At 39.7% G+C, this 129,753-nt stretch overlaps 3 protein-coding genes and 1 long non-coding RNA gene across 4 annotated transcripts; 3 read left to right on the forward strand and 1 right to left on the reverse strand.

The window, feature by feature from the left end:
* Nucleotides 1-49,456: 49,456 nt before the first annotated feature.
* Nucleotides 49,457-89,561, reverse strand: LOC137484615 (uncharacterized). The gene is made up of 3 exons (XR_011004940.1): nucleotides 89,270-89,561; nucleotides 54,393-54,507; nucleotides 49,457-49,681 (listed from the first exon to the last, which is right to left on the reverse strand). It is a non-coding gene; the product is annotated as an uncharacterized lncRNA (long non-coding RNA).
* On the forward strand, nucleotides 73,692-77,458 carry NPVF (neuropeptide VF precursor). The gene is made up of 3 exons (XM_068208584.1): nucleotides 73,692-73,930; nucleotides 75,731-76,103; nucleotides 76,979-77,458. The coding sequence occupies exons 1-3, from the start codon at nucleotides 73,730-73,732 to the stop codon at nucleotides 76,984-76,986; spliced, it is 582 nt and encodes a 193-aa protein (XP_068064685.1). The 5' UTR covers nucleotides 73,692-73,729; the 3' UTR covers nucleotides 76,987-77,458.
* Nucleotides 89,562-95,500: 5,939 nt separating the features above from the next.
* On the forward strand, nucleotides 95,501-107,752 carry SPMIP4 (sperm microtubule inner protein 4). Its single transcript, XM_068187587.1, is given in 8 exon segments — nucleotides 95,501-95,505; nucleotides 95,667-95,744; nucleotides 101,837-101,961; nucleotides 101,964-102,020; nucleotides 104,540-104,713; nucleotides 105,819-105,846; nucleotides 106,997-107,119; nucleotides 107,305-107,752. Coding segments are annotated over 8 exon segments (1,038 nt in total).
* Nucleotides 107,753-117,812: 10,060 nt separating this feature from the next.
* Nucleotides 117,813-119,459, forward strand: CYCS (cytochrome c, somatic). The gene is made up of 3 exons (XM_068208605.1): nucleotides 117,813-117,963; nucleotides 118,728-118,904; nucleotides 119,063-119,459. The coding sequence occupies exons 2-3, from the start codon at nucleotides 118,736-118,738 to the stop codon at nucleotides 119,209-119,211; spliced, it is 318 nt and encodes a 105-aa protein (XP_068064706.1). The 5' UTR covers nucleotides 117,813-117,963; nucleotides 118,728-118,735; the 3' UTR covers nucleotides 119,212-119,459.
* The last annotated feature ends 10,294 nt before the right edge of the window (nucleotides 119,460-129,753 follow it).

Genomic DNA, 129,753 nt, shown 5'->3' on the forward strand with positions numbered 1-129,753 from the left:
AATAGCCTTTTCTTCATCTCAGAAACAAGGACATGCAGGCAGATGAGCCTGGACCCTGATTTCAAAAAGCATCTACCAACCTTTTTTAATCAGTGGGAGCATTCTTGAAAAAACAAAGGTGGAACATAAAGCTAGCTTTATTTTTCACAATCTCCTATACACTACTGTGCTAAATCAGAGCTGGCAAATGACAGCTGCATAAGGACTATCCTCACAAGGATGAAGGAATGGGAAGGTATCCAGCACAACATTAATGCGACCCTGAGTCTCACAGCAATGCTCTGCTCTGCGGCAGAGCCTTGAAGTCGTCCGAGGAGAAGAGGAAGGGGGAGTGCAGTCCGAAGGGGGAAAGATGGATGATCTTGTAGCTGACCCATTCTTTGTTCATCTCTCTGGCACCACATCCTTTGCCACACAAGTCATAAAATTTCTTACCGGTAGCTGTTTTGACAGTGGCATAATAAAGCTCAGAAGGGAATGAAGAAACACATCCAGAAGTGTCAAAATAACGTAGCATACTGTGTTTGCACTAACGTTATTATATAGTGGATTATCAGTAGTTATGCCAACACAAAAGAAAAGTAAAACTGAAGGGTTGGGTTTTTTTCAGAGGATCAGACATATTTTGCTTTGGCAAAGTACCTCTACATACCTTGAGAAAGAGTCTTTATTGTTAAGCTAAGAAAGAATGATTTCCTTGGAAATTAACATGATTGCCATGAAAATCTCTGGCAGGATACAGGCAAAAAAAAATACAGTCTAGTATCAAAGTGGTCTGGAAAGACATGATTGAAATCATGGGTTTAATTTATTTTGAACAATTTCTCATCTGGTAACATTTTTCCATTCTATTTTAATGGCTCTGATACTCTTACTCCATTCTAAAATTAACCTTCACCTTACATGAACTAAAGAAATTTCCTAACTGCATCCGTATGCAACATTGTATAGGATTGTTAGCTGCTGGTACTAATGGTATTAATTTCAAATAGATTTCAATTTTCTTTGAAAAGCAACATAATGGAAACTGAAATTATATCAAATGCAATAATAATAAAGATGAAAAAGTATGTATATGTAAATGTAGTAGTCAGAAAGTTCCCTGATATTGGTAGCAGTTGTGTCAGACACTTTAAGATCACCCTACACCCAGCAAAAGGCTATGTGCTGCTACATGATGTTGGTAGGAAACAAGAGAGGGATTAATGGTGACATGGAATGAAGTGACCTGACAAAGGCATGCTGTTAGGCGGCAAAGAGAAGAGCAGCAGATAAAACCCAGGACTTGGGAGTCCCCAGTGGGTAATTTAACCACGAATGATGCTGCTTCAGCCTGCGTTCCATGCAGTCCTTCTTGTCCAGGGACACAGTACACCCACACAGAGCTGGGAGAGTTTGAGCCCCAGCACCAGTACAGCCACGCCACTGCAGCTGCATGTGTGAGATCCATTTTGCTCTCTCCAAGGGAATTCAGGGTCAAACCTCGCTGAAGCGAGGGGGAGTCATGGGAACAGCACTGGGTATTTGCTCCAGCTCCAGGTGAGCACCAGGTACATTTGGTCAACAAACACCCAAGAAATTGCGCTTGCTGCAATGTAGAGAGAGCAGGGCAGACACAGTGCTTTTTGTGTCAAGCAGGAGATTGCAAGACTTTGATTCCTGGCCATCAGTGATGGCAAAATATTTTTAAATTGGCCATGGTGCCTTTGAAATGAAGGGTGCCTTTCTGGACTGAAGGGACCAGGGAAGCCATGGGAACTTGAGCAGAGAGGAGTTATGGAACTCAGACACAATGGGGTTTGTGATGGAAAGAAAACAACCTGGTGGCTTTGACTGTTTCATCATGCTGCGGAAAAATAAACTCTAGAAATAATCATAGAGCAGCCACTTTAAGAGATGGCATTTTTAAAGTTAATGTACAGTTCATCCTCTGTGTCCCCAGACATCTGCCACAAGACAATGATAACTTCCTTGGATTTTTTTTTCCTAGTTTCTTTAAGGTTTTGGAGATTTTTGGGAGAGGAGGAGGTTGGGTTATTTTAGTTGGCACTAATATCTCTGTTCATTTTTATACACATGGCAGAAAGCCTGAGGGGCAGGCAGACATCTTTCAGATCATCTGTCCTATAAACTCACTGGAAATTACCCAGTCCTCCTTTGCCCAATTATTTAATTCTCCAAATGTTGATACTAAAGGAAGACATGAAATTAGCTCCAGGGCAGGCTTAACCTTTTCAGTCCAAGAGATCCAAAATGGATTTTTCAAGCCAAATACCCAAGTTTTATTATGAGAGATGTACACCAGTTTGGGTTTGCCTGTGTGGCTGCTCAGTCCCCGGCTGCTTGGCCGGTGGCATGGTGGTTTCCCAGAGGAGAGCCAAATCTTGCTAATTGCACAGCATTTATGGGTATGTGTGCATGTAATGCAGACCCCTGTGTCCTCCCCAGACCATCACTCATGTCACACGCACTACAGGCACACCCAACAGCTGTGAGGTGACCTGGAGATGGAAAGCTCACATGCCATATCCAATCCCCAGAGCCAGATGGGCCTGTTCCCCAAATGACTATATAAATTCTAATAACAGCTATGGACAATGTTGGCCGGTCCCACAGGCTTTCCTGCTGATCCCAGGGAGCAGCCACAGTAATGCAATGCCTCAGCTGGTCCTCTGGAAAATCCCATGATACAATGTTTGCCTCCAATCAATCCAGCTGCAGAGAACATGCCAATAGCAGCATGGCAGAAGAACGGTGGCTGGATGGATGACTCCCCATGGTCTGCTCCTAATGACCAGGGGAGGACCTTTCTGACAAATCACTGAGGGAAGGAAAATGGCCCCATTTTCCCAGGCATCCCAGGAAAGTGGCTGCCAGCCCCAGTAAGTGGCTGGTATGGCCCTTGATGGCAGGACATCAGTGTTTCAGGTCTCCTGATGCCCCAGGAGAGCTGTATGCTTCCAGGTGTTTGCTCACTCACACCCAGTTCCTCACTGCTCAGCTCTAATAAAAGTCGCTCTTGCTCCTCTCTTTGTTTCATAAGTGTTTAAAACGCAGCGCCTAGTAAAAACCTGCACCCAGCTAAGCAGGACATTGGAACCTTGACCCATGTTTCTTAAAGATTTAATCTCTTTTTGGTTCACTAGCAATGTCTGCATTAACTCAACATGATGGTGTATCTGCTGCATGGTTCCAAGCACAAACCAGTAGCTGAGCTTTTTAAGACTAAAACTGAGGGAATTCACAGTGAGAGTAGCCAGCTTGCCATTTTCTTACTGTTGTTTCCTATAATTAGTCAGAAATAAAATTATTTTGAGGAAATATTTATCTTAAAAATCTTCCTGATCTGCTGCATTTTAAAGCATAATACATTATACATTTCCAGGGGACTTAACACTTTTGTATAAAAAAAAAGAAAACCAAATTATACCATCCTTCTTGCACGAAAATTTTAAAAGTGCTGCTGGGGAAAGTTCTGGTTCAGTATAAATGTTGTCATTACAAAAGGTTTAAGAAATTGCTTACCACTGTGTCCTGCATGTAATTCATTAAAGAGCTGCTGGCCAAAGAAGAGACAAATAGTATTTTTTTTTCTGGAAGGAAGAGAGGACACACATTGAAGAGTCGAGACTTTTGCCTGGGAAAGGTTTGCAGAAAGTTGTGCACACTGACTTATACTTTGCAGTCAGGAAACACAAGATCTAGGATGTGATGGCAGAGGCATTCGGGGACTTTTTCTGTGCTGTGGCTGATTCTTTTCTGCAGAGCTTGTGAAGCAAAACCTGCGCAGTACTATACTGTCACTGGCAATGAAGTAGCTCCACCATCTGGGTTTTTTTAGCATTGCCTTTCTTCCTCTATTTCACTGGATTGTACACGTGGTTTTTTTGTTTTGTTTCACTATTTTTGTCTGTCTCTTTTTAACAGGCGCGGCCACATATTGGAAATAAAAATAATTATAAGATAAAAGTGTAAATGTGGGTAAGTGACAACATCCAGCTGGTCCTTGTGGCCCATCCAGCATAAACTTCTGTCTCTGAACTGATATCAAAAAAGGCTTTAAAAATCTTTGTGTAAAAAGTGTCCCACCATGTTTTTACAGCTACTAAAATCTTTAGAAGTCAGTGTCTCAAGGGATAACAGTGAAGTGGAAGAAAGGATTTATTCTAAAAATATATTTCTGAGACATATATTATTGTTTACTTCCCTTAAAACTAAGTGGATTTATTCCTGAAATACAAGGCAGATCCAAGAAGAAAATTCAAAGACTTTGGTGATAGAATTAATAAAATCACTGCCTTTGTAGCTAACAGTTGTTTTTACTAAGAACTTCAGCCTGAGCTCCTAACATTCTGGTTTCAGGTAAAAATCCAGTAAGTATGCATGCATAAATTTCAAGCAGAAGGAAATTCATCCCAGCTGAAATCAGCCTGGCAGCAGAAGAGTATAATCAAGCCCATACCTTGCCCACTGTGTGACTTTTTCTTGTCTCTCCGACATTAGCGTAGTTTGTGCTCATATTTTGCCCCCAAAATCTTAATTTTTTTCACATTTTCCAATCAGAGAAAACTGAGTGAAGACATGAACTTTTCAGAACTGTTTGAGAGTTCCAAAGGCTCCTGCTGGAACTGTTTTCCCTGGCCTCTTTGCCGGTGCTGCACTGCCTAAGGCTATGGCAGAGAACTGAGCAAGGCAGGTCCAAGGGGCAGTGACATCCCCCCTGACATCTGCCCACAGTCCTGCTATCAGCCCTTGCACAGTTTAGGGTTAAGCAGCCTTTCTCAGTCCATCCTGCCCTTCAGTCAACATGGACACTTCTTTACAGGGCCTGAAGTACAAAAGGTCACAAGCAGCAACTGATAGAAGGATGAAATGTGTATAAGCAGCCTCAGACCTCTGGGGACCTATACAGGGAGAGAGGGAGAGAGATGGTGGTGCTCTGAATGGACTGTTTAATTTTTTTTTTCCACAGCAGTTCCAGTTTTAAGTCCCATTAGACATAGAAAATATTTATACCTCTATCACATGTGGCTTTAAAAGAGCTTAGCTAGTACTACAGTGAGCTGGTGTTTGCTTTTCTTTTTTATAAACCTACCAGCAGTAGCTAAAATCCTATGTAGTGCCCAAATCTGTTTTATAAGTGATTTGCTGGGCTTAGCAGGAGATCTAGCATCAGAGCAGTGATGAAAGAAGGCAATAGTCCTTGCTGATATCATGTCACAAACAAACTCTTTCAATCCTTTCTTATATAGGAGATGTTGTAGAGGCATAGAGGCCCTGACAGCTCTGTTATTTTGTTGTGTCTGTTTCTCCCCCAGCTCTTCTCACATGGCTGCTTTCTTCTTTTGTTGTTGTGGTTTTGGCGCTCTTCAAGATGAGAAGAAAGCAATCCCGATAAGAAATAAAATAAAACCAATATCTTCATTCATAGAACTTGTACAAAAAGCAAGAATATTCTCAATAAGACCACTTTGGCATTTTGAGGACTTGTAGACCTTTGTTTGCTGGTGAGGAAATGGATTTTTCACTGCAGACTGTAAGCAACTGTCTCATTGCTTGCAGTCATAGGAATAAACTGTCGCAGAGTCCGTGACCTCAGCATTGCCGCAGTAATCATCTCAGTGCTTTGATTAACTGAAGGACCAGTAAGTTGATGTCCTGAAATCAATGAAACTCAAGTCAATGAGAGAAAAAAGCAGTACAATAGCAGACACACCATTCATTCTTCTTGGAGAACAATGCCCCCTGTACTGCACCTGGTTTGGATGGAGGAGAGCAGATCCCTGCCTTCATTCAACAGCCACACTTGCTCCAAATGAGCAGCTCTTTTTTTTTGGCAGAACAGAAGCATGGAGTCTAGGAAGCACCTACTTTATCAACCACTGTATTCTTCCCTAAGCATTTTTCTAGCCATAAGTGTTCTCAGACTCTTCCTTATCCCTGGTTTATATTGAGTCAGCATCCTCAAGGATCCTAGGTTTCACTCAGCCAGCATGCAGCCCCGGACCCTGTCCCAGAGCATAGGCTGCGGAAGCTCACAGAACCCAATTCCCAAAGCCAACAATCCCAGCCCATCCTTCCCTGACCCCTGGTTATCTGCTACCAGGGCACTGTGAACTTACCCCATCAGAGGCTGCATCTACATCCCCTGAAAAAAAGCCACCATCAGATCTATTCTTCAGACACCCATTTAGCTCTGTTTCGAACCTGTCTGTAGTCCTAGCCTCCACTACAGGCCAGAGTTGTTTCATGGTTTAACTATTTGTTGTGTGAAAAAGTAGTTATTACATTTTGTTTTAATCTTTCAACCTATTGGTGCTTTTCAAACAGGACAGGAAAAAAACCCCAACCAACCAGTTCTTACTGCTCCTATGAAATCAAGTTGAAGGAAAGCAAGCGGCTTGATTTGAGATGAGATCAGGCTTCCAGAAGGACTCTTTAAACCTTCCCAATTTAATTTATTTAAGCCCAGTGAAATGAGCTATGTAAAAATAAATTATAAAGTCTCAGCTTTTAAAGAACCAAAATTACCAGAAGCTTCTGCTACTAGAAAATTCCTCTATTACATATTTGGCAGCAAAGTGCCTGCATAGACAGATGACATGCCATTAGAGTCCACATAAGTAACCACTAGGGAAAGCACCTGCTGCAATACAGAAGATGTTGTTAGAAATGCAAAGATCTGATTGAAAAGCAATTTATATTCCAAGCAAATGCATAATAAGAGAAGACACACTACCCAGTGCAGAGCTTCCTGCAGAGGAAAGTGACACACAATAGAAAGTAGTTAATCCTGCGGAAATAATTAAACAAGATCAAGGGGAAGATACATTTCAGAATATGCAGTGCTTAGCCAAAACATGGCCGATTCAGCTTAATGAAAAGGGAGTTTTTCCTCTTGGTCACAGAATCCTGCAAGCTAGAAAAAGTCTTTAAATTAGGAAAGAGAGAGAGGGATGCTGAGTCTAAATAAGCAATGAGATCATGCTATTCCACTGGCCACTGACTATAGTTAAGGGACCACGGGCAAGGAAATTCTGATTTTGTTTCAGAATAAATACTACTGCCTTCCTGTCCTAGACATCCCTGTTTCTGGGAGAAATGAAAACAGAGAGAGGAAAAGCTCTTGTATTCACTTTTTTTATACTAGTAAAAAACCTATAAAGTTGAAGTTAGCTTGTTTCTGCCCTATTTCTTTGCTCCAGCAGAAACAGTACTATTAAAATTGGCAGGAGACTGTGTTCCAGGGTGTGCCCTGGAGTTGTATACAGAAAAGTGGAACAGTGATGAAGAAAAGAAGTTAAGATTGCCTTATTTGTGCTTCTCTCTATTGTCAACAGAGAGCAAAACCTAAGCTGGAAAGGAACAGAGCAGAAATCTTACGAACTTTCACAAGTTGAGCATTTTCTTTCTTCTGGTAGGAAAGAAATAATTGATGACTGTGTTTGGTGATAGATCCTATGGAAAATGAACAATTTAACTGATTCTGGGAAGATTGTGGGGCTTCCTTGCAAGAAGTATTGGTTGCCAATGGCTCATCCCTTTTTCTGCTCTGGAAGAGTTATACATCTGTGTCATATGTCCAGGGCATGATGAAACTATGTTTAATCTAAGAGGCAACTCTTGGTAGTGGTGGAGGCAGGAACAAACACAAAGATGCAAATATTGAAAGAGAGACAGTTTCTTGGTGAAGAAGAAATATTGAGGTAAAGCATGGAAACTGAGAAGTTTAATATACAAATATTTTTACAGACTTTTTATTTCCATAGATCTGCCTTTCACTTCTTGCATGCATGTTTATGTCATTTAGCAGTGTAATCTCATGGCCAGTGTTTTACTTATCCTCCCCTGTCATGGAGTCCCTGAAGGGTGAAACCACACAGCCTTGTGAGGGTGAAGCTCTGGGCCAGACTGCAGGATCTGGCAAGGGAATATGTGATGTCCCCAATATGTGATGTCCCCTATGGTCCTGGGACCTAGAGCTGCACTGTGCCCTGTGAAAGCACGCTGGCACTGGTGTGTCTCCCTTGGGAGCTGAAAAGTTCCCGAGCCTGGGTGCTGGCTGAGCGCAGCAGAGCAGAAGGGTTTGTCCCGTGCTCAGCCCCCAGCACTGCTCTGCTCTTGTCTGCAGGGGATTCACCCGGGGTTGTGGCTGTTTCCAAGGGCTCATGCACAGCTCATTACCACAATTCTGGTGGTTGCTGGTGAGATCCTGAATAGTAGCTCAGAACTGAGTTTCCAATAAGTGACTGCAGTTTCTTTACCTCTGAGCGCTTTTGCAAACAGAAGTAAGAAATATGTTTCCAAAATTGTAACATCCAGGATCTGACTGCAATCTGCAAGTCAGATAGGAACACAAAGTGCATTTCATCTCCTTTGTGATTAAGAGTGAGCCTGACACATGGAAAACAACCAGACCACACAGACAAAGGAACACTGGAAATAATAACCTTTAAAGAAGCACATCTGAAAAAAATAACTCTTCCAGTGTTTAAATTGGACTAGTGAGTACAGATGCCAAATGCATTTCAGGAATAGCTTGGCAATGACTGAGTACAACATTTAATTAAGTGATTATATAATCAACCCTCTGTTTTATGAAGCAATAATTCAATTCCCAAGTGAATAAGCCATGAGGCAGAAGGTCGGGCACTTTATCACAATGAAGGAATCTAATTATTGCTGAGGAAAACATAAGGACAAAGATGTTATTGTTAAAATACTGGTTTAATTAATATAAAATTAATAACTCTTTTTAATAAGTCTTCATAGCAATGCATAGCCTGCCAGAAAGATAGCTTTCTCCATTTTCCATGTGGAAGTGGTAGTTATTTATGGCCACACAGAATGTGCTGGAAGTTAATGATGTCACACAGTCAATTTATTGGGAATAAAATTACAAGAGTCATTTTATCACGGAATTATATAGTTCTCCTCCTGGACTATAAGTAGACAAGAGACCACACTTATGCTGTAAAAGAGAGATCAGACAAGGTAACTACATTGCTGGAAATCTTTACACTGGATTATTAACAATAATTCCACTAAACCAGACATTCTAGCCCCATTGAGCTGTGGCTTCACATATACACAATATATGATTAGGGAGATCTGATCAACAGTTGGTGAAAATACATATCTTTACACTATATATGAAGTTGCAGCAGATATGTGGTACAGAAAGTAAGAAATAGCTTGTACCAACAGGATACCAGGAGAAGGCAGGGTATGAATTAAATTCATTTTTTCATGTTTGGGCTAGTTTACAGTTCTCTTTAGATTATTTTAGTAAAAATTTCAGCAAATCAGAATAGGAATTAAGCATAAAGGGCATTTTTGAAAGACGTTCACAGTAATGTGGATGGAAAAATGGTTACTGCAAATAAAGCATTAGAACCACAGGAAAAGCAAAAGGAGAGAAGAGTAAAAGGAGACTGAATTTGGGAAATCAGCTGGGCATAGGGACAGGACAAGTTTAAAAGGAAAAGAGATGCAGTGACCAGGGTGATTAACATGTGCAATTGCAGTCTTCAGAGCTGAGTGAATAATGACTTTAGGAGGGTGTGTAACTGCATTAGCAATAACAATGGGTCAGGAAACCCACGTGCAGACTCAGCATTTCTGAGAAGCACCAGAGAAGATGTCTCACCTGCTATAAGATCTCTGGATACAAAGGAAGAAAACTAAAAATCAAAAGAGTCTGAGCATTGAATTTAGCCTATTGCAGTAAATTCTACTTTCATTGTGGCACTAGGATATGAGGGGCTGTATTACATGCTGGGCTCCCAGGATGGCCAGTTCAATGGAGTGCATACCATGTAATCATTGATTCGGTGCCTTGAAATAGAGATTAAAGGGAAAGCTGCTGTGGAAAATAGCACAAAAATAGACTGAGACTGGTTAGTAAAATAGGAGGAAAACTATTAGGCTGCAATAATTTCATAGGAAAGTGATCTTAACTGAGGGAAAAGGAGTTTATGTTCCATGTAGAAGAATCCCTGCAGAACAGTTTCAGCTTATTAATACTAAATTAACCACAGCAAATGAGTACCACTATTGTCAATGACCTGGCATTTTATAAGCACATTGGGGCTCAGTTTTAAACTATTTCACACACATAAAGAAAGCAAGATGGAAGATGAAAGCAAGAAAATCCACCCACCAGTCACAGCTTCAGGAACTGCTGCAGAAGGGTCTTCTTAAGGCTGGGCACAGAAGCACAATGAGGTGTGTTTTGCTTCTGGAGTTTGACCACTGGCACTGAAATATGAGGCTTAAGACGAGACAGCCCTTAATAGGGAAATCATTAGGGCTATGTACAAATTGCTAAACAAGGAGGAATTTAATGCTTCTGGAAGAAAGGGTCATGGAAACCATGCAGAAGCGGGAAAGTAAGAATAGGAACTGATGTGGGGGAATAACCTGGTGAATGGGACAGGACCTTTAGAGTCATACAGAAAGAATCATTAAGTTTGGGCCAGCAAGATCCAACTGTGTACCTAGCACCACTACCATGTTCACCACTAAACCATGTCCTCAAGAGCTATAGCTTAACATTTTTTTAACTTTTGGGGATGTTGATTCAAATGCTTCACTGGACAGCCTGTTTCAATGCTTCTTTCTGTGAAGAAATTATCCTAATATCTAATCTAAATCTCCTCTGAGGCAACTTGAGGCCATGTCCTCTCATCCTGTCACTTTATGCCACAGCAGAATTTAGGATTTCTCTGTGTTGTGTCCCAGAGAGGCCCTGCGCAGAGCTGGTCTCTGCTGTGCAAGCTGGGGCTACAGGACAAGTCCATGGGCTGGTTAGCTGGACCTTACTGGAAGTCAGGGGCATCCCAAGTCCCATCACTCCAGATTTTGAAGCCATGCTGCGACAGAATTACTGTCCTGCAAGTCACAGCCTGTGGTGGGTGCTCTACCAACTTCTTCCACGCAAGTGGAGCAAACCTGTTGGGTTACCTGGCAGGGTGATCCTACAGCCTTTGTTCAAAACAGCCTATATGGTCTTGTCCCTCCATGTCTATCTGTAATGCCATACATATGTGCCCTTCCTCAACCAGAGAGGTGGCTGGACAACACGCTTCTTTTTCAACAGAAGAACAGCTGTCACAAAAACAGCCTAGAAAAAAGTGGCAATTTATTTTCTACATTATGTGTTGTTGTAGCATTCTCTGGTGAGGCTTTTGGGGTTGTGCCAGTAATCACAGCACAATCTCCTTCATCTGAGGTCTGTTGCCAATGTTGATTAAACTCTGAGTTCAGTGAATCTAGGTCTGAAATTCTGACGTTCATAGGATTTCAGATATCAAACTGGCAATAAAATAGCCAAAACAGAAATGGTAAGAGGCCACAGGCAGCACAGTTGATGCTACAACTGATGCCAGTTTCCAAGATATATTAACAAGACAAATATTAACTTACCAAGACAAATATTAACCTACCATCCAAAGTATCAATCAACAAGCAAAGCTGCTGGTACACCAACATCAGATACCAATGAGCATCAGATACGTTTATGTACTTCTTTGAATTTATTGCACTGCAGCACTTTCCTTCTCAGAAGTTTTGCAAAAGCTTTGAATTTTAACTTTGATTTTAAAATGCACTGAGCTTCCCAGATACAATGTCTAACAATGTTAACGATGCCTGGTTTCAGAAATCCCAGTAGAATTTGCATGCAATTAATGTTCTCCTACTCTGAACAAAAACCTAGAGGTTTGCAAAACACACCATATGTTTGTCAGTTTGCCAATGAATCAAGATGTTTTTGCAGCCTTCTGAGTTTCAATAATTAATGGTAATGTCTAAAATCTAAATCACAGTCCAGGGGCACAGAACAGAACTATTGCAATGTCCAGTGTTGTTCAGCATCATGAGAGTGAGGCATTTCAGGTGAGAAACTAAACATTTGTACTAACTCCCATTTTTTCCTCCCTCCCTGATCTCCCACTCTATCACCATTACTCCTTTGAAGATATCTGACTGGATTTGTTCAAAAGGCTTACTTACTATGAAAAATAATGCTATTACTGCAGCCCAGGCTTTGGTCTCAAACACCTCAGTGTTCAGTGCTCCAGCATGATCTGCCTAGATTGACTTGATCTTGGTGACTACATGCTGTCTAATGATTTCCAGGTCTAAAAATATATTTTATTCCCATCCAGTAGCTTCTTATTTTCCTTAGCAGATTATTAGCAACTATTTAATAACAATAAATTCTGGCAAACAAAGCAAATCAATCGCACTTTACACTGTGTTCACAAGCAGGAAGGCTAATTTTTATGAGCCATGTGTTTTCAGCTATTATTTTAAAATGTAACTGCTTGAAAGAGAGATACAGAAGAGAATGCTCAATGTAAATTCCTCATATGTTTCTTTCTTTCACCCTTAGGTAAGTCTTCTTTGATATCCTCTGCTTCCACACTATTCCATGAGTGCTCCTGCTTTGGCTGTGACTTCCCAAGTTTCTTTTCTTTGAGGTGATGATTTGAAAAAGTCTTTTCCTTTATTGATTCCCAGCTGATCAGACCTATTCCAGTCTTTTTCCCCAGCAGACCTAAATTTGCTGTTCAAAATGGCTAATAAAGAATCAGAAAATTCCTTAGCTATCTTTAAAATGCTGGACTGCTTCCCCTCCTTTTTCTCCTCCGGAACAGAAGTAATGCAGGAAGTATTCTAATAATAATTATGTCGCCAGCTCTTCAAAATGATAAACATCACTTGTATTGGGCTATTCTTAATCTTGGGTAGTATCATGCTCATTTTAATATTATGCATAAAATGGCTAATTTGTACGATTAATGATTTTAATTTATATCTAGTGTGCCACATACATTAGCAGTTCCCAGGATCAGCATATTTTTAATTTGTTGATTTTTCTCAAGTGCACCACAATAATATTGGTGTTGTGTTGATAGGAGAGAACATGTGCTTTAGGACTTATTAGTTTTCCAACTCTGTTCCTGCACAGAGCATGGAGTACATTAAAAATATTCAGAGTAATTCCTTCAAGAATCAACAAATTGCTCCTGCACGGCAGAGGCATGGGATTTACCAGCACCATTTGGAACACCTTAGTCCTGTTAATTTCTGGAGTAAAACCCCAGAAGAGCATGACATACATAATGACATACAGAACAACATGGACTGGAACTACCAGATTTTCTGGAAAGCAGAAACCCTTCCATGAGAATTGTGGCACAACATTAAGAGATCACAGGCATTTAATTATGTGATCTCTCTTCCCCTTTAAAGATGACACTGTCAGCAGCAGCAATAAACATATCTGTCTTAAGCTATCTCTGCATATTTCTGGGTTTCCTATTAAATCAATGATGGCTTGCTTGCAGTATGCCTTTTAATAAATTGATGCAGCAGCAATAACTGGAGTGCCCAATACAAAAAAAAAAAAAAAAAAAAAAAAAGAGAGTGTTAATGCTAGGTATGGCTTGCACCAACACAGTTCATTTCAGTTTGAAGCTGACAGCAGAAATCCTCGTACAGATAACACATAAATCCTATTAAGCCTCAATGTGAGACAATATTATTGACATACAACCTTGGCTGTGGCAAACACGGGGGTTTCCTTTAAGGATTCACTCTCTGTTTTGTAAAAACATCACATGATCCTTTAAGCCAATTTTAGTACAAAAAGTTTCGGTTTTCTTTTTGACAGTTCACTTCCCAGCTTCATGAAAATAGTAATGAAAAATATCACCCTTGCCTTAAGAAAATGATGAATTTTGAAAAAAAAAAAAAAAAGCCCACCCAACAATTACTACTGGAATGACAAGTTTTTGTATTTTGCAAAAATGGAATCCATGAGCAACACCTCTGTCCAGTTAAATTATTTTATCTGGAAATGCTGGTGCAGTGCATCCTGAGTGCTGCAGGATAAGTATCCTGCAACCCCAGGCTTTCGTTTCCCATTAGAAAGCTCTCAGTTGGTTGCCCCATTTCAACCTGAAAGATCAACTTCCTGCTTTTCTCCAATGCAGTGGGTCCACCAGACAGGAGACCTTGCAGTCCATGGGACTGGCTGGGTAGATTGGCAGGCCTGCAGAGAAGGGTAAGGGCATGGAGAACTGGCATTAAAAGCAACAGGGAAGAGCTGGGTGGAAAAATTCTGACAAAACCCATTCTCCATTGAAAATTGCTTGGTCAGGAAAAGGAATGGTGATTTTCACTCACTCTGCAGGGGCTCCAGTGGAGCACCGTCTGCTTTCCTGTCAGCTCACCCCCTCCCCTCCTCTCTCTGCTAAACTTAGCAGTCATCAAAATCCTGCAAGCTGAAAAAATTTCAGTTTCCCAGACGGGAACATGAGCTCAAAAACACTTCTGGCTGCAGGTCATCAACCAGGATTCATGGAGCGCAGATCTGGGTCCCACAGTAGGAAGCAGGGGAAGAGGTACCTTGTGGATATCAGAGCTTGAACTCCCCCAGTGATGCTGCCTTCTGAAAGCCTTGAAGTGAGATGTTTTTGATAGCTTTATAATTGCTTCCTTTAAGAAAATCCCTGCTGAGGGAATTTAATATGTTGTTTGAGGGTTTTTTTCAGTCTGAATTTCCCTGAGAATGGACAGTCTAGCTTTAGTCTGGATTCAAACAGGAAAATATTTTTCAAAGGATTTTTATTTTAAACTTAGTTAAAGTTTATAATGTCAACCCTGTAATAATTCTCTTTCAAACACAGCTTAAATTTTCCATGGGGCCAGGCAGAGAACAAATAAAATTGAATATGAAGACAAGAACTATGATGGTTTCTCCTGTATGGAGAAATCTTTGCTTGCTGCCATGTGGACTTTAGGTCATCCTTTTCTTTATCCTCTATGCGTGAGAACTACCCTTAGGATAAGCAAGACAAAATCAGAATGTCTGCCTGCCCCATCAACCCCTTGAAGTCCTGGGTATCTGCAACTGTAACCCTGCTTTAAATTTATACTTAGATCTGACCCAGACCTTCAACTAGTTAGAAAAGAAATGAAAATAAGTGAGAAAATTTGGAATTGCAGAAATAACCTGAACATACTTTGTTGGGTGGTTCACAAGATCCATCTATCCAGGTACTTCAAATTCTGCAAACAACACCTCTCAAAACGTTTCCTTTACATGCCTATTGGTGTTTGAGAGTTATCAGGTACAGCTTAGCAATTTAAATAGGAAACAAGGCAGTCTTAAGGGAGAGCTGGCAGAATTAAGTGTACAACCCTTACTGACTCCCACTGCTTGGTGAAGGCACAAAAATGGGCAACGGCAGGTGGATTTTCACATTGTCACTCTGAGAGGAATAGAAAACTTGCTCTCTGCATCTTAAAGGCTCAAAGAAATGTCATGACCCTGACATATGCTCTTAAACATGCTAAGAACAAGAACGTGTTTGACAATGACACACACAGGAGTGGACCAAGAGGCTGGGAAGTACCTCTGCACCTGGTGCAGTAAGAGCAGGTAATTGTGTCACTGTTGTGTGATGCTGCCAATGATCAAAATGGCCATGCTGCTGCAGACACTCTCAGGAGAGGGGAGGACAAGCACTCTACAGGGGAGGCAGTGAAGGAATCTGTCACTGATTCATCCATGGGAGCAGCCTGATGCTCCTAGGGCAGTGAGAACAGCAGGTGAGGAGGAGGAGGCCCCCCAGAGCATCCTCCAACGGCAATGACTGCTGCCATGGCAACAGCAGCTATGTGGCAGAGGAGGAGACAGGCACCAGCTGTGGCTGGGTGATTGTTTTTTCCCTTATTTTCAGCAGAACTGCTCAGTACTGTGTGGCTAGGTTTGAAGGACAAAAGGGCAGATGCCCCTCTGCCAGCGGTGCCACCCCAGTAGCTCTTCCCACAGACTGCAGGTACCTGTACACCACTCTGAGCACAGGGGACTCCCAGTCCCTATTAGACCCTGAGCTTCCCTGCACTATTTTCACTCATTTAACAAAATTCCTCCTCGCTTTCTGTAGATGTGAGATAAAAAGAATCACTCAAGTGCCCCCACAGATGTAATCTGCAGACTACAGGCACAGTATGCTCTCAGCTGCACCAGCACAGAACCCTGTAGCTTCATCCCTACTCCAGATTTAGTTCCTTATAACCAAACCATTCTGCCCTGGAGATTCCTAGATCAAACTCTGCCCCTGGCATGACACCTCTGATCCTAGCTGTGATCACCTAAGGAGTTCAGTGTGCAAGTCTAAACCAGGCTCCATCCATTCTCAAAGACACCTGCAGAAGGTGAATCATCCACAGATAAGGAGATTACTCATATTCTGGAAATGCAAGCCCTTAGCATCAGATAGGATAAATTGCCCTCTGAGGGCAACAGAGAGACACTACTCAACCAAATTAAAGTGCAATATTCACAGCCTAATGTCTGATGAAGTGACTCTCATCTGCAAAGTAATGTTGCCTACAGACCTACTGAGTCTCATTCATCTCACACAATTTACTCCCATTTCTTGCTCCCTGCAGTTGAGTCAATGGCTCACATATTCCGGGCTGTGCTACAGCCTCTCGTCTGCTTGGGGACCCCATACCAGACACAGCTAAATATGGCCCTGCTTCCTTGTTGCAAGATGCCAGTTTCAAAATATGTGTTTCTCCCAGACAGAAATTATCTGAGCAATGCCATTAGCAATTGTACCTATAGGGCACATTCTGAACTCCAGTTATGGTGTGATTGCCCAGAGAGTCCATTGAAACTCAAATAACCCATTTCAGTACATTTACCAATTATCATGCAAGGATGAGTAAAAAACAACTCGCTGTTTAAAATCAGCACATGAAATCAAGACAATTTTCATCTTTATGAGTTTCATTTGATTTTCCTGTACTCCAGATGAACTCCCACCCCCAAACCAGAAGTCATAAGTGATTAATATATATATATTTTACTGAAAGCCACCAAGGGCACTAAATTAAATCTGCAGTGCACTCCCTCTCTCTACCACACACATAAATGGTCTGGAAGCCTGTGCAAGACTTCCTATTGGAGTGAGATTGCCAGTCAGCCTAAGAGCTATTAGTGCTGGTTAGAGAGTCGCAGAATGATTTAGCAGAATTTTAAATGATTTTTGCAGCAGCATGCTCCACACTGGAGACTGGACATTGTTCTTGGAAATGCATTTGGAAAAAGCTTATGATTTTAGAGTCATCTGGCACATCTCTTGGTGTTTCACATTCTTTTAAGGATCCTACTCAGGCACACACATATTATCTTTTCATGATTTACCATCAACTTTCTCTTTTAAATGCCAAAATCATGTGCAACTCAAATGCTGTTAATTTCAACCCTTCCTGTTGTCTATCTATGCCAGTAGCTCCTGTGAATGGTTTCAGAAGGGTCACAGGACTACCAACATATCAAGACCCTTTCCAATAATGAGTGATAGCTGTGCATCATGCAAATCACATTGACTTGAAGCCTACGTCTACCAAAAGTGCACACTTACTAAAAATCTATTAGAAAAGCAAACCATGAAAAGCTGCAGGTCTCTCGGCACTAGCCTTTCTGATAAAAGGAAAGCACATAAAATCACATAGATTTTTTCTGTTCACATAGACAGTTTTTAAAGGATTATTCTCATCACCCCAGTGGAAATTATAAATACTGTCAGCGTAGAAACTGCAGCTGCATTTGGGTCTTGAACCTTGAAATTCCTATTTTTTCCCACTGAAAAACAAGCGGTATAAGAATTTGAGGGTCAGGGAGTGAAGACGTGAGAAAAGGGACAGATGGTCATCTTTTAGATGTCTGCACAGAATAAAAACCATCTTTAAATGGAATCAGACATTTGTAGTTTCCTGTCCAAAATGGCAGATTGAACTAAAGGCTATGAGAGATTAGGATTTTGCCCCATCCTACCAACTTCAATCATCATCTTGACAAGAACTTTACCTCATCTAGTAACTTAGGTTAAGAAAAAAACTTTCTTTCTTTTGAATGATGACAGAACCACCTGTTTTGGGAAAGCCTTCTTATTTTCCAAAATGAATGGTAACCTCCACTTGGATAGTCTTGCATCTTGTGCTAGACAAAGCACTGCTAAAGGTTTCCTCTCCCTAAACTTCAGTTTGGACAAATGTGAATCTGGGAATAAACAACAAAAGGGAAATATCAGAGTCACATGGAAGACTCATGATTTGCCTGCAGGAACCCAGGCAGAGGTGAAAGAGAGCCTGTATACTAAAGAAATATATTTTTGTTCTCACTTGCCCTTGTGAGAAAATTTATATAGAACACTCACATATCTATCTTGGGGCTCCCTTGCCTGTTTTTAGGACTAAATAAATGTCCAGGACTTGAAAACATAAACTCTATTGAGCAAGAACTAAAATGTCTCAAACATATAGAAAGGCTGATGTTGATTCCCCAGACTCCATAAGCCTTAGACACTTAGTAAGGGCAAGTGGCTTTACTTGGAGTTCCTCCATGTAAATTCTGCCAGACAGTAAGATCTTATGCCACAAAACTTATGATTACTGAGGTTGTCACTCTGATGGAAATGGGTATGTTTTCAGATGTCTGGTGGGGTTATTCTGTCCAACATTTGCTTTTGTACCATTCCAACTCCTATCCTATCCTATCCTATCCTATCCAGCTCCTAGAATATGTCACTGTCAAATGGTGTGGTCCATTTCATGGTCCTCTGCTGGTCCATCTGGTGCTAGCCCATCCTCAAAATACCTTCCACTCTTTCCTTCTGTTGTCACACACCTCTGTCTCATTTCTCTACTTTGTCTTTCAGTGTTGAGGTTGTCCTTACCTGCATGTAATCGATCAGGGATGATCAAACACTGGCAGAAGAATGATATTGGTAGATTTGTTATGGGAAGAATAAGACCAGTTTTTCAAATCTGTTTTTTCCCCTACCTTTATACAAAGCCCACAGGACTTGGACTTGCAGATGGTTTCCTCCTTTTCAGCATGAAAAACCATTCACCATTCACCAAAAGCTAGTCACCAAAAGAAATAAGCTGAGGGAGCATGCTCCTTGTGATGTCCAGCCTCAGAGGGATGCTATGAGGTGTCACAACATCATTATGAAGTTCTTGATAAAAGCCATATAAAAGACATTGTAAGCTAGAGCCACTGACCATTACAGTCAACTGAAAGACTTCCAAGGGCTTTGGACCTTAGAAAACACTAAGCATGGGAATACAAAATTTCTCAACAAATCCCCAGTCTCCGAAAGGCATGGGGTTTTTTGTGAGAGGGAAAATTTGGAGATTGTTATGATGAGTAGTGAGCAGTGATGTTATCTATAGCTTCCCTGTGTGGAATCTTTAGATATCATCTGAATCATCTTTCACAGACAGCAGGGTTGCACAAGAGCTTCCCCTTACCAGGTCATGCACCAAGAACAGACAGTCTCCTCAGAGACTTTTTCAAGAGCAGAGAAGTTCCCCGCATCCCAAAATCAAATTCCTACCTTTACTTCAAATGCACCAAGGCCCTGGCACTTGTCAGAATCATTCAAGTTCAATCCAAAAACTCCATAAATTCTGCATGTTTTTCTTTTCCCATTTTAGTTTCTAGTCTGGTTTGGGACTGATGTCTGGCACCCTGCCCTGATCCAGAGGAGGGTGCAAGCTTCCCTGGTCCAGCACTGCTGCACATCTGCTGACCCACAACAAAAAACAGGCAAGGTGCCCCAGGGTTTTTCACAGTTCATACTGTGTCTCAAGGCTGGCCTTGGCTTAGCTCCAACTTCACATTTTCTGGCTTGGCCAAGTAATTTCCTTGTTCTCCTTGTTATTCTCTCCTCCTTTCCTTGATACCATGCCACAAAGTTCTTTGTCTCAAGGCCAAAGGCAACTACACAGACTCTTCTGATCCCTGACAGAAGGAATGTAATAGCCATCCCAGGGATCTGTCTGACATTAGTCAGAAGACTTTCTTGCTAAAGCACACAAACATGTTTTGGAGGAGCTGATGTAAATAAAAAGAACCTCACATATTTTAATCTCATGCATTAGTGAGAGTTTTGTTTTATATTCTTGGGACTGTAGAGGTGTGCCAACTTTAGGTGGGCCTGACCTAACAGCCAAAAAGAGGAAACAAAGTGCAACTAATTTATTTTCAAGAGGTAAGGATCAAATCTCCATAATTAAATTAACTGATGGTTGGGAACAGGGCATAAACAGCACTGCTGTGTCTGAAAGGAGAGAATGTATTCTCTTGTGTGCCTGCTATGGCCTATGAAAAAACTTTGTTTATATTTAACATTTTCGGAGTTAGGTTGCCTCAAATTTGAGAGGAAACAGCATGTCCTGGTCCAGGGCTCAGCAGGAAGATGGATGGATGGATGGATGGATGGATGGATGGATGGATGGATGGATGGATGGATGGATGGAGAAATGTGAAGAGGTCCATAATGCAAAATACTGGGGGAGGGGGGGGGCGGGCAGGCAAGGAAATAAGAAAAAAGTCACAAGAACAAACCACCTCCAAGTTCAGAAGAACTGATTTTGTAATCAGCTATACAGAGACAAATTTCTGCCTCTCTATGCAATTGTGTTTATATATGTATATATACACACATATATAGATGCCAGACCATAAAAAGCTGTAGAAAAAGTACTGATTCTGTTTCAAGTAGTGCAGGCTATGTATCTTTCAACTAGAGACTGGATTCCACTTCTGTGAAACACATAGGTACCATTTTAGCCTGTCTTTCTTTGCTCCCTTTCTCTCTGCTTTTATTGCCAAGCACAACATCATATGGTATGGAATATCCCTTTGGCCAGTTGGGGTCTGTTGTCCCAGCTGTGTCCCCGCCCAGCTCCTTGTGCCCCCCAGCCCACTCTCTGGTGGAGTGCTGTGAGAAGCAGCAAGGGCCTTCATGCTGTGCAGGCACTGCTCAGCAGCAGCTAAATGACTTGGACACAGGACCGAAAGGGATACTCAGCAAGTTCACAGAGGATACAAAACATCGAGGAGCTGTTCACTCCCTCCAAGGCAGAGCCACCTCGACAAATGAGAGGCCTGGGCAATCACCAACAGCATGAAGTGCAACAAGGGAAAATGCCGGATTCTGCACCTGGGATGGGCAACCCTGGATGCTGGAAAGGGGAATATGGAGAGCAGTGCTGTGGAAAGGGATCTGAGGGTCCTGGTCGATGGCAAGCTGAAAATGAGTTAGCAGTGCCCTGGCAGCCAGGAGGGCCAAGAGTGTCCTGGGGAGCATCAGGCACAGCATCACCAGCCAGGCAAGGGAGGGGATTGTCCCATTCTGCTCTGCACTGGGTTGGTCTTCCCTTGAATACTGTGTCCAGGTTTTGGCACCACAATATAAGAAAACTATTAGAGTGTCCAAAGGACAGCTCTGAAGATGGTGAAGGGCCTCCATGGGAAGTCATAGGAGGAGGAGCTGAAGTCACTCTGTCTGTTCAGCCTGGAGGAGACTGACGGGAGACCTCACTACAGTTACAACTTCTTCATGAGGGGAAGAGGAGGTGCAGCACTGATCTCTTCTCTGTGGTGACTTCTTCACCCAAATATGGTGACTGGGTGGTTGGGTACTGGAACGGGCTCCCACACAGAAGTGGTCACAGCACTAAACCTGTCAGAGTTCAAGAAATGTTTGAACAATACTCTCAGGCGCATGGTGTGACTCTTGGGGATGGTGCTGTGTGGGGCCATGAGTTGGACTTGATGATCCTTGTGGGTCCCTTCCAACTCACCTTATTCTGTGATTGTGTGATTCTGTAAAACATCCCTGTGTTGTTAACACTTTTTTAAAAAATAGAAATACAAATCATAGTGCCATACAAGCTACTGTGAATAAAATTAACTGTATCCCATCCAAAATGAGTACACCATGGCTCCTGAGCTAATAGAGTTTGTTTGTTTGTTTGGGTTGGGTTTTTTCTTTCGGAGGGGTAAGTATAACTGTTTTTTACTGAGTTTTTTTCCTCCAGCCATACTTTCATTTAGCTTTTATGAAACTCTTCTTGATCCTCATGTTTCTGTAGTTATCCAGTAATAGAAAACTGAGGAAATGTTATGTGTGAGAAAAACAAAACAGTGGGAGTTTACCTAATCACTGCTCTTGAAAGTTTAAGTCAACTGTTGAAACTTTTCTCCAGTCTGGCACTATTATCATCAGCTTCTACCTCCAACTTGTTAATATTGCATGGAACTGCCTGTCTTGCTGTTTGAGAGATACCAGCCAGCTCTGGTTCAAGCACATAAGGGAGGAGGGAGGAAAGGACCAAACACAAAAGCCTTACATTCCTAGCTGTAATTTTACACCCCTCCTGAATCCCAGTGGGAAGCAGAGTCTGTGCTTCACTGCCCACCAAAGGAAGAGGGTTGTCAAGGTGAAGCCAGGTACCATCACTGTCTCTTTCCAGGGCTAGGAGAGGAAAGAGGCACACTACTGTATTTTTCTAGAGACAGATACAAGAAGATAAAATTAATGGACTTACCATCTTCCACTTTCTCACTGAGCTACACATCCCCCAGCAGAGCTGATGGGAAATCCTGAGGAGATACAGAGGATTTCAGGTTGAAAAATATTTGAACAGGTATAAAATCTCTGAACTAATCAGCTTGCAAAAACTGTTTGTTTTTCAGACCCTGGTCTCATCTCAGAAGAGTCCTTCTGAAAATCTCTTTCCTACTTTACACAGCCTACTGCAAATATAAAATTTATTTATTTATTTATTTATTCATTATGTTTACCAGAGCACTATCAACTACAAGGCTGAGGTTTAGTTATTAGATTATTTTTTTATGGACAATGTAGTAGAGCTGTCAACAAGAACAGGTGTATGTGTGGGAGGCATCTTATGGCACCTAATGCAAGAAATATTTAGTTTCTTTCTCCTGAGTAAAGCCTAAAATCTCCTTGATACTTCTCAGGCAGTGCTGTTCAGAAGAAACTATGTGCATACCAAACAGAGCAGAAGGCTTCAAAGGGTTGATCAGAGAGTGACGCAGCCACAGTAACTGCTGCCTACTTTTGTCTCGCGCACACACGCACAAATTCACAATGGGGCTGGGAAGGGGATCTGAAAAACTGTTGCTGCTGCTGCTGCTAGTTTCATTAGCTAAAATGCATCTCCCTTGGAAAAAAAAAAGGAATAGAAATGTCTTTTGCTGACATTGTCATTCCCTGCTGCCCAGTAAATAAACATAACATCTATTTGTCACCATGGAAACATCTTCCATGGTCCAAACTATGCAAAGGAGAGGTATTTGAGAAACTCAGAAGTCTGAGGAAACAAGCAAGTGACTAACCTAAAACTTCCTGTAGTTTCTCTTTTCACTTTGCTAATTTTTTGTTTTTCTCTCTACGGTACAAGCATATGTATTTTAGAAGAAAGCAGTATGTGTCTTGGATATGAAGCTTAAAAATTTACTTAACATGCTGTCCCTACTGTGCCATGTTTCTCCCTCTTCCCTGCCAGAGAAGGATGTGTAGATAACTCCTTATTTGTAAATCTAAAAAGCACTTGTTTCTCCAGGGACACTTCATTTTTTCTTCTCATATTATGCATTAAAGTTAGAAAGACACTGCTACGAGCATCATAAATGGTGTATTTACATCAACAAAGCTTGTCTCCTGCCCAGTGTGTAGGCAGCCAGCTGGAGATGGGACAAACACGCCTCCTCCTTCCTGGAGGGCTCCTTCCTGGGGGACTCTGGCGCCACTGACAAGAGTCTGACCACCCTGCCTGCTCGGGGACAGATGCCCACTGAGGTGGCACCATGCTGGCCCCTTAAGTCCCATAGAGACATGCTTTTCATTTGCACAATATATGACTTACGTAGGACTGGATACTTCCTTTCAAAATTCTATAGCAACTGCTGCAAAATTAAGGTGAAAGTAATCTATCCTCCTGGGGTCTTTTGTCATAAGGGTTATGGCAACCTGCAGACATTGGAAGAACATCAAGGTGCATGTGAAAAGACATTCTTGTTTCTAGGACTGCAAACAGCTACAAACTTGGGAAGATGTATCCTCCTTATAATCCATACTACCTCCTGAGACAAAGGAAATGAGGATAGAAAACATTTGCATTTATGAGTATATCTAGACAAAGCAACTTGTTATTTGCCAGTTATCCTATGTGCCATGTACAGGAGCTCAACATCAAACCCAAGGATCATGACCTTCACAAAACATGCATGTAAGAGACATCCTGAACATTTAATTTGGAAAAATTTTTATTCCCTGGTAAAGGAGGCAGTGAAGCTCAGGACACTGACAGTCAACCAGCAGGCTGACTGCAAACAGCATTTGCATTTCTACCTACAGTCCAGCTACAGAAAGCAGTGGAGGTGTGAGGTCTGAGCTGCCAAGGGAGCACGGGTATGAACAGAAAGCAAGAAAACAGCTTTAAAATGAAAATGAAAAGGTTGATTTGAGACCTAGAGGGGTCCTCAGCTCAAATGCCTTTGCCTATTCTTCCCTATGGAAACAATAGAGGTGTGTGTATATGCTGTGCATGGAAAATATCATCTTACCTGGATGACCTCAGAACCAAACTTGAGATTTTCTGTTCTGATTGGTTTATTTTGGTGAGAGTCACTTTCCTTCAGTGGAGCAGCTCTTGGTATTCACCAGTGTCATAGAGAGGAAGACTGATTTCTGTAGAAAGTCCCCTTTTTAGTTTTGATTTCTCTTCAGCCAAAGAACTGTCTTTAACACTAAAAGTGAATATGAATCTATTTCACTACTGCACTCTTCTTCTGATCAGCACCGCGACAATATGTGATTTCTTTAATTTTTTAGCAGTTTATTATTTCTCCTTGGGACTGCAAGAACTCTTAAACCTCACACATGGACACACAGACACCTCTCTCCCCTAGCAAAACTGTTTTTCCACTAATTTCCAGTGTTTGTCGCTTACAGATGAGGGCCCCTTGCCTGCCTGAGATACAGCCCAACCCATGTTTTTGCAAATAAGCCAAAGCAAAGCAGGCACAGGCTTTGGGGGAGTTGGTATGTGGAGTTTGGGTTCATGCTGAGCTTTAGCATTTCCGAGTTTCTGTCTTCCTGAATTCCTTTGGGCTTTTTAAAAGATTTTTTTTTCTTTCTCTGTCATCTCTCTGACGTCATACACTCCATTAATTCCTCTCTTTGTCTTCTTTCCACAGACACATATCTCTAACCAGCTTTCATATCTATTGTGCTGCTCTTCCTCTCTTGCTTTAGCAGTTTTCTCCTCATGTCAACTGACTTGCATTTTCATCCACCTTATTTTTCCTAGACTTGAGACTCTGCTCATACCAATGTATAACTGTGTAACTATCCATCATCTTTAGTTGAGTACTCTTGATTTATTCACTGTGAGAAAATCATTTGTCTACACTGGTCCCTCCAGTACTAAGCTTCAGCTATCACTTTTCTTCTCATGCCCATTGACACAACTATAGTACATGTCCTAATGATACTTTTCCAACTGTTAATCACTTTTTTCCCCAGATTCCAAGAGTAGATGAAAGTTCCCCTTCAGAAACTTTTTTCAAAAAATATTTCCCAATATGCTTCCTTTATTTAGGGTGCATAAATCCAAATAAGTAATGAGATCCCAGGGCACTGACAATGGAAAAACATAGAAAAGACACAAAGTTTATGCAGGGTGGTGTATTTTTGCACTGCCTTTCACTTTGGGGAAAAAAAAAAGTCTGACTTGTAAAAACATCCCATTACCTCCTACACATTGCAAATATAAAAATGGAATTTTTTTTCCATATGATTTCTTGCTGATTTGACCTGGAAAGTCAAAGGTAGTACTGGTCAAATGCAGCTATGCTGGCTGAACTTTAGCAAAAAGTTGGTGCAGCTTTTAATTTTGCAGTATTCAGTTTTTTAAAAAAATCTTGGTCCCTCACTTCCAGGAGCATAAAAATTCATTGAGTTTAATTATTTTTTATTAAAAATGGAAAAATTACACAAGTTTATCTTGTGATTAGGAAGCACTTGTTTATTTATAGACCCATTTGTTGCCTAAAAGCATTTCTTTTACATAATTGCTTCTTCAGACTGTTTGCTTATGTCGATCAGAAAACATATTTTGGAAGATTAGGTCATTTGTACTTGTGCAAATCTGAGCAATAATTCAAATAAAGCAAGGTCAGTTTAAATGAAAACCATATCTAGCACAGGGATAAACCCATTAAATTAAAATCACTGAACATAAGACTGTTGATCATGTACTTACAGTGGAAAATATCAAATGAAGACACTTTCTATTTACTAATTTATGTCAATGCCACAAAGATGGGATGAAATTCTGTTTAAAGTGTAAAGGTGGTTAATACATATCAGAAGGTCAAATAGGAATTTATTTCCAGTTGGCAGTAAGTTAATTCTATTTCTATCAGTCATTGCAAATAGCTAATACTTGATTTTTAAATTAAGAAAACCAAAGCTCCAAGAGGGGGAAAACAACTGTGAAAGCCAACCAAAGATGCTAGGTTGATCTCGCTGTTATATTTTAAGAATCTGAAGTAGAACAATTTCATTAGTAGCATCTATTACTGGGTTTTTGAAACAAGGTGATAATTCTGTCCATGATATTAGAGTTTCCATTGTTCATGGACAAAAGCATAATTCCAGGTGTATTTGTCAGGCCTAAAAACTTTACGTGGGTGCTTAACCTCACACTTGAGAGTAGTTCTACTGAATGCAAACCTGTAGTTCTCTTGTGCCCACAAAGTGAAACTGTTTTTTTATTTCTAATAGTCAGAATTTCTTAATAATCATTACACTCAATGAGTGATTTTCAGGTTATTTGCTGTAGGGACATCACAGTTAGTGGGCTTGTCATAAATCCTGGGGCAATTCCATGAGATATGAGTTCCTCAGTCTCTTGGGTAATGGAAAGGAACAAAGAGAAATGAGGCCACAGATCACATTTCTGCTTCTAAGCTGCTTGTAAGCATATTTTTTTTTTGCGTGCATTTACATGTACATAGAAATGTACATGCATATAGAAAAAAAATGTAGCCTGTGCCCAGATGGAGGATGCCTGTTGGTACCACAGCCACAGGACATAAAATTCCTGTCCTAATAGGAGCCATGTTGTCAAAATTGAGTTGACCCATTTTTGATCCTCTTTTCCACACTCTCAATGCTTGGAAAACTCTTCCTGATGTTTTGCACTGCAGGCTGGTGAGCTCCGTCCCAATTCACCACGCATGTAATTTTCTTGGTGATGTGCTGATTGTCTTTTCACACAAACAGTCCTTCTACCTCTCCTGAGGCCCAGTAAAACCTCACATTACTTAGGAGATGGTAGGACTTCCATTGCCGAGAGATATTTTGTCCACATAGAGGCTGGGGGTTTTCTACTCTTGGTTTATCAAGAAGGGTAAAGTCATAATTTGTAAACAAAACAGAGTCTAAATAAATTTCTGTGATGCATTCTAATTCAAGTATTCCCTAAAATGTATCACTTAAAGTTAGCATTAGAAGAAAATTCTATTAAGAGGGCATGAGGTAAACTCATTTAGTTGCTCAAATTGTATAATGCAATGAATTAATATGGTAATGCATCTTCAGAGACCAGAAGTAGATAATAGAGGTGAGCAGAGGTTTTCTAGCTTGGCTTCAGAAAGGCAAAAGTAATTTATCATTCTGTTTCAGTTTTGGAGGCTAGCATTTCTCATTTCTTCTGACTCTCTCTCTGAAATTCTCTTAGTTTCATTTTTTAAACATCCAGTTTCTGAGATTTTGTGGTTTTTTTTTTTTTATTTCAGACAGAGCTCTGGTTGAATTTAGCCATACATAGTTTCCCTGGGAGATGCAGCAAGCACCAGACACTTTTAGTTTCTACCTTCTGCTTACAGGCTTTAAGGGGCTGCAGCAACCTAGGACTTGCCTCTCAGACATTCAGTTCACTTCTCTAGCTCATATAAGCAAGGTATGGAAAGGATAAAATTATACATTTTCCTTTTTTTGGTCAGTTGTCAGGGTCAGGGAGAGACTGCAGCTATGATTGGTGGTCATGAGTAACCTACTCCTTTATGGCCACACAAATAAGCATTATGTCTTTATTACTTACATGCACTGTCTTATATGAGCCTATTTTTAATTAATAGAAAACAAAGCCCTTTTGACCTTACCCACAGGAAATATTGCTTCTTTTATGCTAGCCATAAATTAAGCTAATACAGCCTGAGTGTCCAACATATTTCTCTCAGATAACATTCACTCAAATATTAAACAGGGAGAGAAAAGAAAAGAAAATGTAAACCATTGGCATCAAGATGGACTCTGCAATTGTTCAAAGTTGTATCAGCATGACAGACTTTATTTTGCTGTAACAGTTGTTGTAAGTAGAGAAAAGTATCTGATACAATTGAAACAAAAGGAAAATTTAGCAATGCAAAATCTAGTTGCCCAGACAGGAATGTTATCTGATGCTCTACTGAGACAAATATCTTCAAAGGAATACAACAGAGAACAAAAACCTTTACAGTGAAGAATAAAAGATGCTGTATTAATATAAATTAATTAACTATACTAATTTGGCTGTATAATTATAGTCTCTTTGTTTTTCTTTTGCTTTTTTAACTTCAAGTGGTGCACAGCAGTAGCAATACAAAATATTTTGCTTTGCCTTGTGTGTATGCTCAGTGCTGGCAAACAGTAGATATCTCCTCATAAATGAGCTGTCACAAATTACTCCTCATTTGGTGGCAACATCCTAGGTCTACATCACAGCAACAGGAAGCCTAATCAATTATGCTCCTAAAATGAAATAAGAGCTCTATGGTGCCAGGGGCATAGCTCATAAAATTAATTACAAGGCAAGTTTACATATTGAAGTACCAGTTTATGGAGGGACTAATAACTTTTGATGAAGACTTTGACAGGATATTACTCACAAGGATTATGAAAACACAAAAATCTTTTGCAACTGGCTACTCAGACACTGGCTTGTGGCTCACAGCTGCACTTCCCAGCTGTCACCCAGGGTCTGCCCCTTTCCTTTGTCAAGTGCAGACAAAGATACCCAACAATATCCAACGATATCATTACCCATGTTGAGAGCAGAGAGCAGTCCTCATCATCTGCCCACATCCACCCAGATAATGTCTCATCTCTCTGCCTCTCCCTCCCACAATTCTATGTTACATCTGCCAGATTATGGCAGTATGGGGCAGACAGGACTAATTTCTTTTTTTTTTTTTTTTTAAAGACTGGGAAACCCCTGTGAAGAAAAAGACCCAGGATATTTTTAGTGGCTGCAGAGAGGGCAAGGCTACAGGGTGAGCCCTGTAGGGAATCCTGGAGGTCTTAGGGAATCCAGCCAGGGGCAAGACGTCACAACTGCCTTGACCTCAGGGCACTTCCAAGGACTGATAATGGGAAATAGAGTTATTCAGGCGTTGGTGTTTGCTCAACTGTGGAGCATAAAAATGTAAAAGGTGAATAGTGACAGATGGCAGATCTTTGGGGGAAACAAGTAATTTTAGTGGTGAAAGCAAACAAAGCAAATTGTGGCATGGATTAATGTGGAGCCTTTCATGCAAAAATTGAAAACATGTTGCTAGTCAGCCCAGCAAATGGGTGAGAAGGCAGGTAAATTCTGGTATGGCCATTACACACTGGCTGAGCTGCAGCACCAAAAGGACAAGCACCCTGCCAATATACTGCAGCCCTAAACAATAATGCAGGAACGCCATGGCCAGCAGTGGGGTGTCAGCCACTGTTTTTCACCAGCCCGCTGAGTCACCTCTTGGTCTGGCGAAAGCTGTTTAATGAATTGCCTTTATGAAGCTTCAAGACATTGAGACCCACATAGGACATGGAATGATGAATAGCCTGCCTCAAAGATGTCATTCATAATCAAATTTTAAATGTAATTCAGCTGAATGGAATCATTGCTCTTCTGTGCATCATTTACAAGCTCGGATGCTGGTCTCTGAACTGGCACGGTACCTTCCCCTGAAAGATAAGCTGTGAGCTATCCTGCACAGGAGCTCAGAAGGGAGCTGCACAAAGCCACACAGACTAACTCTTCACAGAGTGAAATGAGATGTGTGAAACAAGAGTATGAGTAGGTGTGAGCATGTCTGTGTTTGAGCACCTTGACTTTTCTATGCATTTACCAGTTTCACGCAGGCATGATGCAGAGGTAGCAATCTGAGAGATGCTGCCCTTTTCCAAGTACTGAGTATAGGGAAAATAGGTTGTTGAGCAAGCAAGAAGGGAACCCTTTCCGTGACCTATTTGAGAAAATAAAATAAACAAAGACCCAAGGACATTGGTCGGAAAAGTTGAAAAGAAAGTTTTACAGCACCTTAAAGCAAATCTTTCAGTTCCCAAGCATAAAGTACAAGCGTGTTCTTTAAATTATCATTACAGAGTTCCTTCTTAGACTGGGCAAGAGATTTTTATTTAAATGGAGATCTCCTCAGAAGTGCAAAGAGGCCTTTGGGGAGGTGCAGGGGAGGAAAAATGTAATTTTTCAGGCTCCAAGTGTTCTTTTGTGTTTTATAAACAGCTGAGTGACAGCCCAATGATTAATAAGTTACATAAATAATTATAAGCGACATGTAGCTGAATCTAGTCCACATTCCAGACATGGTACATTAAATAAAGAGAATTCTGCTCTTCCCTCAGAAGAAAATTTATCTGGCAACAGCAGATAAATCAGAAATGATACTGTTAAAGTATTTCCAGTTCTTTGGAGAGACAGCTCATCAAAACCAGAAGTCTTTACTGCACTCACTTTCTCAAGCAAATTGTTTCATTTACTTCAGTCCTACCTTGTACTCATTCAGTATGAAAAATTACTTTCTTCCTTTATTCATCCTCTCTGGTTGAGCTTATTATTTACCCAGAAATGCCCATGTGAAATGGAGTTTTGTGCCAGTACAACCCCATGCATAGGAAGGTAAATGCTAGTTTGCAGTACAAACACTCGAGCTCATAGGGAGGCTCACTTGGTGTGTTTAATTGGTCATGTTTTACAGCACCATCGAGAAATTCAAGTTAAATTGGTCCCTCTCCCTTGGATTGGTACTGAACGAGACAAACCTGAAGACAGTGCCTGCCTATGTTTTCTGTTGCAAAGACACATTTATAGCACATAGGGATTGAGCAGTAACTTTGTAAGATGTTACTGAGGGTTTTAGAGCATCTTTCTGTCTCCCCCAGCAAACCATAAAAGGATGCAATAGAAAAGAGCAGTCTGACCCAGCAGAGTGCCTTAAGGTTAGGAAACAACCTTGTATGAAATCCAGCTGTGCCCCAAGGTCTCCTCATTGGGTGGACGGTAAGGATGTGAACTCCAATTAGAAAGTTGTATGATGGGAATGATTCCAGTACTGAAAAACCAATTGAGAAGTATTTTGAAATGTGTCTAAGATTATTTAAAAGTACTAGTTAATGCTTAACACCTCTCTTGCCCCTCTCCCAACCCCCAACATTCTTTGTGCATGAGTTATTCTGATATTCTTACGAGTTATCTCTCCCTGTTTGTGAATGTCATACATTCCTTGTTCTTATGGGGAAGGGGAGTCACACAAAGACCTACTTTGCTAAGTTTGTCATTTAATAATATATAACACTGAGTAGTTTTCTATATTTTAGATTTCCAGTGAGCTTGTGGAAATAATAAAAAAGAAGACTTCCAGTAAAGAACACTGTTCTTTTCACAAATTTCAGTAAAACACTGATCATCTGGTATATCATCTTAGCAGGTAGTAGCCACAATGCCAAGAAATGTGATAACTTCAATAATTAAAGTGTGTTTTTAATGACTTAGAGTGTGAAATGAGGCATCATTTCCTAGATTCACAGATTTAAGGCCAGAAGGGACTTGAAAGATCATCTGTTCCCAGTTCTCTTGTAAAAACACCACTATTTTTTTCATTCCTGTTACTGAAGCAAATGCATTCCTTCCTGTGAAGCTAAGCACAGCTTTTTCCAAAATGGATTTAGTTGTAGTTTAGTGACAGAACTTAAACTTTCTATATTTACATTAAATTGCATCTTCATTCCTTTCTCATACTTAGGATAATTTACCATTTTAAAGGCAGCTGGCTGACAGCAAGCAGAACACTAAGATTTGACTCTTAAACCCATAAATAGGCACTTATTTACATTAAATTTCAGTAAAGCAACCCCAGAACAGGAGTACTGAACTGTTACTTTCCTGCTACCACTCCTGCCAGAACAGCAGTGATGCTGGCAGCATCATTAGCAGAGGCAGCCATGAGCTCTTTCCATGCTGGGATTAGCTCATCAGCTTTTCTGAGGATCAGCCAACACGTTCAGGGTCTCTCTCTCTCTTTTTTTTTTTTTTTTTTTTTTTTTTTTTTTTCCTAGGTTTTCTCATACAGGAAAGTTTCAGCCTAAGAACTCCTGCATGGAATCTGAAGAAGCAGAGAACTTGCCAGCACATCTTATCCTTGTGCTGCCTACCCCTATTCCAGGGTACAAAAATAGGCACTTATTCAGTCCTCGCTTTCCAAGCTGTGGCCATGGACATAAAAATCCTGCTTACACCCATGAGATCTTCTATATGAATTTTGTCTTTCTGACTTTCTTTTCTAACTAACCTTGATCTCTTTTTTGCCCAGTGTAGCTAAAGTCTTCTGGCAGAAATGCCAATTTTAATCTGCTGTTTATACTTCTATAGCAGACACTAAGGACCCCTATTTTATCTTGCAAACTTTGCCCTGATACAGCATCAGCTTAATTCCCTCATTGAGGTCCTAGCCAAACAAAACTCACCTTGTTTTAATCTCTTGTTGTAATTCATTCAAAACTCTTCTCAAATTACATCCAAGATTTATTCTGTCATTTTAATCTGTTCTGGAGCAATAGATTATCCAAACAGATGCACACTTTATTTTTAGTTTCTGATTTGTAAGCTGCAGTAAAAGTCGAAAAAATGCAATCTTCAGTAATAACCAAAATTTTCAGGGAAATTCTGATCCATCTCAGTGGCTGTATGAGAAATGCAATCAAACAAGGTAAGAGCTCAAAATATACTGGGAAGAGATGGTTGAGAGGGGAACACTTGCTTGTTTATTATAGCACAGAACTGCTGTGCAGAACAACTGCCAATCTTCTAAGGCTTCGAGTTCACTGCAAAAATAAAATCCTCCAGGAGCCAATATAGGTGCTTTATAACCACATCAAATGTCTTCTGACTCCCTATGTGCTGTTTTTGTGGCTAGCTTAAAAATGAACCCAAGGATCCATTTCAAATGTTTCTTTTTTGTCTTATCATTCTCCATATCATACTATTTTTCTATTAGAAATAACTTGCAGGAGAAAACCTCAAAAGATAACATGTCAAAGATCACGTGGAAATTATTATAACCAATTTAGTTGCGTATTGCAATTTTCAAAGGTTTTAACTGTAGAGACAATGAATGGATCTCATCAAAATGAAAACCATAGAAATAAATCAACTATCAGTAATGAAAAAAAGAGAATAATATAATTTCTATTTGTCAAGGTATAATGATGTCACCACCCATTTATCCTCTGCACTTAAAAGTTGAAGCAGTTCAGCAAATCTCTCCTGAGCCACATACATCTGTTGCTTTAATGGTGCCTATAGAAAAGCTTTCTGATTAGTTAACACATCATTCATCAATTAGAACAGAAGGTAAAAGTTATTTTTGCCTACCCACAGTGCTTCATTAAAAAAATAACCTTTAATGTAATGAACGACAGCTGAATCAAGAAATAAATAAGAGGAGAGATGGTGCTTGAGGAGGTCACTTTTTTGAAAAATTCCAACTTCTCCTGGAGCAAAGGAAAATGAGGAAATATGGGAAGAGGCTTCTTAACAGCTGCCCAAATACAGACTTTTCTGTGGCTCAACACAGTGGCCACTAATACAAAAAGACACATGCTGTGTTACAAGCCACTTTACAAAAGAACTCACTAAATAATAAAAATGCACTGGTACTTACTCCAAAGTTTGCATTGAGTATTTATCCTCAAAACTCTTGCAAAGACAAATGAAGTATTTTAAACAATTCCAACAAGGAAGACAAGCAATTTGTCCATAATGAATCTTTATATTAATCTTTAGCTGAGAATTTTTTTTCTTATACAGTGCATATATTGAAAATGCCCCTCCAAATATATAAGCAAACAACTCCCTGGGTTTACAGGTAACACAGTCATCTAAAGGATGACTGTCATCTAAAGGATCCTGTTTTCAACAATTTATTCAGAGAGCAGCATCAACTAAAGACACACATCACAAACCCCTGTACCCTCAACTGCAGACAGACTTTTATCTCCATGCCTTAGCACTGCAGGTGGTGAAGCTTTCTTTGAGCACAGGGCTGTGAATGCCTTCAGGGAGAGAAGCAGATCTGAATCCAAATTCCCCATTTTAGATGTGTCGAACCACTAGGCAACCAGGTAGTCAGCATGAATAGAGCCCAAGTCTTCCTCTTACAACGGCCACAAAACAAACTACTTCAATTTTGTTAAGTTGTTCATTTTACATTTAAGGTTGGCCATTTTGTATTGAATTAATCTATTATACTAGGGCAGAGGTTGAAGTAGGATATTTATTTTGCCATTTAAAGTAATAACAGTAACTGCTGATTCAACCCAAATTCTTCATTTGGTTTGTCCAGCAAACCAAAACATTAGGCTCAAGTCAGGTATTTGTTAGAAGCAGCTGCTGCAATTACAAAGTTAGCTGCCCTGCCTATTGCATCAAACAGGGTAGATAGCTTCAGGCACACTCAGATGACAGGGGTCCTTGGAGTGATCAAAATGAACATGTTTCACTTCCCTGGAGATGGACCCAGAGTGGTTCAGGGCCAGTGACAGCAGCCCACTTCAAAGGCAGTAATTTACTGCGGAAGGATGGGAACATGGACAACCTTGGCTGCTTCTCAGGTGGAACCTCCACAGCACCCTGAGCTGCTTGCATTCTCCAGCTGCAGTTCCTCATTAGCTGCAATGAGCACTGCTGGGAGCCATGTCCACTGAGGACGCACAATGCATTTTCATTTATGTCCCAACTTCTGGTCTCAGCTAGACCAGCTTTGCAGAGCATTGATTTCATCACCTTAGTGACTCCTCATGGCTGTCCAGTCTGCAAGTCAGTTTTCCTCACTGCCAGTGCCACAGTAACATTAGCATAAACCCTGAACTCATTTTGTTTCCCACTATAACTTCATCAGGGCAGCTAACTATTTCAGATGAGAGGAGAGAAATCAAATGGACGACTGACCCCACCACCTATTTAGTGGAAAAGATCCAGGAGTGGGGTCTTAGCTGATGACTGCCAGGGCACATTCAGCCCAGAGGCAATCTGCTTTTCAGTAAGAGCAGTCGTCATCTTTGCAGCATGGCACTCATCAGCAGCTAGGAAACACTTTCAGGCTTTTGCTAGCATCCTGTGACTGTCAGCCCTGGCACAGCCGCTGCATTGGCTTTGCAGCGCTACAGCAGCCTGTGTAAAGTACACAAAATCTGTGCACACTGGTGGTGGATTTTCCACCATACCATTGGGCTTACCTTGGTGTAAACTGATGGGAAATTAGAGGCAGGGCATCTATTTCTATTGCAATGCAGGAGGCAGCAGGCTTGATTTTCAGTTATTTTGAGAAACAATCAGTAGAGTCAAACCAAGAGAGATTTTGACCATATCTTTTGTTTATAGTCTCTTTCAGATAGGAACCACAGTTTATGATCCAAGTACCAGTCATTCTGACTGTACAGGTGTCAGCAACCAAAACACTGTAATTGATTCAGTCCAGCTTCAGTTTTGCCACCCTTAAGAGAGGCTTCCAGGGAAACACTTGGTACTTGTTGCCATGTTTTCTGCTGTGCAACCACGTTGGTCTGGTAGGGATGGGCTGGAGATGAGATGACCCCATTCACTCTCCATCTCAGACTGTCACGCAGGAAAGGTATTTCTTCAAAAGAAGGAACACAACTGGATATCCACCTTCCTGCTCTGATGGGCTGCAAGAGGAGTGTGACCAATAGAGAGGATGTTTCTGGCACCATTTCCTGCATGGAGTGAGTAAGAGTCAGATCTATGCCCCCACAGACAGTATCAGCAGAGATGAACAAAGCCATCAACCAGTCACCTCCCTGACATCTGTGGTTGCAAGTGGTTGACCATGTCAGCCAGTAACTGAAGAAGTTTGAAGAATCAAACAAGATGCTGTAAATCTTCACCTCTGTTCCTCTGAGTGAAAAAAGTTCTCAGGAACATTCACGGTCACAGGAGATGGCCACAACTGCCTCTCTCTCCTGAAAAATGCAATGAAGTAAATCTTGCTCAGAATCATCTCATAGTCTCTGGGTTTATGGAATGCATTAATTAATTTCACATTAGCAAGGGGATGGATTTCCTTCCATTGTGATCATATTCTTCCATCCATAATTTCTATTATTTTGAAAGCTGCTTTAAAAAAAAACATTGTTTCCTATTGATCAGCTAGAATCCTCGTTATGCCTGTGGGTTATGCATGCAGAGTGGACACAAATGTGATATTTTAATACTGATTGCTCTTGCTTTGCTCCCATTTCTACCTACTGATTTTCAGGGCTTTGGTACAACCATGTGTGCAGTTAGTGAACCCCCACACACTCCAGTGAAATGACACAGGTCAAACTGTACAGTTTATTTGTGCCTGGATGAGCATTTGTGCAATCTGTGAATTTCAAGAGACATGAGCACAAGCTCGCCTGTACAAAATATGCTTTAAGAGCTGACATAAAAGTTAATATGAAAGTTCAGAGGTGCAAAATAATTGAAATGCACAGAAGAGGCAGCAATAACTTTTCTAAACTGAGGCAGTGAATTATGTATATAAGAAATATTAAAAATGCAAAGCTGACTCTATTTGCATTTGGAATGCCCCCTAGCTGTTACCAAAGAGGAGGAAATTGCTTTATGCAGAATTCAAGGGCATACTACTTAGTGCTGTATTTAAGTCAAGAAGGAATATCAGTCATTTTTATTCTACCACTTAACTTGGGCTTATGTAATCTGCCTGAAAGCCAAGTCAGTTGTCTTATTTTCTATCATGGAGAGAGACTATATAATCCAATCATTAAACCTTTATATTCAGATGGTTCTGAGACCCCTCAGAACCACATTGCTGCATGTAAATCATGGACTGTCATCAGTCCAAGACGATGGAAATATCAGTGCTTTTGGGCAGATTACTTTTGGGCGATCAGAGGGTAAAATTAAACTTATTCACCAGCTGGGGAATACATAGTTGATGTGGAACAATTAAATGATGCCTGATTTTCTTGCAGTGGGTGTGGGTTAGGTATCACTTCAGAGCATCAGGGTCTAAAATGAGAGGCCTGGTTCATCTAACTGGATTTAAACTTTGGGTGGAAATGTGTGAGTGAATCTTGCATTTCTTGGCATCCAGGCTCGACAGCAATGACTGCAGACTGGACATGAGCAAGTGACATGAACAAGTGCATGAGTAAATGCCACCAAAAGTGGAGGAGGCAAAGGTCCTAAGCCACAGGCAGCAAACATACTGACTTCTAGGGTTGAAACTCCTGTACTACAATCACCAAAGAACTTTTCTGTAGTCTTTACAGCAGCAGAATTAATGTAGAAATAATTTTACAAATTAGTACTTCCTGTCTGTCTCTGATCATATTGTGTCTTTTCCACTTCCATAATTTCCTCCATGAGTGGTAAAAATCAATCAAATTTTCACAAATTTTATTTAACCTCAGCTTCACTTCTAAGATCTGTTATATAAGTGGCATTCCACCTATGACTTCATAAGGAGAATAAGCAGAGGACCAAAATGGAGATTACACATCTATCATCCATAAGCTTCTGCGTGCTGATACAGAGAAAACTACTTTTTGTGTTCAGAAAGCCAGCATTACTGACCAAGCCCCAGTTTAAAATGTCAGATCAAATTAATCCCAGTTCACTGTGGTAAACAAAAGGAAATGGTAGCAAGGACAGACATATGCAAGGGCAAGATATGTTTAAGCAACAAAGCAGGTTGCTAAGGCATCTGTTTACTTCCATTTATATTATATATCTACCATAATATTATCTTGTATTTTCAGCAGCCCTGATATTCAATGAAAAATTAAAATAAAAAATATTCAAAGTGTATCACATATCCCATGAGTCTTCCCATCCCAACAGCTGCACAGTACAGTATGAATACAAATTTTCCCAACTGCCACGTCCTTACAGTTAAAAGAAATGACACTTTCCTCCTCAGCTCCCCTAAAACGGTCACTCAGAGAACAGTACAGGAAGGGGCTATTCAAGCTCTGTGTCAGATCACTGTTGCCTCTATTGCTAAGTAAGGATTTCGGCTTGGAGGCAGCGTCGAAAGAAAAAGTTATATACTGCTATCAGGATATTTTAGCTTACAATGGCAGTATGTTGTCAAAACTGACGTCACTTGATGTCAGGACAGCTCTCTAAAGTGTAATTCTGGAGTTCTCATGGGATTGACTGCTTTTCCAAATAGACCAGGTTCCTCCTCATATCTCAGAACTCAAAAATTACTGCATTATTTTGGTTACTTTTTTAAACAAAGGGACAAAAGATGGTAGAAGAATTACATCTAAAGCCAAGAAGGAATATACTGGAGATTAAATTCAGATATGGCAATAAGAAAATTCAATTTAAAAAGACATTGATGTGCGTCCCTCAGTGCACCTCACTAAGGGGCAGAGCAGAGCTGGAAAAGTGAATATCGCCTTAATGAATATCAGAAACATGGGGGCAGGAGACAGACAAATCAGGACACATGACAGAGGTCACATATTGTATCACTCATGTCAAAAAGAAGCAAGAAAATAAATGAGACTTGCAAGAATAGACTGAAGCCATTAGAACAGGGATGGCTGGGAAAGAAGGGTTGAGCACAGAGCTGCAGAGTGTCTGCAGAAAGAAATGAAGACTGGATTTGCCAGTCTTTGGCAATTGCAGAAGGTTTGTAGCAAAAATGGCCTCAGCCTGTGTTAGGGAGAAAAAGAGTGGTGAAGGAATGACACTGTATAGGGACAGTACAGGATAGAAGAACCACTGCTCCAGAAAAGTGGTGTTACAGGACAGAGGTCTGAAGCTTGCTCTCTGCCAGACATCTCTGCTTGGAAGAATTGGAGGTAATATCCATGGAGAAACCCTGAGAAAGAATACTGTTAATACTTTGATCTGACATATTTTGTTTAATATTAAAGGGCAAACTTATGCTGACTGTTAAATCGATATCAAATCAAGACTGGAATCTGCTTTATGATCATGGACAGTGAACTCCTTACTGCTGGAGTCATAAATGATGTCACATTTCAGCAGTCCTGTGGCTGCCAATATTCAGTCCAGAAATTCCCATTTTAATTAAAAGCTTCAATCTGAAAGGCAAAGTGTCACTTGCTGACCGGGAGAAGTATTACTTTGTGTTTCTAACGTGCTCTTGAAGCTCTGTGTGGAGCAGAAGACAGCTCACATCCTTCTCAGCACCATCCTGTCCCTCTGGCAAAGCCCTGTCTGAAGGCAAACCTACAATTTGCACAGTGAAAGAAAGTTTGATGTGGGAACTGAGGAGAGCACAGGTCTTGAACTGGCCTTTGGGGATGCAGGAATGTCACTGCTTGTGAACAGCACAGACCCAAAGTATCCTGTGCCTTCAAACACAACATCCATGGGACTAGGAAGTTCCCTCTCTTATGTCCCTCCCCCAAACCACCGAGCAACACAGCATGTGCTTTAAATCAGCAGTGCTTAGTCTGGCTTTCCAATTAATTTTGTTTGGCATGGGCTGGACGCAAAATTCTCAAAAGACAGGTGCATTTCACATCTGAGTATTTGAATTGGATCCCAGAGGATTCATTTTATCAAGAATTTCATAACCTAGAATGACTGAAATCAACAGTGACCTTTGCCACTTTCTTATTTATGTTGCCCCACTTGGTGAATACATGCCAGTGACTGGGAAGGCTGCATTGGAAGGTCATTTTTTATACATTTCAAAGTGAAGCATTATTTAGGCACGTGTCAAAACTTTCACAGGTCTTAAGGATTAAACATAAACTCACAGGTGTTTTCTCAGGGATGAAAAGGTTTACTGACATGGGGGATGTTGAAGCAATATGTCCCATAAATCCAAAGACTGTCTGGAGGCCTGTGAGGAGGAATGTCAGGAAGTGACTCCCTCTTGCTGTACTCCAAATCTGTGCTGTAGATTCATGAAGACACAGAAACATCAGGTTCTCATCACCATGAGGCACATTCCCAGGTCAGGATTCCCTGACCTGATGGCCCATGACTGATGACCAACTGTAGTCGAAATCAACTCACCCTGTTTAGTAAAATATTTCCAGGACAGTGACAACTAAAAGCTCTTATGCTAGACCAGTCATCCTGGAAAAATAGCAAACATGGAGGCTTCATCAGATGGAAACAATGCCAAGTTAGAAGCATTGCATTGCTCTAGTCCAGTAAAACCCTCAAAGTAGCTGAATACAGTTGTTTTGCTGTTGCAAAATACCCAGGCATTTATCCACCAAAGCAGCATGAATATGGGGGTTTTCCTTAGCACTTTGTCTTCTTCAAATAGGCAAAAAATGCCCTCTGTGAAAAATGAATGTCTCCTTTTAAATTCTAAGGTTAGCTCTCTCCTTTGATTCTAAATTTGCCCCAGATCCATCAAAATTGCTTTCACAAGTGCAGGCTGCCATGATGATAATCTAAAAAAGACAGTTTCTAATTGGACCAAGACATATGTTACACTCATGCCATTTTAGAAGGGGAAAGTCATGTTTTCTCATTCACATATATGATAATTCCCCATGAGAAATTATATTTCTTCTCCTTGATCAGATTCTTGCCTATATGGTACAGATCTTCTTGCAGAAAAAAACTGGGAATATTCTGTGAGTTTCCACAAAACGCTTTTGTGGAAGAAATTATGGTTTAACATATTACACATGCTCCATGGAAAGCATGCAACATCTACAGGAAAACATATCTGATATATAATTATCATCTTGTTTTGCCTCCTCTTTTCACTTCAGAAAAACTGATAAAAGAACATTTAGACAGAAAATACTTTCTAGACATCTTACAAGTTAAGGAATAGAGTTCATTGCTTCAAATTTTAATTTAAAAACTCTGACTTCAGAGAGGTATTTTTTTTTCCTCTAGGCAGTATTGTTCCACTTTGGCCTAGAGTAATTTGTACTAGATACTTTTTGATGAAGAACACTGAGCAAAATAAGCTGACAATCCAATGCAGTGTAATCCTTCTTATCAGTAATATAAGAATATTACTTTTAATTGCTTTATTTGAAAATGGCAATAATAGCCTACTAACCTGGAAATTAACTCTGGACAACTGTTCTTGTGAGATAATATATGGATTTTATTTCAATGAAATCTCTGTCTTTATGTGAGCAGCTTTTAGCTAATTTTGTTGGCTGCAAATGGGTCTCCCTATTTCATTTAAATGGAGACAGAGGTAAAAAGAATGGAAAGTTTCTCAATCTGATCCAAGTCCTTGCCTTTTGTCTCTATGAAAAATCCTTTTCCTCACTGTGTAAAGGTTACTCTGTAAATTATGGTGTAACTTTTCTCCAGAAAACTAACTTTGCTCTGCCTTTGCATCACTAGCGCCCTGGGTAGGCCAGAATGCAAGGGCCATAAATGCCTTCATTGACTCAACCCAATTCTTGCAGATCTGCCTTGTTTTACAAAGTGTTTGAGTCCATTCAATAGAAGCAGCCATGAGGTGTGTATTGATCTGGCAATGCCAGCATAGCTCTGACCTGGTGCTCGCTGCACCCTGACTTTTGTACAGGGGTGGAAGTTGCTCCTTACTGTGAAGTACAGCATAATAACATCAGTGTTTCTTCTACTCCAGAGTCCCCCAAATCTGAATTCTTTTCTTTTTTCTCCCTGATTTCCATTTCATCAAGCTTTACTCATTGCCAGTGTAAGGTCAATTTTGACGAGTGACAGGAGTCATCATATATTTTCTCTAGGGTCTGTCCTACAGGTGTCTGTATGTGGTCCAAACAGTCCTTGGAGGACACACTGCTAGGTGGTGAAGGCAGTGAGAGTGCACAAGGAGGGATCCTGTGACTGCAGCCCTGCTCTCCTGCTCCCTGTAGCATAATCCTTGGCAATTACACCAGCAAACACTCTAGCATAGGAACTAATGTTCTGTGAGCTCCATTCAACAAAATTCTTAAGTACCTGCTTAAGATGTATGCCTTGCTGCCTCTGGAGTCAAAAAGATTAGTCATATACTTGCAGTTTAACACATGCAGGAGTATTTAATATGTTTTAATGGCTCTGTATATTCATTTGTCTGTTAAATGGCTGCAGTTCTGGACGTCCCCACTGGAAACAGGATGAAACTCATACATCAGATGCCTTCAGCCCACCAGACTCTGTTTAATGGCTGGAGGGGGGGTGCATAAGCAGAGATTTTGCATTATGCAACAATAGGTAGGTATTTTTTTGTGGATTGATACAAAATGCTTATATCTGTTGTTTGTCTGAAAGAATGCTTTAAGCAACTACTATGAAAAGGACTATAGGAAAACACCACTGTACTTTGAATGCTCTTTTCCTGCTCTCTACGTGTTGTGCAACAGAGCACAGATGTGCCCACTCACAAAAATCAGGAGCTGTCAAGATGGACTTTTACCATACATTTTTATTTTCAGCTTCTGGATCTATATTTTTTACCTTAAACTATTAAATTATTTTCATAGCATCAGCTATCTCTCTCATTTTGCTTTGAGATTTACTCTGAGATTTTGTGAACAGCAAATAGTCTGCTTATCTTTGAGCTAAATTAATCCAATTTTCACAGAATCCTAGAATCATAGAATTATTTACATAGGAAGAGACCTTTAAGATCAAGTCCCACCTTTAGCCTAGCACTGCTGACTCCACCACTAAACCATTTTAGGTAAACGGTCTTTAACTGTTATCATAGTTCACACTTAATTGCTGAACAGCACAGCAATCATTTGCTTCTATCAGAATAATTCTAATCAGTAGCAGCTTCATGTATTATTATTCTTTAGCTTTCACCAGGTAGAAGACAACACTATTTCACATCAAGCTTGTCATTTCAATAAAGTGTTTGTTTAAACAACCTACATGTAGTGCAAGAGCTGGCTTCAGCAGCACAGTCACTCAGTGGCTGTAAACCTGGCTTAACCAGCCACTTAAGGTGACTTTATGACTGTTTTGCATTATTAAAGGAACAGGGGCAGCTAGAGCATACCAACCTGTCTGGCTCAGGATAGTCTGCCATAAAGCACCATATGGTCATTCACAGATGTGGATGCAAAGTCTACTGAGATTTTAAGCAATTATCTTTTAGTGAAATACTAAGCAAGAGCTGGATAGGGTGTTATTCTTCATTTTATAAGCAGAGAAGAGCGCTGCATCACCTTGAAGAGGGCTGGAATAGATGGTGGTTTCATGGCATAGCTAGGCCACTGCACTCTAATTCAGGTCAAAATATTAACAAACACATGAGCTGAGACAATGATTTAGGAACCATGTACTCTAAGGTTCCACTCCAAGGATGTCCAAGAATTCTTAAATCTTGCAATTTAAGAATTGCAAGATGTTCTCCTTACATTAGCTTCAGTGGATTTATTTGCATACTAGTGGTTATACACATGCTGAAGTACTTTGTTTAACTGAAATGTATACGTGATGGGAACATCCTGATCTTTCTTTGTCGTCTTAGTTAAACAACCATCACTTAAGACCTCTGCCCCCAGTTGTTGTTATTGGACACAAAGTAAGTACACAAACGCTTGGTAAGTTTAAAGGTTAAAAAAGAGAGCGTTTTATTCAAGTACTTGATATTTATAGAATTTAGAGATGACTGTGGATTGGAGGATGGAATTTCTACTTTTCTAGCTACACTGGTTAAACTAACAGTTTACTAATTCTCTCTTCTCACAAAGAAGAATGTAAAACAATTATTATTTACATGAACAGTGTGTGAGAACTCTAGTAGAAATATGTAAATAGATCAGAAGGTTGAAGAAGTTTTATGAGAACTTTAAGACTTTCAAAAGAACTATAAAAGAAAACTTAAGATTTTTAAAAATTAGGGCAACATCCAACTAGGTGAGCCTCAAAGCAAGAACTTTGTTCTGACTGACTCTACTTCCAGAAACCTGACCTCAGAGCATGACAAGCTTCCATTATTTATTTTCTTCATTATTGAATCATATATTAAAGCTTATAATATCTGCTCAAAGAAGGGAAGTCTTTCCATACTGGATTTTTGCCATCGTGAATCCATGGTTGAATTACATTAAATTGAAGGCAGTGGTAAAGGTCCTATCAACTTCCATTAATGAAGGACTGGGACCCCAAGTCAGTCAGTGTTTCTGAAATATATATACTCCTTGCCCTCTTGTTCCCCAGTATGAACTTAGGAGAAGTACTTTGTCATATTTCTCATGTCTGAATGCTATATCACTTAAGCCTGTGCAATAATGTTCCGAAAGTGGCTGGTTAACAACTGCCACAGCACAAGCAAGTAGTTTTGATCAATCTTAAATCCTCATCCCTTGACACTTTAATCAAAATAATTTAAAATTCTATTAAGCACAATATGCAGAGCATTAACACTCTGAACCACTAAGCAGTTGGAGTGGGCACACTGAGTGATATATCTGAATAACAGCCTTGTTAGAAAGGCTATCATGTTTTGCTGCTTGCTGAATCATCAGGACGATAGTGGCAATATCACTCTTTCACTGCTAATGTATGGCTCAAAGGATCTGACAAGGAGCTAAATGTTTGATTCCCTGGGAGGTGTAAGTAAAATTTTCCTTCTTTTAAGACTTGCATGGATTCTGGAGATGCCCCTCATCCAGGAGTAGGGGCAGGAGGAACCAACCACCTTCTCGGTATTATTCCTGCTGCTGTGCATTCCCCAATCTGTTCAGTCTTGCCGCTACCTTTGCATTTAATCTGTATCTGCTGCTCTGTCTTGAGGATTCTTCTTCTCACTGTTTATTTCTCCGTTGTTTTTCTAAACACCACAAAGCTGTGTCCAGCATCCCAAAGAAGGACACCAAGAGGCTCAGCCACCAGTCACTGGGCAGCTGCCACTTCCCAGCACAGTTACCATTTAAGAATTGAAACCACTTATTTGCCTTTCAAAACTTTGTGCAGACTAAATGTACCCATACTGACCAATTTGCATAGAGGTTTGGGTTTTTTTTGGTAGAAATGCAGATGTCCATCTGAATAATGACAAAGGAGGGTAAATATTTTGGGTTGATTTTGACTACACCCATATGGCAAAGCCTCTCATGAGAAGTATACACAGAAAGCACAAATACCCCTACAAGACCTCCTCCATTGGACTAGAGCTCTGTTGTTATTTGTGCAATGCCTTAAGCACACAGACCTGAGATAAAGTTAGTATTTCAGCAAATATGTGCATAGAAAAACCTCATTTTTGCCTCCCTGTTTAAAATAGAATGGTGTGGATTTATGTGGTATCTCCAGGCTCTTTCAGCCTAATTTTCTATAATACTGTGAAACCAGATATACATGACACCTACCCAAAACCACAAACATGCTTCTCCTACTGTGTAATAAAAAGGGCAATACTTGCCTATAGATTGGATTGTGAAGGGTCATAAACAGGAATTTAAATTCAAGAAATGAAACCAAAAGGAAAATTACAATAATTAACTAGTGGAGGTAGAAGCTAGAATAGTTCATGAATGCTGCTTATGTAATACATTCACTTGAAACAGACAGAATACTACTATTTCTACTGTCAAATGTCAAACATGGGCAATGCAGTTATTACAGTCCTGTGTATATAAAATTTTTCAAAGGCTAAAAAAAAATTTGAAACCTTTCCTCCAAAAATGTCACACAAAAAGCCAAATTAGTTGCTAAGCTAGCTCAACTGTTACAGTGCAGCCATGCCAGTGGTGTATAAAACAACAATCTCCTGTGAATTGATTTAGTTGCAAAGAGCAAGATCAGCAGTTGTGATTATCAAAATAAGACTCTATGAACACAGGGAGCTTTTTAGCATAGTAAGTGAAATCATTCCTAATTCCCCACTGCCAAAACACATACTTCAGCCTGCATGTGAGCACAGCATCCCAGGCAGTTTTTTCTTTCCCAGTAAGATCTGGTTAAAAGCTGCTTCACCAGGTTTTAAAGCCCACTGGAGGTGCTGCATATTAGCTGAGAAGACTGATCAACCCATACAGTATTAAAAAGACATTTGTAGACTCATTTAATCAATAATGTACAGTATTAGTGTGCAATTTAGATCAAGAGAAGACAGCTGTAAGACTATGATACATCAGCTAATGAAAAAGCAGAGAGGGTGTGATTCAAATCAGTAAAGGCCAAGAGGCAGCTTCTTAGCTGATGGGAGCAGGGATAGTAGCACTCTCCTGCATCCCTGAGCCCATAACCCAGTAGAGGATTTCTCCCAGAGCAAAGGGCTGAGTGAATTCTTTCATGCAACATCCTTTCCATGGGCATAAACAGCAAGATTTCTGAGCCAAAAAAGGCACCAGGCTTTTTAAAAAGTCAGACAAGATTATAAAATGTCCCTATGTGACCTTGAAATGTTTCAGATGTAGCCTTGACAGCTGCCCAGGTTATGTTAATAGATATGTATCAGCCTCTCTGATTTTAAGACCATCTCAAGCAAGAATGATTTCTGCAGGAAAATGATGAAGAATAGAAAACTTTGCAGAGATCACACAGATTACCCTAAAGATATATAGCAGACCCATATGGTTTTGGTGCTATTCTACAGATATGGTTATCAAGTCCTAAGGGCTGGACCATCCTTTCAGATTTAGCCCTTTTTTACTGCTAGAAAATGCACAGTTGCTTTTATGTGTCAATTGCCCACAATGAGCAAAGCTGGCCTTATGATCTCATTCCTAAACAAATTTGATATAGCGAGGAAGTTGCCATACAGGGAGAGGGAAAGTGTAGAAAAGCAGTGGTTACCCGGGTCACCTTCCCTAATGCACTGTGCCTTGGAATCAAAACCTGCTTTGTGCTGCCCAGGAGCTTCTGCCAGGATTGGGACCAGTAAAAGAAGCGTGATTGGATACCTACAGCTGTCTCTCCTTCCCATTCTCTTTCTTTACATCTCAGATACAAACCTCACAGCTTGTACTTCCAACCATATATGGATTTCTATAGACATTCCCTGCCCAACTGCTTGCTCCATTAATGAGGCAGATACATTCTAGCCTGCAGAACATGCCAGGCTCTTGGCAGTGACAATTGCTTCACGGATGCACCATCTGCTGCTCTCTTGGTGTGACTGGTTGCCTACTTTTCATGGTACATTTCTTTTTCCTGGCCAAATGGTTCCCAAATCCATGAGGTCCTCTTTGACAAAGCTGTGTAGCATCTCCTGATGTCAATACTTATGCAAACACATATTTCCATGAGAATAGCCTTGCTAATCTCTATGTTCTCCTGTGGAATTGTGATACTCTTCCTGGATGCAGCTTCTGCTGAAGTTTTTCCTCCTTTAGTAGCAAGGCACAGGGAAAAAACATATTTTCTGCCATAAACACTGAAGAAAGTAGCTGTGGTTGAGATATATGAACTGACAGGGGTGTTTGGAAAAATGGGAAGACTTTACAGATTTCCATAGTCGTCTTCTGCATAAATCACCACATCCCACTTGTGCCAAACTCCATGAAGGGCACTTTAAGGGGAGGCAGCAGGGAGAGATGGTCAGCAACAGTAAATATTGTTTGCTTTGAGTTGCCCAGGATTTGATGCAGACAATTAAGATTTCCTCTGCATGAAGAAGCAGAGATTTCGACTGCTATTACTAGAAGTTAAAATATATTAAAAAAGAAAGAAAGAAAGAAAGAAAGAAAGAAAGAAAGAAAGAAAGAAAGAAAGAAAAGAAAGAAAGAAAGAAAGAAAGAAAGAAAGAAAGAAAGAAAGAAAGAAAGAAAGAAAAGAAAGAAAGAAAGAAAGAAAGAAAGAAAGAAAGAAAGAAACTAAATAACCAAAAATCAAACAACACTGCATTAATAAAATTTCAAGTTTTCAGACATCTTCTGTAATCACTAATTCTTGATAATGTTCACTGTCTTACTCTACATAAAATCACTGCTGATACAAGTTTAGTTTTATGTAATACCCCATATGGTAGATTCATAAAAACCTTCTACTGGGAATACCACCATAAACTACTATTTTCTGCTATAAAAAATAACCATTAAAGTCCAGACATGCACAAACAAGGTAATCTGCCATAAATTTTGAAATGGTAAAATACTACAAATGTAAATGTATTCAGGTCCCATTGCAATGCATGTAATTTCCATAGCTTTATTAGAAATCATGCAGTTGCAGTGGTTTGGCGATAGGTGATAAATATAGTAGGAATGAGTCAGCATGCAAATCCCTTCTGTGGAAAACAATTTGAGAGATTTTATAGCCCAGAGCTGTTTATTATTTTGCAAGAACAATAATGCAAGTTCATGTTCAAAACCTGCTGAGAGAAGAATTTGCAAATATTCTATTATGGAACAGGCAGAAAAAAAGTATAAGACCTATGTAATAGCACTGGGCTAGAACATTTTCACATCTCCCATTTAGCTGATTCTTTTTTCCTCGTGTACTTATTAGGATCCTTGTGAGATTATCACTATATCACTCTAATAAAATGAGAGCACAGCTGAGGTTTGAGATTTCATTTCCAAGTTAATGCAGCAGTCCTTAAAATCTGATATGTGTGAAGCTAAAAAAGGCTTCTGTAAGCTTGGTAACATAGAAAAAAACTGCAATTAATTTTGAAAGCAAGATCTTGGGATTTTTAAATAATTATCTGTTTCTGTAAATAGTACTTACGAGAGAATATGTTTATGATGATTCTAAACCCCTTTATATCCATTTGAACCAAACATTCCTCTGTTTTGCATAATAGATTGCAATGAATAAATTCTATTAACATGATCTAATGATGTTTCCTAGGTATACTAGCAAGTGCAGAAAGCTATTTACTTTCAAGGCTGTCTCCATTATGCATGTCACACTGCAGAGACACTTTTGATGTCAGTGAATAAACAATGAGTCAGGTTCTGCAATGGGGCTGGGGCTGGCAGGGGCGGCAGAAGGACATTTCCCAGCCCTCGGTGCCCTGTGCCTGTGGAGACCTTCTCTGGTGTGAGATCTGCTCAGGTTGGATAAAGTGCAAAGCTGGCCCAAGACCATGGAGCCATCAGCCAGGCTAGCCATGGCAAAGCCCTGCTGCACATGGCCCTACTGCATGACACCACTCACATTACAGAAATCTCAGCTACTTAGGCCTATATGACCTCCAACAAATCCAGGCAGAGTGCATGTGTTCACTAAGTTTTGTGCATTAAATACAGCTGCCAGTGTAGATAAACCATTACATTTTTTTAACCAGAATCTTCAGATCAGAGCCATAACATTGTTATTAGAAGTGAATTAGGCTGTTCATGAGGAATCTGGGAGAAGAAACATAACAATTATGTCTAAATTTATTTTATTATTTCAACAACATTTTGATAGGAAAAAAATGCAAGCAAAGTGTATAGTTTGGCAAAGGCATTTTGCATGGAATGATGTCGGGTTTGGGTTTTTTTCAAATCAAAAGAAAATATTTTGGATCAGTTTAAAAGAGAAGGCTTCAGGGTGCCCTAATTGTAGCCTTCCAGTATCTGAAGGGTACCTACAAAAAATGGACAGAGACTATTTATAAGAGTACATAGTGACAAGACAAGGAGGAATGGATTCAAGCTGAACAATAATAGGTTTAGATTAAGGATTAGGAAAAAATTCCTTACTGTGAGGGTGGTGAGGCAGTGACACAGGTTGCCCAGAGAAACTGTGTGTCCCGTCCCTGGAAGTGTTCAAGGACAAGTTGGATGGAGCCCTGAGCAACCTGGTCTAGTGTAAGGTGTCCCTGCCTATGGCAGGGAGGTTGGAACGAGATGATCTTTAAGGTCCCTTCCAACCCAGACCATTCTATGATTCTATGAATCTAATGGGGGCTCAGCTGATTACTACAATGCTAGATCAGAGTTCTCATTTGAGTTTTCCATGTTCTTCCTTCTTTGTGAAGTCTGGGTACCTTTGGAAGCTATCTTTCCTGGGTAACCCTTCTACCTACTGATGGGCATCAAAGGATTCATATGCTCCCAGTATATAATGACAGGTCTGCCCTCACTCATAGAAATCTACACCACAGCCCTGATGAAATGCTGAGTAAGATTTCCAAGATGTCATGCAATGGAAACGGGAAAAAATCAGATTCAATTGATTTAAAGGCAAAATCAAAATGTTGGGACACAGGAGTGCTCATTGTTTTGTTTTCATCAAATATAGTCTGATTTTGACACTTGGGAGCTATTTTATTTCTTATTTTGAATTCTCAGATTGATTTGGGAGAAATAGTAGTATTTTTTGTAAATTGGGTGCACAACAAAATAAATTATTCACTTAGTTGAAATGAAGACTATAACCTAAGTCAGCTAGGTAGTGATGAGATAAAAGAAATGACGATTTAGATGAAGACATTGATTTGGAACTCATGTATACAGCAGTCATACATACAGAAAGATAACTTAGGAAAAACTGAAAAAAATCATTCCTATGGTGTACCTAATTTCCAGGTTTTTCACAAAAGATTTTTTTTTTTTGCTTAAGAACTAATAAGAAATTACTTTTTAAGAATTTTCACTTCTGATTTCTTTACCATCTCAGAAGTATCATAACCGTAAATCAAATCTAAATAATTATACTTGAGACTAAAAACAACAAGGGCCACATCTGTAGAACGCATCCAAAATGAAAGGGGCAGGAAGCCCCCATTTGCTATAAGCAGCTAACATTTCCCTGTCTAAATAACTAAACTCATTACTGTAATTTCCTTACCCAGTTTAAAGGAAGCCATATTTCCATATGCATGACAGAGTAAGTAGGATTTTTTCTATTAATAAGAATAACAGGTCCTGGACTATTCCAGTCAAACTCTGATCCCACATGTAATTATATTATTATTATTTTTCTAAGGAGCATACTTTCCCAAAAGTAGACAGAGTTGCATGAAATTCTATTCTCCCTCATGGCTGTATGAACGGAGAATAACCCCATTGCTACTGACAGGACAGAGAAATGCAGTAGCAGAAATCTACATAAAGAGTTTGAAGTCACTAAAATCATTGTCACTCAGTTTCCCATTTTAGTCCCAACTCCCAAATTCAATAAGATTTTGACCAATCTTAATTTCATTATGCATTTCTGCACTTCGTTTATCACAGCCTTGGTATAAATAACCACATAAAACTCCTGTTCTCAGGTAGTAAAAGACATGAAGATACAGAGAGCTGCAGGTTAAAAGAGTTCATGGCTTACATTCTCCTCTAATTCCGTATTTCCTTTCAGATAGCCAAACCCACAACAGCTATATGTAAGGAATATCTCTTAGATGTTCAATTTCTAAATAAAGTCAGGGTCTGTTGGTGCTGACAGCCAAAACTGCCACTTCATGAGCAAGGCTTGAACTCTTGTCACCAACATTAAAAGCAGATTAATAGAATAGCAGAATTTCAGCTGTACTAGATATAAAACCACATACATTTTTTTACTTGTATTTCTAGAGTAATTTGAGGGTGAGTACACGGCCTGTGTAAAGCATTTTAAAAATACAAGACTTGTGGCTAAATCTTCCACTACAAGAAACAGTGTCTTAGAAGAGCTCAGGTAGAGAGATAAGAAGGCATCTTTGAACCAGTTTGCAACTTCTAGTGCACCTCTTGTAACCACTATTCTGCCTCCCTGCAGGAAGGCAGAAAGCAGAGAAGTGACAATGCTGCCCTTCTGTGACCTACACATCCTTCTGAACTGCAGCCCAAGATCTGAATTCTTGAAAATTGTATCACAGGGTATGTGCATTTGCAGGAGGACCCACAAAGGGACCTTAGTTTTTGATCCATTCAACAGAAGAATGCCTAAAGGCTATGCACATGCAAAAGGAAGAAAGATGCCTGAGGATAACTCTGTTGCATAGGCATAGGCAAGGTCACCCAGAGGTCCCTGGCAGATGTGAGAGTGTCAAGACACACTCAGAAGGGTATTTGGGGATTATCCTTTTACAGTCTGCTATCAGCTCTGCTATCTATTAATACTGAACATTTCCACTTTGAGAGACTAGCAGAAAGCAAGCATAGATAGACATGAATCTGGCCTTTAAAAATTTCCTCTCAGTTCTCTGAGCTGGGCTCCGTGAGCCACAATACTATGGTTTAGCAAACCAGCCTCTGAAATTGGCAGGTTTCCACCACCAGCTCAAATATGTGCAAGTGTTTTTTCAGCCTTGTTTAACAAAAGTTGTGATTTCTTATTTCTTTCCTCTTCCACAGGATCATAATTTAAGACCTATCATTCAAAACTGCCTGATCTTGAGCCACGTCCATATATCACTCAGAACATTAAAACCTGACCTTTATACACAGAATAATAAATACCTGCGAGTCACGTACAAGGTAGTAACTCACTCTCACAATACAGTAGAGAGTAAGGGATGAATCTCAAGATTAAAAACTTCAGTTGTTGCTAAATATGAGTGAGCTTATAATAATACTTTTACATTGGGAAGTCAATAAAGAAGGTTAAGCTTATTTCAGAAGCATGATGATACATTGGCAAATAGAAATGAAGCAGAGCAGTCACCAAAACAACTGAAAAATCCAATCTGCTGCAATCTCCATCTGCATAATGCAAGGAACTACTGGATTCCTGCTAGAAGCCAGGAGCATCTTCAGCAAGCTGGGTTGGTCTGACTTCAGTACAACAAGCAGGGTGTCAGCCAAGTCAGTCATCTGCTTCACCTTAACCGCCTGATTCAGCAGCCTATGCAGTGACATTGCTTCTGTGAAACTGGGGGTTTGCAGAGCTTCTTGTCTCTCAAGCTCTGCTCTTTGACACCTGAGCCACTCCAGCCCTTCTGAGGGGGTGGCTGATGCACGGCTGGCGAGCAGTCAGAGGCAGTCACAGCCAGCCTCAATATCTGCAGATGTAGCCCTCAGACCTCAGACTGGAAGGATGAACCTTGCATTTCTTAGGGCTTCCATCAGGCTGCAGTCTCTGTGTGGGCCAAGTGCAGGGCATAACCTTTAGAACACAGTGCAAGAAGAAATATTATCATGATTTAAAGGTCTGACATCAAATTGCCAGGTCTCTTGAAACTCTCCTCTGCCTCTTGATAGCTATAGTTAATATTTACACAGTGAGCTCTTGAACTGAAAAAGAGGAAAGAAAAAAAAAATCAACTTGACGATGCAATTTCAGCAGCCAGGAACATCCAGTATAATATTTTGTGCATTCATCAGCACACAATTTCTATGTGACAATAATATCCTCTCCTTTGCATATTAAGAGGAGCCGAGCAAAAGGGCACAGACAGTTGCCTCTGCTCTCCAGTGCATTTCCCACATTGGAAGCAAGGCAATGGCAACAATGGGTACATGTCTTCATGACACCTGAGCAAGCATTTTTCTGTCTTGTTCTTGTTCACACCATGCAAATATGAGCTGAGATCACCAGCTATTCTCCCATAATTTTGGCTGGAAAGTGGTCGAGGGGGAGTAACTGCTGCTCGCCTAGCAGTGAATTATAAGGTTTTGTCTCATAATTTATGCTATCCTGAGAGGAAACTCAAGAAAAATTAATTTACACAGCCTAAAAAAAAAGACTGCTAAGGAGCCTCTGTCATGGGTCATGTGCTGATTTCATTTACACGGGTGTAAATCCTACATACCATGACCAAAATCAGAAGCATAATGCAAGGCTTATAAGTGAACGATGACTTTGATTCATAGCTCCTAAACACTAGCAGCAAACAAACTTGAAAGCCCAGGAGATTGTTGTTTTCAGTATGGGAGCAAGGAAAAGGAATAGCACAAAGTGAAATAAAGGGAACTATGCTCAATGAGGAAGGATCAATGATGTATTAGAATGACCTTTTGAGGTAAGAGACAAAACCACTTCTGTTTTGTTGTTTTCTTCACTGGCCAGGGAACCTAGGAGTTACCTAGAGATATTTAGAGGATTCAGTGTTGACTAAACCCCGTGAGACGGGCCACAGTGCCCTCCTCTTGACTCACAGCAAAACACTGCCTGCCTGCTCTCAAGGGCACTTGAGGACCTTGCTCATAGCTGCCACCTGGTTGCTATGCCACAGGCAGCACATGGCAGGAACAGCATGCTGGCTCTTCTCACCTACAGGGTGTCAGGATAGAGACCACTGGAGGGGTCCTATCTTCTCTTGGGCTGTTAATCTTGCATTACCTTGGTGCAGAGCAAGATGGGCTGAGTCACCATTAAGAGGTATTTTTTCACCCCATTCCGTTTATTTTTCAGCAGCCAGGTAAAAAATGAACCTTTCCTTCCTAGAGTCTTGAGCTGATTATTTCCTTCTGTCAGTGCCTTGCCTCCATTTTGTCAACAGAGCAAGAGACTTTGGTCCAGGCAGACATCATTTTGAGAAGAGAGCCCCTAGCATTAGACGGTAAAGACATTTTAAAAAATAATGGAGAATTTTGCTTCATTAAGTAGCCCATAAAACTAGGAATAATTGAGCACTAGGGGGAAGACACCGTAATTAGTCAACATTATAAATGCCTGGTTTCACAAAGGAGCACATAAAGGTTTTAATACAGCTCTACCTGCTGATCTGCTGGCAGATATCCCTGGATGTGAACTACTCTCACTTGAACAGGATCTTCATTCCTTTCAACACCACAGTACTCTTGAATTAGAAAACTCTTTGAATTAGAAAGGTTCTATTCTGGGTCTCAGTGATAGTGCTGAACTTATTAAACTGCAGTATAAGAAGGCCTTAGCTGAGCTGCTCTTGGACTCTACCAAGCTCCACCTCTACCAAGGTGCCTCACAGGGTACAGAAACTTTTACAGAAAGCCATACTTTGGACCTCCTGCCTTAAGATACTCCACAAAATCCAAAAATTTATACAGTGCAATTTAATTCCCTTAGACTGAAAACTGAAACACTGAAAAATAGAATTAACCCACAACTAAGACTATTACGCACATATTTTTCAGCCTGCCAACACTTTCAGTGGTCCTGTAGACAGCTCTGCTTGATGCTTTCAGCAACAATGCTAAGGGAGGGACAGATATTTAGTTAGAAAGAATCCTTTTTTTCCTTTTGGTGTCAGACAAATTACAAAGACTTTGCTTTACTCTACTAATAATTTAATAATAAAAAAGTGTAAGTCCTAGTCTGCCCTACCAGAACAGATGTACATGTACATAGTTCCATCCAATACAACATAAAACAGCTTTTTTGAAACAACTGCAATATCTATTATTCTTTTATGGCCCATGCTCAGTACTTAAATAAGCAAAGCAAAAAATAATTACTGTTCATAATTCATTCTCTATGTCTTCAAACTCTGTGGTAGTCTTGCTGGGCTACCATGTCTTCAGAATGACTCTTTTGTAAGCTGGAATGCTCTATCTGCTGGCACCCCTGCTTTCTTTCAAGCATCTAATGCAAAATAATAATGACCTTATGAACACAAATAACATTTACAGCATCAGAGAAATAGCTATAAAGCAGTTAAAGGAAAATACAGACATTTCTTTTCCAGGCATGGTAGTGCTTTCCTATTCTTCTCTTCATTCTGTAAATTAACATTTTTTTCAGATAAAAAAGACAAATTCATAAATTACTACATTTGGCAGTGGAATGCAGCAATGGTGGCAAGGCACAGCTGGAGAGTTTGAAATGTGGCAGCTTTCTTCGAGGCCATCATTTTCCTGCTCCTTTGGGAATCGCTGCTAAATGTGGCTACTGCTAATGTAATGAATATGAATCCATGTAAATCTCTGATGCAGAGCTGGGTTCTGTCCCCTTGTGGGTAAAAATGGATTTTTTTTCTATGCAGATTTTTTGAGTGCATATGTGTGCATAACTCTGACCTTACTTCGGCAGCTCACCTGCTCTTAGGTATCCAGGTACTGTCGACCTTCTCATTTTTCATTCTGCAGAAAACTAACAATATGCACTCCCTCGCTTTTGAAGATCCCTGGCAGAATAATACACCACCTGTTCAGCCCCCCTTCCCACCCCCTCTTTACTAATTAAGCTCTGAAAGTGTTTCCAAACAAAATTGGATTTCTTTTCTTCTGCTCCCCTCTCCTTCATTCCCTGACTGCACCTTTGTAAACATTTTTGATTGGGCGTGAAAGGCACAGAAACTGCCACAAATAAGGGGACCTGTCACTTTCGCCAAAGCCATTAGTGCTGCATGGAGAAACCTGGCTGGGCTCATACTGAGTGACTGTGACGTGCCCAGGGACGGAGAGCAGCAGAGAGGGCCCTTAACCAGTGTCAAGAGGGGTCTCCAAAATGATGGGGTGCACAGGACAAAGCTTCCTGGCTCCACTTCTGCCCTGCAAGGGCTACTGGCTGACTGATTCATCTAAAAAGTAGAGCATTGGAATAGCTAAGAGACATTTTCAAAGGAGGGGGTGGCTGAGCGAGGTGTGCATATTCTGAGTTTGTTTCCACCATGGAACAGGCAGTTGGAATTTTAATCTGTGTAACTTTTGTCTCTGTGGTCGTACAGTGCCTCACACAATGGGTCTTTGTACGCTGCCAGAGTACTACTGCAATACATACCATAAATAATAATTGTAATAACAGTTACAAGGCTAAGATTTTTTTAATGGTCTCTAGGGCTGGAAGTCTTTTCTGGGCAATTGGCATTTTTGAAAATCAGGTCACCTAGTTAGGCTGCTTATTCTGAATGCAGAGTCTTATTTCACCATTCATTTTCTTTAAAACATAAGCCTCCAACTTGGCTCATGTAGATAAATATTAACTGAGGGGGAAGCAATGGAAACACTTGTCAAAATAAACCAAGAATAATTATTGGATTCCATTCACAAGTTTTTGGAGAGGAAAGATCAGGCCAACCATCAAATAACACCTTCAGCCAAGATCTACAAGTAGAGGGCCATTGTTCTGCTTGACAGTTCTTCTCTGAGGTGATTAACAAGCCTGGCTGATGACCCTTTGGGCTCAGATGTACAGTTGGGGTATCACACATCAGCTGAGCTATCAGCACATTTCCTATGTGCATGGCCATGCAAATATAAAATTCTGTGACTTGGCTTCACCCTCTTCACTGGGGCTAATCAAAGCCATGCTGTCTTACATTTGCTGTCATTTAAACCATTCATATAGATACCACAAGCTCAGTTGTGGCACTGAAAGACAACATTGGCAGCTATTTCAAGCAACAGATTGGTTGCAGCTGGGATACATAGAACCAAAATTAGGGTTAGTCAGACAGTCTGGGTGCCATCCACCTTTTAAAATGCAAGTCTTGAAGTCAGAGGAATTGCACTTGAAAAGTGAATATTTTTCCTCTCTGGATCATGAAGGCAAACACCTCAGAAAAATAACTAGACTGGAAGAAAATATTTTTATCTGGTATGAGTCCTGTCCTGAGCTCTTAGAAAACTGCTTTGTCTTCTAACCTGAAATTTCCAGTATGGACTTCTATATACAGGTTAATATACAGCAGTAGAGCAGCATATAAAAAAGTGTCATGGATGTCCTTTGCTTCAGTCCAAAAAGTGAGCACATACTGGGTTCAAACTCTTCCAAGGCACTCCACCTCACTTTTTTCTGGACAAGGCAGAATTTAACTCCTGACCAAAGAAGAGGTCATGCAAAGGCAGTCTATTACAGTCATCTCCTCTAACATATTTCACAAGAAATTTTATAGCCTAGCTCTGCTGCATTTCCAAACACACTAAATCACAATCCTGCCACATCGTGATTCAGAAGCCAATGCAATCAATTTCAGCTAATTATGCATCCAACTTGTAAAGGAGGTGTACAGAGCTCACGTCACCATTTAAAGCTGAACCACTACTGGAAAGCAGGGTTTTGGCAGCATATTTTGTGTGTGATAACATGGTTTTAAAGTTATGGAAAAGTGCAAACACAGTTTCAAAGCAGAATTTGGTTTTAATATTTGTGTACCTGCTTCTGCTTCACTAAAATTAATAGCAACCTGCCACTGACTTCAGCAGAAGAAGGTCTCAGGTCTTCTTTCTACAGAAACTCCAGCAGTAAAATCCAAGGAATTAATTTTAGCTATTATATTTTGGAACACTGACAACAGCAGCATGAAGAACTGAACCTGAATCTCCCAGGGAGACACGTAACACTTAAACCACAAAGCTATTCCCTTTGATATGCATGCTGTATTATAAAATTAATCTTTTGTAGCAATTAATTAGAGCAGTTATGAGCAAAGTCATGCAGTCTGAGACTCACATTTATTGCTCAGTGTGGCCTTGTTTGTTTAGTCAGATTCCCTTAAGCCATTAATAGAGCTTTATGTTAATTTCCTTAATGCTTCTGATCAGCATGTTCAGAGTTACAACTCCACTAGGGCTTCACAGATTATCCCAACATATAGTACAAGTAAACAATAGAAGCTACTTCCCTCTGTGTGTCATTCTCCAAGGATATCCTAATGAGATTACATCTATGCCAATCCAAAATGTTAACAAGAAGTAAATTAAACTCCTTGGGCTGTGACCAAACTTTCTGATGCATTCAGCCCTGAAGAGGTTAAAAATACAAAGCTGCCTGGGTTTGTTGCTGAAATTGTAAATAAGTAAAGGAAGCAAGTACATTCTTCAGCCAGATTTCTTTTGTCCGAAGGTATTTATCTGGAAATGCTTGAAAAGCTGGGTAAAGCACAATCCCAATTTTCTTGAAAGGAAGTGAGATAAGAGTAAATCTTGAAAATGCCAGACATAAATGCCGAACTGGAATTTATTCAAATGCCTTTCATGTCTAATGCATAAAGCCTGGTTATTCCATCAGTCGCTTTGAATCAACCCTAGGTGCTTAAACATGTGAAAAACTCTAAGCTCATGCAGGAGATTTTATGTATGTAACTTAACAACAGGCCCAAATCTCTCACTGGTTTCAGATTTCAGTAGTGATATGGAAACAGCCAGGCACTTGTCTAAGGACTCCAGAGAATAATTGCTACATTTGTTACACTTTCCTAAAGAAGTCATCCAATGGAAAAATTGCACACTACTGTGCTAAAATTAAATTATTGCACCCCTTAAACACACTCAAACAAACAAAGTCCCAGTCCAAAATGAGCGGCAACCCCTACAGTGGCTGCTTATTGCGCTTGGTTATGTATGGTTTCTTCTTCAGACTCTACAGCAGCCTCTCACAGCTGCAAGACTGGAGTAATGATTCTCCTGTCCTTCATTTGCAACCACGCCTTCTAAAAATGGCAGTCTGTGGCTGTTTCAAAGAACCAGGAAGCCCTCGGAGCAGCATGGGCATGGCTGTTTGAAGTCTGCAAATCTCACATACAAAGACCAGGTGCTCCATCCCACAGGAGACAGAAGCTGCTGGTGTGGACAACAGATCTGGCTATGGCAGGCCAAGCCCTTGGAGGTACAGCACACACTGGGTCATGGACTAAGGGACCTTCTCACCTAAGGAGCCACCCACTAGATCTATTTGTCTCTCCCCTTCTCCTCAAAACCTACAAGTCACCCACATCTGAACAATCTCATTGTCCACTGATGCATTTGTTACAGTGTGGGCACGTCAGCATTAGTTATGAAAAGAGTTTTTATCCTGAAATATCTCTTCTTCACCAAGCACAGGACTAGCTCTTTTAACAGTTTTCTGTCTTGGCCCTGACCAGAAAAACCAATCATAAGTCTGTGTCTCCATTTATATGCTGCCTTCTCTTCCTATTTACAATGGTGAGTTGGATTTTTTTTCATCAATGTAAAAATCATTTTTTACAGCCTCATTTAATTTTTCTTCCTTTTTTTCCTGCAAACTTGACCTTCCTACTTAAGATCAAGCCTTATCCTCTGCAGATATCCACCACGTTCACTGTAGTTCAAGGGCACTGCCTTCCTATCAACTTTTAGAAATAGTCTGCACTAAAAAAAATAACTGTGGGATGCAGAAGCTACTATTGAGTAGTTCATTGAACTCTGAGATCTTTGCTCTAGAGATGAACCTGAAGAAAAAAGATGAGACATATATTCAGAAAGAAATGGATATGTGCATGTCGGTGGTATATCAGTTTCTAATCAATATTAAACCTCTAACTGCCAAGATCAATAACAGCTGCAAGGTCATAGCTGTCGCATAGTTTCTTAAACATATCAGCTAATAATGATTTTTGCTTTGTGCTTTTTATGACTGGTGGATGAGGAATCTCTACTTTCATCTTTAATATTTTCAATATTGAAATTCATATTATGCTCTCATGATCGGGTATCAGGACCTGAATAAACTTACCCTCTAGCTTGACAGACAATAAACACTCCACAAAGATCCTCCACTCTTTCCAAAATGTAGTTGTGGAATGTTGAGGTAATTTGGAGTCAGAGACTTTTCAGTACTGCTATGGTCAATAGCTTTTGGTTTGTCTGCCAGCACCCAAAACAATGCTGCAACGGCCTGGCATGATACTTGAATGGGAATTGTTCTCTATTGCATTGCTTGCTGTACCTTAGAGAATAGCTGGCAAATTGTCACTGCCCAGAGGAATATGAGAGCTGCATGTTCTGATAGTATTTGATTGAGCCACCTACTCAAGAATACTTTTCACCAATGATTTTTCATGAGGGGATGTTCACTCCCACCATCTCATGGACAAGTGAAGAAGTTTCATTTTCTGGTGAAAATACATTTTCTTGTAGCTTTGTTATAGTTGCAAAGGTAAAGAAGTAAGTAGAGTCTAAGCAAAAACATAATATAATTTATGAGATTAATAGTTGTGGTAGGGAAAAAAATGACACAGTTTTGGGTACATATTTTTTCAAATATAAAGTTTAACTGGATAATTGTAATTGTTAGACTGTCTGAGAGGAAAAGCTCTATTGGAAAAAGGAACAAGGCATCAAGTTTTTCATCTGTAGAAAGCTGGACTATCTATCCAGAAAATTCTAAGTGCTCTTTAGGTATAATATTAATGCTCTGTTATTGTAATTATTAGTGATCCTTTCCTTTTTAGTCATAATATTTCTTCAAGTCTAGGTATAGGAACATGGAGTTGCAGTGCACCCTGAGGGAGAAGTGACAGGGGTTTTTGTTGTGCCCCTGAATCAGAAAAGGAAATTAATTTTATGCATTTTTTTCCTGTTCTCCTCTCTAATTCCAATAACAGTGTGGCTGTGAGGCTGTGTGAATTCACTGTGTATAGTCCACATTAACACAGGAGCTTGTGAAAAAGCCCCATACAGTAAGAGCTCTTTGCCAAGTTATTACCCTCACAGCCAAATGCTACACAGTGGAGAAGATAAGATTTTCTTTATTCTGTTGTCTCCTAACACGAAGGAAGGGCACAGATTTTGTTTAAATTAATCACACTAAAATATGGATTTTAAAATGAGAATTTTTCTTTAGAGAATAATACTTTATTATGCACAGTACTCAACTCATATACACATGGTAGGAGCTATGATGCTTGCTTCTATTATTTCAATTAATAAATATCTTACAGGATGATCAAATAACAAATATATTACAGACATGATCACTCCCAAAAGCAAGCAAGTTATTAAAAAATGAAGAGCTCAATTTTTAATGTGATACCCCTCTCCTCCTCTCTTATCTGTGAGTTTGTGTGAAAACCAAAGGTTACAGGAATGCCTGTAAGAGATTGTTTTTGTTCAGTTTCACAAGTGTTTTGCTTTGTTGGCATTCAGTGGTTTTACAAGAGAAAATAATGAAAGCACATAAAACCTGTAACCATCCCCAGTGGGACAGAAGTCAAACAAGAGAAAGCTGATGTCTTTGAGCTGACTGAGCCACAATAGACAGGTCTTAACACAGTAAAGAATTCCACAGACTGCGTTAAGGACTGTCAAACCTACCTCACTAGCACCAATTAACTGGGAGATATGGGGATCTTAGAGTTTGGATCAAAGCCTTTCTTGTCCAGATGAAAGATCACATCAGCTTTGAAAGAAAGCTACTGATGTCTATGGGAAAAAAAAAAAAAAATAAATCCCTCTTCCATTCAGCTTGTTTTTCAGTGAATTTTGAATTGCTTTGTCAAGAAGAACAAAATAACATCCCAGCTGGAAAATGTGTCAGATGTTTCATTTAAAAACAACATGATGTCAGGAAGGTGGCAACCAGCTTAGAGGGACTGTTTGATCCTTTCCCAAGACTATCTTGCTTTTGAGGAAAAGCAGTATTAAATCATTCTCTCTAATAATGTCTCGATTTAAAAACAAGTAACCTTTAAAAAAAACCCCACAAACAAAACCAACTAACTGTGCTCTCCTGCTTCATACAAGTATATCATGGCATCAGCACGTAGCACATGATACAGCAAACCACATCCAGGAATAGTGACCTCACTCTGCTGTAACTTACTAAAAAGGTTACAGTGGTTATCAACCAAATTGGCTTAATAGTGTTCCATAAAAAATTATGTGAATAGTAAATTCAAATATATTTGATGCATTAGTGGAGCAGAAAAGCTTACTGGAAAACAGCATCTGACACCATGTTCATTGCCTCATTCATTTTAGAGAGCGTGGAGATGAGCTGATAGCTTTAGAGATAGATACACACAAGTGCTTCATTGCTAGCAAGGAAGAGAGATTTTAGTGAGCATAAAAGAAATGCAGTCAAACCTACTGTGGACTGTTTTAGGGACTGAAAGTGCACAGTTAGTGTCAGTTAGTGTCACATTTTGCCAGGGTAGGGGCGCAATGTGGACTTATCCTCCGCTTGTCACAATTCCTCTCATATGCTTGTGTTTTACCTCTGAGAACACAGCCAAGAGACATGTGAGCTCCTTTGATATACAAGTGGATCAGCAGGCTCAAGTTATTTCAGTGGTTTTTGAGAAGGATTTTTAGGCAAGCTTCTATAAAGCACTTAAAAATGCAAGATGTCAAGATTAAACTGCTGGAGCAAACTGAATGGATTCAAGCCCAGGCACTGACATAAGAAGGTTTTATAGCTTATGAAAAGGTACCCAACAGCTGTAGTCTGCTAGAATCAATTCTGCTGTGCTGTACAACCCACGTTATTGTCAGAAATAGTTTTGCCTCTGTCTTCTGACTCTGTACAATATTTAGGCTTTCTGAAGAAATATATTAACCACAAAGATGGGTTTATACAAAGCTAAGGAAAAGAAGTATTCCAAGTTTTGCTGACGTATGGATTGAATTCGGGGCCCTTTTCTCATTTTCTTCTCTCTGAGAGGAATAGGAGGACAACATTCCCTCTCAGACTTGGAATTCACCTGTGTGCAGCAATCTTGTTTAGACAGACATCAATATGTCAAAGACACATGCTGAATACTGCAGAATGGAAAGCACAAAATGGCTCAAAAATACAAGACCTAGATTTATGGCTCCTTTGACCTGTGTGAAAATTAAATATCTGGATCAGAAATGTGCAGAACAAAATCCTGATTTTCTACTTATTTTGAAAAGAAATAAGCTTTCAGGTACTGCGAGCACTTGCTTATACAGTGTTACTGCTGCTCATTTTTGCTTTGATTTAAAACTACAAAAGCAGAAGCAAAAATATTCCAGCCTTTTAAATACCAATAAAATGTGTGAATTATCTTATAAATTTAAAAATCCATTTTAAAAGTCTTAAAAATAGTAATATAAATATTCTGCTGTAAACAAACCAGTTGGCTGAGCAAAATAAATGTATACATTTAGGGGAGAAAAGCAGCAGAAAACAATAAGCATTCATTGCCTTCAGAAACCAAAGTGGATAAATAGGTTTAGTCATGTCTGTCCCAAGAGAGTCTCAAGGCATGCATTTTTTTTTTCAATGTAAAGTGCAAAGAATTGCATTGCATTTTGAATTCCATTTTAAAACTAATTAAAGGTTTGATGGTGCTACTTTTTCTGTGTTGGAATGCACTTCAATACATACTCAGCTTAAGGCATGTGCTCAAGGAGAACTATTCAAGCACTTACATCATTAGCTATGATTTCATGTGCTTTGCTGGATCTGGGCTGTAATGTATAGAGCATAGTACTCATCTTGCAAGTGAATGACAAAAATTAATGTAATTTAGGCAATTAATGAAATTAATGTACTCCAGATGTAGGTTGCTATATTTCAGAGCAGCTTCCTTCTCATTTAATATAAATATTGAGACTATTTGAGTCAGACATGCAGTGTTACATGGAAAATTTCAAATTTTTCTCACAGAGGCTCCTGAATAGCATCATAAAAATATATTTAGAGGCCAATTTGACTAATGGGGATATTTAAAATCTGTTTTGATGTTTCCTGTTCATGCTATATTTTTGTTTGCTACTATATTTTAGGTTAATGTCATTTGCAATAACAGTTTACTAAATATTTTGATTGCAAACAAAGATCTGAAAAAGCAAGTGACATTTTTGATTCCAGTTTACCAGGAAGGCTTCCTTTCCTCGTATTTCTCAATCATACGCCTAAAAAGCTCTCTTAAATAAATATCTCATGCCCCCATGTGGTTAAATGGAAATACTACTGAATAAATCCTTCGGCGTGGCTTTTCTCTTTCCCTCTATCTATTTGCACACAGAAGTGCGTGCCCAATGGAAGAAGGTGGCCAAACTGTGTAAGAGCCTAATTTGGATATTATACTGATAATGAGCATCAGCAAAGAAATAAAATATAGAAAATTCTGCACTGTTTTAGGAACTACCATGGACTAACCTACGATAGACTACATTAAAATCTTACTAAAAATGCCTCACCTGAAATTGCAGCATGTATTGCACTGACCAGTGCTCAGAGGGCACCAGCTACAACCCACTTCTTAATGTCTAGGTATCTTAGGTTTTTTTTTTTTTTTTTTATCTATAGTTTAATTACAATATGCCCTGAAAATACCAGCTTATGTTCTCAATCAGTAGATTCAGTGTCAAGGAGGTGGATGCATGAGATTTTTCTCAAAGTAAATGTCCAGTCTTAGGAGTCTTGGCAAAATAGATATCAAAATAGATTTTTTAGTACACTTCTTCACATCCCAGATTCAAGAAAAAGAATGATTATCATGTGTCACATCCAGCACTTTGTTGTTTACAGCAAAAAGAAACAAAGGAGTCTCCACAAGTAACTGGTCCTATGACACTACAATGGTGATTTTCTAGATTAGAATTAGTGGCAATTCAGCATTTGTAATGAAACACCCTTTCAATAATTTGTATTCATCTGAAATTGCAGTCCTGTAGACATCCATTAGTCTGCATGTGGAGACAGGTTTGGTTCCTTTTGGCCACAGACATGCTTTTTGACCTACCAGAGAATCACTGAAAGTTGTACTGAAAGATGTTAATAGAGACACTGAGTTTTTCTACATACCAAGGTCAGTACTTCCATCAAAACCAAAAGCTTCTGGGTATCCCCTACCTCTCTATTCAAACACTTAACTCTCCTAAGCAGCTCCCCAGAACTGTTGCCAAGTTTGTGATGCCTTTTCTCTCAGTACTCAGGGTACAATGGGTAGATTGGCCAACTGTGCTGATTGTTAAATGCTTCTATTCATTTATGTGCACTAAGTAATTGGCACCATTACCTGTGGAGCAGAATACGGCTGTGATGCTACAGCAGACAAGCATCTGACACTTCAATTACCTGCCTACTGTGCCCATCCCCTTTTGCTGTGACTACCTCCCTTCCACACTCACAACTAATCAAATTAACGGTTACGTCCATCTGTTCTGGACCAAAATCCATGGCATGGTGCTAGGGTGGGATCAAGCCCAAGAACTGTTTCTTCCTCAATCCTGACATCCACCTGTGGCGATCCACACTGACCTCCCCTCAGCCTTCCATTATGGTCACATCCTGTGCAAGAGGCTGGTGGGATGAGCTTTAATTGAGAAATTAATATACAGCAGGAGGACAGAAAGAGAAAGGAAACTTTGTGAAAATAGGCATCTTACAGCTGTTTGTCACACAGAGATGTGAAATTCGTAGTCGTTATGCTCTCCTGCATCCAGACAAATAGTTGTTAAATTAAACAATCTTTAAAGAGATAGAGAGGCAGAAAAGGAGCTTCCTTCCTCTGTGCCCAGCCTGTCGGCCTGCTCCTAAAGAACAATTTTAATTTCTTCTTCAAAAACAAATGCAAGAGTATAAGGGACTATAAGATAGGACTAGGTGACCATTACCAACTTCTCCAGTGATGTACTGTCATAAACAGGAAAATAAGCAGCTCACTACTGTAAAAAATTACAGGGCTGTAATTCCACCAGGGGATTGTGGCAAAATCATAAACTCTAAGAGCAGAGCTCCAGTGGCCTTACACAATCACCACAATGCAGCAGTGGAATTATAGCACTATAACTCAAAATTTACTTAGTTCTTATACTCAAGAGGAAGGAACTAAGCTTTGGATCGACATCCTGCACAGACTGTCCAGATTTGCTCTTCTTCTGTGCTTTCTGCCTCTGATTCTTTTGCTGCCCTGGCACCACACACAGCTCTCATTGTTTGAAGCACTTCCCTTACAAGGAAGGGGAAGTTCTACCACCAGCAAAATCCTTTGCTTTCGGGACTGAAACTCCTTGGTTTCGTCTTTTAAGAAAAGCAATGCAAGGTTCAGGGAACTGAGTAGCAAATGAACTGACTTGGCATGTGATAAGGATTTTGAGGAATAGTATTCTATTAAAAGTTCTGGATGCCCAAGCTGATATGTCAAAAATTTAAGAGTGACAATTCCAGCCCATCCCAGAAATACTGGACACCACTGATAACTCCTAGAAGGACCAATAAGTGATTTTTACTCATGAAGGTTTAGACAATGCTCTCAGGCACATGGTGTGACTCTTATTGTGTCCTCCACAGGGCCAGGAGTTGGACTCAGTGATCCTGATGGGTCCCTTCGAACTCATCAGATTATATAATAAATTAGGGACCCCTGTGTAACAGTTTTAAAGTGATCTCCTTTAAAACAGAATGCGGTTGAACACTGTTTCAGTACACATGGGCCCCAAACTAGCACAGCAATTAAACCTGAGTAATCCTGGTGTTTTCCTCTAGATACTTTTATTTGAAAATGGTATGTTCCATCCTGTATTCAGGTTCTAGACTTGTCTTCTCGGTGCTTTTTTTTTCTTATTTATTTCTTCATGGGCTTTCCTCATTCACCTGCCCTGAGATATCACAGATGAGCTGTAGAACAGCAAGGTTCCAGTATTGACTTGCATCTTACCATTCCCGCTCTTCCCATTAGAAACTTTCTGATCCCATAGCCACACCATAAGGATCAGATCTTCACAATAATCTGTTCTCTGTATTTCAGATGAAGAGGGAAGCACAATTGAAAAAAAAAAAAAAAAAAAAAAAAAAAAAAAAAAAAAAAAAGAGAGAGAAAGTAGGGAAGAAAAGTGACTTTTTTTTTCACAAGACCATAAGAATTTCAGTGCTAAAGCAGCCAAACTGTCCAGCCATATCCAGAACAATTGTCAAAGAAAGCTGCACAAAATTGGCAATAATTGGGCCACAGTCTGTACTGTTAATCTTGTCTCTTTTCCATCAAGTTGGTACCTCCCTTCCTGAGCCCTATTTCAAGCAGCTGAGAAGCCCCTGATGCTCTTCCTGGGAGGAGGCCCTGGAAGGAGGCTTGCTCAAATAAGCTGGACCTGCTTCTCCAGCTTTGTCAGTAAAGTGCTTGTGGTCTTTTTCTTACTCCACAAAACATAGGTGTTCTCCCTTAATTTTTTTCCTCTCCTAAATTGTTTATGTTTTTTCCTAAAGTGAAAATCAGTCCCTGCAACCCCCAATTCAGCTAATATATAATTTACTCTTCAAACTTCTACGTTCATATACAAGGCACAGGGGAACTATTAAAAAAGCATAATATTTCTAAGAAAAAAAAAAAAAAAAAACAACATTCTGAAAAAGGGGAGAACAAGGAATGAAGGCATTTGTATCTACAACTAGCACAAGTTCCAAACTGAAAAAGTGAATGAAAACATGGAATAATTAATCTATTAGGAGTCCCTTGGTTAACTGTTAACTTGAATAAAATCTATTAATGGTTTTTAAAGTCCTGAAGGAGTTTTTAAGAAATAATTTAATGTTGTATTTTTTCTCATGCACTTTCCATTGCTGCCTGTGGACTCTATATTTAATCAGATTTCTTGTTCTTGTAAGACTTTATGAAGTCTTTCTTGATTTGCAGCCAACCAAGATGCTTTTAATAATGTATGGTAAAAGGGTTAAATTTTTAATAGACAAGAATGGACAAGAGTGCTACAAGCTATAGTAGACTGGTAAGTATGGTATTACACTCTGCAGAGTAGTTAGTAAAAAGCAACATATTTATATCGCAAATGTTATTGAAAACATGTTTATTTTATTACTAACGCAAATGTATAATTGAAGAACCTGTCTAATCTGGAATTATTGTTCACACCTTATTTACCAAGAAGACAAAGTAATTTTCAGCTTGTTACCATAACAGCTCAAGCCTCTCGTTGTCTCTCATGCTGTCCTGCTGCTCCAAAAGCTCAAGGAAGAAAAAAATCAAAATGTAAAATTACACATCTATAGTCTGTATTCAGGGAATCAAGGGGGGAAATATCTTCTAACAGTGGTGATTAATTCATAGGGGTTAACCTAAAAATGAGATTACTTGTACCTTGATATTTGTATGCATTTGTCCTTTGTTTCCTACCACCCAGCTAACAGGAAAGCTCAGAGATACATATAGGGGAAAATGTGGTTTAAAACTAAAGGTTTGATTCTGAAAATCAGAGAGGGCTGTTTCATAAATGTTATTTTTGCATACCAAGCTACAGTACACAAAGAATGGGGCTTTCACAGTGGAGTAAGTTCTCTTTTCACAGTGGAGTAAGTTCTCCTATTCTTTCACAGTAGAGTAGGTTCTCCTATTCTGTAAAACCCCAAAAGCTGAGCTAATGCCTCATTAATAAAGATCAAAATTGTCACTGTGTCCACAGTAAATTTACAGATGTTGAGGCTTTGCACCTGTAGTATTTCAGCAGAGCCATGCCTGATTTGGTATTGGTTTTCTAACGAAATGTGGCAAGTCTGTTTCTCTGTGCATAAGTGTGTGTCTGTCAGTCATCCTTGATAATTTTCAAGTCTAGAAGTCAAGTTCAGTTAAATTTGGCAGGGAAAAATCTCTCTGAAATAACAGGCATAGCAAGAGAGGATAGAGACACTGCTCACAGGGACATTCTACAGTAAGGTTAATCCTTACTGGACCTCAGATATTACCCACTGTCATTTAATATTCAATCAATAAGTTATGGGAAAGCAAGCTTCACTGTTTCTCCAGATCACTGAAATATTTATTATCAGTATGAGAGGGACACCAGGACTACATCTACATACAGAGTCAGGATACTGAGTGAAGTGGAAGTATATCTATCTGCTTGGGTCATATATATTCCAGGCAAATCCTCCTTGCATTGTGCACCAGAACTGAAGCACAACACAGCAAAGCAAACACAACCCCCTGTGTGCCATAGGAACAGGTGAAAAATGAATAGAATAGCTTGCCAATGAAAAGAGTTACAGATTTTTAATTCTTCTTACTTCAAAATGAGCCATCAGATAGGTCATATAATACATAATGGCAAAATGAATATATTATGAATGATTTATCATTATGGAAATGCACAGATGGTTATTGGTGTCATGAGTCATATAACATGCAATTTTCACACAATATGTTGTTAATAATGGATAAGAATTTATCAGTATAGTCTCATATGAAAAAAGAGCAATATTAAAATTTGTTCTTTCACTGGAATCAAATAACTGCATGGAGTTGCTTATGAAATTGAGCTGCTTTTGCCATTACTACTAATTATAAATTAATGTCAAATTTTTAAAGTAGATATCCATCAACTTGTCACAGATCAGATCCACCTTACTCTTATACCACTAAGCCAAAATGTGCCTACCTACATTGAAGGGAAAGCCAGAAGCAAACACTACCTTGCCCTAGACTCTAGTATGCACGAATGGGAAAACACTTAAATTATCACTGCCTGTGAGGCTTCTTTCACATGTAGATGGCACAGCTCATTCCTATTGAACTGGGGAATTTTAAAAACAGAAGTCCAGTTATGTTATAGTCCTCTGAATAGCTTGGCTGATGAGTTATGTAAGATGGCAAGAAAAAACAAGTGTAGGACCAGAGGCTAAGAACTCAAAAATTATTTTCAACAATACCCAGAGCTGTTACCTCTCCACATGGCTTAATCAGACTTTGTGGATTAAGCAGAAAAAATTAAAGAATAAACAGCCCACTTCTACGACACAATGTGTCACCAACAAATGTGTCTTCCCTCTGAAAATAAATAATTTGAATTGATCACGACAGGATTCCTCAGCTGCCTCAGTTGAAGTCAGCTGGGCCAGCTAATGCTGCTGCTGAAGTCATGATCACATTGATGAAGAGCACTCATGTTATCAGTTCTGGTACTTGAGCAGTAGAGTCTGACAAATCCTTCCTCAGGAAGGTAATGAACAATCACTGTAATTTCTTGACTTGAAATTTCCAAGGAGTTCCTGCTATAGAGCCATCAAAGATAAATTAATTCATTAGAAAGTACAAGGACACACAACTCCCTGACTGCCTAGCCTACAAAACACCTGAAAACTTCACTTTATGTTGATTAGAAAATCAACGTACATAGGAAGTAAGCTGAATGTCAAGAAAGCCTGATTTGGCATGGACAACAGCAATACATTTTATTTTTCTGTCCAGGGAAAGCACAATTTGTATTCATGCCAAACAATGTAAGAGAGAATTTTTGGCTCTTGCAAATACTATTTAATTTAGAAGGCAAATATTTTAACAGAGTTAATTGTAAGATCATTGATCAAGAAAGGTTCATAAAGCAGCAGCTAGATAAAAGGAAGGCCCAGTGGTAAATGACCACATTAGATAGATATTAGAGTATGAATTGCATTCTTTATTGTTATTGTATGTCTTTATTGTTACCATAAAGTAAAGGAACTTGGAAAATCTGTCTGCTCCCGTAGATTGAAGCCCCCTGGCATGAGGCTCCAGAGAATCAGGAATCCACATTCAGTCCTTGGTGAAAAGAGATAATTGCTGCCCTAACCTGCCAGAGCACTAAGAGGACACGGGCTCCTTCTAGAGGTCTTCTCCACTGATGTTTTATTCTATCTATTTTCCAAAGAATTTGGCTCAGATTTGCAAATACCAAAATTTTGGTATTCCCAGAATTCCATTTCCCTGTCATGAATATTATGTAAAAACAGAAGACAAGTCACCTCTTCTGAGAAGAGGGATCATATCAAGGCACTCAGAGAACAAATGCATCATCATGCATTTTTACTTCCTGCATACATGGTTTATGTGTGCTCATACAAGCCCTCTTCATGAATCACTGCTGATACAGTATCTTTTCCCTCCCTATCTACCACATCCCATGCTAAAGCACCTTTGTAGAACAGTCTGCCCCTTGAGACTATACAGAGTTGTGCTTACTCCCATCACATGAGCCAGAAAAGTGATTTTGCAGCCCAGAAAGCCAACCATAACCTGAGCTGCATCAAAAGAAGTGGGGCCAAAAGGCGAGGGAGGTGACTTTGCACCTCTAATCCACTCTCATGAGATTCCATCTGAATTATGGCATCCAGCTCTCGGTCCCCTAAGATAATAAGGACATGGGCCTGCTGGAGTGGGTCCAGAGGAAAGCAATGTTCATTCTGGAGAAGGGGAAGGCTTCAGGGATACCTTAACCACCTTTCAGTACCTCAGTACCTAAAGGGAGCCTACAAGAAAGCTGGAGAGAGACTTTTTACAAGGGCCTGTAGTGAAAGGACAAGGGAGAATAGCTTTAAACTTAAGAGAGTGGATTTGGATTAGATATGGGCAAGAAATTTTTCACTTGTGAGGGTGGTGAGACACTGAAACAGGCTGACAAGAAAAGATGTAGATGTCCCATACCTGCAAGTGGATGGCCAGCTTGGATGGGGCTCAAAGCAACCTGATCTAGGGTAAAGCACCCCCCACTATGGCATTGGGGGTTGGAACTAGATTATCTTTAAGGTCCCTCCCAACTCATAACCATCTATGATTCTATGGTCTTTGAGCCCAACCTTTTCTGCTGTCAGCCAGGGCCAGAAGGATTGCACAGCACAAAAAAAAAACAGAGTACAAAAATATAAATGTAAATGTAACTGTACAGCAGCAAAGTGACATATGAAAGCCAGTGAATGATTAAAATACACTATTTTCCCACAGGAGCTCCTAATTATCTTACTGATAACCATTCTCATCTGTTTTAGCAATTTGATGGTCTCTGTCACATAAAAAATGAGCAGCATCTTTGACACACTCTCCACCTGGGGAAGTTCATCTAAGAGAAACTGTCCCCTTTTCACTTCCAGCTCTGTCAATGGAATTTCCTTCTGAAGGCTACTTATGGCTTTCAGGATCTCAGTTTCAGGGAATCTAAGGTAGAAATGACTGCAGGCATGCACCCATCAAAACAGCCAACTTAATTAAAAAATGAGGTTAGTTGCAAATCCATCAGCTTCACTGTGCAGTAAAGACAGTAACATCCTGTCAATAAATAAACAGTCCATACTATCTATGCTGCCCACAGCATAAAACATCTTCTCTTGGGACAGCATTGCTAGTGCCATGATGAAATGGACATTTTACAACTCTGGTGTTAAATTGCAAAATAACGTGCCTGGAGTCCAATTTTCTGTGTGAGCACTTAATGCAAGCAATCAAATTTCCTCCATATGGGGCTGATTTTAAGTACTAATTTAAATCAGTTCAGATTTTAAGTACTAATTTAAATCAGTTCAAGAATTTAGGAATAACAAATGGAAGAACAACACAATATGCTTTTTTTTTCTAATATTAGCCTGATTCACCAGCCTATATAGCAACTAATTCAATGTGTGCTTTAAGGGTAGGTTTAGTCTGCATCCTGAACCGCCTTCTGGGACAGAACATGCATGGCAGTCCAGTGCTTTCACTGTGTTCAGCTAAGTGGCAGATGCCTTTTTAAAAACCACTGTTGGAAATTTGGCCTGAAAAATATAGATGTAACATAACCTTTGGAATTTCTTAAAATTTACTTTATGGGCAGGGTTTTAAAAGCATGGACATAACCCATTCTGAATGCAAATTAATATGTCAAATTTAGAGCATAGACATTATGTACATCAATAGATTATGTTGATGCATACCATCTCTAAGAATCCGATCAACAACTCCAATGCACAGCACTTGATTTTAATGGGACAAATGTTCCTAGGTGTACATAAACATAAACAAGCATTCTGTGGTCCAAAAGGATTGTTTTAGCAGAAGAATGCTTACATGGGGAAAGCTTCCTTTCATAGTCCTTCTGAGGACACTGATACAAAAGAAAAAGACAAGGTGATTTTGTCTACTAGTGATGAAGCATGGTGGCTATTGTACATCCCTACTGTTGTGGCTCTCAAAATTAGCTAATTAACACATACTTCACCAGAAGAAAATATTTGTAAAGTCAGCCTGTCCCTAACAAGGAGTTACGTTGTCTAAGAAGCTTCACAAAAGAAATTCCCAACATTCTTCCAATATATTCAAATCACTTCCTTAATTAATACTGGGAATTGGAGCTTTAGAGACTGACGTCATGGTGAAAAAAATTGTTTTGTTTTCTGATTATATAAAAAGATGGCAGTTTTATTTACTGTACAGATTCTGAGCTCTCTAAGTAAGCTTAACTTGAGAAAAATGAAAGTAATTTCAACCAAGAAGTTTATTCTGTTTGTTTTAGCTACAGTGGTCTTTCTCACATCAAACAGCATGTGCCTAAATGAACCAATGAAGTCCAGGCTGCAGAGCAGAGAAGACAATGATGATAAATATTATGAGGTAAGACCTGTATTACTATGACATTGTTTTGGGGGACTGTGGTTCAGATCCTGAGCACACTGGATGTTTTGGTACAGGCTGTCCCAAACTCATTCCACAGCATTCAGCATTACAGCACTAGCAGTGTGAAAACAGCTTCTCAAAAGAATTTTCAAGAAATTCCTTTGCTCAGACACACATACTGTATAAATCAACTCATGTTTCAATATTCTTGCAGTACAGCTCTGTGATTAGGCTGTGACTTTTTCTGAAATGTTTCTTACTCACACAGTGAGTCCTCAATTAACATTCCTGTCAGGTGTTTTATGCACATAATATAACAGATAGATTATTAATCCAAAATTAATAAAGGCATGCTTGTAATACTCAAAGAGTAATGATAAACAGAGAACATTTTAAATCTAATATACTTAATGGTCTTAAAATTTTACTCTGGAAATTGCCTATAAAATTTCTTTGCAGGGTTGCACATTTGTTATGTCTCAATAGGTGCCAAATGAAATTTGCACACTACATCTCTATTATTTTTCATGTCTTCCCTGCAAATACCCCCTCAGAAATGGGAGCCAACCTCTCTATTTAACTTATCATCATCAGTATAATAAACATCCTTCAAAACAAAATACAATTTGAATTATGCTAGTCAAATCCTCTGGACTTTAGCTGACTATATTTTATATACTTCCAGAAGCAGTGTGCAGGTGCAATCAGAGGGATAGTTTATTTAAAGTTTAAATCATGAAGTATGAACTAGAATGGCTCATTCCTGTTCTCTGCCAGTAACTGGAGAAGCTCACAGGGAAGACAAAAAGGGATAAGGAAGTGAAATTACAATTAGTAGCATTTGTGTCTTTAACTGAAATTTAAATCCATATTTCTACATTTTTGCTGTTAAGTCATGGAAACCTATTTTTGTCAAAAAAGTAAGTTGCTTTCAATATGCCCAGGGACGAACACTGCTCTATAAGAAGGGTCATACTGATAAAGGTATTTTTCAGGCAACAGCTGCCCTTTACCTCATGAGACAGGTAATATACTAGGCTCAGTTCTTCAGTGTATGACAGCATAGATACAGAAAGTGTGTTTTGTGCTGGTTGTACAAAGATTAGGAGCCCAGGAGCTCCAAATGCATCTTGGAGGCTAGTGGAGGACCAAAGCCATTTAAAGCTCAGGGCAACTTCTATGCTGCAAGGCCAGAACAGGTATGATGTGAACTTGACCCAAAAGCTTTCCATTCACTTCCAGCCTGATAGCCTGGATGGATATTGGGTCCAAAGCATCCACCCAGTGCTGAGGAAGAAATGAGCTATACCTTCATGTAGCTTGGCCCATCCTCCTCTTCATCCAGAGCAGATGAGTAAGAGTCTGGGTCTGTGTGAAGTCACAAAGTATGTTCAGCATCTTCCACTCCAGAGAACTTCGGGTGGTGATACTAGCAAATGTGGACCTGACAGCAACTGCTGTCCTATCTTAACTGACTGCACAGGTACTGACACCTGTGCCCAGAAATATTTCCAGCTGACACCATTTGAGCTGAACCATTTGCTGATACTGATATGGAAATATGCCCTCGTGGTCAGAGCTCTGAAAAGGTAAGCAGGACAATGTCAGCATATGAAGGAGCTCACTTTACAATGGAGTTTAGCAAATAGATCTAAAAAAACATTACATATTCAAAAAAATAATAGCATTACCCAGCAGCTTTCTAAGGAGGTATGAAATGGAATACTTTGTGTCATTGGTAGCTGGAGTAATGCCCTACAAAATGATCATATCCTTTTTTAAATTATTTTTCATTAGATTAAAGATAATATTTTGGAAGAAAAGCAGAGAAGTCTAAATTTTGAAGAAATGGAAGACTGGGGATCAAAAGATATCATTAAAATGAACCCTTTTACAGCAAGCAAGATGCCCAATTCAGTTGCTAATTTACCTCTTAGATTTGGAAGAAATTATCCAGAAGAAAGAAGCATTAAACCATTTTCTAATTTGCCCCTGAGATTTGGAAGAGCTTTTGGAGAGAACATACCTAATCATGCTCCAAAGGTATCACACAGGCTTGAGAGATCTCCACTTTTTAAAGGTTCCAGTCAATCACTTCTAAATTTGCCACAGAGATTTGGGAAGTCACTGGCTGTCAATCTGCCTCGAGACGTTCAGGAATTCGAACCAGGTAATGCTACACAAGTGTTCAAGCCACATATGAAAATGCATATTAAATCATAGGTTAGCAATGATTCAATACAGCTAGAATCCCTCTAGGAATACTCCTAAGCATTTCAATATGAGTTCAATTTGCCAAAAGAAAGATTGCAGTTCATCAAATCAAAAAGCCTCATCAAAAGTAGCAAAAAATCTTTTTATAAAACCTTTTTTAATGAGAAAGTGCCAAATAGCCAAATCTGAAAATGTTCATAGGACAGGATTAGATTTGATGCTTTTTTAGATCAGGTTTCATTTTGAAAAGTCATAATTTTGGTGAAGAAGGTTCAGAATCATTAAAATATCCCATTTCAGCACTATAAAATTACAAACTTACCTAAAAATTACTCCTCCATTTTCTAAATTTATGCAAATTAGAGTTAATAAAAGACAAAATTCCAAGCTGAACAGCAGCATTCTGAAAATTATTTTTTCTCATCCAATCCTATTTTTTTTCATATTTTCTTACTGAGACAATGTTTGAGATTTTTATTTTTCATTCCATGTTATCACAGAAAAATTTTTATGACATCTCAGAATTTTTTTCAGGATAGAAAAACTATTTCCTGCTATTACTAAGAATAATTTAAACCAGCCCTTCAACAACAGTCCTTCTTATCATAACTGCTGCCTTACTGAAACTGCCCATTTGTCTTGTAACCAAGTTTCAGTTGGCTACCCCTGACCTCCATCTGACACATGCATAAAGTAGAAGTTCAGGCCAGAAAAGATAACGGATATATTAGAAGCCAAGGTTCTCTCTCATTTAATTTGATTCCTTTCATTCCTTTCTCACTGTCTCACCTAATTATAACAGCTTTTGTTTTATTTGTCTGGTATTTTTAGGGATATGAATTCTAACTGTTACGTTAATACTGGAATGAAATGATGAAGACAGAATTTCAAAGACTTGGAAAAGCTGCAATGTGTTTTCAGAACTAAAGGTCATGAAAAGGAAACGTGTGAATTGAAATGCAAACCTGCCTTCATGTATGCATAATGTATTTTTTTCCGTACAAACCCTTAACATATAAAGCAATGATGATTGTAGTGATTGTTGTAGTAGTTTACTTCAGTGGCAGTGTAGTATAAATTCTATTTATTTCTGTGCTACTTATGTCCTATTGGTTGTAAAACTGACTTTCAGAACAATGGCTGTATAATTTACAGCATTAAATTAAAAAAATTAAAAGAAGCATAAAATTAATAAAGATGCATTGTTCAAATAAAAAGAAGCCAATGATGTGAACAATGACAATGAGAAGCAGGATCAAAACTGCTGATAGCCTTTATGTCATGAGCAGCTAAAGAAAATGAAGTGTTGAGAAAATGCTTTTCCTGTTTTTTGTGGGTCATCTTAGATAAAAATCTGAAAGGCAACTTGTCTCTCTGGCAGCTGGCTCCTACACCTCTTCTTCTGCTCACAGCTAGTCCAGCTTTAAATTGACATTTAGAATCACACACACAAATGGGTGCCTTCATCAGCAGCCCTTTGCAGCTCAGTCTGTTCAATAGCTTGGAACTAGACAATCTGTCTCTCTCCAGTTCCCAGCCCTCAGACCTCCAGGTCCCTTTGACTCCTCAGTTGCTGGCAATCAGACCACTCACTCTACTGTCCAGCTAGCCTGGCTTGAGGGCTGCTATCAGATCATACACACCCATGTTCACAGTGTCCATTCAGTGTCTGGCTGAACCTTCTCAAGGCATTGAGTGGTTCTGTTCGAGTCCCATCAAGAAGTGGTCTGGGAGTTCTGCTCTTTGCTACTGTCGTGTTGTCTCCTCTTCCTCAAGGTTTGGGTATCTGAGAGTTTATTACTTCTCCTGTCTCTTGTCTTAGTCTTTATACTGAAAAACCAATAACAGATGTCCTTACATTCCACATATCTTTACAAGAACCTGGAAAAAAACCCTAGCAAATTGATCAGATCAATTCATAGAAGGGACAGAGGCTGAGTTGTCTCTGTCCACAAAGTTAATGAGGCTACAGGAAACACTACACAATTCAACCTGTGCCTGCTGAATTTAATTCAATCCAAAGGAATTAGACTATAGTCCTGAGAATATCTATTCTCTCTACGCATTCATACCTGAAATAGCAAAGAGATAAGAAATTTTAAACAGATAAAAACCAGTGAGGTTACACTTTCTGAATATAAGAGTCCCAAACCAATCTTTGGGTTTTTCTCTGAGCCTCAGAAAACACTTTACCTAACAAGTGCTGTTGAAAGACCTGTTTTGCAGTATAATACTTGGGTACAACAGCCAAGTCCATGCTGAAGGACACCGGTCAACAAATTGTGTGTGGGGAAAGTCAAAGATCCAAGCTATGAAGTCTTGCAATTGCCTACCACCAGAAGAGGTGTCATTTATTCCTTAGTCAGGAAAACCAGGATCTTTAAGTGATTTACAGTCAAATGGACAGCAGAAGAAAATGCCCTGAACTTTGAGCTGTGTTTCTGATCCGGCAAACTTTACTGCACATCATATGAACCAAAAGGAAACAAGATTGGTGAGAATCCCTGAGCAGCAATTGAAGCTGCCTTTTTAAGACACATATCATCCAGCAACAGGGAAAGGGTACACATCTATTGGCATTAATGATAGCTGCTGCGGGAGGAAAGCAGAAGCCCAAACACTGGCCCAGCAGCAGGTACAATTAAGTTGTCCTCTTATGGCAAGCTTCATAGCATGGATGCACAAGGTGGCTATTGATTTATTTTCCCTTTGCAGAGGAACTGCTAGCTGAAAAGTACATAAAGTAGGAATTATGCTATCTGTGCAAAATTTCTGTTTGGCTTGAGAGCACATGAGCCAAGAAAACAATCACTGGATAGTGCAACAGGAGGAGAAGGGGCACAACAGGCAGCATACATTGCTCTAGCTATCACTCACTGGATTATTTATTATCCACATACAGGTATTATTCATGAATTGGGAAAAAGCAAGGAAGGGACACAAGTAAATCAGTTGACAGACTATTGAGACTTCCTGGCATGAATTCTTGTAGGGTTCAGGAGCTCCCAGCCTTCCTTGCCATACAAGTAATATTTATGCCCATTCTAAAGTCTCCATGCAAAAAACACCAGGCTTATTTTAGGTCCTGACTTCAGCTTATAGAGAAGACAGCTGACAATGTACTGATTAATTTATAAGTCCAAAGGCTCATCATGGGGTTGATTTCAATATACCATTTAGACAGATTTACTGGAGTGTAAAGTGACACTTTTGATTTACCCTCAGAAGGAGCCAGACATGGGAATTGTGTTTGAAATCAGTCAGTCTTAGATTCCTTTCAATTGCTTTTGCATTTGCTTTAAAGTATGAACCCTGGGTTATCCTTAGTAACAAAAGACCACTAGAAATTTCCAAACTTTAAGCAAGACATTTAAAAAATTTCCCCAAGTTAAAAAGCACCTGTTAGCAGGAACTGGAAATGCTTTCATTAGTGCCACCCACAAAAGTACATCTGGCACAGATACATTGACAGCCATAGATGTCTGATTTGCATTTGTGCTGCTCTCCTGATGACATAATGTAGAAAGGCCTCAGCTGGTGCCACTCAGATCTTTTGTAGCACAGAGTTTGGATGAGAAAAATTTGTGCCAGTAGGAAAGAAAAGAGAGGCTGACAGTATCTTTATGTGTATTTTATCTCATGAAAAATGGATAGGGTAAGATACAATTTTCATCTCTTCATATCTGTGCATAAGGTATCCTATGCAGTGATTAGCCAGAAGGTCAGTCCTATGGCTTTACTCAGAACTGTATCCAATTAAAATTTTAGTGAAAACCAACAAAAAATGGGTTTGTCTTAGAGTTGTCATAAAAATTATCCACTTAGATCCCTAGAGTTAACTGGTAGAAGAAATATTCTAGACTGGTTTTCAGATACCTCTGTAGGCTACCATTGTACTTGAAATACTGAAAAACAGACAGAAGTTATGACAGATTTCTAAACCCAAAACTTATTAAATGCTATTCAAGTTCATTCCATCCTTTTATTACCATCCTCCAACATGCTGATAGCGCATAAAATGAAATTAAAAGCAGAAGGGTACTTCCATTGTTTGCAGGTCTTAAAAAAGGAGTCACATGATTAAGACAGACATAGGTCAGAAAACCCTTGCACAGGAAAATTCATTTTGCTACATCCCAAATTTTCAGAGGCACCCAACTACTGCTTTGTCTCACACAGCAATACCTCAGCAGATAATTATTTAAGGCCATGCTTTCAACAGAATATTGCACCATGTGATCTCTTTTGTCCTCATATGTATTTGGTACCTCAGCCACACTGAAAGAAATGTTAAATAATGGAAACTGGAGCTAAACTTCAAATGCTGCATACTATAGCACAAATGCACAGACATGCAAAAATGCAATATGAGTGCTGTAGGGCACACAGAGCCATGAAACTGTCTTTGCAAATACCACATTTGTGCATATACAGCTAACAAGTAATAGATGAAAAATGGTTCAAAACCAGAAGCAACTATTAGGAATACTGTAAACCAAAACTTTGCTTGGGTTTTGACCCTTAGTTCCTAAAGCCGACCCACCTCACATGAAAGAAAGCATTCAATCAGTTTGCATCACTGAGATTCAAAGTACGTCATAAATCTCTGAGGAACTTTATATCAAAGTTATCAATTGAAAAGAGGTTTACAATTTGTGGAGATGCTTGCGGTGGGCTGATCCGGGGTGGACAAAAGGAGCCTACCAAAATCACCATATCACTTCCATCTTCAGCTGGACAGTTAAGAAAAAATATAACAAAAGTCTCATGGATGAAGACAAGGAAGATCACTCCCAAATTCTCTACCTCCACCTCCTCCCCCCCTGCAGTGCAGGAAATGGGGGTTGGGAATTGGGGTCAGTTAACCATTCCTTTCCCCTCAGGGGGAGGACTCCTCACACTATTCCTCTGCTCCAATGTGAAGCCCCTCTTTCTGGAGTCATTCCTCCATGGGCTTCTCCAGTATGAGTCCTTTGATGGGCTGCACATCTTCACAAACTGCCACAGTGAGTCCCTCCCATGAGGTGCTGTCCTTCAGGAACAGACTGTGCAGTGTGGGTCCCCTGCAGGGTCACAAGTCCTGCCAGCAAAGCTGCTCTAGCGCGGGCTTCCCACATGGGTCACAGCCTCTCTCTGGCATCCACTTGCTCTGGCATGGGGTCCTCCATGGGGTGTCGGGGGACAGCCTGCCCCACCGGGGTCTGCAGGATGCAGGGGGATCTCTGCTCCAAAACCTGGAGCACTTCCTATTTGGCTGAATTAGTGAAGGAGACCAGAGGGGAACTTTTAAAAATCATCTGCTTCTCTTAGCTGCTTAACTCTGTGGGTACTTAAAATACATCCACATCTTGGGGCAATAAAAGTGTTTGGAATTTATTCTATGGCCAATATGGAGAAATTTATTTGGAAAAGAATGGAGGCAAACTTTCTTTGAACTCTGCTGTTGAAGAGAGCAAATCAAGAAAAGCATAAAAGCACATGTTTGGTGCTGAGCTTGTCTTTGAGTGTAGTTACCATTTTGACTAAGTACCTGCTTGCCTTTAGAGACCATCATCAATTCTGAGAGGTGCAGGTTTGTCTGTCCCTCAAGACACATTTCAAATGAAAATGTACAGCCCAATTCAGCAGCTGACTTCTTTTGGAAGCTATGAAAGAAAAGTCAGAAGTTTAATTTAGATTCCTGTGAAGAAATTAAACACTAGAGGAGGTACTGCAGAGCAGCCTATAGTGTAGTTATACTGGGATCACATATGGCTTATGGACTCTTGAAAGAAGTGTGAACCCGGGTGATTCTGAATTGCTCTTGATGTGTCAGTCTGTGGTAAGAGCAGGGGAGGGGAAAAGAGCAGAGTTTTCAGAAGGTTTTTCCTGTGTCTGCTCAGCCACCACTGCATGTTTCTGGAAGTTCTGTATTTCAGGACATTTCCTACCAAATATGTTCTGCAAATATTTATACTGCATATGATTTTATGAACCCAGGGAGGAGGTGGAGGGGGCCTGGAGGATTTCAGAGCCCACCCCCATCTCAAATGTGCAACTAGTGATAAATTCTTTCTGGGTCTTATTTCCCTCTGCTGCTAAGTGCAGATGGTGCACAGTTTGGCACTGGGACAACATATGCAATAGTGATTTTCTTAGTTAACCCAGAAATCACCAAGGTGAGGATAGAGTAACTTGGGCTGACTGAAAAGGAGCACATAGGAAAAAGTTTGCAGGTAATGCATAAATTCAGGGGGTTTTTTTCCATTTTCCAAAGTGTAACAGAAAAATATTCTCATTTGTTAGTATTATTTGACAGTGAATAATCTATTCTTGTTTTTATAATACTTTTCTCTTAAATCACTATTGCATTATATGCTCTTACATGCATGCTACAAAATTTCTTGCCAGACCCTCACCAGCTAATAAGCACTGTGCATGCAGGTGTACCTATTCTGCCTCTGGATATGTGACTATCAGAAAATATGATAAGCAGCAGCCTTAACTGAAATGATTCAACCCTCTATAAGCCTGTAGTGGACAGCATTATTTATATATGGGGTACATGGTCACCTTGACACTGTATAGGATCTTTCTAAAACAAAAATTGGTCTTGTGATCTGATCCTGCCAACAGTCTGGGATAAATTTAAAGTAACTCCGGTGTAATCAGTGGATTGATTGACTGATTGATTGATTGATTGACATGATGTGAAAACTGAGTGCAATTTAATTTATAAATAAGTTAAAGATTCACTGAAGTTGTGGAGAAGCTGCCGCATGCAACTATACAACATTTTTCATGTGAACAGACCAAAAGTGGGGCACAGGCCCTAAAACTAAAGTAATTTCAGTCACTAGAAAATAAACGCTGTTTAACTGTTTCTTGTAACATGCAAGTCACAGCTTCATATTCTGGGTTACGACATAAACTACAAGAAGGTTTTGTAATTAATTTGATAATCTAAATAATCAACTATTATATTAAAATGAAAGATATATCTAAATACATTTTATACAGGAAAATTGACTCGGAGATACAAAACTTATGTATGTTCTCTAAAGTAAAAGCAATTTGCAATTACCTAAATGCGATTAAAGTCTGGAATTCTCGTCGAAGTAAAACTGCAAAATGGTCCGTGGCCACAAGAGGGCAGAAATAACATTCCTTGCAAAGTCCGGTTTTGGGAAGACTCGTGTATGCCCTTATAGAGCCTGGGATGTAAATTAACACGGGAAACTCCTGGAGGAGTTAGGAAAATGGAAACTAAAGCAGTAGCTTTACAAAATCTATCTCATGAGCTTTAAACCTTAACAAGTCTGGTCATCTCAACTTTCTGAATTTTAATAACCATTCCTAGAACAAATAAATTAAAAAAAAATTACAGTGGCATTTGACATGAAGCCTGAAGAGAGGATTTGTTGCAGTGTATATTAATCTGCCTATCAATGCTTTCTAACTTTTGCCTTTTAACACCAGCTTAAGGATAAGTATATGTATAATTTCTCACTTCAATAAACAGCTTGCTTTGGCTCTTTTTGGATCCGAATACATCTCTAGCCCTCACAATACTGTGAGAACTCCAAAAAACAAAACAGTGACAACTCCAGAGAATTATGTCTATCTTATTCACTGAAATGCTCACATCCCTCTATTTTTTTTCCACCAAAATTATGGGGGAAAACAAAAAAAAAAAAAATTAGATAAATTACTTTTCTCCCTATTTAGTTGAACTGGCCTCACCTTTTCTTGACCCAGTACTATGTAGGTAACATAGCTTTCTTCACTTAGAAATGATGTTTAAATTTTTGGTTTCCACTGGCTCTGTCTCATTTCACCATCTGAAGCATATTGAGTTTCAGTATGGAGGGGCTATTGGCTTACCTCAGCAAGCCTTCATCTTTTCTATATTAGTCAAGGGGAAGGTTATAAGATCCCTGCCCTGAGATCATATATGTACCACAGCTAAACACAAATTAGTATTATACCTATCTATGAGAGCCATCAAGTGATTTTTAGTTCCTGGGAGCAGAATATTTTGCTTAAGAAGGTGGATTATGCTTTCAGGTCCTTGTTGTAAAGCTCTTTCCTCTCTTTGCCCCAGAAAAAGGGATAGTTTTCTTTATCCAACTTTCCACTTAACTGCAAGAGCATGGGAACAACCTTGGACAGACCTTGAGTGTTGGATTATAGGTGCAAGCAATCAGCAGGGCAGTGGAGTAAGAGAGGAAAGCAGTGGGCAAGCTCTCATGAAAGAACATAGAGAGGTAGAAACAGAAGCACTACAAGGAGAACTCACTGCAGGACATTTTTAATATGCTTAGGTAGATAGTTGGAGTAGTAAAGTTGTCAGGCATGTAGCTGTCATTTTTAGGACTGGGTTGAAGTCACCGTTTCTTAGCTTTCCTGAATAGCCTAGGAAGAATTCCTGAATGATCATACTTCTTAATACCACCTCACTTCTGCTTTTGACTTCTGACCTTCACAGCATTTTAGAAGCAGAACTTGTTGTGGTAAGTTTATTCTCTATATTCTTCATGACACAGGATGGGACCAAAAGCACAAGAGTGTTTTACTTAGTCTTTGAAAAGTCTTTAAAACACACATTCATTAATTTATGGGCCCTACTGGGGTGAGTGCTGAAAGAGCTGGCTGATATCTTGAGGCACACTAAACCTTGAACAATCACAGCAACTGGGAGACATGTCTGAGGACTGGAAGAAAGCAAATGCCATTTATATCTTTGAAAAGGGCAGGGAGAAGGAGCCACAGAACTACAGGCCGGTCAGACTCATTTCCAGCCCAAGGAAGGCACAGAGTCACTCATCCTGGAAAACAGTTCCAGGCACGTAAAGGACAAGATGACCAGGAGAAGGAACTCATCAAGAGAAAGTAATGGTTGATCAACCTGATGGTACCCTATGATGAAAGGACAGACATGGTGAGGACAATGGACATTGTCTACCTTGACTTAAGTCATGCTTTTGACACTGTTCCCCATAAGACCCACACACAGAGAAGATGATGAATTATGGCCTGAACAAGAATGAAAACTGGCTGAATTGCTGGGCCCAGAGGGTGATGATCAGTGCTACAAAGTCTAATTGGAAGCCAATAATGAGCAATGTACCCCAGGAATCAATACTGGGGACAGACCTGCTCAATGTTGTCATGATTATCTGGGTGATGGGGCAGGCTGTATCCTCAGCAAGTTAGCTGATGATAGAAAATTGTGAGAGTCATGATGCTAACCAAAGGGATCTGAACAGGCTGGAGAAATGAACTGACATGCAATTCAACAACTCATGCAGTTCAACAAAGGCAAATGGAAAGTCTTGTATGTAGGGAGGAACAGCCCCATGCTGCGAGGAGGGCCAGCATGTGCTGCAGCTGACCAGCTGGAAAGCACCTTTGCAGGAAGGACTGGGGGTGCTGGTGGACACCAAGTTGGACAAGGGCCAGCAAACTGCCTCTACTAGAAGGAAGGGAAATGGTATCTGGGACTGCATGAGGAGTAGTGGACAGCAGTTTGAGGGAAGTGGTCCTTCCTCTCTTCTCAGCATTGGTGGGACCACATCTGGAGTACTGTGTCCAGTCCAGAACTTCCCAGAACAAAGGAGATGGAGCTACTGGAGCAAGTCCCATGAAAGGCCACTAAGCTAATGAAGGGTCTAGAACATTTCTCATATGATGGAAGGCTGAGCAAGAACTGTGCAGCCTGGAGAAGAAGAGGCTCAGGGAGGAGCTCATCAACATGTACAAACACCCTGAAGGGAGGTTGCAAAAGAAGATGGAGCCAGGCACTTTTCATTTGGGCCCAGTGAGAAGACCAGAGGTGATAGGCACCAACTGAAACACAGGATGGTCCATCTGAACATAAGGAAGCACTAAGCCTGTGAGGGTGACTGAGCCCAGAGAGGGTGTGATACCTCCTTGGAAACATGGTCATAGGCAGCCTGCTTTAGGTGGCCTTGCTTGGGTAGGGGTTGCACCAGGTGACCATCTGAAGTCTCCTCCCACCTCAAGCATTCTGTGATTTTGTGATATCCATCTTCCCCTGACACCACTCTATCAGCACAGGACATCCACTGTAGCCTGGTAAGGGAGCTATACAGAGATGTATCAAGGACCTTCATCCTCCCAGTTAGTTTTTCCCCAAAGAAATTCAGTAATGTGGAGATACAGGGGGCAGCAAGATACACAACTAAGGTACTGATAGATTTACTTGTGGGGGATGACCTTTTTGTGTGAAGATTCAAAGTGTAGAACTGATGTCCTAAGCCTTTTTCTTCCAGTCAGCACACCCTCTATAATAACAGCTGAGGTAGCTCATTCCCATTGTATCCTAAACCCACAACTCTAATTCTTCTATAGTATATTTTTGGAAGGAAATAACAGACATTTTTCTACAGTTGAGTAATTAATGAAATGAAGGAAAATATTCTGCTGAGCCTTTCCAAACATTCAGCTCTAGAGTAAGATGGAGCATGAAAAAGACATACTGATTTTTTTTTTTCAGAATATATTAAACTTGGGAACTCTGGAAATCACTGATACAGCTGTATCACTTGCACATGGCACAAGCATTAAAGCTTAGTTCACTTTAATATGATGGCCAAGTCACCCAGATTAAAAACAAATCAGTGGTTCAAAATCCTAATAAACCAATTACTGGCTCAACTGGTTATTAATAACACAATAGTGCATTTAATAGGTATTCAGAAAATGTATTTATGTATTATCACCTGTCAAAAGACTTGCTCCCAGCTTTTTTCACACTGCTTTTCCAAGAAAAGTAGGACCTCCAGCTAGTTTTGCTATTACTGGTGAAAAAAAAAAAAAAAAAAAAAAAAACAGAGAAACACTCTTTTCAAATGCATCCATTTATTTTGATGCCATTTCAAGCCAAACAAAAGACATATTGAGAGAAAAGAAAAGGTCAGCAGATCAAAATCTATCACCATATCTGTCAAACACAGGAAGGCAGAAACATCCAGCAAGCCAACTTAACCAGAATCCAAACTCCAACAGTGGTGGCCAGCTCCAGCTGTTTTGAAGGATGGTGTGAACATCACACACATGATCTTAGTAAAGAATATTGGTATCTCCAAGAACAGGAATAAAAATTGGCACTTCATGGAAATCTTGCTGCTGTGCTGCCTGCATTACTTGAATTCCACTAGGCTCAGCCAATTTGTCAAGAATTGAACCAGCATCCACAGGACTTCACTCAATTCTTCTCAATCAAATTTTCTGTAACAAAGTGTCTTGGTTTGTGGCTGTATTTATTGCTTTATTCAGGAGAGGTAAAACTGCACATGACCTACCTGTGTCTTGGATCCCAGCTCCCAGGTGTGCTCTAATAGCCTTCCACCCCATTCAACAGTTAAACACCTGCTGACATCACCAGCTGCCTCATCCTATGTGCTGCTTCCCAACACCCTCTTGCTGTGATGTCAAATACTACCAGAACACAGACCAAAGCACAGTCACAGTGCAATGCACTGAACAAGAAGGTAAGCTTATTTCAGAGTTCAGCCCTACACAGTTTCCTGTTAACACTTTTCTTCCAAAGAGACAGATAATAATGGTTGCGAAGACAGGGGTTGATCTCCAAATACTGTCTGCTGTGTTGGAATAATATTTCTTTAGGGTTCTGTAAGCACAATATTTGTTACATTTAGAAATCAGTTTTTACTTAGGTATCATTTCTCAAAATAATCATGTATAATTTTCCTATACCTTCCTACTTCCTCTCACTGGGAATTTTTCCTCATCAAAGCCTCCCAGTGAGATAATTCATTCTCTTGATCATGGATTTCTGAAAGCTCTGGGGCTGAAATGTGTATGATGGTGGCTTCTGCTTTGGAGAGATATCATCCTGAAACTACTGATTTCCTTTGTGGGTGATTTCCCCTGGATCAAAAAGGACTTGTGACTTTGGTCACTGAGCTAAAATCCCCTTGGATTCTTCTGCCAAGGAATTGGGCCAGTTTTCCAGGGAACAGAGCTGGACAGACAGTGTGGGCTCCTCTGCATGCACTGGACTGTGTCCAGAGAGCACTGTTCTTAGGGATTTCTTGACCCTTGTTCTGGGTCCTGCTCCTAAAGTGAAGTGTCAATGACTACAAACTTGAGGTCACCAAGCCAGCCACCTGGAAATGAACTCATTTTCTGGAGCTGAAGGCAAGTTTTAGGATTTGAATGGTGGTTTTGGACTAGTGCAGCTGCAGGGGTATAGGACATATATGTTCAGAACCATCTGATGAGGGAAGGTGGATTACTGTGAATCAGTGGTCCTGGTGCTGGTGTGCTAGGTAAGACTGCAGATAGGTTTAAGTCTGTATGTATAACACGGATTTGAAGTTGAGTGCAGTCAGTCATGATCTGGTGCTACGGATGATAGCTGAATGCTAGGAGACTGATGAAGTAAAACTGATGGCATAGATCCCTGCCTCAGTGGGCAGCTGCTGTCATGGAGTTGCAAAGAGAACCCATGAAATATGGGACCTCCCTTTATGTGCAACAGGCAGGGGCAAAAAATCTACTAGTCAAAGGCTCCGTATGTAATTCTGGCAGTCAGAAATAAATTTTGTGAGACAGGCTAATAAAGCTGGATAGAAAGGAAATTCCACTGGGGTCAGAACAATGTGGACTCAGATGTGTACTCAGAAGAGCATTGCATTTCAAGTTCTAGCAGAACCACAGCAGTTCTACTAGAAGGAAAGTCTGATTTCTGTTTCTTGCCCACTTGCAGATTATGGATCAACAACTCAGAGCATTTTTCTCATTGCAAGACAGTTGAACTTGAATCTGAGTCATCAGTGTAAGATTCCCATAGTGTTCATATAGATACCATAGCAGACCTACCCAATATTCTATAAACAGCCAGCATGATAGAATTAGTTTAGGTTTTTTCACTTGAATATGCTATATCAACTTATTTTCTTCAAAAACATATGGCTGAAACTCCAAGACATCCTGGAAGAATAACATATTTCAAATATTTTCAAATTACTTCCCTATTTTAATAAGGCAAAGCAAAATCTTTTGCATTTTACTAACATATATCAGAGAAAAAGAGGACTTGTTTAAAATATCCTTTTTATCAAAGCTTTGCCAAAGTCAGGATAGCAAATGTACCAGTCAGATGAATATAAATTGCTCCTTTCTCCTTGAGACTCTTCTCAGACTCTTCTTCCCATTGTAAGGTCCATACCAAAAGTCAGCAGATCATTATGTGCAGAGCAACACAGAAGTCTTAAAAGTACAACTCAAAATGTAAGGATGTAAAACAAAGGCCTCTCAGCCTTCTTCACATGATGAGCCTCTGTTTTTTAGTCAAAAGGAGTTTTGTCACAGTGTGTGGAAAGCAGAGTGAATTCAATGCTTCCCTTTGTGAACTTATCTAGCCATTATTACGCACTGTGCTTGTCATGGAGCAAGCAGGTTCCTGGGGGCTTCCCCAGGACTGTCCCAGAAGAAGCAGGCACAGATACAAGAAAGTGAGTGTTCTGCTGGCTCTTGGTGGATGGGAAAGGAAGCTGTGGTACTTCTTTGTCTACTTCATCTACCAAGCTGATGGTGTCTTTTTGAGAAGAGACTTTGTCACTGTGAACCAAAGCTTCATCTGATAGAAAGTAAAAGTCCTGGTGCTTTTGTCTTCCACAAGAGAGTAGCCCAAAGCAGGGGCAACTTGTTTAGATATAAATGCCTGCATGAAGTTCTGGAGAGCTCAGGGGTTTATACTGACCTAGTACAGCTCCTCTCCTCACAAACAGCTGATCAACCAGCGTTGAAATACAAATTTGTTAAGTGAAAGGAGGACTGAAGCATTTCCCCTAAGCCCAGATGCAGAGACAAAAACCATGGCAATTAAGGAAAAAAGTATTTTCTATTAAAAGTATCATGGGTTTAATGTCCTTTTCAGAGTGGGACTGGAAGTTTACAGTGCAACTGAATTCACCAAGTGAGATTTTCTGTGCATAAGTCCTTTCCTGTGCAAGTCCAAACTTTCTGCTCTTACTTGAAAGCTTATTTCCAGCTTCTGTTCATCAGTAACACAAAGCAATAGTATCACACCTCTTTAATCTGTTTCTTTTCATTTTGTTGTTATGTTTGTTTTATTTTGTAACCTGGTACAAATAACCAGTAGCAGTAGTAAAAGCAACCACTGTTTCCTGTAGACACCTGCCAGAATTAGGCAGAACTCATCTGTTTTCTGCTTATTATCCAGACACAGTAACAAATTCTCTGGTATTTGGTATTTTATCCTGCATCTTCCCCTAAAAGTTCAAATATTAAACATGATCACCTGCTACTGCATAACCTGCCCCAACACTACCAAGAAAATGAGGAACCTGAAGTCCTATCAAGAAAATTCAATTTGCATGTAGTACTAACTCCATTTCAAATTCCTTGCTTGTCCAACTGTCTCAAAAGACAGGTAAGAACAGAACTTGTAAAGGAAAATTATTCCATTAGAAGCATTTGATATCAATTTACTGTTACTGAAAGCATTTTCTCATGGTTGTTTTTCTGGCAAGACACATTTTTTTTTCTTTTTGCTTTAATGAAATAGAGAATCTTCTACTTTGTGCAATAGTCTGTCAGTCCCCCAGGAAATATGTTCATTACAGCTGAAAAGAGGACTGCTAAAATAAATTATACTGTGGCTTTAGCATTCAAAATCTCCTGAAATAATTTTCATAAAGAATAAAATGAACACAAATATTGCATTTATTTCTAATTTGAAAAAAATGGGCATATTTCACAAGTAATCACCAACATTTATCATGGTATCTACCCCTGTTGTAAACCTTTTTTCCCTAGATTACACTTTGACCTAGAATTACTGAAATAAACTTTTATATTAAAATTTAAAATTAAAGGAAGCTTGCATTTAGCTTTTGTAATCATCAGTATATAATCAGGAAGTTTCAGGAATCAATGTGTTTTGACTGTATTTTACAGGCTCAATTTTACTAATAGCTGGGGGGCAGGATATGGCAGAATTCCTGCAATTTGTAAAGGTATGGAAAGCTGAATGTCCATGCTGCTTGGCACTCATGACATTTTTTTTTATCTAAATTTGTATTTTTTTCCATACATAATGGATTCCAGAGTGAGCCTCAAGTCCTCCAATGTTCTTTCATATGAGATTTTATCTCTATTGTTAGCAAAATCAGGTCCTAGTTTCCAGCTTTCTGGCAGCCTTCTGGTTTACTACAATTGATAAATTCTTTCATTATTAGTAATGTCTCCTATCCAACATCTGAATTTCAGTCAGAATACTTTGATATTGAATTATCACGCCTGTCAAACTGTGTCTTGATGCCTCCCACTTACATATCTGCCCTGAGGCAAGTTTTTGTGCTATTCCTGGAATTGCAGGAATTTGATGAATTTCCATCTCCACTCTTTTAACTATTAATAGGCTTGGAAGTTTACTGAATTATAGATCTGATTTAAATTCTAATGAATATCCAGGAATGAATCATGTTAGCTACACAGGATACCCAGAAAAAGGAAAAATTAGGCAATGCAACAGCAAGGCACCTTTCAGATGACAACTATGTTAGACCCAATTCTGAAACACAGACATTAAATACACATAGCAAGGTTGTAACATTCTTTTCTCTGTAACCATGAAAATCTGTGTTGTAACACAGGTTTCAATCTACATTTATCTGCCTCTGTAAACACACCACATGAACTCACCAGTGCACCTGAAAAGAAGAGGGTTGCAGGTTTTACAATACCACATATTTTTAAAATGTTGCATTTTTTTTCCTAGTCACATAAATACAAATAAATAAATAAATAGGACAGTTGCTCTCAGCTTTTAAAAATAATTCATCCATTAATTTTATTACATTATTTTCTTGGACTGGGGCATTTGTTACCAATATTTGCATAGCTAGGCTGTGCCCCTGTATAACCAGAAGCATGTACGTATATTTGCATAATGCTAGGTTGTATATATATTCAAAGAAGGTATCCTATGTATTTTACCCTATCATCAGATAGTCGGATTCAGCATTGATATCCTAAGATTATGTGTATAGTTATTTATAGGTGTATTGGGAAACAGTTAATAAAAACAAATTCAGACCATCCTGCTCCAAAAAAAATTCAATTAATTCCAAATCTGTATGTTGCTCGGTGACTATGTCACTTGGCAAGTATTGTGGACTACAGGAGAAGATGTGTAGAGTGAAACAGTGGGTGCTGAGGATCTGAGGTGCACAAAAAATACATTTCAGATGCTCTTTACTTTGGATTAAGGGTCCATTTGTGGCTGTGGTACCCTCCTGGTATATTTCTGGGACACAGCTTTCAGATAATTACATCTATAAGGAACCCAGTTCATGTGATCCAAGATCAAGGTACTGCAGAACAGAGACCATTGGGAGATTCATATCAAAAGCGGAGTTCTGAATTAAAATGCCAGTATGAATAAGAACTCTCCTTCTAAGACCTGCTGGAAGCTGTTGGCAGCACACACCCTCAGATGTGTTGGCTTCATGCACTGATCAAAACAGTTACTGGAGGCCTTCACAAGCTCATAATTTAAGACACTGTATTCTTATACTCTGTTTTGAGATCCACATGACATATAAAACAAACCTGAAGGGAAAAATGCAACTTTTTAATAATAAAGAAGGCTCTAGCAAACTGATGATCTGATCCCAGAACTTCATATTTTTGGTATTGTGGGTTTTTTCTCCGAAGAGCCAGAAAGCTGGAAGTTGTCTGTCAGAATTCAGAATAAATCTACTACTGTGGAAGTTAGAAATCCTAATAGTGTCCATGAAATCATTGTCTATAGTGCTGAGACGCTTAAGGATTGTTCATGATAGACACTTTAAAAATATGTTCACCTTAGCCCTTTTTTGATAATCTCTGGGCTGAGACATTTTTTAATGTGTCATTGAGATCTCAAATGTCACTGGATCAACATCGGCTATAAATGTTTCTTTGGGAGAAGGAGACTTGTGAATATTTTAAGTTTAACACGGTCCTGTTTGAACTGACTAGATGGTCAGACCTTCATAAATAATGCTTCTCTTTTATGTCCAGGGTAAAGTGGTTGCTCTGCAGCTTGGTAGCCTATCGAGAGCAGCCAATATGAATGGTTTATTAATGTTTCCAGTGAGAGCTGGCTTAATGAATACAAACATCACAGCCACACAGGTGACTTGGCATCTGCCTGACTACTTCCAGACTAGGGGCAAAATTTTAGATAGAACTTGTAAGTGAATCCTTGTGTTCCTTCAGAAACTGAGAAACAGAAACAATTTCTGATACTCTATGGCACATCAGATTCTTATTTTGGTTCATCATACACATCAAACTGCTTGATTTCAAATGACACCAATGAATGAAAATGTACAGAGTATCCTCAGCCTCTAGCACATCCATGTGAGTGCCTAACACAGCATTCCTTCAGTATAAACTACAGCTATAACATTTCTCGTCCCTCTCTAGAGATGGAGAGGGGAAGTTTTCAAAGGCATAAATAACAAATTCTGAAATCAGTTGGAATTAGATGCTAAACCTTCCATCTGTGCTACTGCATATATTTGCTGCCCATATGCTCCTGAGAGTGCAGGTATGTATGTGCTGGCAGCTGATACTCAATAACACTGCAAGATGCACATGCTGCACATATCTATCACCCTCTTTCTCCCTCTCACTGATCAAAACATCCTCGACTTGACCCAACCTTCATTAAACAATTGCTAATTGCTGTTGCACTGACTTCTCCTAGTGACAGTTCATCCTAATAGCATTAGCCAGAATAAGCTGAGTAAGTCACAGTCATGAAAATAGAGCCAAGTAGTCATTGTTTAAAAGACTTCAGGTAACCATCACTGTTGCTGCTATCAAAAGACATTTTGGTTTTTGGGGTTTTTTTCCTTTCAGATATAAAGAGTTCAGGAAATTCCTTCATTGATACAAGCTTTCCTGAGAAGCAGAAAGGAACCATAGAGGACTTGCTCTACATGTACTGCCAGAAGACAAGTGAGCAAGGGAAAAGGATCTCCATATACATTTGTTAATGGATGTACACCTTATGGTACTGGAGAAGACCCTCAGCCAATGTAGGCTAGACATATACTTCTCACAGTCAAAATGTTTAAGTGAAGTCCTTTCACCAAGAGAAGCACCAGACAGCAAAATGGCTGGACAGCAATTTGGATTGAGATGTACAAATATCTGCATGGGCACTTTAAGCTTTTATTTTTTTCACAATGCCCTAAATATCAATGTGGAAATATATTGGTACTCACAAATCTCTACACAATATTTTGCTGGAACATTTGAAGTTCCAAATTTCCACATTTATTTTTTGTCCATCATTTGAAAACTATTTACTGTTGGCTCTTGTCCCAAACACCCTTCCTGAACTTAGAGATTTCACTTTTGGCCTAATTTACAGTATCCCCAAATACCATAGGCATAAACATGAAAAGTCAGTGCTCAGCTTTTTCAGAAAGCTGTTGTAAAAGAAGAGATATGTCTAGGAACAACAGCTGAGGAACTGTTGGGGAATGCTTTTGTTCTTTAAAATATACTGAGGTTGGTGTCTCCAGTGAGGTGGTGAAACCAGTTCCAAGACTTATTTTTCTTCATGACAGCATAACTTAAAAAAAAAAAAAAAAAAGACTGGCTAATAGAAAGATAGGTAAATGATGATGCCAAATCTGTGTTGTTCAGACACTCATGTAGGATTCAGATCACCATTACTGACTTACAAGAAAGCTTTGAAAGTAGAGCACGCTGCTTAAGGCTGACTCAGAAAAGTCCAAGGATAGCCTTCAGTCCTGCAGCCTTTCCTGGACCGCAGGAATGGAAGATGCAGACTAGAATGTCAAAGAGTTAAAACATGACTCAAAGACTGGAAACTTGCCTTCCTGTCCTTGTTCTCCTCTTTGTTATCACAAGCTAACCTTTACATGAAATATTCTCAGAATATCTCAGTTGGGAAGAGACACATATAGATCACCAAGTCCAACTGCCTGACTATCTAACACTAAACCATGACCAAGAGCACTGTCCAGACGCTCCTTGAACTCTGACAGACTTGGTGCCATGATCACTCTCCTGGTGTGTCTATTCCAGTGACTGGTCACCCACACTGTGGAGAACCTTTTCCAAATATCCATCCTGAACTTTCTCTCACGGACCTTCATGCCATTCTCTCATATCCTATAATTTTTGGCTACCAGAGAGAGGAGATCAGCACCTCTGCCTCCCTTGAGGAAGGTGTAGACTTTGTGGAGGTCAGCATTATCAGGAATGCTCAGCATTATCAGGAACTTTAAAGTCAGGCACGCGTGCTCAGCACATCTCAAAATCCAGCCCTGCATGATGTAGGTTTTGAAACACATGATAATTTCCAAACTGGCAGCATCTATGAGTTTTGATATTAGCAGTCCCCTGAGAAATCAAGACAAAACCATACCTATTTATTTGGATTTTTATAAGGAAATAGAGCATAAGCTTTATAAATTTATGTGTTTCCTTTGCACAGAGGCCTTCCTACTGAACAATACTATGATGTCACTCAGCTGGCAAAAAGAAAGAGTGATGTGTGTATGAATGATGAACTTTAAGTTTAAATTTTCAGTTAACCAGATTTGAAGTTAGAGAATACAGCAGCAAACTGAATATTCTTTCTACTCTGATGATACAAAGTGCAGCTATGATATGAAATCAAAGGGCCATGTTCTGTGAAAAGGGATTAGCTAGTAACAAAGGACAGCAAACACAGAAATTCAGAGTACAGCATCGTGCCACATCAGTTCAAGTAGCTCTTCAACAAAGATCTCTGAATTTGCTTTATAGGTTGCCTATATTTATCATCTAGTAACACTCAAAAATATTAGCCTTTCTACTTTTTAGAATTCAGATCAAACTGAAGTAATCATGACATCAAATGTACTTCAGTCCATTTTTCTCATACGTATTTATACATATGTATTTTTGGAGGAGGCTTGTCAGGGATTATTTTCCTCATTAGTGCTGTTCAAGAGGTATTTGAGTCAATCTAGGTGCTGTGGGAGTTTTGCAATCCAACATTTTGCCACTTGATGGCACCAGCAAAACACTTGATCAAAGTACTGGGATTTTAGATCAAGGTCGTTTGAAGCATAGATGTAAATTCTTCAAAAAGAGAAAATAAACAACCTCTTATATCAGCATTGATAAGTATATTGGAAATCTGAGAATAATTCTGTGATGATTTCACAGAATTTAACTTTATTTTAACTTTTATTTTAACTTTATTTTAACTTTATATAAAGTGAAATTTCACAGAATTTAATTTTACAGGGCTGTGAGGTGCATTCCTCATAACAGTTGCTCACTGGTATGGGTCATCCAGGTACACAGGCTGAGGAAGAGATGACAGCACCTTTCTAGGAATTTTCTTCCTTAACAGGAAGCAACCAGAGACTGCTGTGGCTCTGTGCCCTTTTATCAGCTATATAAGGAGGAAGGAGATTTTACAGGAGTAGGTCAAATTCTGCCCTCCATACACACTGAAAAGTACATAACCTTGGACTCTGAATGTTTGGTCAACAGATCATTAAAATGCTTTATGCGTTATTATGCACTCACATCTTAACCTGAAATATTCTGGGTCTCTAAAAACATTTTAATTTGTCCTAATTTAAGCATTTTCTTTCCCTATAATATTCCATTTTCTTGGTCTTTAAAAGACCTTTAAATTGAAGGAAAGAATGTACCATTTTAAACAAAAAGTGAAATACATACACAAAAAGTCTTCCATGTTCGTAGTCCAAGGTCTTTCAGAGCAAATATTCTTCATGCCATCAGGAACTATTAAATGGTGACAGCCACATGGAACCTGTCCTGAAAAATACACTCTCAGTGGTGCTAAGCAGACCTACCTGGGAGTCATTAACACTAAGTTTATTTACCTTATAGCCTGTGAGGGCTCCTTTGAGCCATTACTGTCTTTTGTGGGAAATGAATTACAAGGTATTTGCAACAACTCTTTTCACTTTCATGGACCAACAATACCTTTGCCTTAAGGATGAACACTGTCTATCCTTGTGCAGTTTTGCACACTGGAATCAATCACTGACTGTGCAGATGTGCTTTGCTGAGTGCACTGGCAGTGGGTCACATACGTAAGCCCTCCCAGTCAAATGTACCGGAGAAAAGTGGTTTCCTCCTCACTTCTATAGGTGTAGTGGGTCCTCAGGTTCACATCAAACAAGACCACAAAAACTGGGAAAGGTGTTGAAAAAAAACACCTTTCAGCCACTGCCAAGAGCCTTAGTTATACACACACACATCAGGCTAGAGCATTGACAGCTGTCCTTCCACAGACAAGCCACACCAATAAGGTTTCCAGCAGGTTTAGTGACAGCATAAAATGAATGAAAATTGTTTTGTTAAGTTTTTTGGGTCTTTTTTTTTTGGGGGGGGGGGGAGTTTGTTTTGTTCTTTTGGTTTGTTTTGGTTTTCTTTTTTTTTTTTGCTTTGCGGGTTTTTATATGGTTTTGCTGTTTATCATGCCACAAAGTATTTACATTCCTCTGGCTGTCTCCCAGATCCTTGACCCATGGTGGTTCCCAGACCTGCAGATTCCTGACGAAGCAGGATTTAAGGTTAGGCAAGATAAGTGATTGCCTCCCTTTGCAAGAATAAAAGGCTGCAGAGAAAGTCAATTTACACATTTAAAACAATTTATTCTCCAGTTGTAATTTCCTTTCTGTTAAAATTGGCAAGAGTGATACATCTGATTCTCTTAAAAATTTACAGAATACATGGGAAAGTAACAGGAAAGAGAAGCAAAATGTTCTCTGGCCTGATCTAGAGAAAAAGGTGAAGGTCATGAGGGTCCCCGTGCTGCATCCCTTTCAGGCCAAAACCACACTTGAGAAAAGAAACAGATCTTTAGAGGCCCCTAGCATGTGTCAGAGAGTAGGAAAGTAGTACCAAGTGGGAGACCCTCATGAAGGTCACACAGGTTCCAATATGCTTCTTATTACTACTACTGAACAAGTGCATCTCTCCACTAAGTGCTCTGCCATTATGAGGGAAGCTGCAGAACTACTGCACAGAAGCCAGAGTGTCCATAAGGATACTCTCTCATGTGAAACTTAATTTCTGCCTATTTTATCAAAAAGTGCTTGAAGAGTGCTCATAGTACACTTGTTGCTAGGAAAATGGGATGGTGTTCATCTGCACAGCTCCCTGGATTTGTTCTGGGCCTTTCCAAACTGGGAGGATAAATCCCTCCACCACAAACCTTGACTTCTTTTCAGTAGACAAACTCCATATGCTCTTTGGTCTCATCATAAAGGGGCAGATGATATAATACCAAGCAACTGTTTCTTGTGTGATAATGACAGATTCCAGGAAAAGTCTAATAGAACTCCAGTGAAAACAGTGCCAAATTTTAAAAATTGCTAATATTTTACTTCCTTTCCAGAAAAAGCTCTACCTTTCTTCTTTCTCTTCTGCCTTCCATTCTGGGCGGCTTCAGGCTTGATTAAACAGTATGAGTTTTAAAAATATAACAAATATTCTTAACAGCCATCTACCCTCAAAAATGCAAAACTTTGCTCGCTGTTACAACCTGAGCTCAGAAACCTTCTCTAAATCATGGCAGTCACGAAAATGCACGTTCATCCTTATTTTATTGCTGTCTTAAGTTTATATGTTAAAAAGAAAAGTGATATACAGTGGTAGTTAAGTAGTTCTGCCATGCCAGAGCTCAAAGCAGATGACTGTCCTTATTTATGTCTATGTGTATCAGCAATATGCCCAGTTATTGCAGAGAAAAATGTAGCAAGTCACACTGTAACACAACAAAACAGAAATTGAAAATACTTCTTAGTATTTCTTTTCAATACACATTCCATCACAATAATACAGCTGTAACAGAAGGTGAATTGAATAGAAATACTAAGAAGTATCCTACATATCTACAGCAGTGGTAGATATACACCAGTTCTAACAGTAGAAATAAACAGAAAATCAACCAGAATGGTTGATTATGGAATAAACATTCAAAGATTGCTGGTCTATAAGTGTGGCATTTCTATAAAGGCTTCCCATTATTAAGACAAATGTGAACTTTGAATCAGAGTCCTAGTTTGTTACAAATGCAACAATATACAAATGGTTGCCAGAATTCAACACTTTAAGTCCTGTTATCTTTGAAGTATCAGACATTAAAAGTAGATCTTTTGTTCAGCTCAGCTGAGGCATGAGTTATGCTGGCACAGCAATTTGTAAGATATCACACCTCATGCTGATTGCAGTGAGTCCACAGCATCACAACACAGATTTCACAATGAAGTGCATGATTTCTGTATCTCGTATCAGAATGTGTGAATAAAATTGATCTGGCAGTTGAAGCTTATCTTTAAAATACCCATATTAGTATGGGAAGAAATAAGCACATGACTGTATTTAAACTCCTTTTTGTGAAGGGACTTATTTCCTCTTTGCAGCTCTGCAACACCAATCTTTATAGAGATCAATTCAATGATGGAGTGGCCCAGTTGCACCTTGAGTCACAGATGACGTGGGGAGAGCTTGAGTACAGCTCCCATGTCACAGCTGTGTCATTAACCAGGCTACTGAAAAAAACCCCAGCTATGGGAGGAAGAGAGCTCCCACAGGAACTGCTAAGGCTGAAGTGATGGGATCCCTGCAGGGCCTATAACATCCCAATAGTTCTATGTCCTCAAGCTGAGCAAGGGGAGGAGCCCTGAAGTTACCATCACCTCCTGCTTGGAAATGAATCTGGGACATCCCTCTTCTCACTGAGGAAAACAAGAGGTTTTAGCAATATGCAGGTTTTGGTATACAGCTTTTGAAGAAACAAGAAACGCTGTGTGTGTCTTATGAAATGCACAAAATTTTGGAGCTCTAGGTGAACTACTTAAATTAGCCCAGTGATACTTACTTCAGAGATTTGTTTTATTTTTTATTACACCAAAAAGAACCATTAAGCAAATAATTGCTTTTTCAACCTTAGATATTTTTCTGACTTGGTAAAATTGCCAAGAGACTCTTAGCAAGGCTAGTGATTAAATTCTTGCCCTTTAAAGTTAGTGTTTTATTTTGCTTGCCTTGAAATAAATAAGTCTCCAAGGTAAAATATAAATAATGTATTAGCATGGTATGAGGAGGTAATTTCTCTGCAAATATAAACAGGGTATGTTTTTTGTTTTGTATTACTGATAAAAGGAATTTTTTAAACTTTATTTTTTATACTAATAGTACATACCATTGCTAACTAATATAGAGTTTATTACACAAAAGTCTAAGGAGATAGATTTTTTTTTTTTTGCCTTCTGTTTTAAAAACACATTCCACACATCACATGTTCCTGATGTCTTTTCAGTCTTTGGCACCTGGCAGCACAAAACATTCCCCATGTAATGAGTGGTATCAGTAAGAACACTGCCTGCACTGCTTACACATTGATTTGTCCCTAATTATACTGACTGCACTGATTCAGATAAAGTGTGGGAGATGCAAATGAGAGTGGGTCACTTCAGCTAAGCTATTACATTTCTTCCCTAATAGAGGCTTCCCAAACCACCAGACACTTTGCCTAGGTACATTTCACCTGTATCTTACCTTTCCTTAATGAAATGAAAGGGCAAGTTGTTCCTCTCACAGTCATAATAGCATAGTGCAGGTTCCTTGGCAATAAGCAGCAGCAACACTATGAGGCACAAAAATCTCTCTATCGAACAGAGCAAGCAATGATTAGGTTTAGAGGATTAGCAGTGTTTACTTAACACACACACTCTCCTAACCAATACTGATCTTGCTGACTTGCCTATGGGCTAATTGGGTTTTCTTGGCTGTGGTGTTCATGGCCTCTTTACCTACTGTGAATTAAAGTGTTTGAGAGCAACTCTAAAGCACAACTTCTCTCTTATAAAGCAGATTTATGAGAGAGAAGCCTCAGAAAAGTCCAGCTTGGTAGGAACTCGTTATGTCATGACACACAGCTCCAGGAACTAAATTAATCTGGCTCCCGTACAAGACGGTGACTTTGCTTTACGCAGCAGCTGGGGGAAGGTGTTTGCTCTCAGCAAGCTGCTGTATGCAGTGCTGCTGAAGTTAAATTAATCCAAACAGGGATTCATTTAACAGGTTAGTCTTTCTTACTGGAATAAACCGCTGCTTTAGTTTTCCTCAGATTTCATGATTCTCCTGATTTTATTAAGTCCTAAATTACTCTATCATTAAAAATTTATAGCTGAAAAGAACAGCCACAAGAACATGGGCACTCCATGAAGTCCCAGTTGTCAGTATCCCATAAAATCTTCAGTCAAGCTTTATCCTCCTTCCTCACAGAAATAAATGTCATCTTAGAGACAAATTTTGATTACACAAGCACAAACTCAGTTACTATTAATTGGAGCTGTGCAAGAATCTTAAATTCCCTTAAGCCACATAAAAGTAAATGAGAATCAGTATGATTGATCATGTAAAAAAGCTGCAAGAGAAGCATCACTGGGAATTCTTTGTGGGGTGGAAGCAAAAGGGGATTAAAAACATAAGATATCAATTTTTTGGTTCTCACATTTCTCCCCATCCTTGCAAAGTGCTATATTTAATCTAAAGTTCAGTGAAATGTGAAATTAGGAAATTTTCTTTCTTTCTGTCCTTCTTCCTGACAACTTAAACCAACCCAAGACCATTGTGCCTGCCATTTTCCTCCTCTCACCCCTATCCTACACACATTTCTAGGTACACCATGTTCCCAAACTTCAGGTCACCTGAGGGTTGAGACACTGGAATCAATTCAAGCAGTCATCAACCCTCCATCTCAGTATCTCTAGCAAGACTTCTGACATGGTTGTTCTGAGGAAGACCAGAGGTAAGAGAGAACTCCACTGATTTACTCTTTATTCTTGAAACTTACTTAAAAACACTATGACAGCCATGGCTCTTTTCTGCTGAAGTTTAACAGAACCTGACTACATCAGTGGTCAAGGTAAGCACCTTGGCTTAAAATGAAGCTATATGTGCTGATAGTTGCAGTCTAATAAAGGATGTCTCAGCACTGAGAATAAAAGCAATTTGTGGCCCCCTTGTAGCCTCAGAAGCCAACAGAGCTATTAGCACAGCTGCCATTCCACACAAAAGCATGATGGATCACTTAGCGCGTCTGATATCTTCTGCCAGACAACTAATTCTCCACAGTTCAAAACAGGGAAAGAAAAATGAAAAAAAAAATCATCAGTGGGACCCAAAAGTAGCATTTTTTGACCCAAAGTCATGCCTGCCACCTGCATTGGGGTCAACAGAAATACCCGTGAAATAAGAGCTGAATGATTTAAAATTTTATCACGACACAAATAATAGAACAAGATCCAGAAAGAAAAAACAATTCTTCCTACCCCTTATGAAGTCTGAGATGAAACACTAGAATTCACTATTTGCAGAACACTATGTAAGCCATCACGAGGTATTTGTTTTTAACCCCAGCACCATTTTACCCTGCGAGCGTTTTATGTAAAATATTGGAGTGAAAGGGCATGAAATTATTGTTCTTAGCTGACAGGTACTTTGTTTCAGAAGACTTCCAAGATCACCTGCATGAACTGATGAGGAGCACTTGGCAGCTACTGACTACACAGGGTTAGGGGGAATTTGGGACAGGAAATAGCCAGCCCCTCTGTGTGCCATGGCAGTGCTTGTCAGGAAAGGTTTGACAGCAACTGTTTGAAACAGTAAAAGCACATGCTGTCGTGGATAAGAAGCTTCTCAGGAAAGTAAAAGCTGATAAAGTTAAGTGGGAGGTCAATTTGCATTAATTAGCTGCCATTCCCAGTCATCAATACAATGCTGTATATTTATATAATTAGGTACATGAGTGATTTTAGTGAAGTATTTGTCCATCCAAAACCAAAATCCTTCCACAGAATATGTAATGCTAGGAGTAGTCATTTTTGGTCAGTTTTCACTGATCACTGGCTAATTTAAGAAAAACTAATCACATATGAAGGTGAACTTACAAAGCTTATTTTTGCACAACAGGACAATCATCAAGTCTATTTCCAGCAACGTTTAACAGGTTTGGAATCATCAGCTAAGGGGACAGTTACCATGGGCACTTAGGAAATACTTTAATTTCATTTGCTGTTCCTTCCATATGTTTTGACTTTTTCGGAGACTGGGACACTCCAGTTCTCATGGCTGAAGGAGAAATCCCTGGTTAAATACTGATAACCCAGACTACAGTCCAGTGACTTTTACCAACAGAAGGTTGTGCTTAAAAGCTTTGTGTCTTTTCCACATCTCTCCTTTACAAAACTCATATTATCTATTATGTAATTCATGCTGGCAGCATCATTGTGAGGTAAATAAGGAAACAAGAGGCAGAAAGACTGGAGAGAGAAAAAGTGGTGACAGAAACAGGGTTGGAAACTAATTCCACTGCAGTTTCATTTTTAAAAGACATTTAGAAAAACTTAGTTATTCCTAATGGTGACTTTAGGAGTTCAGAATGAGCTTCACAATTCATTAAGCTTTAGAGTCTACTGTTCCTGTTTGTAAAAATCATGCACAGAAAATGAAATAAGAACATTCACTGCTGGTGTGTGAATCAACCCAGAGCTCCTGCAATTGGCAATGGGAAGATGGCTTTCTGCAAAGGAAACTTTTTTCTGGAAATAATCGAGCTCTCAGCTGCTTGCCACCACCTCTTTGCCTGGGACAATTAGATTTCCAGATTTAGTGGTGCAGATGACCACGTAGAGTACTTCCACTAAGACTTCATCACACATCACTGGGTTAATTGATGCTGATAAAATAGCTGATCTGGTCTAATCCTGCTGATTTTGTACCAAAAGAGTGAAGATGAGTTCTGTCTGCACATCCATCAGACTAGTTTCCAAAGGCAAAAGAGACATTAGCAGAAGCTCACAGAAAGCACCTCTCCCACCATCACAGCTGTCTTTATAGTGAGCATTCATCTACAGCTAAAAATGCAGATCCATCTGTCATTCTGATCAATGCAGATACAGTGTTTACAGATGTGGTACTGGAAACAGTAAGAGGCAGTTTATTTTAAGTCAGTTTATAATTGTGACTTCTACAAAAAAAGAGCTTACATAGCTTTGCCTGTCTACCGTATGTGACTATCATGAGAACTTGATTCCAAGTTATTTGACCCGAGTTCAGCATAACTACCTACCTGTTGAAACTTCCACTTGATTACTAATACTGCAGTAAATATATTTTCCCACCAGATTTTAATTTTATTAGCATTTGCTAAACAGATAACTGCGGGAGAGGATGGTGACCACATGTTATTTCAAGTCTTTAAAATAGTCTTCCCCATAAAGCACAGATATTTGTTTTATACCTTACCTGTTTCTTCTTATCCTTCAGCTTTCCAAGTTTGTCGAAGAAAATGGTCAAATATATTATCCAAATCCACCAAAGATAGTGGCCCCCAACCCCATTTTAAAGAGCTCAAATATAACTTTTCTCCAAAAATAACCAATATGCTACAAAACATTGAAAGGGCTCTGGAGATCACAACATACAGCCAGGTCTTCACAGGTAAGCAATTTTTATTAAATTAATTTAGTTGGGATAGCAATGTGAGACCACAAATTGTTAGCTCCTAAATTTCTCAAATACATTGATTTTTTGTCATTTAGTAACAAAGGACACATAAACTGTAAATTATCTGAGGTTTTTCAGGGGGATTGTGGTTTAGTCCTGATTTTCCTAACCCATAAAAATGTGTGACAATAAAACATGTCTCTGTTTAGGAAGAGTTCCAATATATTGCCTTACGTAAAAGCAGTTTGCAGACTGACTGGAGAACTAGGTGAAGACACAGAACTAATAAATACTGGATTTACTAAGAATCTCATGCTTCCACCACAAGTAATATTGGCAAGAGTATTATCAAAATCAGCTGGCAGAATTAAGCCTTCTCTTTGACAATACTTAAGCACAGGGCAAAGCTCACTCTAAAGCAGAGGCAAAAGTTCAGAATACTAAATCAGTCCTGACACAGCTGGTTGACAGAATGGATTAATGGCTTCTTCGGGGTTTGCAGAAGGGGAAGTTACTGTGATTATCTGCTTACTTTTTATCTTACCACTTTAAGTCGGCACCAACACACAACAGAAATTCAAAAGACCTTTAGCCTTGGGCAGTATGTGTAAGACTGTCCATAAAATGAGTTGGCAGCTGTCATGTGAATGGGGACAATCAGGAAAGTCTGACTGAACTCACCAATTTATTGTCCTTATTGCACTATGTGTTTGATAAGCGACTTATTACCATTGCAGACTACTGCTTCCTTACTAACCATAACAGTTTAAGTTTGGCAGAGTTTCTATGATTTATACTCCTCCATTTGCATGAGTGATTTGCCTTTCTTCCTCCAGGGTGCACCAATAACATCAGCAGATTCAATTTTAATGCCAAGATTTACTCTTAAGGAAGTATAAGACTATATTGAAAAACTCTGTGTTTGTTGTCTTCAACACTTTTTATATTCTCTGTGACCTGTATAAAAGTGAAAAGATATTATCGGCCTTAAATGCTACTCATGCAAGCAGAGCATAATGTGGTATATAAGCAGAGCAAATCAAGTTGAGAGTTGTGTTTTGCTAATGCATCATAACTTGTGATGGCTTTATATACACAGCTCTGATTGATTGCAACTCTAAGCAATCGTAACTGACTAAGCAATTCTGCAGGTAAAAGAGAAGGAACACATTCCTGCTCTGCTGGCTTTACAGCACTTTGTCCTAGGGTGCCTAAACCAGAACACGCTTCCAGATTCAAACTGCATGGACTTACATAAAGTAGGGCAACTAAGTAAGATGCTGTCATTTTCTTAGTTATAGTCCCAAATGGCCCTGGATAAGAAATCCCCAAACTGTCCTGCTTTTCTTCTATTGGATTAAAACAAATCAAAGTAAGGAAATCCCTTCTGATTTACATTTTACATTTTCTGGTATATTTACAAATTTCTGATAATTGAATCTCTGTATCTGAAATGGAAAAGCTGTCTAACTTTTTTTTTCAGTGTAATGAAAAAAAATGTTTGCTTTATGATAATGAACACTTCAAAGCACATTTCAACAGTTTGTCTCTGGAAATGAAAATCCAGACTAGCACCTTATATAATTCAAAACTGAGCAGTTTTATTGCACTCTGGCTTCCAAAGTGGGATTGGCAGAGGCCTATCCTGGGCAATGCTGATTTACCTCAACAACACTCATCCCCTTAAATCATACATATGTTGAATATCAAACACTGAGATTGTTCAGAACAGCAACTGCTGAAGTTCATTCTTTAGCTATGGGACTCAAATGTACTTTATGTTTGAACAGTTCCTTTGGCTCTGCACCAACATCTAAAGCCTCAACAATGCAAAAGATTCATAAAGGTTAACAGTAAGTCAGCAGGGGATCAAACTGTGGTTGAGAAAGCTAAAAAGTCACATGCAAGTGAGCATCCTAAAAACCACCTGTAACTGTTCCTAAAAGAGGTTAAAACCACACTGATTCAAGTCACCATTTATACGATCACTCATTTGGGAAGACACATGCTTATAGAAGAAAGAAAAAAACACAAGACATCTATACCTATTTATATCTTATGCACCAGAGTGGAACAGAATATTTAGCTCTCCAAAGCATAAAGAGTGACTCTGAGCTCCCTATATGATGGAGCAGTAGTGAAGGTCTGGGCTGTTTCTCTTAACTGAGTGACCTCTGTGCCTTTTCAGGGCAGTCAGGGTCAATGGTCTGCTAAAATAAGCAGCCCCTGCTAAGAGACATAGATGGCAGTACAAATCCTGCTACTTTCTTCATACAGAAACATTTCTGCTGGTCTGTCGCAAGTGAGATCTCCTGAAGGGTGCACTGCATGCTTACTTCAAGGTGGACATCCCCGTTAATCAATTCTCCAAAAACAGTTCTCCTTCAGATGCCCTCACCTGTACTCAGCATTCCCACTGTTGTCACCAGCTACTAAGGCACAACGCTGAGTGAAATAAAAAGAGCAGCCAGCCTAGGTCAGCAGGGCAAAGTGACAGAAAGCACAGACCAGAAATGGGATGTGAGCCAAGAGCAGGACACTCTGTCTCAGACATGCTACCAGAAAGTTCCTTATCTTGATTCAAGCCCAACAATAAACAACCTTCTGAAGATCACTGACATGTTGCGAAAAGAAGCACTGTAGAGGCGGCAGCTTTCAGGAAGGCCCAAATTTGAACCCCTCCCAAAATCTGCATGTTCACTTTCCTACAAAGACTTCAAGTCCAGATATTTGGATCAACATACAACATGGGAAAACCCAGTTAGCCTAAGTAAGCCAAGCTTACCACTGGATGTAAAGCATGAGGAAAGTGGAATTTTGTTGCACAGACTTTGCCATCAAGAAACATGTCTGCCTGCATGGAGACCAGAGGATGGGCCAAGAGAGATAACACTGATTGAAAGGATCCCCAGTTGTGAAGTTCCTCAGCTCCAGACAGGGCTGATAGAGCTGCAACATTCCTTCTCTATGACAGCAGCACAAAAACATTTACATGATTCCTTAAAAAGAGAGAGAAAAAATCCTCACAGATAATACTCCTGAAAGAGACACAAGAACTATGGTTTCAATGATTTTTTATTTCTTTAGCTGACACATTTTTTAAAAAATGGAGCAACAAATAAAAAGAACTTCAATACAAATTGTCTGGCCTTCCCCAGGGAACCATAATGAATTCAAACAGTAAAGAGAAGAGCAATTAGAGTAGCCCAGGACATGTGCAGACAATTTGGGAACACTAGAAGAGCTTGAGCTAGAGGCTGTGAAAACATGATTATTCTAGAGAAACACATTAGTGGGATAAACACTGGTTTGGAAAGAGCTGGGTCATTAAAGGCCAAATGGATTAATAAATGAGCATTACAGTCTGACTGGGAATAAACATAGGGTGGGTATGACAAGATGATTTTTAATGTTCACAGCAGGGAGCTTCAGGAATAGCTGAGGAAAGGATCAGAAAAGAGGCTTGCCTGCATTTATGAAAGGAGCCATGATGCAGTTGCCAACAACAGCTAGGGACCAGCATTCCTGCCCCAATAAGGCTCTTTGCAGGCCCTCCCAAACACCAAACTTCCACGTTAAAAGGATCTTCTGCTACTCTGCAGGGAATCAAATGCCAGTAAAGACAGCAATGCCACACACACATGGGGACAAACATGATTCTCATGAGCCATGGTGTCTCTTTGTGCACAGCACATTCCCAAAGTCTCCATGCTCTAAGGCTGACTGGCCTCTCCAAACATACATTCCTATGTCAGACTATTGTGGCTTGTGTTTCAGACTCTTCTCTCTCCTTTTTCACTCATTGTCTGAGACAGGAATGTTTCAGAGAACTGGAAATACCACAGAGACTGTATTTAAACTGAAGTCTGGAAGAGGGAGAATGGGATTTAATAGTCCCTCCAGGGATTTGAAGAACCTTTAGGATGAAGCAGGAAAGCTATTAAAAACATGTAATCGTTATTAGGAGTCAGGCCTAAATGGCTGAAAGTGATCAATACAGTAGCCAGAGATTAATGAGCATTAACTTGGGGGCTACAAAAAAAATTAATACCAAAAGATAAGGAAAGAACAGCCCTGCTGCCATATTGTTTTAGAGCTGTTTTAGATTCCTGAGAAGTGTGAACAAAAATCAACTAAACAGTCTCCAAATACAATATATTTAAATATCTTGAATATTTTTTTGTAAAGATTTTTGAAAATAAGGAAGCAGCAAAGGAAACTTTTGTGGAATGCTATCTCATAATAGAATGCAAAGAATACACTTAAATTGCTATTTTCTGTGTGCTGACAGATTTATGATGCTGCTACACAGATTTCAGGAACATAATATTGGAACAGCTTTCTCAGGAACAGCTCATATTGGTTCAATACATACCTTAAGAAGCGGCAGCCAAGTGGGGATATGAGAAGCAGAAACAGTACACATTCATCAGAGGTTTTTTAACTCTTAAATAAATGAGGAATTATCCAGTTGTTTCCTAGAGAGAACCTGAACAGGAAGAAAAAAAACATTGTGTTTTTCATTGAGATTTTTTTCATTGCATTCTTCTAAGCTGTCCCATCAAGGAATCAGATATATTTCCCTCTCCCTTCAAGCAAATCACCAGAGTTCAGGAGACTGGCAGGATCATACCCTGACTCAAATACATGGCTCAAATAGAACCTTGCTTCCAGCTAGTCCTTATCCATTGAACTTTCCCTTACAAAAAAGAGATACTAACAAAGAATCATGGCAGAAATACCCTATGACTTTATTCATCTGTGAGATCTTCAGGTTAGCCAGGACACTGTGCCTCAGCAGTGCACTATTTTCTGGGCAAGTATTTAGAGTACAAAAGGCTCCAAGGCTACCAAAAGAATATAACTAAAATGACATTAGTCAGAGACCTTTTTTTCCACTAGGAGAGGATATTCACTTTCTATCCCACTTTCACACATTTCAGAAACAATGAGACTTTTAGCTGTTAAAGTGTCGGAACCCACAATGTCCCTTGGACACTCTTGGATGTTCTGGGCCCAGGTCAGAAGCATTTGAGACCCTGGAATGCAGCTGCAGACCCCTGTGGCTTTGAACGTGATCCATGGAACAATTTACCAACCTTGCAAGAAGAACAAGAAATCACAAAAGTTTAGATATTGTAGTAGAAGTAGTCACAAAGTGAAAGGACGAGTTTTTGAGTGCTGTACAGGGGGGTTTTAAGCCTTGTACAGTGGGGTCTGAGTTTTGTACATGGGGGTCAGAAGTTCTAAGATGGAGGGATTTGGGTGTGCCCTGTCCTCTTTCCTTCTTCTTCCTAACCTCCATGTTCTTGGTGATGTTAGCACTCACAGATTGGTTTAGAGTAGAAAGTCACTGTTCAATATAGGTGATGGGCATTGGGGAAAAACTGTAAACATCTAATACGTAATGTATGATATAAAAGAGGGCACCAGCCCCCTGGGTGTCAGAGTGTGCCCTTGCCTGACTGCTGAACGGACCGCAGCAGCTCAGGGAGAAATCTTTTAGATAACACACAATAAACTACCTTGAGACCGGACGACTGAAGACTACTGAGTCTTTCTTTGGAGACAGGGGTTGGAGGAGAGACTTTTCCACCTTTTTGGCTCTTCCCAACCAGGAAGTGAGTTCCTACATTAAAGCAGAGATGATTTATGCATTTGTTAGGACTCAATGAGAGTACAGGAGAGCATCTAGAGGACTTAGTACACAAATAACCGAGCAGTATAATAACAGATGAAATTTAAAAGTGAAGTATGAAGAAACTTACTGCAAAGAACTGCTGAAGACAACTCAGCCATAAATGGATTTTCAAATGGTTGTTACTTCCTGGAGGAAATTGTTTAAAATAAATGCAGACCCCTGCCTTTTGCTCTGTTTCTAATATAATTCAGAACAGCAGAAAAGACAGAATATTGTGTTATTTGGATATCTTGCATTCAGTTTTGTTCACCACACTTCCTTAGTAACAAAAAGCAAAAAAATCTGGGAATATGAAGAAGGCAAAAAGATTGATATATTTTTTTAAAAGCCTTAGAGACATGTCCTAATAGCATAAGAAAAACATCTTCCACACTAGCAGTTTGGATTAAGTGTTCTCAAAACTCTGAAACTCTATGCCTTAGGATTATAAACTCATCCAGGGTAGTTTTTTTGTGTCTGCAAAACATCTAGCATTCCTCACTGTAAGAAACAGCACTAAACCCCTAATCTGGTCTGATAGAACAGTTGACACATACCTGAACTCCAGTGTAAAAAGAAGCAATGAAGCTGGGCTATTAAAATCTGATTCTAAAACTACCAGCCAGGGGATTACTTGGTGACCAAACTCATGAAAACTTGACACAATAGGCAGCAAAACAAGCATAAGATCCTTACAGGGAGGAAATCCACCTCTCCACTGACAGAAACACCCCATGTGTTCTACCACCTGCAGGAGCGACTTCCTCTCTGGGAAGAAGACAATCCATGAGCATGTTTTCCAGGTCTTGGTCAGGCTTCACATTCAACAGCTTCTCCTGCTGCTGTACACAGAGGCCTCGTAGCTCTGCAGAGAACTGGGTTTATACTTAGAAGAATTAAGCCTGCCAAAGCACACCAGTTCCATTTCTGTCAGTGAGTAGAGAGGAATTTGCCAGTTTATGGCCTCATCTCTATTTATGTTATAAAAGGTTTCTCCTTTGAAAATTCTAAGGTAAGTAAGGCTTTTATTTTTAAGATTCTCATGTGACTCTTGGGACCATACTAGTGCTCATATTTCAAGCAAGGTTCTCCTGTCTGGCTGATACCTTAGACACAAGAACTGCATAGGCTTTAATAGATTACATTAAATTAGCACATCATCATTACATAAGGAGACCAAACCATACAAATCTCCTTACAAAAGGACTCTTAATTTCAAGCTTTTCTTGGGGCTAAGCTGATGTTTTAGAGACTGTTGCCCTGTTCTTTTAAAAGTTTTGAAGTTCTTTTAAAAGTTTTCTATACCTTCTGATGTTTACATATTTCTACTAGAGTTCGCACACACTGTTCATGTAAATAATAATTGCTTTATATTCTTCTTTGTGAGAAAAGAAAATTGATAAACTATTAGTTTAACCAGTGTAGTTAGAGAAGTAGCAATTTCATCCTCCAACCCACTATCACTTTTAAAATCTATATATTAGAAAGTCAAAAATAAAAGTTACTTCCTTTTACTCTTTTAATCTTAGTGTGAGTGCGTGAGTTATTTCATGTCATAATACAATGAGACTAATTCCAGAATATCTGAATTTAGGCTGTTGCAGAGCCTCACTCCACAGCTTGGATTATTCAGAAGACTACATCCCAACTGATCATGTAAGTGAGAGGACAGTAATCCTTGGCTCCCACAGATACACAAAGCAAATGTGTTATCAATGTAATTGTCATCCTCTCCAAATACAATACGCCACAAATTCTTCCGACTGTTTGATTCATTACAAAGAAAAAAAAAACTTATGGAAAATGGGGTAGTTTTGACCAACTACTTGCCATCCAAAAGTTGAAATTGAGGCCAGTAGAAATTACTGTTATTGTAGTATGTTTTTTGTCAGATGCAACCAGACAATGTTCAAGGACGTTTATTATACCTCTATTATTTTAAGTTTTCCAGTAAACTGTGGCAGACTCCACAATAGCATGACACTCTAAAGTTAAACACATAATGGACTTGATGAAAGCATATCCTTTCTTTTGCCTTTCAGTTCTTGAAGCCCTAAAGTTAATTTTGAAGTTCTTTTCCAAAAGAAACAGTTATGTCTTTAAGAAAAGCTGAACTTCTGGAAAATTGCTGGGTCCTGAATCTTTCAAATGTTCTTCTTGGTTAACTTAATTAACTTTGTCCTTGAACTAAAAAAGTTTGGGTTTTTTTGGTTTTTTTTCTAAATTGCTATCTTGAATCACCTCTCTTTTTAACCTACTTTCACTATGGGAGCTGGATTATAAGGATTCAGAATTATTTTTCTGATAGTAAACCAGAAGCAGTCCCATCCTAGGACAAGTCTCGCATTTGGTCCTTTCTTGCTATCCCGTGCTTCAGTGCAAATTACCCCATCTTCATGCACTTATGTTTGATACTCACTTACTCCTCTGTACTCATTCAAACAAGATGCCTCTGTTATGTCACTTGTTTCAAACCATCATCTTATTACAGAGAAGTTGTATCCCACACATCTTATTTTGAGGTCCAAGGTTATTTTTCTGTGAGCCCACAGATAAGAAGGCATCCATCAGTCTGCAGGCAGCTACTGGAGCAAGTGCTTGAGGAGGGCAACCCTGTATCTCCACACAGTGAAGGCAGGTATTGAGTCAATGTTCTCAGTTTGAGGTCTGTGTTTAAGCTGACAAAGAGTGACTCTGAACCCTGGATCTCCGTATCTAGCCAGCTTCCCACAGGCCAGATGAATGACAGAGACTGCGACCTACCCCAGTCCTGGGGACACTTTATCATACAATAAATGACTGCTGAATAAATCTTCATGCCTGAGGCTTAGAACTACAGCATCACAGAATGGTCAAAGTACTTTGCTATTTTTACACCTGTTAAACTCATCAGTAAATTTATCACTCGGTAAGCCATGGCATTATATGGTTATGCAATTGATTCAGCTGGAAAAGCTTGGCAATCTCCTAGCTTCCCACTCTGCTTTCTACTGTCTGGATTGGCTGCTGTCTCTACCTGTGCCTCCTGTAATTTTTTTACAGCTCACTTCGATGCTGAGCAGCACTGCCTCATCCTGTGTCTAAGTGGAACCTACAACATCCTGGCCAGGCCATTTTCATTGCTTGGCACTTAAGACACATTCTTATGTCCCTCAGTGCCAAGTATTTGCTTTCACAGTTTCACAAAACTTACTCTCCAAAAACACAGCAACAAGAGAAAGAATTCCAAGTTCTGCCTTCCTCTGTCAAGATCAAATCTTTCAACTGCCACTCTATACATTGGCTGTGGAAAATATTTTTATGTCCCACTCCCAAATAATTTGTCTCTATAACATAGGAATGGGACAGTACACCAGCAGTCCTTTTAAATGTGGGAATAGTTTTTTTTTCCTTTTCAATAATGGCAATTAAGCATTGAATGTAATCCAGATACTCAAGTCAATGTAACACTTGTCATTAAAAAAAATAACACAACATTGTCAGACAACTGCACAAAGAGTAAATACACTGCCACAAGAAATTACGAAAAGCAGTCATTAAAATAATAAAACCAATAATTTTTTGGTAAAATATTACACAAAAGTAGATGTTAAGCCAATATTTAGCTTTGTCTTAAGAAGGAATTCTGTCACCTTTAGGAACTCCAGCATCTTAGAGACTGCCCTTGCAACTGTTTAAAGCAGTAGTAAAATTGGCTTCTCTGTCTTAGTCTGTATAAAACACAATAAACTGTAGAGATTAGAGGCACACCATTCATCAGGTATTTTTATTTCCTTTTGAGTCTCTAATGCTTTTCAACTTTGTTCCCTACCTGTTTGTGTGAACAGGTTCCTGTCTTCCCCCAGAATAGCCTGTAAAAGACACAATAAACATAAGGCCAGCAGTATATTCCAAGTGACAGGACTTGTACCACAAAAGTGTTGAAAAGTAACCCTAAACCCTAAAGTTTGCCACTGTGGAATATTCCTTTCTGAAGGATACTAGCATAAAAAAGTTTTCAAGCCCAGCCCAGAATAACTCTTTCATCTTTATAAACTAAGCTTTGAAAAACTCAGGAAGAGATATACCTTTCTCCCAGACAATTCCAAAGGCAAAGATAAAATCAGAAGAAAGAAAGAAACAAAAAGCCCGCAGGTTTTCTGAACTGCTTCAACACAATTAGAAATCATAACAGTGCAAGTTAGTTAGTACTGCTGTGTGATGGGGTAAGATTTATGACTCAGGTCATAACTCCAACGCTTTCTTAAAACCAGCTGACACCACAATGACTCCAGCACAAATCACACACTCCCCAGTGCTGGTGCAGTTTGCTGATAACCAGCAACAGCTCAGGGTTGTCCCACTTCCACATGGTAAAGGGATGAAAACAGGCCAAGGTACTCAAACTGCTCAGGGATGAGATGATGATTTCCACAAGAAATGGGTTCTAAGTTATTTGTCAAAGACCAAACCAGAAGTTTAGCACAGAGTTGAGAAAAAAAAAATCACATATTCTCCTGAGCTCCAGTCTAGGTCCATAATGCAGGACTACCTTTTTTCTTTGCAGCGTCCGTGTTAAAGAGATCTGGATGCCTCTTTTGACATGTTTTGTTTATTATTGGACTTGACACATTTGGTTACACACAGAATTCTGACTGCAAAATAACTGTAGTTCCAGTGTGTAATGACCTGAGCTAGGAAAAAGTATTCCAGGTGTAATCACAGTGAACAACTGAAAGACTAAAATATAAGCCTTCTAGGCAAACCACACCAAGGCAAATAGTCTAATGGATGTTAATATATGTAAAGTATAGAGCACTGAAATTGCACCCTGAGTCATTTTCATTTACTCCAGCAATTCAAACCCACAAAGCCAGAGAAGTCCTGCCTTTGTCTTCAGTGTTGCCTCTGGAAGCCCCACACCATACTCTTCCCTACAAAGGAAGCCATATGCAGGATTTCACACATATTTCACACATCTCGGCAACATATGTTGCAGATGCCACATTCAGGAGAGAAGCTAAGAATTTCACTATTAGTCTGGCCTATGACAGAACAGTTACAAAAGTAAAAAGCAATCCAGTTGTCCTGAATTAAGCTGCAGTTTTCAAGAACAGCTTCTCGGAAAAAAAAACTGAAAAAATATTGCTACAGTGTTCCTCCCCATCAGAAGGGTTAACTGTGAAACACAACATGCAATTCTCAGAATGGAGAGTACATATTTAAAAGGCAAAATGCAACAGAAATTAAGAGAGCTACAGATGCCTAAAGTTTGTGTTCTGTGAAGAAAGGGAGAACCTCTGAATAGATGTCAGCACGCATAGTCCACAAGTGCTTAAAGAGGCTTAGCAATTTACACTGGTGCAATTTCTTAGAGCAGCTTAAAAGGTGCTTTCAGCTCCCTCCTTCTTTAGAGATAGAAGAGGCATGGGTTTATCATGAGTCTTGTGATATTAAGTTTCATCTGGCCCTTGGAATCATCTAAGACAGAGAAGCCTTACTAAATGAAACTCGGTTCTTACAATAATGATAAAAAGTCTAAAAACGAGAGTGAAAGGCACCATGAAGGTTCAAAACCAAACAGCAAATAAAAGGAACAGAGGATGCCTTTTGTTTTTAAAATAATATTTTTCCAGTCAACCTCATAATTATGGGAGTCTGACATGATTTGAGATTTGAGTTGGGCAACAACAGCAGAATTCAACATCCTGATTTAAAGTGATTTCATTGCATATATTTCCTCACTCTTCATGAAGTACATTAATTTATCTGTATATCGTAAGCAAAAAGTTTTACTGTGGCCAGTGAACTGTCAATAAGATTACAGCATAAATTGTTAGAAGTTTAAGAATGCATATTATGTATAATTTTTGTGATAAAGTGTTAAAAAATGCACAAAACCTGTGTCTTATGCTCTAGACACCGCGAGCTTTGGAAGGCAATGCACTGCCTGAACTAGGGAGTGATGATTTCTGAATGGTCTTATGAATTATCTACAAAATTCTGCCATCAGAGGAACCCCGATGTATTTTTACAGTCCTCACTCCTTTCTGCTTCATGGTGACGCTTCACATGAGCCCTGCCCTATGGGCAGTTACAGGGGCACACCCATACCAGTTCCAGGACAGCATAAAAGCACGCACAGAAAATAAATGTTTTTCCAATGTCAGACAGTGAAAAATTCTGACAGTTTTAATGTCCATATTTAAAGCAAACGGTTTAGCTCTTTTGAGCTGGGCATTATTACACTGTGCTTTTCCGACAGCTCTTCCTCCTCCTTGCCAAGGAGAGTGAGATAGCAGGTATGTTTGGAATTCACCATTCAAATTCTGCTTGGAAGGCCACGATGTGTGATTACTGACATGTCCTCTTTGAGCAGTACCACACTGCTGGGCTGGCATCTGGGACACTTCCATCCCTTCAAGTGGCAGTCCCTTCCATAGGCCTCGTCTTTGTCAGAGCAGTGTGGCTTTGGCTTCCCACACCGACGGAGGGTGCAGCCGCACACCCGCTCCCCTCCAGCCCTTTGTGGGGCCGCGCTCCCCAGGGGGATTTCGCCTCACTTTGGCTACTGCAGCACTCCCACATCGTTACTCCCTTGGCTCCTCTGGAGAAGCTTTTAAAACTCATGGACAAGCTGGTGAAGGGTCTGGAGCACAAGCCCTGTGAGGAAAAGCTAAAGGAGCTATGGGGGTTTAGCGTGGAGAAAAGGTAACTCAGGGGACACCTTATCCCCTCTACAAGTGCCTGTGAGGAGGCTGTAGCCAGATGAGGGTCGGCCTCTTCTCCCAGCAACCAGTGACAGGAGGAGAGGATACAGTCCTTAACTGCACCAGGGGAGGTTCAGCTTGGGCATCAGGAAGAATTTCTTCCCAGAAAGGGTGGTTACACATTAGAATGGGCTGCGGAGGGAGGTGGTGGAGTCGCTGTCCTTGGAGGTGTTTAAGACTGGACATGGTACTTAGTGCCATGGTCTAAATGACAGAGTGGAGTTCATTCCACAGAATGGACTCGGCGACCGGAGGTGTTTCCCGCCCTCAGCGGTGCTGTAACTCCGTGACCGCGCCCTTCGCTGCCGCCCTCACGGCCCGCCCGCCACAGGCCGCCCCCCGCCCCCGCGCGCCTCCCGTGCGTCACCGCCCGGGCCCCGCCCACCGCCCCGGCCGCGGGCGGAGGGCGCCGCGCGACCCCCCGCTTCCATTTGCGCTTGTGCGCATGCGCCCGCAACACCCGCGCCCCGCTGCTGCGCGCACCCTCCGCAGCAGAATGACGTCTGACGTCACTCCGCCGGGATTGGAGGGAAGAGGGGCAGGAAGGAAGGAAGTCCGGGGGCCCGCCGGTCTCAACCTACCCCACTAGCCTCCGGCGCAGTGACGTCACTGACTGTAGCCAATCAGAACTCCAGAGGCCGGCGTTTGATTGGTTGTCTCGGCGGAGGGGCGGGCGGGCGCCGGCAGGGGTTGGTTGCGGCGGCGCCGGGTTACATAGGGCGGAGTACAGCGTGTCCTTGGGCGCAGACGGAGCGGGAGGTGCCGGCAGCGCGGTCACGGTGTCTGAGGGCGCAGCGGGCCAGCCGGGCAGGCAGGTGCGGCCGGGCGGCCGGGCTGCGGCTGGGCTCCGCGGGGTGGCTGGCAGGGACGTGGGGCGAGCGGGCCTCGCTCTCGGCCGTCCCGAGCGCCATTCCCGCCTACCGGGGCCGCGGCCTGAGGCGGCAGCCAGGGTGCGGCGGAAGGTCACCGTGGGGCCGGGCGGCCCCAGCGCGGGTGGGGGCCTGAGGAGAAGCTCAAGGCCAGGCTGGGCGAGGGTAGAGCCGGAGCCGAAGCCGGGCGGTGCGCCCTTGGGCGCTCCCGGCTCCTCACGCGTGGCTGCCGGCGGGACCCCTGCGGTCATCCCGGGTCATGGTGACAGCACCGGCCCTCCCCCGGTGCGTGGCTGGTGCGCTTTTTCAGCTGCAGAGGGAAAAACAGCCAGGAGTCCTGTGCTTTTACACGTGGTCGTTCGCGACTAGGAAACTCCAGTCACAGCTGTACAAGTTACGTTAAATTTCTTCTTCAGAAAATGTCGCCGTACCCTTTAAATGCTGTGGGGCGATTAGTTTATCTGAGGGAAGGTTTTTCCTGCCCTTCAAGTGTGTTTAGCACCTTGATACCTTTTAGGTCGTTTCGTGGTTTCATACTAATCTTCAAGCCCAGGAGCTGTGGCTTGAGGCTAGACAGTGTGCTGGAGACCTGCCAGATTCATGTCTGCATATGTTGGTTTTGTAAACCTGCAGGATGCTTTTTTAAAGTTTCAGCTCAGTCGGTGACCTTGAGGTTGCAGTACTGACCTCTGTGTGTGTTCTTGGTCTAGTACTGACAATGGGAGACGTTGAGAAAGGCAAGAAGATCTTTGTCCAGAAATGCTCCCAGTGCCACACGGTTGAAAAGGGAGGCAAGCATAAGACTGGACCCAACTTGAATGGCCTGTTCGGACGCAAGACTGGCCAAGCTGAAGGTTTCTCTTACACGGATGCTAATAAGAACAAAGGTAAACTTAAAGCTGCCCTTAGGGGACAAAATTACTTAGTTCTTGGTGGTAATTTTAAAAATCTGCCAAAAATTGAGCAGAGGACAAGAATATAAGTGTTTACTATTTTGAATTTATTAACTGGTTTTGTTTTTGTTTTTTTTTTTACCTTCTTTTAGGTATCACCTGGGGTGAGGATACTTTGATGGAGTATTTGGAAAATCCAAAGAAGTATATTCCTGGAACAAAGATGATTTTTGCTGGTATTAAGAAGAAGAGCGAGAGAGCAGACTTAATAGCATACCTCAAAGTTGCCACTGCAAAGTAAAAGTTATCTGCTGCCTTATTTATTTCACAAAGGAGATGGCAATGGAAATGTCTGTGAGATTGGTTTTTAAACTTTCTATTTTTACATGTACTGTGTCTAATCTTAAAATCGGTCTCGCCCATCAGATAACTTTGCTCATGATGGGTCACTGGAGTACACACTTGTTTGGCAGCCATTAACCTGACAAAAATTATGTAATTGGGTTCAGTCATCCTTGATCATAAAAATTAAAAAAAAATAAATAAACATTTCCTGCCTCTTCATTGTTTTAAAAAAATATGTAAATAATCAAGTGAGTAATCATCAGCAGTGTAATAGTTTTGACAGCTCAACTCTTGAAGATCAATAAGTAGGGTGCTTTTTGGCATCTTCTGCCATACATCTTCTCTTATATTAACAACAAAACAACAAAGGCTATTAAAAAAACCCAATCCCAATATAATATTTTTCTAAATTTAATCAGTGCCAGGTGTTGCAATATGTATTAATCTGTCTAAAGCTTGTGGTAAAAATGCATTTCAGCTGATTTAAGTACTATTTGTGAACTGCCAGTTGTGCCCAGCCACTTGTCTTTTATCTAGGAGAAGCATGTTAACTAATTCATCCAGACTTTGACAGCTGCATGCACATATAGAATATAATTCCTCTTCAGAAACATCTCCAATTTTGATGTGTTACTGGTGCTCTTTGCTCAGTAAATCTTCTGGTAACAGCCATTCTTAGTGAAAGAGAAAGCATCCTTTTCTGGGAACTTGAGTGCTAGTGGCCAAGCTGAGAGTTATTTAATCTTAATTCAGCAGAAACATTCACCTAGAATTCATTGTTACAGGAAGTTTCAGATGAAGGGATACAGGAATGATTGTGCTGGTAGACTAAAACACAAAATCAAGCAGTCTTCCTCTGTGCCTGGCTGTAGCCACCATCGTTACTTCTGAAGGTTCTGTTTCTCACATTGTAAAGCAGTATTTTAATGTTTTATCTGTGGTTTTTTTTCACACTAAGTTGTTCAGAAGAATGTATTTACTGTGTACCAACAGTAAGGCAAAATTTGGAGCAATCAGTACTGTAAATTAAAAAAAATTAAAAGTCTTGCTTGCTGTATGTGTATGAAACTAAGTGAAAAACAGTGGGAATGCAGAGTAAAGTTGGGTGCCCAGATTTACATCATTATGAAACAAGACAAAAAAAAAAACTCAGTGTGGAAAGAGGTAAATTCTAATTGAGTTGGTGGGGGAAGTATAAATGTGGCAAAGTTAGTATTTTGGACCAGAGCCAGCAAAGCTCTTTCAGGGATATGCTGTTTAACAGCATTTTCTGCTGTGCTTCCAGAGTGAGATGGTAGAAAACTCAAGGTAACTCAAAAGCTGTAGCTGTGCTCTAGGATGGCTGCATTTGATTTGTGTGAAGTAGTGTACTTAATAATACAATGGCAAAGGGCTTTACTCAGAGTAAATGAGTGAAAAGAACTAAGATGGCTAACAGTGGTCTCAGTGATTGCTACTGTATGTGTTATGATTATTTTTTTCTTTCTGGACTAACCTGCAAACAGCATTTCTTGCGGTTTTGGATACACTATTGAAAAACAGCAATATTTTACTAAAATCTTGCTAGCAGAAAACTTCAAATTGTGGTATTTACTACTGTTTCAAGTTTCATAAGTGCTGTTTGTCATAAGACTTTTATGGCTATGCAGAACTGAGGTTTTTTCCATGCCAAAATCCAGACAGAGCAGTTGTAGATACAGAATGTAACTGTACCCAGCTCTGCAATCTTGCAGGATGATGAAGGTGAAGAGAGTTGTGACACTTTGGTCTGTTAGCACCTTTTGAAAGAAGACTTGTGATCTCCAAGTGGCTGTTCTTTACAATTTGTTTCTCCTCTAGATCAGTTAGGGAAGAGGATTTTTCAGTTAAGTGTGGTATTTCTGCACAGATAACAATTTGTAACAAATAAGTTACCCATCATCAGAAAAACTTAAGGAGGAAGCAGAGTTATCCTTTGCCCAAAGTAAGCAAGGGACACAATTTAGTTTGGTTCTTCTGTCTGTCTGTGCAAAGACAAATGTTACTTCTACATAACACTGAAGACTAAGAAAATTTAATTCTAGACTCAGCATGCATCCTTGATAACATTTTAGGGAAAAGACCATTTGGACCTTTAAAATTTCATCTTTCTGTGTGTACAGCCCTAAACTGCAATGGCTTAAAAGTTTTGTAGTAGGTAACTAGCAGCCATTTGCCACTGGAGAAACAATACTATGGTGTTTTTACTAATGGATAAGGAAGCAAATAATATTGGAAGGAGGTTAGATTACCACTTGAGGTAAGTGTTAATGCAAGGGCTTGGGTGGTTCTTTGCAGGGTGGGAAGGAGGCATCATCACTGGTTATGTAATCAAGCTTTAGTTCTTCGTTTCTTAGTTTATATTACAGAGTAGAGGGGTGAAGTTTGCCTTTGTTTCATGCAGTACCAAGTGTAGTGGTTTTCATTCTGACAGTGATACCAGTCTAGACACTTGGTATTTCAGTAGTTCCTTTACAGTTACCAATCAGGGAATCAAAGCACCACTGCCAAACATTTTACCATCCTGTAAAAATTGTGCTTGGCTACTAGTTCACAGCTTTGCTGGGGCATGCCTTTGAAACTGATACTGTGATATTTTCCTGTGTAGTTATGCAAATGAATGAAGATCGTTAATGACTGGAAAAAAGGTGAAATCCAAAAGCACACCTTTTCATAGCACGACTTCCAAATAAGTAGGATATTTACAAAGCTACAAAATGTATTAGTTGTACATCCAATTGAAATTTAGTAATACAGAAGCTGTCTTGTTTATTTACAGTCTTAACAATTCAAGCATAACCACTCTACAATCAGTTTGGGAAAGTTCCATTTGTTGCTGCTCGTACAATTGTAAATAATTGCTTCAGATAAAGATCTTCCTTTTGGTAGATTTAGTCTTCTACGGGATTATGTAATACTTTCCTTTTTTTGATATAAAATACAGCATCAGTTTCTAAAAGAAATGTGGTACACTATCCTCCTCCTGCTCAGAGGGGAGAGCAAAACCAGCTAATAGGTAATAATTAGATATTCTAGTCTCTCACATATATCAAAGCCCAATGAAATGCATACATTTACCTCTATAGTAAGCCTTGTCATTTGCCTTTATCCAAAACACATCCTGAAATCTCATCCAAGGCTAAAGGCAACAGAAGTATTTTTTACTACATACAGGATGAGTTGAACCATTTCAAACTGATGTTCTGAAAACCAGATTATTCTGGGAGGTGAGCAGTCCAGAGCTAGCAGTAGCACGTGTTAACTCTGGAAAAATGAAATCCTGCCCCTTCCCAGTGCTGCAAATGCTGAGTCAGGACTCCAGGTAGGTGTCACTCTGCTCATGATTCAGAGCTTGCATGTGAGTACTTGCATGTTTTTTTCCAGGATTGTTCTTTTGATCTGAAATGCAGAAAATATGATGGTCACCTTTTGAATGATTGCTTTCTGCTTAGAAGTCAAGTGTCACAGGAGGTAAAAGAAGCAGGTGACGTTTGCTTCTGTAACAGCGTTCAGATTCATATCCTCAGTTTCCAGAAGGCTGCTGTAACCAACAAACTGAACCTGTGTGCTGGGAAGAAGATGCTCTATGCCTCTGTTGAAGCTGTCATTATGCAAAAGGAAAGTAAAAAAAGAAAATTAGCAAAAGAGGAACTAACTATAGCACAGTGTTCAAAACACATACCTGGGAGCAGGGGAGGTGTGCTCTCCAGGTTATTTATGCACTTAATTTTAAACAGCCTTGGATAAAAATAAACCTGTCAGTGGAGATCAGAAGTCATTAACTCTGCTGGTTTTACATCTCATTAAAGCTGTTCAATGAAGCTTGCTTATGCAATGTGAGCATAAGCTTTTTTCCTTTTCAGAATCACCCACTCTCCAGATCCACGTTCCCTTTCCTCTATGTGTTGAAGCATATTTTTATGTGAAAGTCTGTGCTGTCCCTGTCTTACCCACTACCAGTCTTCTGGTCATAAGCATTCAAATGAAAAGCTGTTAGCAGAAATACCAAGCTGTATATTCACCCTTAGAACAATTCACAGAAATTGACTTCTGATGGCCCCATTTAGTTATGAGTGTCTGGTGACAATTTCGTTTTAAGATTTCTCATAGTTCTTAAGATATGGGACATTGCCTTTTATTGGTGTTTTTTAATTCTAAATTTTTAAGAGCTAACTAAAGGAGGTAGTTTTATGTGCCTTTTACCTGCACTACACCTCAGGTTGTTTTTTTTGGTTTTTTTTTTTTATTAAGAGATACAGCATGATTATATGAGCATTCCCTGATGTATAGTTCTTCCAGATAAAAAGAAAGATGCACACACACTGCATTTTAAAAATATCATGGTTGTCACCTATGTGCCACCAGTACCATCAATAATTCGGTGCTCTTACCCAGATTTCCTCGCAGGAGTGCTCCTACATTGACTGTAACCAGCCTTTCCCTGGCAGTATGTCTCATATTTCTACATTCACTGTTGATTTTTTGTTTTGAGAACACAGAGGAAAGGAAATCAGACTTCTCCATACCTTGCCATGTTTCCTATAATACTCTGTCATTTTCTTTCCAGTTATTTAGTCAGTTTATTTGCTATTGATCACAGAATCACTGAATCATTTCAGTTGGAAAAGGCCTCCAAGATTATCAAGTCCAACAGCTGACTGACCACCACCTTGCCAGTTGGACCATGGCACTAAGTGCAAACAATGTCCGGTTGTTCTTGAACACCTCCAGGAATGATGACTACCACCTCCCTGGGCAGTCCATTCCAGTGCTTTACAGCCCTTTCCTTGAAGAAACTCATCCTGATGTCCAACTTAAACCTCCCCTGGAACAGCTTGAGGCTGTGTCCTCCTGTCGCTGGTTGCTTGAGAGAAGAGGCTGGCCCTCACTTGGCTACAACCTCCTTTCAGGCAGTTGGAGAGAGTGATAAGGTCTCCCCTGAGCTTCCTTTTCTCCAGGCTGAACACTCCCAACCCCAGCTCCCTCAGATTTCCTTGCAGTACTTGTTCTCCAGACCCTTCACCAGCTTTGTTGCCCTTCTCTGGACTCGCTCTAGCACCTCAGTGTTTTTCCTGTAGTGAGGGGGCCCAGAAGTGGACGCAGGACTTGTGGTGCAGCTTCACCAGTGCCAAGTAGAGGGACAGTCTTTCCTCAGAATATTAGATATTAGGTGTGTATTCCTTTCAGTGGTATTTTTACAGGAAAGATACCACATTTTCAATTCCACACATTTTTGCCATAGTGAATAATTTTAATTCTAATTCTCATGTACAAATTGTTGCTGGTTAGCTTGCCCATCTGGTCTTACTCTTCTTCATTTCACATTACTGTTACTATATATACTTTTCATGTCTGAACTGCATGCAGCTTCTTGTACATTACTATTCAAATGTAGTCTTTATTTAGACATCTCCTAACTCTGCAGTGGACTCTAAAATGTACATCTCTAATGTGGACTCTAAAAGTAAAGACTTTACTTGAAGAATCCTCCTACATTGTTTCAAATTTTTTTTTTGCTTTAAATTCACTGAAAAAGGTTCAGTTTCAACTGATATCTAAGAAAATCTTTTCTTGTGATCCTCAGAAACTTCCAAATAACTACGATGGAAGTGCTGAGAAATGTCTTTAACTGGCTGCACTTGATCAGTTTCTTGCTTGCGCTCAATGAACAGGAGAGGGAGCCAATGTACAAAAAAGCTGCAGAGGAGTTGTATCGTGCTCTTGAAGGTAATTCTGAAAAAACCTCAGTTTGAAAGACAAATTTCATTTGTACACAAAGCAGTTTTAATGCAAGTGCTCAGCAAAAAACGCTGGAGGTGATTGTCCAGCTGAATACAGTGATATGTCTGCAATAAGTCTGTGATATTCTGAAGTCTTAAACCGATTCATGTTTTATATTTCATCAGACGTGCTCAAATTTGAAATAGTATGTATTAAATTTCAGCCTATTCAAATGGTAAAAGATTAATCTAGAAAGCAAAATGTTTCTTTCTGACTGCTCAAAAGAATCTTAAAGGTGGCAATCTCTAATGCGTATTCTGGCTTTGTTCCTACTCTGGAGCTCACTTTGATGTCATCAGTTGAAGTCGTAAGCTTGAAATGGATATACAGGTAATATAGTTTCTCCACTAGCTGTTAGCCAGAAAAATTGTGACTTTTGTTAGCAAAAATGCACTTTTAATTCTGTTTTTAATACTGCTTTTATGGATGATGCTTGGTGTTATTCTCAAATTACCCTGAAAACCATGATGTTTTACAATACATGTGTATCTAAATACTGGCATTGATTCTGTATAAGATCCTAGGAAAACTAAGATTTGTAACATTTAGTTAGAATTTTACTTAGCAGGGATATTTCGTAGGAGGATATCAATGTAACTATCAGTATGGATTTTCTGGAACATGCCTGATCATGAAGCCTTTGCAACTCTTCAAAGACCATGCTGCCTTTTGTCCTGTCAGTTCATGGTCAATGTGTATGTTACAAATTAAGCTTGTTTTGCAGTGCCTAACTCTACCAGGAGCAGTCTGATCAGACATTAAAAATTTACCTCATATATGTGTTTGCTCTCACTCTGAATTCTCAGAAAGATGACATCTCTCTCTCTGTACCAGCATCCAGTGACACATCAGAAAAAACTCTCCAAAGAGAGATGCAATCAAAGGCAGAGCTTTGCAGATAAAAGATACTTCCACATCAGAAAATCTATCAGAAACATAGGGTAGTGTTCTACAAATGAACTGGATCATAGGATAGAAATCAAGATGACACAAATGAAGCAAAGAAAGGGGAAGCAAGGTGGAAATTAAACAAGGTTAGTGCAGGGTCGCATGTTAGATGTTCAACAGGAACAAAGAATGCACCTGTGATTTCACCTATTGCAGAATGAAGGGAAAAGGAGTGGAAACCCAGAAGCAACAAAACCCAAACTTGTGTATCTTCAGTTGAAGTTTTAGAGGGAGTGGATGTGTGTGTTCAGTGATTATCTCTTTGGTTGGACGCATTTAATTTTGCTTCAGCTAATTGAAGTCATCCAATTGAGGCTCCCTGGCTCCAGCAATCTGCACTTCACTTCCACTGGTTTTACTGATATATGTGCTACGTTAGCAAATCAGCCAGCTGAGAAATGGTGTGATGGTTTACTCAGTGCATATATCAAATTATGTTTTGTGGGGCTGTCAGCTCTGATTCTTCAGAAACACCAAAGCCTAATGTCCCCACTTACACAACATGCTTGAGTTACACTGCAGTTGATGGCACAGCTTTAAGTTTCGCTCCGGCTTCAGATCTTACCTGAAAAGTACAGGTCAGTAATCTTTAGCAGATGCAGTGAACATACTGTAGATAAAAAGGTAAAAAGAAGGGCTCTAGCACAGGAGAGAGTAGTCATACAGTAGAATCAGCATGAAAAAGAGCCTTTGTTCCTTAGCCAGAATATATAAAAGGTATTGATGGGGAGCTTGGCTTAAATTACATTTACATTGCTGATATATTTTATTTTAAATTTAAGGATGATAGTTCTCTGAGCTGCTCTGTGCCAATCCAGAATGCAGTTGAATGTCATGTCATCATGACAGTCTCCAGAAGTGAAAATAAAAAGCCCAGTGAATTCACATCTACTGCAATGCCATCTGTCTGGCTCTTTGCCTGGATGGCTCTTTAACAGCAGTTTTCAGTTTCTAGGTAGTGCAGGCTGATCCTCTGACTGATCAGGTTAGCCAAATTTATGTTTTTCTCTCAGAAAATGGTTTCCAATAACCTTTTTTTATCATCTCAAGATTTCAAGAAAACTATTCCTTTGCTAAAGCAGTTAGTTTTATTTTTCTCATATAATCAAATGAGTGCTGTGTATACTACTGGTGCTATTGCCAGGAAAGCAGGAGAGAGAAAGGTTCCCATGAAGGCTTCCCCTGCTGCCTGAGTGAGCTGGGATAATCCCCTCCTAGGGCTTCACACCATGACCCAAAGACAGCACTGTCCCAAGTTGTGCACCCATGACAGTTTGGTGTCTGGCAGTGGAGACTTTTTTGCCACAGCTCTAGAAAGCCTTTTTGGGTGTCCTCTGCTACTGTGGATAAAAAGGTGTGGGATGGAGGGAGAGATAGAAACTGTTGTCAGTTTCTGCACTGTGGTGTAGGGGTTCGGTCTGAGAGTTTGCAGTTTGGGATAGTCTGACAAGAGATGCTTTTCCACACAGATTTATCTTAAATCTCGACATTCCCACTGCCCACTACCAGTAATGTCTGCTACCTCTCATCTTCTCTTGGTGCAGCTTTTTTTCCTGCATGGCTGCAGCAGGAACTTCCAGTACCCAGGTCACAGACACTGGTTTGACTTCTTCAAAGAGGGGGACCGTGTCCGCTGATCTTCCAGGTGTGGGGAATTTTCTTTCTACTGTGCTAAAATTTCCAAACATCCTTTCTTTCTCACTTTAGGGTTACAGATTTTGGTTCTTACTTTAAAGAACAGCACAGGATCTTAGGATCAGTAAGAACAGAAATCTTTAGATTTCTCCGGGCCTTTGGAGCAATCCAGTCACTCATCTGCTTAACTGATAGTGTTGGGATCCTCACTTTCTGTAGGGTCTTCTAAAAGTCAGGGAGTGGTTTTGATTTCTTTTTTTTCCTGGGTGGATTGTTTGTTTGGTTGTTGTTTGCTTGTTCATTTGTTTTGCAGGAGCTACTAATAGGTTTTAATTTAGAGAGTCATTGAAAGGCCCAGCCAGTCCCTTCCTCATGGGAGAAGAATATAATACCATAAACACGAGGGCTTTCCTTTTATTTTCCTATTTGTCTATCTTCTTGAATTTGACCCTAAGGGACTTCAAACATGGGGTAATTATTAGGTAAGTATTTCTTACTACTTCATCTGCAGATATTCACTTTATTGGTGTCACATAATGTGTTCAGTTTCTCTTTATTTATGGACCTAATGTAATACAACTGTTTTGTTACCTAAGTCCATCTTTTCTGGTAAATGTAGGTAGAACCAGTCTGAGTTTGTACAGTCTTTTGACTTTCTTTGTTTCTTTGCAAGTTTTAAAAGGTGCAGAGGTTTTATTTTATAAATAGAAGAGTTTTCACTAGTCTCAGGAATGGTATCCACTTACAACTGTAAAATTATATGCTTTGAACTTTCTAGCTGTGGGAAAATATACATTTGTCTAAATTTTGCAAGTAGGTGGAATTTTTCTGTCTTACCAAGCTTTGTAGTAATTACATAGTACTATAAGTATTTTCTAAGTATTTAATGGACTTTGGTGAGTTCAGAAATGCTGGGACTTTTTTCTTGTGTTTTAATACATATATGAGACTATGAACCTGCCAATACATAATTAATCCCAGAAAATGCAAGTGCCAGGAAGTCTACACAGCATGTATAAAGTATGTCAGACGTGTGAACTTGACTGTTTATTTCTTGTCAGTCTCAGGGAACCAAAGGTGTTAAAACATTGCAGGTATTGACTATAAATCAGTGTGGACGAGTGTTCCACGTCTGCCTAAAGTTTAGCTCCTGCACCCAAACTTCATTGGATAGAATTTACTCTCCGTATCTGCCTTGATTTTATTTCCCTGCCAGCATAACCAAAATGAAAACCTCATCTGGGGTAATTTCATGTGTATATACCACTTATTAAGGCATCTCAATAGAGTCTTGCCAGACTAGCGTGCATGTATATATATATATATAATATTTATATATATATAGTTGTAGGTTTGGGCTTTTGTCTTTCAGCATTGATTGCTTCTGTGATTCTGTGTCTTTTCCTGCCTTGTTTCTCTGTAGCTTCAAAGTCTGTCTCAGAAAGGCTTAGAGGCCAATAGTTGCATTTCTTGCTTAAATTCCATGTAATGGAAGACACAGAGGAGGCAGCCCAATAATTACACAGAAGTGAATATTTTGCTGCTCTTGCATTGAATGTCATATAGCAGGAAAAGATAATTTAATGACTGAAGCAAAACCTTTGGTTAAAAAGACTTCCTATATGTGGAATCCTGGATTTATGTCCTTTATATCCCTATAGGGATCAACTCTTCATCCTTCATTTATACAGCATTAAACAGTCCATTCAGAATGAGCTTGTCTACCATGCTGAACTTTCCACCACCCCCAGCCCAGTTCCTTCTGAAAAAGTTGTGGTTTCTCCATTCCCTTTGAATGAAGCCTTGTCTTCGTTTTGCTCTGCTGTTTTCTCATTGATTATTCAAATATATATATATATGTGTGTCTCGGTGTGTGTGTGTGTTCTGTAGTCTCTTGCTGCTTCAGAGTTTATAGACGTTAAAGATATAGAAGATAACTTTTAGATAATAAGAAATTTAAAGTCTGCAGCATATAAATTATTTCAATGATGATTACATCATTGCATCAGATTGGATGCAGTAATGGATTATTTTTTTTTTTTTAAGTAATGATCCCTAGTAATTCAGAACTCATAAATAAGATGTGGGATAAAGATATGTAGCCCAGGACAATGTT

The sequence above is a fragment of the Anomalospiza imberbis genome, chromosome 1 (genome assembly GCF_031753505.1).
Source record: "Anomalospiza imberbis isolate Cuckoo-Finch-1a 21T00152 chromosome 1, ASM3175350v1, whole genome shotgun sequence".
Classification (NCBI taxonomy): Eukaryota; Metazoa; Chordata; class Aves; order Passeriformes; family Viduidae; genus Anomalospiza; species Anomalospiza imberbis.

What these genes read in the sequence shown, in the direction of transcription:
- NPVF (XM_068208584.1), top strand. Translation starts at nt 73,730, where the DNA reads ATGGCAGTTTTATTTACTGTACAGATTCTGAGCTCTCTAAGTAAGCTT. An exon ending in ATGATGATAAATATTATGAG is followed by an intron (nt 73,931 to 75,730) that starts GTAAGACCTGTA and finishes ATTTTTCATTAG; the next exon opens with ATTAAAGATAATATTTTGGA.
- CYCS (XM_068208605.1), top strand. Translation starts at nt 118,736, where the DNA reads ATGGGAGACGTTGAGAAAGGCAAGAAGATCTTTGTCCAGAAATGCTCC. An exon ending in GGATGCTAATAAGAACAAAG is followed by an intron (nt 118,905 to 119,062) that starts GTAAACTTAAAG and finishes ACCTTCTTTTAG; the next exon opens with GTATCACCTGGGGTGAGGAT.